The sequence below is a fragment of the Cervus canadensis genome, chromosome 6 (assembly GCF_019320065.1).
Source record: "Cervus canadensis isolate Bull #8, Minnesota chromosome 6, ASM1932006v1, whole genome shotgun sequence".
NCBI lineage: Eukaryota > Metazoa > Chordata > Mammalia > Artiodactyla > Cervidae > Cervus > Cervus canadensis.
Window position 1 is genome coordinate 23524512 of NC_057391.1, and position 114361 is coordinate 23638872.

At 42.4% G+C, this 114361-nt stretch overlaps 3 protein-coding genes and 1 long non-coding RNA gene across 5 annotated transcripts; 2 read left to right on the forward strand and 2 right to left on the reverse strand.

Annotated features, from left to right (window-relative positions):
* The first annotated feature begins 12501 nt into the window (after positions 1–12501).
* On the forward strand, positions 12502–56534 carry LOC122443302 (seminal ribonuclease-like). The gene is given in 3 exon segments (XM_043471324.1): positions 12502–12556; positions 55735–55851; positions 55854–56534. Coding segments are annotated over 2 exon segments (456 nt in total). The 5' UTR covers positions 12502–12556; positions 55735–55749; the 3' UTR covers positions 56208–56534.
* On the reverse strand, positions 26862–27813 carry LOC122443301 (non-secretory ribonuclease-like). Its single transcript, XM_043471322.1, is given in 3 exon segments — positions 26862–27264; positions 27267–27518; positions 27682–27813. Coding segments are annotated over 2 exon segments (474 nt in total). The 5' UTR covers positions 27511–27518; positions 27682–27813; the 3' UTR covers positions 26862–27034.
* Positions 56535–68483: 11949 nt separating the features above from the next.
* Positions 68484–83949, reverse strand: LOC122443976. Its single transcript, XR_006270165.1, has 3 exons — positions 83789–83949; positions 82305–82308; positions 68484–68498 (listed from the first exon to the last, which is right to left on the reverse strand). It is a non-coding gene; the product is annotated as an uncharacterized LOC122443976 (long non-coding RNA).
* A 6703-nt stretch (positions 83950–90652) lies between these two features.
* On the forward strand, positions 90653–92377 carry LOC122443304 (brain ribonuclease). Of its 2 annotated transcripts, none has more exons than XM_043471325.1 (2): positions 90653–90747; positions 91548–92377. In XM_043471325.1, the coding sequence occupies exon 2, from the start codon at positions 91573–91575 to the stop codon at positions 92107–92109; it is 537 nt and encodes a 178-aa protein (XP_043327260.1). In that variant the 5' UTR covers positions 90653–90747; positions 91548–91572; the 3' UTR covers positions 92110–92377. The 2 variants fall into 2 exon arrangements, with proteins under 2 accessions (XP_043327260.1, XP_043327261.1); XM_043471326.1 differs by having other exon boundaries at positions 90719–90813.
* Positions 92378–114361: the final 21984 nt, after the last annotated feature.

Here is a 114361-nt window from a genome sequence, read left to right on the forward strand (position 1 = left end):
CGATACAGTTGCCTTAGATTCACTTTCCCCCATCTTGCTTACCTTCTCAGACCTTCTTCTACTTTTCCTTTTCATTCTGTCTATGAAGTTCTCAGTACCCTATGTACTTCTGATATTTCCACTCAGTGACACTTAAATTGCCATTCTGCCTCCTTCCTAATTGGGGTGAGAAGAGCCTTACCTGCCATATCCCAGAGGGAGAAGGGGGATCAGCGTGTCTTCACCTGCCAGTCAGCATAGCTGAACCAGAACATCACATGGTCTGAGACTGTTTCTCCCTTAAAGTCCATTCTGCCTTGGTGGGCTTGATCAGGTGTGGATGAAAACACAGATGGGTTAAATATCTCATGTCCCAGGCCATCTCCGGAAAAGCCAATTCATACTCACTTCTGTTTCCCCCTCCTTCTAGCCTAACAATTCCGGGGGGGGGTCAAGAATTTCACAGCAGACGGGACACCTCCTGGGGGAGGGCAGAATACGAGCATACAAGGACCAGTTTCCTATCCTAAAAATCCCCTGGCGATCGCTTGGTAATAATTTTCCCCAAGACGGCATGGACACACCTCCTAAATGTCCTTCACAAATTTCCTTCCTAAACCCTAGCACGCTCATCGACCTGTGTACCAAGCAATCGCCACCTGCCTATTCCAGGCTCCTGTGGGTCCCCGCTCCTTCTAGCCCCTCCCAGGGGGGTGATCAGGCCCCCTCTTCCACCCTGCTGGGTGGGCTCCTCCTCACCTGAGCGCTCAGTTCCCTGCTGCCGTTCACTACCTGCCAAAGCGAAGAAACCGGGCTTTGAAAGGCTGAATTCTTCCAGAGGGGCGAGGCGCCTTCCCCCCTCTAGGAGATTCAAGCCACAAAGCCTTGGGGTGGCCTCAAATGAGACCTGTCTCCTCAAAGTGAGGAGTTTCCCGGCCAATGCACCAAATGTTATAGCCATGCTTTCCGGGAAACAGACTCACTCAGAAGGACAATGCAGATAGTGGAGTGCAGTTTATTACGCCGGCGGGCCCAAGGCAGAGTCTCCTCTTAGCCAAGGACCCCGTCCAGCATTTGTGAAAATCTTTTATACCCCATGCGTACGTGTCTAAACCCACCACCTGCCCCATGTGTACGTGTCTTAACCCACCACCTGCCCCATGTGTACGTGTCTTAACCCACCACCTGCCCCATGTGTACGTGTCTTAACCCACCACCTGCCCCATGTGTACGTGTCTTAAACAGTCAATAGTCAATAAGCCCGCAGTTACATTCTAACCAGTTAATAATCGATAAGCCTGTGATTACATCTTGACAGATACGAAAAAAAGTTTATGACCTGTCCGGAGACAGGTGTGATTACGGTATGCTTCCTCTTAGGCAATGAGTAGCCTGGATGTGATCTTCAAGAATCCTCTGTCTGGAGGGGGTCTTATCCTTCCATTGTCGTCCTCACAGGCACTAAGCAGAGAGTTCAGAGTCCACTGGAGAGGCAGTCGAGCACAGCCAGCACGGACAGGCCTGAGATGGAGTTCAGGCCCTATGAATTCCTTCTTCAAGGGATTGAACCCTGGTCTCCTGCATTGCAGGCAGATTCTTTACTGTCTGAGCCACAAGGGAAGTGGACAAGGGTGAGATGGGAGACCTTTTAGAAGAGCCAGAGGTCAGCAGACATGACTGAAATTCTGAGAATTATAACCTAAAGGAAAAGTTAAAGGCTTGGAGAGGGTAAAGTTTTGCAACACTAGAGAGTCAACATATAGTTTGTTTTTATGTTCTACCTCCTCCAAAACAAGAACAAGCTGAATAGGGTCATAATTGCAGTACGTTGGTCTCAAAGGCATGCAGACCTATGAGAAAGCATTCTCCAGCAGTGACTGTGTAGATGCCAGAGCAGAAATCTGGGAGACCAAGAAAGAGCTCTACAATAGGAGAAGCCCTGTCATCACCCTATCATGCTGTAAATGGCTAGATGGCTGAGATGTCTGTTTTAGGGACTCAAGCATTTTCCTTTCACTTAGCTGGTGGCTCCATTTCATTTGGTAAAGATTTTCTTAGCAAGAGCTATGCAACATGTATCATAAGTGAAAGTGTATCCTTTACTTCAGTTTTCCAGATGAGGGATAACGATTCTTGTCTATAGGCCTGTGGCAGATCAGAATGGGGTCTGAACCACAGGGGTAGCCCTGAATCTAAGAATGAGGCCAATCAGGGCTGAGTGGTCAGGTTGAAAGAACCAACTAATAGAAAAGCAAAGACCTGGCTGAGTGAAGGGATGGCCCAGCAAGCAGGCTGCAGTGCGTAAGGCTGATGAGGCATTTGGAGAGCTGACCCAGAGTGTGGACTGTGAAAAAAGAGTCTCAAAACCAAAGCTCTGGCTCTCATGGTGAAAGGAGAAAAGTACTAGGGCTTTTCTTCATGGAGCCTGGGAGAGCATTAGAGGGAGCAGGATTGCCCATATAGTCAACATCAGTCTTTTCCTCAGATCTCAGCTCCTCCTCTTGATACTTTCCATCCTCAGGCCCTCTTCCCTTCCTTCCAGCTGTCTCTGAGAGCCTCTTCCTCACTGGGAATCTATGAATATTCTATTCTCCAGACCCATTGATTTCCTGGCTTCAAATTAGAGAGCCCCAGGGCTATTTAGGGGACAGGACAGTCGGTCTGGAGGCTGACTTGTTGCTCAGACTGGGTTGCATTTGGCCAAAGGATTTATGCTTCCTAGTTAGGCTCTCTTCCTTTTTACCACTGCCCTTCCAGATGACATGAACAATCAGACTCCTTTCCCATATAACCTGTGGCAACAAAGAGGCCCAGGAAGAGGAGAACAATTACCTGGAGAGCCCAGAAACTGGGGCTGCCTTCCATTCTTTCCACCCTCCAGTCCATGCCTGGGTCTGATTTCCCCAGAGACCCCTGGCCTCCTGCTATACAGTCTCCGCATATATTGCTTGAGGTCCTATTATTTGAGTATCAAGACTGAAAGTCTCAACTTTCATCCCTGGAAGATATGGGATAGTACGCTTTCCTCAACCCCACTGCACCCAGTTCCTCCCTCCCCCGGTGATATAACAATACACTTTGGAAGGAGAGCCCCTCAACATCTCTCCAGCCACAGACTCCTCAACTTTAACTGCCAGAACCTCAGCCCGGGGCCAAGTAGAAGGGGCTGCAACGTGTGAGATCAAGACTGTGGAGGGGAGGACTCTCATTCGAGGGTTGGCAACAGTTGTGACCCTTCTGTGGTCCTGGGGAGAAGAGTGGGTAAGGGGGTGAGGGAGGTAGTTAGAAATAAGGCTAAGTGAGCATGAGAGGAAGAGGAGACTGGTCAGGCTTTCTTAGTTTGCAGCATGAGGCAGGTTTCTTTTCGTGGGGACCTTTATTGAATTTGAAGTGTTCATCATTATTCTAGGCTGTCTCTCACCTTTTAGCTGACTTTGGGCAGGTCACAAATTTCAGAGAGTCATTTATCTCTTTATAATATGCGGTTGTAAAAATGCTTGCTTTAACTCATAAGGTGGTGGTAAGGATCACATGGGGGGAAAATGCTTTGTAATCCCTGTGGCACTTCACAAACGTAAGTTATGGCAATTACTGAAGAGGGGTTAGGTGAGGATCATAGATCCTTTGGGATAAGATGGAACCTCTGCACCAGGTCTAGAGGGAGGGGGGAACTTGGCCCTTTACGTGTGTGACAGCTCCCCCCACCTCAGTTCCTTGAAGAAATCCAGACTCCAGCACTATGATCAGGAATGTGCTGGGCCATGGACTTCCCTGGTGGTGCAGTGGTGAAGACGCCTGAGATTCTACTGCAGGCGTTGCTGGTTGGATCCCTTGTGGAGGAACTAAGATCCCCCAAAAAGCTAGGGGAAAAAAAGCTGGGCCAGATGTCAATACAGGAAGGGGAAGCCCCAGAAAAGAAAGGAGATGGGTCAAGTAGAAGAGGGTGTGGCCAAGCCAGTGAGCTGATGCAGAAGAGGGAGTGTCAGAAAATTCCCTTAGAGAGTTGTGAGAACTTGCAGTACTACATTTCTTAACTAGGAGAAGGGCAGGCATTCTTATCTCTGGAAAGAGACTAGCCCTCACAGTGTGTCCTTCACGGAAAACATAGTTATCACATGGACACTTCTCCAGGTTTCTGCTGCTCCATCAGACTGTTTTCTGGATTCCCCAGCATCCACAGGACTGCCCCAGGTCCAGGATCCCATATGGGTCAAGTTAGTACCACCACGTGACGATGCAGCACAGGGGGATCGTCTCTAGGGTCTGCAAGTCCCTCAAGACCTTCTTTCACTAGAGCTTGCAAGGGATAAGTGACATGCAGCGCCAAGCCTACCAGGTGCCCGGAGGAATAACTGGTACGTCCACCTCTGAAAACTCATCACCCAGTGCATGGTCTCTCTGGGGTCCGGGCCCTCTGACTTTCCTTAGAGGTCTAGGATCTGGTCCTGGTATATGTCATCACTCAGCAGCTGGCCTCCCAGGTCACCAGGTCCTCATGGACGCCCTGAGGATCTCAGCACACCAGCGCCTTAATTGGGGTGCCTTCTGTGGTGCTCCCTCCGGTTAGACTCCTTCGGAATCTGCACCCATCACTGACCCGGCCCGCCATCTCTCGCACCCTCAGGGCGCCTCATGTGACAGGGAGTGGGGTGAGGAGACGTGGGTGCACGACGGGAGACGGGTTATGCTGTCTCCAGCAGGCGTGATTGCCCTTCCTGCCAGATGAGCGCAGGGGCCCCGCGACATCCTAGGCAGACATTGCTACTTTCCCAGCTTTTCTTGGTCCCCCTTTCACCTGGGGACTCCGCAGGTTCGCAGTGCGTGGGGGTGGGAGTGGGGCAGCATCTACTTCGGGAAGCCCCAGGGTAATGCTGAGTCATGCAGCTCTTTTGTTCACGAACGGTTCTTATAAATCTGTGGTCCTGGCTGGCAGCCTTTCTTCCGGCGGCTCCACCCTCTTTTGCCGCTGAGGCGCCTCTCGCTGCACAAGCAGGCAGGGGGTGCCGTGTTGCTTGCTCTCCGCGAGTCAAGAGCGCGATAGAGCAAATTGACCTTTTGGCTCTGCTTAGCAAGGCTGAGACCGGCTGTATCTTTTAAAAGCGTTTTTGAGCCCGAAGGGGAACAACAGAGAAATAGACCCATAGGATTTAAATATCTTAAAACAGATCAGCTGCCAAAGTACAAGATTTTCACCTTTCCGCAGCGACCTGGCTCCAAGCTCTGTCTCCTTCTACCTTCTGCATAGTCACAGGTTTTCAAAACAGAGAAAGGCAGCAACAGACACATCTATTGAGCCTCCCTCGTTACCGTGCGCCTCCAGCAGTGGAGAGAAGATGGAAGAGGACCAGGGGAGGGGGAAGAGAGCTCAAGAGAGCGCTTCTCTTCTCTGTTCCGAGAGCAAGCGTTCTCTACGATGGCCTGTCCCTATCGACTGTGTGTCTGTCTCTGCTAGTGCGGAGCATATGGTAAAAATGTAAACTCAAGGGTCTTCTCTGGTGGCTTCAGTGGTAAAGAATTCACCTGCCAATGCAGGTAACACAGATCCATCTCTGGTCCTGGAAGATCCTATATGTCGTGGAGCAACTTAAGCCCCTGGGTCACAACTACTGAGCCTGTGCTACAACTGTTGAGCTTGTGCTCTAGAGCCTGAGAAGGACAACTAAGGATCCAGCAGTTGGAAACTGCTCAAGCTGAGTCCTCTAGAGCCCCTGCTCCGCAACAGGAGAAGCCACTGCAATAAGAAGCCACACGCTACACCTAGAGAGTAGCCCTGACTCCCTGCAACTAGAGAAAAGCCTGCACAGCAATGAAGACTCAGCACAGCCAAGAATAAACACATAAATTATATATATACTCAAATATATATATATATGCTCAAACTTAGTGATGTGTATCCACTGGAAAAAGTATCTTCCTCTAATATTTGTCTTTTAGGCACTAGTTTCTTTTCTAAAAGCAACAAGTATTCAGTTTCTTTGTATCCTTTCACAGTCTATACATAATACACACAGGTATATAAGTATGTAAGTTTACCGGCGTGTATAGAGGTTCGTGTGATTCTCCTCCATTGACATCACACATAGCAGTATCCTTTACAGTGTTCTGCACCTTATTTTTTAATTACTAACTATGTTTTGGCAAAGAATATACCTCACTCTAGTTAATGGCTGCATGGTATTCTGATCTATGGCTATTTAATCATAGAAACAGTCGAACAGCTTGTTCCAGTCTTTAACTGCTATCAATAAGATGGAATGTATATCCTGGAACAAAAGTGCAGGAACAAACCATATGTATTTATCTGTTGACAAATTCACTCCCATACATGATGAATGTTCCCAGGACCTGAGCATTAATGCTCCTGCACGTTGTGGGGTTGGGGGAAGTTGTGAGTTGGCAATGCCAAGTCCAGGTGCATCTGGCATCACTGGCCCCAAGGAAGCCTGGGAGACTATTATTCTTCAGAGCATAACAACAAGCCCAAGGGATGTTTCCTTGTATTGAGAGACCAGTAACATATCTGCATATGGAAGTCAGCATTATTATTTCAAAGTTCTGGTCCTTTAATACTAGAGAAAGCACATGCTTGTTTGATGTGTTAAATAAATTAGATACAAGTAAGAACAACAAATTTAATTTCATATGGAGAAAATTTTAGAGCAAATTGCAAGCTCTCATTTTCAAGCAACTTCTATGGGGTAAGCACTTCACTTAAATTGACTCATTTAACCCTCAGGAGAACCCACAAGATAGATAGTATTATTCTCACTTTAAAGATGATCAAACAGAAGCCCACACAGTTAACAGTGGCAGAACCAGGAATGTCTTTCTCAAAAGTCAAGTGTTTCCATTTATTTCGGGCTGCCTCCTAGAGGGAGCTGGGGTGCACAGTATACTAAGGTATCTTCTTTGGCAAAAACCTTTGTTAAAGAGAGCAAGCTGGTTTCAGAAGAATATATATTTTAAAAAATCTGGCTGGGTAGACACTGCCAAGTATCTCTACAGATGTGATACAAGGGAGCAAAGGGACCTCCAGTCCATGTAGCATCACAGAGCAACTCAACTCTGCATGGATGGCTTGAATGGATCTCTGACATCCACAGAACATGAATCTTATACATACAGGAGCTTCTCTAGAGGTGAAAAGGATTGGACACCCAATGGGAGTATCCCATTTCTCTTCTGAGAGCCTGGGACTTTGACATGGGCATTAGAGTGGCCATGGCAGTGAGTGGATATAGAAGTCTTCCTGTTATCAGTTCATGACTCTTTGAAGGAAATTTTAAAATTATCCCAAATGTAGTCATCTGGGTCAGGGGCCTCCTTTGTTCAACAACTTATTTAGCAGTTTCCATTCCAGATTCAGGAGAGGAATTCCAGATTCAGGAGAGGAATCCCAGGAAGGAAACTTGCCTTCTAGAAATACTGTCTCTAATATACTGCCCTGCAAGAGGAACTAAGTCAAGAGAGAACTTTCTGGAAGGACCCATCAGTGTTTTTGAGAATTACTAGAAGCCAGCTTGGCAAACATATCTATCTAGCCCATAGCCTCATAGCCCAGGAGGTTGTCCAGAAAATGAAGAAGAAATGGGTGAAGAAAAGGAATAAAAAGGAGAAAAAAGAGAGAGAGAAAGGTGTATAATGAGAAAAGGTATTTATTTATGATATAAGAATTAGTTTTAATTTCTGAATTAGTGGAATCCTTTACTGACTGCATTAAATGTGCCAAGCCTTGTGTTAAGGGCGAAAACCAGGAGAGGAGTGGAATATGTTATGAGAGGTGCTGTCTTCTTTTTCTTGTACAATCTTGTTCCAAATTTGTATTTTGAACTCACTAAGGTGTCTCAATTCAAACTCTGAAAGTACTATGGAATCAGATATCAGTAAAATCTCCTAAGATTCTACTGGCCAGTTCAGACTTCCCCCACCCCTCTCCAACTTTTTAATCCTACTTCAGCCCACTAAAGAGCCATGTCATATAAAAAGAGGGGAGAATTCCCTGGGGGTCCACTGGTTAGGATTCAGCACTTCCACTGCTGAGGCCCCTGGTTCAATCCCTGGTCAGGGAACTAAGATCCCACAAATGTGTCCAAAAAAAGAAAAAAAAAAAGCCTAATACCCAGGAGAAATAGAGCCAGGGAAGGCTGTTTGCAAAGGAGGAACCCAGGTTCCTTTTTATTTTTAGTAATGTCACTTGTTTTTAATTCACTTAAGCTTTCTCCATCTCATCATTTCCCGATGCTAGAAACTTAAGTCTTTAAACTTCTTGCTGTTCAAAATCATGCAGAGGTTAGAGGTTTGTTAAGTGCTTCTTGAGCTCTTCCCTCTGTTTCATTTGTATTGGATTTATTAATTTTCAGTCTGAACCTGATTATTGCTCCTACTCTATGTCAGCCAAAAACCTGAAAAAACGCAGAACACTTTCTGTAAAAGAATACAGTCTCGGTTTCTAGAATCTTGCATTTATTCACATTTGTGCTGTTTTCTGGTCTTCCCCAGTGGCTCAGCGGTAAAGAATCCACCTGCAATGTGAGAGATGCAGGTCTGATCCTTGGGTTGAGAAGATCCTCTGGAGGAGGGCATGGCAACCCACTCCAATATCCTTGCCTGGAGAATCACATGGACAGAGGATCCTGGTGGGCTACAGTCCATAGGGTCGCAAAGAGTCAGACGCAACTGAGCACGCACGCACAGGCTGTTTTCTGCACAACTGTCATGTACATTCCCAGTGCTTATATTTCATTATGTAAATTGGGAATTTTCTTTTTGTATATCAGTCATTTATGGACAGTGCACTCTTCCTGAAACTGTGTTAATCACAGGATATATCAAGATACATGAAATGTAGTCTAGATTCCCAAGTAACCTATGGGAAGTAGAGAAACTGAATTTGTGATAGAAGTACAATAATATCACTTGTGTAAGCAAGGTTTAGTGGGAGTTCAGGAGGTGGAGGAAGCTACTTTCCCTGATGGGTACAGGAAGGCTTCTAGGAGGAGGCCGGAAGCCTCTTCTGTGCTGGGTCATGAGGATGAGCAGGAGTTTGCTGGGCGTTAGGGAAAGGATGAGCATTCTGGACAAAGGAATTGGTGTGCAACAGTGCACAAACATATATATATGGAATTTAGAAAGATGGTAACGATAACCCTATATGCAAAACAGAAAAAGAGACACAGAAGTACAGAACAGACTTTTGAACTCTGTGGGAGAATGTGAGGGTGGGATATTTCAAAAGAACAGCATGTATACTATCTATGGTGAAACAGATCACCAGCCCAGGTGGGATGCATGAAACAAGTGCTCGGGCCTGGTGCTCGGGCCTGGTGCACTGGGAAGACCCAGAGGAATCGGGTGGAGAGGGAGGTGGGAGGGGGGATCGGGATGGGGAATACGTGTAAATCTATGGCTGATTCATATCAATGTATGACAAAACCCACTGAAATGTTGTGAAGTAATTAGCCTCCAACTAATAAAAAAAAAAAAAAAAGAGAAAAAAAAACCAAAAAAAAAAAACCGTGCACAAAGGCAGGGAAGGCCTAAGTGCTGAGAGACATTAAGTCACTGGTCCAGCTTCCAGGTGAGAAAAATTGGAATCAGACTCTTAAACTGGCATAATATCATCTTTCAACAAAGTGAATTCATGTAATTTTTTACTCCCTTTCTGTATTCTCATCTGCAAATGTGTTCTTGTTACCACTGATGTCCTTCTATAAATATGGACAAAAACGTTGACCTGGATAGGACTGAAGGCCAAGCTATAAGCACTATGCTCCGTCATCTTGTTTTGTGGAATTCCTTAATTATTTTGAGTATCAAGTAGCTTTATATACACATACTGGGTGTGAAATATTTCTATAGGTGCGTGCATGTGTGCTGAGTTGCGTCAGTCATGTCTGACTCTTTGCAACACTATGGACCATAGCCCGCAGTCTCCACTGTCCTTGAGATTCTCCAGGCAGGAATACTGGAGTGGATTGCCATGCTCTCCTCCAGGGGATCTTCTCGACCTAGGGACTGAACCTGTGTCTCTTACGTCTACCTCCATTGGAAGGCAGGTTCTTTACCACTAGCACCACCTGGAATGCCCTTTTTATAGGTGTTCAGCTCAGTTCAGTCACTCAGTCATGTCTGACTCTTTGCGACCCCATGAAATGCAGCACGCCAGGCCTCCCTGTCCATCACCAACTCCCAGAGTTTACCCAAACTCATGTCCATTGAGTCAGTGATGCCATCCAACCATCTCATCCTCTGTCGTGCCCTTCTCCTCCTGCCCTCAATCTTTCCCAGCATCAGGGTCTTTTCAAATGAGTCAGTTCTTCACATCAGGTGGCCAAAGTATTGGAGTTTCAGCTTCAACATCAGTCCCTCCAATGAACACCCAGGACTGATCTCCTTTAGGATGGACTGGCTGGATCTCCTTGCAGTCCAAGGGACTCTCAAGAGTCTTCGCCAACACCACTGTTCAAAAGCATCAATTCTTTGGTGCTCAGCTTTCTCTATAGTCCAACTCTCACATCCATACATGACTACTGGAAAAACCATAGCCTTGACTAGATGGACCTTTGTTGGCAAAGTAATGTCTCTGTTTTTTAATATGCTGTCTAGGTTGGTCATAACTTCCCTTCTAAGGAGTAAATGTCTTTTAATCTCATGGCTGCAATCACCATCTGCAGTGATTTTGGAGCCCCCCAAAATAAAGTCAGCAACTGTTTCCCCATCTATTTGCCATGAACTGATGGGACCAGATGCCATGATCTTAGTTTCTGAATACTGAGCTTTAAGCCAGCTTTTTCACTCTCCTCTTTCACTTTCATCAAGAGGCTCTTTAGTTCTTCTTCACTTTCTGCCATAAGGGTGGTGTCATCTGTATATCTGAGGTTATTGATATTTCTCCTGGCAATCTTGATTCCAGCTTGTGCTTCATCCAGCCCAGTATTTCTCATTATGTACTCTGCACATAAGTTAAATAAGCAGGGTGACAATATACAGCCTTGATGTACTCCTTTTCCTATTTGGAACCAGTGTGTTGTTCCATGTCCACTTCTAACTTTTTCTAAGTTCTAGTTGCTTCCTGACCTGCATACAGATTTCTCAAGAGGCAGGTCAGGTGGTCTGGTATTCCCATCTCTTTCAGAATTTTCCACAGTTTATTGTGATCCACACAGTCAAAGACTTTGGCGTAGTCAATAAAGCAGAAATAGATGTTTTTCTGGAACTCTCTTGCTTTTTCGATGATCCAGCTCATGTTGGCAATTTGATCTCTTGCTCCTCTGCCTTTTCTAAAACCAGCTTTTATAGGTGAAAAGGGTATAAAAGTGAATTAAGAATAACATACCCCTTCTGCAATGATTTAGAGTCTCAGTGGGTAGCAAGGCTGTAGAAAGTGAAAGTTGCTCAGTCCTGTCTGACTCTTTGCAACCCCATGAACTTTACAGTCTATGGAATTCTCCAGGCCAGAATACTGGAGTGGGTAGACTTTCCCTTCTCCAGGGGATCTTCCCAACCCAGAGATTGAACCCAGGTCTCCCACATTGCAGGCAGATTCTTTACCAGCTGAGCCACAAGGGTACTCAAGTGTCTATCATACGAGGCAAACCTATATACTCCAGTTATAGGGGTCTGTCTGGTTCAAAAGCAGATCTGATTGGCTTAGTCAGTGGGTTTTGTTGTTGATGTTATTTTTTAATGTTTAAACTAATTTTTGGAGTTTTTCCAAAGAAGGATTTTCATATAGAAAATATGATCCTTGGCTTGCCTTAAAATAGCCTCAAAGTGTGGCCATGTACCATCAGCTAGAGCTGAGTATAAACGGCCACTTCTAAAAAGCTCAAGAAGTCTCCCCTGGCTCTCTTCCTCCCTCCTGACTGCCATCCTGTCTGTTCACTCAGGGATGATACCTATCTGACTCTTGCACACATTTGTGTTTATGAGCCATCAGACTTGTTAAGTGTCCCAAGGGGAGTCTGGCTGATACTCTGCCTGATCCTTGACTGTTCTTCTTTAGATTGTGTTCAGAGAATATCCCCAAACATATTTTCTGATAGTTTCTTCTATAGATTTTCTCTGCACATTTTTAACTGCCCTCCATTTCTGTCAAATGAAACCCAAATCATTCAGTTGACAAGAAAGATCTTGGGCTGAGGATTTGTTAATTTGAGAAGGGATTAATACAAACCCATAATTAAACTGGAATTATCAGCATGATTTTTCTTTAGTATCAAAAGACTGCTAAATGTGAGCTCATTCTGTTATTTCGTTAGCTTAATCGCCCCATCTGTGTAACAGCCACTGAATTAGCAGCCAGTGTCATTATGCTATTATTTGTAATTGAGGGACATTGTAAGATATAGTCTTGGGAAAAAGGTCTTTTGCATTGTGGTCACAGGGTTTCTCAAAGCCATCTTGATGTGCAGTACTTGAAATTTCTTCAGCCCTAAGGAGCTCTTGCAATGTGTGCCCTTAACCTTCTGATAGGGAGTTGCCGACTGTTAATACATTCCTGGACACAGCTTTCCTAATGCAGTGGAAGTTACGGGGGCAACAATGAACACTGCTTGCTGGCAACACATGAAGGACTGTGGTAATAACATTTTATAATTATGAACACTGCTTGGAGTAGCTTTTCTTTTGAACAGAGTTGATTAAATATGACCAAATCTTTGATTTTGGGGTTCATTTTTTCCTACTGTGCTTGGGTTTTTTATTCTTCTGTGAAAGCATTTTTTCCAGGTAGAATTTTTCACTTCAACCTCAAGGTACAGCTGTTTGTAAAAATATGAAATGTGTACAATTGGTGAGAAGTGAGCTCACTGATGTCAAGGAGTACACAGATAAATATTTAAGATGCTAATTGTTAGGGATTTATTTTAATGTGATGAATAATCAGCGTGTCAAATTTGTGTTTTCATATGTATTATTGCTTAGAACAAAATTGTGTGAAAAACTGAGTTGATAAAAGGGAAATGTTAATGAGTAATACAGTTGGAATGGAGCTATCGTGCAAGATATCTGAAGTCTGGGAAAGCTCAAGATAAAGTCAGGCTTACCTGGGTCTATGCCCTAATTGTCTGGCTTGTCAGTTTGAGCTAGTCCACTTGTTTTTCAATAATAGATGTTACTGCTGATAATTTTTAGCAGTTAAGGCTTTCCCTTTGATGCCATTCAGAGGAATTTGGGGCTCTTAATTGTTAAGGTATGTTCTTCCTCCAAAGCCAGGATATTTTCCTGTGTGGGCTGTTATCCCATGCTTCCTCTTGGTCTCACATGAGAGGAACAAGCTTGTTTGTCTGTTAAAGTGCATGGCTTTTTAAAAAAAGAGAGAACAAAGTTTGACTCACAGCTCTGCCCCTCACCAACCATGAGACCTCAGCCAAGGAGCTTGCCTTCCCTTATCTACCAGAGAAACAGTAAAATTCCTTCTGGATACCGTCCACAGACATCTAGGTCTACTAGTGGGTCATGCTGGGTCTTGAGTACAAGTGAGAAAACACGAGAAAGCATAGGGAGCGTTACCTATTGGGCAGCCTTATTGGGAGGCTTAATTCCAACTGCCATGTATGAAACGGGTGCATCAAAGAGGTGGTGGCTTTCTTATTATTTTCAACATATTTTGCTTTTATTTTCAGCACTCCATAAGTCATAAAAATTGTGAATGATGCAGAGATATTTTACAGTGCATAGCACCCATCAAAGCTCCCTGTTAGGTTTAACGAGTTTCAGGCCTTTTGCTTTCCTATTAGACTAGAGACTGGTGAACCTCGCTGGAGACAGCCAAGAATGGAACTGCTCTGCTAATCTGTGCTGACTGACAGCAAACTATCCAGGCCTTCACTTGACTGGATGAGGGCTACCCACATTAGGGTGAGGAATCTGTTTTACTCAGTCTACCAGTTTTTAATGTTTTTAACACTTATTTTTATTTATTTGGCCATGCCAGGTCTTAGTTGTGGCACATGGGATGGTCAGTCTTTGAGAGACTGACATGTGGCACATGCGGGCTCTTTAGCTGAGGCATGTAGACTCTTAGTTGTAGCATGTGGGATCTAGTTCCCTGACCAGTGATCAAACCTGGGCCCCCTGTACTGGGAGCACAGAGTCTTAGCCACTGGACCACCAGGGAAGTCCCCCTAGTCTACCAGTTTAAATATTAATCTCATCCAAAACCATCATCACAGAAATACCCAGGATAGGGTTTGACTGAACATCTGCGCACCTCATGGGCCAGTCAAGTTGACAGAAAATTAACCATCACATATACACACATGTATGTATATATGATTATTTTATTTCAGGTAGTCGACCTATTTCCTATGGGTTTAGGCATAATCTTTTAAGAAAATAAAATTTACATAGTAGAAAAATTCAGAAATGAGGATTGTACTTTCTGTAGATATTCCTCTCCACACATACACCCTTACTCCTTTATCAGGAATTCAGAGAATTACAAGAGAACTTGTTTTGTTCCAAATCCTTCAATTAACATCTGAGAACTAGAATCATGGAGTGATTTATCTAGCGGACACAGAAAAGTAGAGATAAAAGTGGGAATTAAACACATGGCTTCCCTAGTGGTTCAGCTGGTAAAGAATCTGCTTGCAATGCAGGAGACCCAGGTTTGATCCCTGGGTTGGGAAGATCCCCTGGAGAAGGAAATGGCAACTTCAGTATTCTTGCCTGAAGAATTCCATGGATAGAGGAATTTGGTGGGCTACAGTCCATGGAGTCACAAAGAGTTGGACATGACTGAGTGACTAACTTTGACTTTCAAACACATGACTCCTTGATAAAAGGATTCCATTAGTACCATGTGGCTATTTAGAAATGAGGTAGATCGGTGTGCTACCTGTAGAGGTCTCTAGGAGAATGTGCAGAGTCAAGGTAGTGGGATGGAGGGAAGAGAAGAGGGAGGAGCTTGAACTGGATGCACAAGACAAAGGAAGGTAAGACAAAGTGAGCCTATCAAGTGACTACTCAGACAAGAGAGGAAATAGAGAAGGGGAGGTGCTGAGGGTCTGGGGTCTGAGGCAAGAAGGACTGGTAACTTGGGGGAAGTGAGATAGAGATCCCCTACTCTCTGTCTCTTCATTTTCTCCTCTAGGATAGAGGAGGATCCTTTTCCTCGTACCTGGACAAGACAGTCTTCTTCTGGGCCAAGAACTTTGTCAGTCTCCTCAACTGACTCCTTAGCTCCATAAGCAGAAGTTAGGGGCCTCCTTGCACTTGAAATGAGACCTCCCCAGCCCAGTCGGGTTGATTCTCCAGGCTCAGCAGCATCAAGTATGGCCAATCACTCCCTCCTCCTTGATGATTCTGACCTGGCAGTCGGGCTTCTTGTGATAGAAACAAGGGTGAAAAGCCTTTGAGATCAGTCCTGGTGCCCTCAAGACAGATAGACATGCCAATCTGCATGTTGGGTCTGGGACACCACTGTCTCCTGGCTCTCATGACCCTTATTTTAAAATGCTACTGGTAGCTTCGCCTCATTGTCCTTCTTGCTGTATTTTCCCCACAGAGCTCACCATCCTGTCTATACAGGTTACATACTTTATTATGTTTATTGTCTCTCTCTCTCCCTCTTTTTGTCTGCTGTATTCTCTGATGACTCCCACATACCTCTAACAGCGTCTCACACATAGGTACTCAAGAAATGTTTGCTGAATAAGGCTCTTCAAATCAATTGCCACTACACCACATTCTTAAGATGCCAAGGTCAATGATGGATAGCGGCTCCATGCCAGGCTTTACCATCTATTGTGCAACTAAAGCTCCACGCCGGTTACCCAAGAGGCCAAATGGGGGGCTGGTATGGACTCCCCCTTTCCTAGTAGGACATGTGCTGCGATACAAGCCCCTTCTTATCTATGGGGATCCTCAGTCTGTTATAGTGCTTCCGCTCCCAAATCCGCACCCCTCGCGGACCCCATGCAGCTGACTGTCTCACAGCGTAAATCAGCCTTCCGCCAGCAGAGGGCAGGAGCTGCTGCGAAATTCTGTGCTGGGCTTGCGCCTCGCTCCAGCCTGGCCCGTTTTCTTGGTTGGCTCTCCCCTGTTCCTCGAATTCCTCGCCCTCTTCATGGGCGGGATTGAAGGACACAGGGGCCCAGAGAGTCAGCAAGTTCTTGCGTGCGCGCGTATGTGGTGATAGGGTGGTGGGCATCTATACGGGAAAGTCATGTTCCCACACTGGGATGATGTTCTCCGGGCTCACTGACAGATCGGCCCACGGCAGCTCTAACAGGACTCCGATGGCGCTGACCCAAGGCCCGGGTGACCGGACCCACAGCGTTTTTCTTCGGGTCTCTTCCGCCACTGAGGCGCAGATCAAGGGCTTCTGACAGGGGTTTCGACGCTCTACCCATAGGGCCTCCGCTTCCTTCTTAGAAACAAACCCCGGACTTGCACTGCTAGAAGAGGAGGGGGCCGGGAGCTGCGGAGACCCCACCTTCCGGCTCAGCGCCTTTGCGCTCCGAGGGTTCCCGCGGCTGCCGCCTCGGTCGGCAGGAGGCGCTGCGCCACATGGAACTCGCGGGCCGAGAGGGACCCGAACTTTTAATGACCTCCTGGGTCTTCGGCCTGGTTTCGAACTTTGAAAAGCCTCTTTTAGATAGCAGCCATCCTGACTGGCGTGTAATGGTACCTCATTGTGGTTTTGATTTGCATTTCTCTGATAATGAGTGATGTTGAGCATCTTTTCATGTGTTTGTTAGCCATCTCTATGTCTTCTTTGGAGAAATGTCTGTTTAGTTCTTTGGCCCATTTTTAATGTTCATCGCAGCACTGTTATAATAGCCAGGACATGGAAGCAACCTAGATGCCCATCAGCAGACGAATGGATAAGGAAGCTGTGGTACATATACACCATGGAATATTACTCAGCCATTAAAAAGAATTCATTTGCATCAGTTCTAATGAGATGGGTGAAACTGGAACCCACTATACAGAGTGAAGTAAGCCAGAAAGATAAAGACCAATACAGTATACTAACGCATATATATGGAATTTAGAAAGATGGTAATGATAACACTATATGCAAAACAGAAAAAGAGACACAGATGTACAGAACAGACTTTTGGACTCTGTGAGAGAAGGCAAGGGTGGGATGTTTCGAGAGAACAGCATCGAAACATGTATATTATCTAGGTTGAAACAGATCACCAGCCCAGGCTGGATACATGAGACAAGTGCTCGGGCCTGGTACACTGGGAAGACCCAGAGGGATGGGGTGGAGAGGGAGGTGGGAGGGGAGATCTGGAAGGGGAATACATGTAAATCCATGGCTGATTCATGTCAATGTATGACAAAAACCACTACAATATGGTAAAGTAATTAGCCTCCAACTAATAAAAATAAATGGGAAAAAATAAAAAAAATAAAATAATAAGTGAAGCCAAAAAATGTATACAAAAAAGTATAGTCTTTAGAAAGGGCCACCTTGTATGAATGGTGAAGTGGCTTATTTAAGGAATTCCCTTGCTTTTTATGATAGATACCCATGTAGAAATAAAACTTATTTTAGGAGGTGACGGAATTGGTGATTTTCAAGAGATTTGCCAGTAGTAGTTACTTTTGTGAATTAAATATAATGGAATTTATCTTGAAAATAAAGATTCAGTGACCAAAAAAAAAAAAAAAAGCCTCTTTTAATCACTGAGGAAAACCTCAGGATAATAAGCAAGTAGGTTTCAGATTATGAGCGCCTACTGTGTACCAGGAACTCTCCATCACGAAGGAGGCTGATGTGCTGAAGGAGGCAGGTGGAGGAAGGAGAGAATATCTGCAGCTTCCCAGCTGGGTTTTCCGAGGTCAGCTCTGTGCTGCATCACCATGGTAGTTTATGTTTTATTTCATAAATATGAGTTATGAGCTTTGAAAACAAATAGAAAGCTTTGTCTGAGCTTTCTATTACCAGGGACCCTTCATTACTCGACTGAGAAGGGGCTATAGTGAAGTAGTCTATTTGACTTTTTCCTTTAAAAACACAGATGCGTGTAAATGACAGATGTAAATTCAAACATACTAAGAGAGCAAATCTAGTAAAAAGAATGTTGTCCTCTGGTCCTTGTCTAATAGGTCCAAATTTTATTTTCCAGATGCAAGAAGTTTTCAGTTTTTGGGGTATACTTTTACAGTCTTTATATCATCTACATGTTACACACATTTATAAGTTTGTTGACATGTGGATAGATGCCTCTCCTCGCCCCCCCCCATAAGTAGTAACATTTTATATTCAGTGTTCTACACCATTATCTCTTTCCCACTGACAATATGTTTTGGACATATTCCATGCCAGTGGCCAGAGTGTTCCTCATTCTATTGGATGCACTGGTTGCTTCAGTTGTGTCCAACTCTGTGAGACCCTATGTATGTATTGTAGCCCCCCAGGCTCCTCTGTCCATGGGATTCTCCAGGCAAGATCACTGGGGTGGTCTGACATGCTCTTCTCCAGCGGATCTTCCCAACCCAATGATCAAACCCGCATCTCTTAAGTCTCCAGGTGGCTTCTTTACCACTAGTGCCATCTGGGAAGCCCCTTCTATTTAATGGCTGAATAGTATTCCTTTATAAGGATACACTATTGTGTTTTACACAGTCCCATATTCAGGATACCCTGTTTATTTTCAAAGTTTTACTAGTATGAACAAATTGGAATGAATATAGTGGAACAAAGCAGCAATATTAAGCATCATGTGTTTATTTATAGTGCACGTGCTATTGGCGAGTTACCCCAGGTACTATGGGTTTTCCTAGAGCCTTATGTTCTGAAGCTCCTGTGTGGGTGTAGGGTGGGAGATGCTGTGGCTTGACAACAGAAAACCCTTCCAAACACACATGGTGTTGCTGAACCTAGTGAAGCCTGGGAAAAGTGAACATTTTGGGCACAATTCAGTTATTTTTTTCTTGTAACAGGAATCTGAGAAATCAGTATCAATTGGGTCAAACTTTGGTCTTTTGTGAGAATGACGCACTGCCCACTGCACTAAGAAAGCACTAAAGTTTGGTCTTTTAATACAGAGAGCGTTAAAACAATAACCATGCTTATATATGGAGGATAAACAAGATACTGGGTTTCCTTGGTGGCTCAGACAGGAAGGAATCCGCCTGCAATGTGGGAGACCTACGTTCGATCTCTTGGTTGGGAAGATCCCCTGGAGGAGGGCATGGTAACCCACTCCAGTATTCTTGCCTGGAGAATCCCCAAGGACAGAGGAGCCTGGTGCGCCCCAGTCCATGTGGTTGCAAGGAGTAGGACATGACTGAGCGACTAAGCACAAACTAAGATACCAGGATAGATAACTTATTTTTATATTCACACTGAACATATTTAAGAGCATATTGAACGTTCTCATTTGTAAAAGAATTTTAAAATTTAAACCGACCCTCACAATATTCCATCAGGCAGGTATAATTATCCCCATTTTAGAGATTATACTGAGGCCCTGAGGGTGACGCAATAGCAGGTAGAAGCAGAGCTTGATGTTCTCCTTCGTTGTGGCTGCTCCTTAGAGGGAGGCAGGATGCATAGTAGGTTTAAGGTAAGTGTCATCCATGTGGGTTGCCTCTGAGTCTCTTGTCTAAGGAGGGCATATCATCCAGGCTGAAATACCTGCTTTATTAGGGTTTTGCTTTCGAGGTAAGAATGTTGTTTCCTTAATAAAATGTATTTATAGGAATATATTTATATTCCTTAAGGACTTCCTTTTCCTTATAAAATGTGAGTCTTCATTCTAATGGTTTGCTCACGTGTTACACACCCAAGGATCTGTCATTCTCCCCTCAAGCAGCAGAAGCTGTGTTTATAAATATGAGTAATAAAATTATTTTTTCCATTATAATTGATCACATAAATACATATATGGTATAGTATGTATAATTATTATGTGATACTTTTGAGTACCCTAGTTAAATGATTTTTACCACAGAACAGATACTTTCTGTTCAGCTATTTTCATTAGCCTCTGCTATTCATCCTTAATAGGTAAATGTGTATTTCTTTTTGGGTGTTTGCAATGTCATATGGTATACTACTTGTTCTCTAGTAAAGCAGTTGTTAAAATTTGGTTCAAGGACCCTGATGGTTGCAAGGAAATAAATTCTGCCAGCAATTTGAATGAATTTAGGAATATATTCTCTGTTAATCAAGCTTCTAGATGAGAATGCAGCCTGGCCCCACTTGGACTGCAATCTTGAGAGACCCTGAGCAGAGGACTCAGAAAAGCTGTGCCTGGATTCCTGACCCACAAGAACAGTGAGATAACAATTATATGTTGTACTTAAACGTCTAAGTTTGCATTAGTTTATTATGTAAAAATTAAAATGTATACTATCTATGTGTCTTCATTCATTAAAAAAATTTACTTAAGCATCTGACTGTTTTAGGCACAAGTACAATGAACTGAGGCCTTCTATTTCACATCGTGGGTCTCAGCCAAAACCTTTTGATCATTTCTCCCTTTATTTAATGGGAAAATGTCACAATGACAGGAGGTTAATTGTGTGCACTCAAGTGATGATGGGGTCAAGTTAACACAGGCTTATCCTAAAACACATGTCCCTGATTAGAAGTATTTGTAGCTGAAGTTGTCTTGGGCTCCCAAGGCAAATGGCACCTCCACTTCCTCTCACCTTGGAATACCCCCAATATGGAGACACTATCAATTTCCATCATAGGCTTATGAAGTCAGAGTCAGTTAAACTGAGTCCCAAATGCCAGAGTGGGGACAGGTGATGACAAAATCACCTGAAGGAAGATTTGGAAGTGCTGACTCCTGAGCTCCCAAATTCTGTAGTTTTCTAAAGGCAATAAAGGCATAGGCAAGATCTGCTTTGTGACCGAGTGGAACACAAAGACTAGGTGTTGGTGATCACCAAGGTGCCTTAGTTTCTTCTAGGGCATCTTAATAAAGACCATGGAAAGTGCCCACTGAATTCAATCTCATTTGACCTCTCAGTAAAACAGTCCCCATTTTGAGACTCTGCAGAAGTCATGATGACTGACCAAACACAATTTTCTGTTTTGCTAGATCAGCTACAACCAATATCCACCTCCCACTGCCTAGAATAATAGCTTGATACCAGAAAAATCATGGTTGGATTTCTGGCCTCACAAAATGTATGGGAGAGCAGCAGGGTGGGTATGAACCCAGGTTTCATATGACACAACCTCACCTCAACCACACACCCTCTGCCCAGTATTCCATAACAGCAAGACTCAAAAATGTTCACTCTCAGTATCACTAAAAGTTATTGAAGGAGCTTCTTTGGTGGCTTAATTGTCAAGACTCTGTGCTCCCATTGCAGGGGGCCTGGGTTTGATCCCTGATCAGGGAACTAATTCCCACATGCTGCAATTAAGAGTTTGCCTGCTACACTAAAGATGTACTGCAACTAAAGAGGGAAAATCCCATGTGCAAATAAGACCCAGTGCAGCCTAAGTAAATAAATATTTAAAAAATAAACAAAAGTTATTGAGAAAGCAAAGAGCTTTTGTTTATGTTGATGATCTCTCTATATATTTACCTTATTGGAAATTAGGACCAAGAAATTTTAGAATGCTTAATCATTAACTCAAAATTCATTTAATAATAGCAATAGTGAATCACTAAATGTTGATATATATCATATATTTTTTAAAAGCCTATTTTCTAAAACAAAAAAAATATTTATAAGCAGAATACCATTGTTTCACATTTTCTTTACTGGCTGACTCTGTTGACAGTTGGATTCTATATCTGCTTTTGCATTCATCCATTGTACTATAATGTTTTGCTAAATTATGTAAAGAGAATCTGGCCTCACATAGGTAATGGTTTCAAAGGTAAGAACCTAATAGATACTGCAAAATGGTTTGTGGGACCATGAGGGTCCTTGAACCATTCTTGACCTAATCAGTGCATGCATCCCATTTCTCAGGTCACAGGTGTTGATTCTGAGATCAACCTTTTACACAAACAGATATATTTGATGGAAATGTTGGCAACTGAAGACAGGGCTATCTTCTGCTGGACTTATTCCTGAGATGGTATAAGGTTTGGAGTTGTTGCAGTCATCTTAAAAAAATGTGAGAGAAATTTGCCTGATGTGTGCACCAGAACCTTGGAGAGACAGAAATGGAGAAAGAGAGGGAAACTTCGGTTTTCTTTTCATCATTAGAGTTCTGATAAGCTGCACATTAAGCCATAACAGTTCCTTGTTTCTGAGGACAGTGTAACTGTTCTTTCAGATTGTTAGGACATCATCAGCAAGGCCAAGTACGTGGAGGGGAGGGCCCTCAGCACACCGTTGTGGCCGGAGGAACTCCTGAACAGTCAAAGCTGTGGAGGACCCTGTGGGTCAGAAGCTGGTCAAAATCCGGGGAAGGTGTAGAGAGTATTAAAATAGATGAATGAATGAATTTATTTAATCCTACACTTGGTTTTGAATCTCTGTTTTTGAGATAACTGCTCACAGCGAAAGAACTGTGGCAAAAGATTCTCACATTTTGTTAAAAAGGAAATGAAGAATTCATTCTTTCTCATTATCAGTTGCCACTAAGGCTCTTGATTCCCCTCCAGACAAATTTCACCTTCCAGGTGAGCTGAATTTCTGGCAAGTTCAGAAGTGCACTGACCTGCTAGAGGTGGATCCTAGTGTCTTGTATCCATATGGTGTGCCGCAGGTCAAATTTTTTAACTCAGTGGAATGTGTGAACGATTTGATCTTCTCAGTATTCTTGTCCATTTTAATCACCCTGCTGTTCCTGTTCACTAAGTTCTCTCATGTCACCCGTTTTGAGTTCAATATACCTTGAAATACTAAGAATTTTGAAGTAAGCATTGTCCTTATGAAATGATTATAACTCAGACTTCAGACACAAATAACAGTTATCCATTAAACAGTTATGTTTAATAACATAAGTAAAGTTTTAGTTTCAAAAAAGGCTGTTTTTCATAGGTAATTTGAATTGGGGATGAGAACAGGATTTCTGTGCTCTCTTCCCTACTCCTTGCCTCACTCTTTTTTATTTCTTCAAATTTTATTGAGGTACAATTGACACACACCACTACATAAGTTTAAGGTGTACAGCACAATGATCTGACCTACAAACATGATGAAGTGATTATCACAATAAGTTTAGTGAACATTCATTATCTCATATAGATACAAAATTAAGGGAATAGAAAAAACTGTTCTTTTTATGAGAACTGTTAGGATTTACTCTCTTAACAACTTTCCTATGTAACAGACAGCAGTGTTAATTGTATTTATCATGTTGTGCCTTACAGCTGTAGCACTTATTTATCTTTTAATCTGAAAATAGTTTAACCTGAAGATGAAGATTGACTATTTTCATTCAATTCCTCCTCCCTCTCATCCCCTACCTCTGGTAACCACAAATCTGATCTCTTTCTATGAGTTTGTTTCACTTGTTTGTTTGTGAAGTATAATTGACCTACAACACTGTTAGTTCCTGATACACAGCAGAGTGATTAGGTATTTCTATACATTTCAAAATGAACACCATGACATCTAGTTGTCATCTGTTACCAAAGATATTACATACTTTTTGACTATATTCCCCACACTGTAAATGTGTACCTGAGACTCATTTGTTTTATAACTAGAATTTTGTACATCTTAATCTCCCTCACCTAGTTCTTTCATTTCCTTACTGCACTCCCCTCTGGCAAACACCTGTTTGTTCTCTGTATCTATGACTCTGATTCTGTTTTGTTATGCTTGCTCATATGCTGTTTAGATTCCCCATATAAGTGAAATCATACAATATTTGTCTTTCACTGTCTGGTGTTTCACCAAACATAATACCCTCTAGGTCCCATGTTGTCACCGTCTCTCTCCCTTATGTGATTGAAACGGAAACACAGTGCGTAAAATCTCAGTTACAGACAAAAACCACTCACAGGGTTTAGATCAGATTCCTCTCCTCTCACATCTCCTGACCTGACCTTGGAACTTTCTTTCCCTGATCCGAGGGTCATTTGAGACAACCCTCTTTGTACTCTCCAGAGGAATTTGCTTTGCATTGTTCCTGATGTTAGAACATAAAGCACAAGCAGTAACAATGTCAACTGCCTGTTCCCTTCACGCTGGACCTTACAAAGTGTGTTGCAACCACTAATGACTTTCACTCCTCCAAGACTTCTTTGAGATTGGGTACTATTGTGAGCACTTTATGAAATCGGAAATGGAGGCTTAGGGAAGAGAAGTGGACTCCAAGGAATGTGTCCTTGGAATATGCTGATGTGGACAGTGAACTTTTCTAATAGTGGCCACCGTGCTGCTGGCCTCAGGTTTAATGCAGTCAGATCTTGAATGTCTATCACAGAGGGTGGTGGGAGCCAAGCCACGGATTCGCCATCACGGAGCACAGAATCTTCCTTGCTCTGCGTTGAATCCTCATACCTCCTGGGAAAGATGAGCTACTTTTAAGCTTTAGGGCCACCAGCTCCCTCTGACCCCAACCCAATCTTCAGTGCAGGAACTGGGGAAGCTGAGGAACAGGGAAATAGCAGGAAGAGGGTGGGGAAACCTAAGGGCAGGAGGGAGACCATGGCCTCAGGAAGGGAGAACAACAGGGGCTTCGTGAGAGGATGAAGGTACATTTTCCTGACACGTAGTCTCCTCTGTTCCCCTCTCCCTCCACTTTGAATCCTTCATTAAAATCTGATCATTTGAAGTTGAAAACATAATCCCAAATCTGCACTTTTTCTTCTGCTCGGTTGCCATTACCTTACCCCTTGCCTCCGGGATTTGGGCTGGGCGGCAGAAGTTCCTGACTGTCCCACAGTGCCTGGACGGCTGACAGACTCATCCTCAGGTCACGTTATTGGAGTATCTGACTTGTTCCATTGGTACCCTGTAAGAAATTGCTCTTTACCTGTGTCTTCACAGGTATGAAGCACCTGAGCCTCATTTACCTCCATCATTAATGCTCATGATTAAAATGCTGTTATCCTGCAAGATTAATTTTTATTTTTCTAACATGACTAATCTATATTTATGTCAGGCCCTTTGAATGCTCTCTCTCTTTCTCTTGGTATGACTATCCCCTTAGTTTCTGAATGACCAACTTCTCATATTGCTCAGAATTTACTCCTTTTTGGGTCCCTGACAACCACACTGCAGATTCATTTCTATGAACTGAGACCCACTACAGGTGGCCTTCTGTGTGGATGTGAGACCCGTAGATGTGGAGGGCCAACGGTACTACCCTTTTTAAACAAGGGACTTGAGCATCTGAGAATTTTGATATCTTCTGGGCTCTAGGAACCAGTTCCCTGAAGATACTGAGAGATGGCTGTACATTGTATTCCTCAGTATAGTTTTCCTCCCTGACACTTATCACCTGAAAAAAATAATTTTGTAAGTTCAATTCTTCCCAGTAGAAAAGGCACCATAAGGGCAGAAGTGTATCTTTGTTTATATTGCATCCGCATGACCTTAGAAAACTACCTGGAAGACAATACCTGCACATTGTTTATCTATTGCGTGAATGAAGGAATGAGTGATGGGAGAGGGGCAGACGACACAAGGCAGAGTGACGGGGCAACTGAATTAACTGTTAGAGATGCTGTGTCCATGTCTGGGAAGAGACACATAATCTGTAGAGACAAGGAAGGTTCACTGCATCCTGCATCGTGGCCAATGTGACTCCAGCCTTACGGTATTCCAACTCCTCCTTCTGTTACTCCAAGGCATTTGGAAGAGTGAGATCATATCTTTCCACTGTTTATTAACCTGAAGTCAGTGGTTTCTGCTGAGCCCCAGAATTTTCCAAACCTAGGGTCTCCATGCAATAGCTCCAACCAGAGGAACAAATCTTCCAATGGCTTCTCCAGAGAAGAGGCTGCAGTGCAGCTGGTGTGTGTAGTACTACCAAGAGCAAGAATGAATGATCATATTGGCGGTGGGAGGAAAGAAAATTGCTATATATCTGGACTTGGAAAAGGGGCTGATATAAAGGAAGTCAGGAACACCAGACTCAAGGACAGAGGTACAGATTTGATGACAAGCCACCTCTGTTTTATTCTGAGGGAAGTCCTGCACAAGATTCATTCTGTCTCCCAAGCAATCACTTGAATGCTGCTCCTGACCACAGTGTGTGAGAAGATTTCCCTTCCTGTTCCTCACTGATTCCTGAGTGCAGCTCTGTGATGGAGGGAGAGTAGGAGCTATCATTATCTGCCCCCTTTTCCGTCAGTCTGTTTCCAGAGTCCTGGAGCTTGTGCCCCTTCCTGACCTGAATGTGAATGAGCCACTGACTCATCCTTGGGAGAGGGCCCCATTCCAGGTCTCTTTCCTCACCTTCTCCACCACATGACAGGCTGCTCCCTCCTCCAGGACATAGAAGTTCTCAGAAAAGACTGTCACCCCTTCTCCAGGTAGTACCAGAATCTGATCATGTACTACCCGAACATTTTATATCGTTCCACATTAGACTCAAACTCTGGATCTACCCCTAGGATGACCATACATACCTGAAGATTTGATACACTTATTTAAAAATGAATCTTTGAGACTGACATTTGCTTTTTTTTTTCACAATTATGATATTTCCCTTTCATTTTTGCACCATATAGTTTACTGCTGTCATTTAGCATATGATTCTTAGATCAGAATAAAATAGATTTGTTTCTAGTTACTGAGGACTCTGTGCCTCCTGGTGTTGAAATAGTCAGCTATGAATGGAGGCCTCAGTTTCCTGCCCTACAGTAGGGAGAAGGAAAAGTCTGCGCAACTTCAAGACACAGGAACCTCTTATCCTTATGTCTCTCATTTTCCCACAAATCTCTGTTGAGAAGGAGAAATGCCTCTAGGCCAGGATATAACCACATGACAGAAAGACACAAGCAGACACAAAGAGCCTTGTGTGTAATGTTGTAAAGTTTATTGTGGGCACAGATATAGCTTCAGCTGAGCAAAGCATAAAGGGCACGGGGTGGGGGGCGCTGGTGCCATGAGGACTGATGCTGATATCCCGGGAGGATTGGGGGATAGGACTGCAGCTATGACCATCGTGCTTGGCAGCTAAGCATGGGCCAGAGTGCTGACCCAAAATCTAGATGATCTTATCCAAATGAACTGGAACCACAGGGTACCTGGGACTGTCTCGGGATGATCTGTTCTCACAGGCAATGATGAAGATCTTCTGTGTCGATGTCTGTTGGTAACGGCGGTTTGTGTAATTCATTGCATTTCTTGTGAGGTTGCAGTAGGTTATAGGCACTTGGACTGAGCTATTATGACAGTTCATCTTGCCTGGTTGAGAGCAGGTTACATTGGGGTGTTACAAATACCAGCTACATAAGCAAATGTTTTGTGGAGAAAAGTATTTCTATCTTTACATACCATTCTGTAACAGTTAACCACTTGCATTGCGGCATTGCATTGAGGGTAGGCCATATTTATGTGCTGAATCTCAAACCATTGAGCCCAGGTTAAAGTACCAGTTGGGGCATGGAGTGAGATCACCATTCCCAAGAGCCCCAGCAGCAAAATGAGACAAAGTTGAGAATCCTGCTGTATTGGAACCATGTTTCTTGTGAAAAGAAGGGTATATTTTGCATCCCAGCAACTAGTAATACAGTCCCTCCTCACTCACCCAGCAGACCCTGGCTGTCACTGTGTTTCTAGCTCCTTTCCCCTCTGCTCCCCAAAGTCTTTCCTGTGCCCTAACTTCAGCTCTAGGGCTCCTTGTCTTACCCAGTACCTCTGCTATGGCTCCTATGAGAACAGATCCAATTGGTGGTCCTGGGGCTCAGGGGCAGCTGGTCTACCCCCATCCTTGGGATTGGAGATATAGAGCAGTCCCTGTGGGTGCGGCCAGCAGAAGCACGAGGGTTCTGAGTCTAAGGCATGAAGAAACCTACAGACTGGCACAGGGCCAACTTATGCAATGAGCCTCTTTGTTTCATCATTTGCCAATCCACGTTTCCCCAGGGACACACCACTGCTGCTTCTCTTGTAGCAAATCTAATTCTAGGCATCCTGTGCAGGGCACAGCTCTGCCACTGGGTCTGGACTTTCACATGAAAAATATAACTGGCTGCAGAATGGCCTTAGATTTTGTAACTCAGATTGGGGGCAACACATTGAAAGACTAAAGTACATAAAGGCAGGCCCAGTACTCAGCAAATAAGAGTCAGGGAGGCTTGTATGCACAAGAGGAACTCAGGTCTCCGTTTAATTTTTAGTAATCATTCCGGTTCCCTCTCACCCAAATGTTCTTTATCTCCTCACCTCCTTGTGCTGGAAACTTGAGCTTTGAATTTTTCATTGCACAAAATCCTATAAGCAATTAGTTTGCATCTATGAGTTTTTGTTCTTATTGTCATTTTTTTTCCTGCTTCCCATGCACTGAATTCACTTTTTCTTGTTTTTACCCTGGCCTGATTTTTGCTCTCACTTCCTGTGAAGTAGCATAAACTAAAACACCCAAAAGAAAGTCTATACGATCTACCAGAGAATGAACATTTAGTGTCAAAGAGGGGATTCCAAGCTAGAGCTTGAATTCCTGCATTCTTTTCAATTTGTGCTATTTTCTACAAAACAGTCTGCCTTAGAGCCATCATTTATCTTTCTAGTACATTTCATTTCTCAATGTTAACAGGAAAAAACTTTTTTAACTTAAAATGAGCATTAGTTGATAAGACATTGCATTCCTGGAACTATGGAAGTCATAGTATATAACTTGATGTATGAAACATACTCTTGGTTCTCAGAGAAGCAGAGCAAAATTATGGTAGATCTATGATTTTATTACAGTGTGATAGAGGTAAAAACATTGTGTGAAGACATTTTTTGAGAGGCACTGTGGACAAAGGGATAGGAAGGTTTCCAGAGGAAATGTCCATTTGAGCAGGGTTATAAAGGATAAATAGAGTTTAGGGATTTTAGGGAATAAATGAGCATTCTAGACTAAGAAGATGGTGTGGGACATTATACAGACAGGAAGAGTGTATTAAGGTATGAAGAGCCTTTAGCTAAGAGATGTTAGATCTCTGGTCTAACCTCTAAGTTAGAAGACTAGATTAGGTCCTTAAATGGTACTGTACAGTCTGCCACGAAAACTAATCCATGTTATTTATTTTTACTGCCTTTCTATATTTCTGTCATCTGGAAATGCAATTATTTTACCATCGATGTCTTTAAGTAAACATCGACATAATGGTGACCTAGATAGGAATCAGTGCAGTGCTCATAGGATTCTGCCGGAAATCCTGTTCTGCCTAAAATGCATTAATATCTTTTATCATGAAACAACTTTTTTTCAAGAAACAAAAGACCTATACATAGAAAACTATAAAACACTGATGAAAGAAATCAAAGAGGACACAAACAGATGGAGAAACATACCGTGTTCATGGATTGGAAGAATCAATATTGTCAAAATGGCTATTCTACCCAAAGCAATCTATAGATTCAATGCAATCCCTATCAAGCTACCAACGGTATTTTTCACAGAACTAGAACAAATAATTTCACAATTTGTAAAAAAAAACAAAAAAAAAACTCGAATAGCCAAAACAATCTTGAGAAAGAAGAAGGGAACTGGAGGAATCAACCTGCCTGACTTCAGGCTCTACTAAAAGCCACAGTCATCAAAACAGTATGGTACTGGCACAAAGACAGAAACACAGATCAATGGAACAAAATAGAAAGCCCAGAGATAAATCCACGCACCTATGGACACCTTATCTTTGACAAAGGAGGCAAGAATATACAGTGGAAAAAAGACAACCTCTTTAAACAAGTGTGCTGGGAAAACTGTCAAACCACTTGCAAAAGAATGAAACTAGAACACTTTCTACACCATACACAAAATAAACTCAAAATGGGAATTAAAGATCTAAATGTAAGACCAGAGGAAACTATAAAACTCCTAGAGGAGAACATATGCACAACACTCTCCGACATAAATCATGTTATTTTGTGAAAAGAATTTTCATGAGAGATGAGGATGCCCAGATGAATTAGATGTAGTTTAGCCCTTCTGTGATGCTGACAACCACACTGGGTAGAAGGACCTGTACTTAAGTGTCTATAATATGAACTAAATATCATACACTGTGGTCACAGGGGATGCAGCTGGCTCAAAAACCTGCTCTGGATTGGCATATACAATTTTACATTTAATACTGGGTTTTAGATATTAACTCTTCAAATTGGGATAATTCACATAAAAATCTGCATTCCTGCGTTATCCTTAAGAATAGGGAGATGTTGGTGCACTGAGTCTCCTTCACCACAAGGGATCAACTAGAGGGGAATAGTCCCTGACTCTGGTGAAGGTGGCAATAGTTCAGGGGTTTTTCACTCCCTATCCTACCTACTGATCACATCCTGTCAGCTCAGATACTGCCCATCACGCTTGCTACAAGTGTCCTGAGAGGTGACTCAAACAATATCATGACTGATTTGCAACCATGCTTCCCACCTTTAAAATTGTATTTGGAGTACTCTTCTATGATTTTCCTGATTGGTTCATCCACAGTTTTCCACTTGTGCACCTTTACCTTACAATAAATCTCTTCATATAAATTTTAGTTGGTTAGTCTGCATATCGTTCAGTAACTGCCACTAATCAGTCAGTCAGTTCAGTCGCTCAGTCATGTCCAACTCTTTGCAACCCCATGAAACGCAGCACGCCAGGCCTCCCTGTCCATCACCAACTCCTGGAGTTTAACCAGACTCATGTCCATTGAGTCAGTGATGCCATCCAACCATCTCATCCTCTGTTGTCCCCTTCTCCTCCTGTCCTCAATCTTTCCCAGCATCAGGGTCTTTTCAAGTGAGTCAGCTCTTCGAATCAGGTGGCCAAAGTATTGGAGTTTCAGCTTCAGCATCAGTCCTTCCAATGAGTACTCAGGACTGATCTCCTTTAGAATGGGCTGGTTGGATCTCCTTGCAGTCCAAGGGACTCTCAACAGTCTTCTCCAACACCACAGTTCAAAAGCATCAATTCTTTGGTGCTCAGCTTTCTCTATAGTCCAACTCTCACATCCATACATAACTACTGGAAAAACCATAGCCTTGACTAGACAGACCTTTGTTGGCAAAGTAATGTCTCTGCTTTTTAATATGCTATCTAGGTTGGTCATAACTTTCCTTCCAAGGACTAAGTGTCTTTTAATTTCATGGCTGCAGTCACCATCTGCAGTGATTTGGAGCCCCCCAAAATAAAGTCAACCACTGTTTCCCCATCTGTTTGCCATGAAGTGACAGAACTGGATGCCATGATCTTAGTTTTCTGAATGTTGAGCTTTAAGCCAACTTTGTCACTTTCCTCTTTCACTTTATCAAGAGGCTCTTTAGTTCTTCTTCACTCTCTGCCATAAATGTGGTGTCATCTGCATATCTGAAGTTATTGATATTTCTCCTGGCAATCTTGATTCCAGCTTGTGCTTCATCCAGCCTAGCATTTCTCATGATGTACTCTGCATATAAGTTAAATAAACAGGGTGCTACTAATCACAACTTCTAATTTTAGGTAGTGTGCCTTTTCTTCTTGGTTGTTTTCAGAGAACTAGGTTAGTTTCACACTACAAAGGTACCTTTTTCCTCAGCAAAAAGACAAGTTTTTTTCATTGAAAATAAATTTCTAAACCTTTCTTTGTCCTGAGGCCTGCAGCATACCCTCTTCAGAAAGTTAGGGTCAGGGACTTCCCTAGTGGTCCAATGGCAAGACTCCACACTCCCAGTGGGGCCCTGGTTCGATCCCTAGTAAGGGAACTAGATCCCAGGTGCCAAAACGAAGAGCTGGCACCACCAAATAAATTAAAAGAAAAAAAGTTAAGGTCAGGTAAAGGATCTTGATTTGAATCAGAGCTCTACTACTTCTGAGAAATGAGATGTTCTATGTATTGACATGGTGTATTGCTCTATGCATTGACACTTGGCCATGTGGAACACACCAGAGGGTGGGATGCTTTAAGCCATATGGCCAGTTATGCAGGGCCATGAACACACAAAATTGTGAACTCTGTAAATAATAATATACTTATCAGAACTATTGTGTGAATTAAGCAAGAATAGCTAAGGATAGTAAAGTTAAAAAAGAGACAGTTCCTCTTTTCTTGGCTAATGATCAAGCAGAAGTTAAAGGATGTTGAAATCTAGTTATGCTATCCCAACTCAGTTTCCTGACTGCTGTCAGTTAGCTCTTGCCTTGTTGCCGAAATAGACAAAAGGCTTTTGAGGCTTATCTACCAAGGAGAACTATCAATATAAGATCTATGAAATCTACTTACACTACAACTTGCAGGTGCCCCTCCCCCCATACTCATTATCAAGTCTGGTAGCCTAGTTGATTTTGGAGTTCTGGACGGTGTGTATACTGATTTCTTCCCTTCCCTTATTAAAATGTAGACCCAAGTCTCAGAAAGCTTCTCCCACAATAAGAACATTCACAAAAATTTAAATTGTGGAGACAAAAACAATGTAATCTTTACATAAAAGTGATTGAAAACTTTTTTGTTTCGCCTAAATTCACTAGCAACTGTTTTTCAGAAAAATTAGATTTATTGGGATTAACAAATCACAAAGGGAAACTCAATTTGCAAACAAAATATTTCTCCCTACCTGAACATGTATAAGCCAATAGGATACACAGAGAAAACCACACATGGACTCATACACACAAGTAATGCTTTATTAGGGCTTGAAAGACAGAAAAAGACTGAACTGAAAGAGCTCTTTAGTCTATAATCTTCACTTTAGAGATGAGTAGGATGAGGTGATTGGCCCATCTCCAAAAGCAAGTTTGTGACAGACAGGCACCAAACTGCAGGTTTCTTTCTTCATATTTGTAGTGATGTCATAGGTACTCTGTGTGATGCTGATAAAGATTCTGGCTGTGAAATAATAAACATGAAATGAGTCCTATGAGGCAGTCTGTTTAAGATCATTGACAGACCTGAGAGTTTTCCAAATGGCCTTCCCCTTACGGTCTGGGAAGAAAATGTCCATAATATAATTCCTATAGGATTAGAGGAAAGAGGGAAGGCAATGAGGGTTCCATTTCTGCTAGAAATATCCACCACTGAGAGGGGCATATTTGTCTCCTTGGATGTCATCTGCTCTGCAAAAGCTCTGCCCTGAGACTCTCAGGTATTCAAGAAAGGAATCAGCATATTAGGCCCAGAAACAGGAATCTGACACCCAGTCCTTACTCCTTATACATAGAGAAGCCAGAGTCTTTATTCTGCCTCCACGAGGCAGAGGACTTTGAGAGGGAAACATGAAATTCACTCTCTTAGAACTGAGTACACCCATTTTCTTTTAAACAAAATTTAAAACAGGCATAAATAATTTAAGAAAGTTGAAATATTTTCTAAGATGCAAGGCATATGGATTGTCAATTACCCTTCAAGCTCACCAACTGTAGAGAAGGTTTGGCAGAGACACCTGCTTCATTCATAGGCTGTGGAGTCAGGAGGCTGATATATGCAAACACTTCAGAGATATACGTCTTTAGGTTAACTACTCGAGTAAGGAGAAAAATCACTGGAGAGTTTGGAAATACCTGTGTATGTCAAACCCATAAAGGGGTGAGTGGGTGAAAGGCACCTTCTTTCTTGGCAAGTCCGTCCCTTCTCTCCTTCACTTTCTCAGAGAAAAGAAGGGGAGGGGGTGGTGAGGTGGAAAGGGGATGTGAGAACAGTAGCTTCTGTGAGTACAAGAAGAGTAAGTATAGCTAGGGGCCTGTCTACAATGCAAGAGATGCAGGTTTGATCCCTGGGTTGTGAAGATTCCCCTGGCAATCCACTCCAGGACTCATGCCTGGACAATCCCATAAAAAGAGGAACCTGGAGGGCTATATAGTCCATGGGAGTTACAAAAGAGTTGGACACTTAGTGACTATAAAACAACAACGGGGGCCACCAGGAACATTAAGTGTTTGGGCCAAGAGTTCTTAGAAATAGTTATCTTGAGGGAAAGGGTTAGAGATCCAACCAGTCCATTCTAAAGGAGATCAGTCCTGGGTGTTCATTGGAAGGACTGATGCTGAAGCTGAAACTCCAACACTTTGGCCACCTCATGTGAAGAGTTGATTCATTGGAAAAGACCCTGATGCTGGGAGGGATTGGGGGCAGGAGGAGAAGGGGATGACAGATGGCTGGATGGCATCACCGACTCAATGGACATGAGTTTGAGTAAACTCCTGGAGTTGGTGATGGACAGGGAGGCCTGGTGTGCTGCTATTCATGGGGTCGCAAAGAGTCGGACACAACTGAGCAACCGAACTGAGCTGAACTGAGGGAAAGGGACCAGAGCCTGCTCCTTGACCCCACCCTTCCTTGACCTGCTTTCACAGGGAACATGAATCTGACATGGATCCTTCTCCTCCTCCTCCTGCTGGAGCTAACTGTCTTCACTCCAGGCCTGCCCTTCTCAAGACGGCACATAGATAACCCCAGGTCATGGGTTCCTGGCGGACAGCACTGATACTGTGATGTGATGATGAGGCGACGGTGGCTGATCCACAAGGGTAGATGCAAGCAGATCAACACCTTCATTCACGAGGATCTGGCCACCACAGCGGATTTCTGCACAGCTCCAGCTGTGCCCTGTACCAGCAGCCGCTCCTTGCAGAGCTGCCACAACAGCTGTCACGACGTCAGCGTCACAGACTGCTTTGCCAAGGCAGGAACCCGGCCCCCCTACTGCCACTACCAAAAGGAGGACTCCATCAGGCCCATCCGTGTGGGCTGTAAGGACGGGGCCCCTGTTCACTTGGACACCTAGGTTCCTCCCAGCTCTGACACGGGAAGCCGATTGCACTCTACACCTCCGGAGCTTTGAGGCTCTGCCAAAGCCTTCCCTGTAAATGCTTCTTCTCTTGCCTTCGGATCCCTTATTTTTCCTAGTCACGAGAATCTCTCTCTCATAGCCTCTCCCCAAACCCTCACTCCACACCTGACCCTTGTTTTTTCTTCTTGACTGAGCAGCCGGGGGTCCGCAGGGCATGTGGGATCTTATTTCCCCCACCAAGAATGGAAGCTGAGCCCCGGTATTGGGAGCAGAGTCTTAACCCACTGGACCACCAGAAAAGTCCCCCATGATGTAGGGATTTGGGTGTAGGACAAGATGGGGGTGAGGGGAGCTGGGGCGGAGGTCGCAGGGAGTAAGCCCTTTTAGCTCATAAAAGGCATCTACCCTAGAAAAGCCTTGCTGCCACGGAGTGGCTACACAAGGCCGGCTGGTTGGGCTGACTTGCTCACAGGCAACTCTGAAAAGAACTCCCGATGGCGCCAGCCCAGGGCACCCCAGAGTGGCCCGGTTCGCAGGGTTTTCCTGCCGGACCTTCAGTTCCTTTCTTCCCAATGGGTTCCTGCGGAGGGGATTCGGGACTACTCGGCTTCCTTTACAGAAACAAATCACTGATGCGCGGGACACAGCCAGCGAAGGAGCCGCTGCCTGGGAGAGAGGTGGCCTAGCCGGGCAACTGCATACCGCGCGGCCCCTTCGGAGTCTCCTGCCGGTGGCCTCGGCTGCCTCAACTGGCCCGCAGTGGGCGCTGAGCCACCCCAGTCCCGGGGTCAGTCAATCAGTTAAGTTGCTCAGTCGTGTCTGACTCTTTGCGACCCCATGGGCTGCAGCATGCCAGGCTTGCCTGAACATCACCAACTCCTGGAGCTTACTCAAACTCATGTCCATTGCATCGGTGATGTCATCCAACCATCTCATCCTCTGTCATCCCCTTCTCCCACCTTCAATCTTTCCCAGCATCAGGGTCTTTCCCAATGAGCCAGCTCTTCGAATCAGGTGGCCAAAGTATTGGAGTTTCAGCTTCAGCATCAGTCCTTCCAATGAGTACTCAGGACTGATTTCCTTTAGGATAGACTGGTTGGATCTCCTGGCAGTTCAAGGGACTCTCAAGAGTCTTCTCCAACACCACAGTTCAAAAGCATCAATTCTTTGGCGCTCAGCTTTCTTTATAGTCCAACTCTCTCATCCATACATGGCTACTGAAAAAACCATAGCTTTAACTAGATGGACCTTTGTTGGCAATGTAATGTCTCTGCTTTTTAATATGCTTTCTAGGTTGGTCATAGATTTTTTTCCAAGGACTAAGTGTCTTTTCATTTCATGGCTGCAGTCACCATCTGCAGTGATTTTGGAGCCAAAAAAAAAAGAAAAAGTCTCTCACCGTTTCCATTGTTTCCCCATCTATTTGCCATGAAGTGATGGAGGTGGATGCCATGCTCTTAGTTTTCTGAATGTTGATTTTTAAGCCAACTTTTTCACTCTGCTTTTTCCACTTTCATCAAGAGGCTGTTTAGTTCTTTTTCTCTTTCTGCCATAAGGGTGGTGTCATCTGCATATCTGAGGTTATTGATATTTCTCCTGGCAATCTTGATTCCAGCTTGTGCTCATCCAGGCCTGCATTTCGCATGATGTATCAGGAAAGAAGTACATCTACCCTGTATATTGTCCCAGGGTCAAGCAGAGACCAAGGCTTCTTTCTGTGTTCCTCTCAAGATGGAGAGAGATGGGTTGGAAGTTTCTTGGTTACCCACACAGGAATGGAGGATAACAGATGATTAAATAGAAAATTCAGGCAGCATAAATATTAATATAAACTAACTTTCAAAAAACCCCCAGAGATTTATGAGTTTACCATAACTTTCCTGCCCTTGTGCTTCTTAGTATTTAACATCCTAGTGCCATAGGTATAAAGGAAGATCTGCACAGAACATCTGAGTTATAAGCTTTGCAGTTTGGCTGCCTTGGGAAAAAAAAGTCTATGTGTTTCTTGGAATCCATCATATATATATTTCATTATATATAATTATATTTTTATATATAATGGATACATATATATGTGTGTATTTTATATGTGTTGTTGTTTATTCACTGAGTTGTCTGACTCTCTTGCAACCTTGTGGACTGTAGCCAGCCTGGCTCTTCTATCCATGGAATTTTCCAGGCAAGAACCCTGGAACAGGTTGCCATTTCCTTCTCCAGGGGATCTTTCCAACCCAGGGATTGAACCTGTGTCTCCTGTGTCTCCTGCATTGGCAGGCGAATTCTTTACCACTGAGCCACCAGGTAAGCCCATCATACATATGTATATGCGCATGCACACACACACACACAATCCCCTTCTGAAGGAAGTGTTTCTACCCATAAGAAAGAACAGTGATAGGTGACCATGTTCTCTGAGACTCCCTCAAAATGGCAACAGGGCTTTGCATCAAAGGAGGGCACTTGACTCTAGGCAGCCATCCATGGACTGACTGGGTAGGTGCTCATGGTGTAAACTGATGTGGGGATTTTACCCTCATGGGATCCTGGTGACAAAACTGGATATTCTTATTTTTCATCTTTTCCCCTGAAGTCAGGACCTGTAGTCATGTGCTACCCTTTTGTGACCTTCCTTACTTAATACTTGCTATAAAAATGTTTTCAACAGAATTTAACTTGCTAATATTTAAAGATTTTAAAAAAACTTATATTCATGAATGAAATTGGTTGGAAAAATTTTTGGTACTATCTTCTTTGATTTTGGTATCCAGATTCTGTGTTCACCTTCAGAAATGAGTTGAGGCATATCCCTTCTTTCTCTATTTTCTATAACTGGAATTATATGTTATTTTATTATTTACAGAACTCATCTGTAAAGGCCATTTTGCCCTGATATTTTCTTTAATACTATTTTAAACTTCTGTTTCATTTTCTTTAAAGATTACAGACATGCTGAGTTTTCTAGTTCTTCTTTTTTAAAATTGAGGTATAGTTGATTTACAATATTAGTTTCAGGTGTACAGAATAGTGACTAAGTATTTTTTCAGATTGTACTGTGTAATAGGTTATAACAAGATAATGGCTACAATTCCCTGTGCTGTACAGTATATCCTTGTTGCTTACCAATTTTATACATAATAGTTGATGTCTGTTAATCCCATACCCATAATTTGTCCTTACCCTCCTTCCCTTTCACCTTCAGTAACCACAAATTTGTGTTCTATATCTGTGAGTCTGTTTTGGTTTTGCATATACATTCATTTGTCTTATTTTTAGGATTTCACATAAAAGTGATATCTCTAGTTTTTCTAGAGATAATATTTGGCAAGTTGTTTTTTCCTCTAGGAATTTATCCATTTCATTGAAAATACTTAAGTATATTGGCACAAATTTATTCATATTCTTTTTAAAAAATGTTTGTAGCATCTCTATTTACATCTTATTTCTGACATTTATTTATACCTTTTAAAATTGATAAAGCTTCTGAGAGCTGTTATTTTATTAGACTTATTAAACAAAGATTTTCTCAAACATACAAAAGCTAAAAGAACTCATTGCCCGAAGGAAGGGAGAAGGAAATGGCAATCCACTCCAGTGGTGGGCTTCTGTCTATGGGGTCACACAGAGTCGGACACGACTGAAGTGACTTAGTAGCAGCAGCAGCAGCCTGAAGGAAGTCCTTAAGGCAGGGGAAAAATAATAACAGGTGGAAACAGGAACCTACACAGAAATGAAGGACACTGGGAATTGTAATTACATCACAGTATATATATTAACTCCTGGGAATAGGGCATTTAAATAACATTGAAAGGTTTGAGTTGTAACTCTAAAATACTGGGTTTTGTTCTCCATAAAAGAGTAAGTTTATTTTCTAAAGCAGAAGCTCTGAAAACATAGTTGTTTTTTTTTTACCCTTCTAATAAAAGTCGAACAGTAAAACCGCCTCCAAATTAAAAACAAATTCTTAAAATAAATAAAATTCTTGCTTTAAAACTTTTTCCCTTGACTATCTTAAATTTTTTTTTCCATGTAAGTCACATTTATTTTTATCTGCTCAAATGATTTTTTTCTTTTTCATTAATTTTGTCATTTCACTAAACTATGTCTTGGTATTGGTCATTTTACATTGATATTCTCAGTTATAGTGTATTCGCTTTCATTTTGCACTCACAAACCTTTTTTTAAATGTTCAGTTGTTTTACTGAATTATAGCTTTTAGTATTGGCTTCCATCTTTACATATGTTTCACCTTCAGAAATTCCTGTTATCCATATGTTAAATATTCTTTGCTATGTCCCATCATTGTCACTTTCTTTTGTTACTCAATTGTTTCATCAACTGGGGACCACAGCCTGGGTTCACCAGATTCCTTAAAAGGAACTGAGTTAACATCCTCTGCTCCCTGTCACTAACCTAAAGGAAGCAAGGTGATGGGATGTGAGTGACTTAGAGCAGTGACTCACCAATCAGAGAAAAATTACACAAGGAGTACTTCCTTCAATGGGAGGGATGTGCCCTGTAAGAATGTTTCTACACTGTGGGACACCACCCACTGAAGCAAGCTGTGCTGTCATCTCTGGAATCTGGCAGAAAGTGAAAATAAAGACCATTAAAAAAAAAAAAAGGTAGTAGAAAATTCCGAAACAGTCATCCATTTTGTAATATGCTCACTGGGAGCTGATGATGACTCAGATCATGAACTCTTTATTGCAAAATTCAGACTTAAATTGAAGAAAACAGGGAAAACCACTAGGACATTCAAGTATGACTTAAATCAAATCCCTTGTGATTATACAGTGGAACTGACAAAGAGATTCAAGAGATTAGGTCTGATAGATAGAGTGCCTGAAGAACTATGGATGGAGGTTGTAACATTGTACAGGAGGCAGTGATCAAAAACATCCTCAAGAAAAAGAAATGCAATAAGTCAAAATAGTTGTTTGAGGAGGCCTTACAAATAGCTGAGAAAAGAAGAGAAGCGAAAGGCAGAGAAGAAAAGGAAAGATACCCATCTGAAAGCAGAGTTCTGAAGAACAACAAGGAGAGATGAGAGCCTTCTTAAGTGAACAGTGCAAAGAAATAGAGGAAAACAATAGAATTGGAAAGACCAGAGATCTCTTCAAGAAAATTAGAGATATCAAGGGAACATTTCATGCAAGCATGGGCACAATAAAGGACAGAAATGGTATGGACCTAACAGAAGCAGGAAAGGTTAAGAAAAGGTGGCAAGAATACACAGAAGAACTATACAAAAAAGGTCTTAATGACTGGGGTAACCACGATAGTGTGGTCACTGTCCTAGAGCCAGACTTCCTGGAGTGTAAAGTCAAGTGGGCTTCAGGGAGCATCACTATGAGCAAAGCTAATGGAGGTGATAGAATTCCAGCTGAGCTATTTCAAGTCCTAAAAGATGATGCTGTTAAAAGTTCTGCACTCAAACTCAGCAGTGGCCACAGGGCTGGAAAAGATCAGCTTTCATTACGGTCCCAAAGAAGGGCAATGCCAAAGAATGTTCAAAGTACCATGCGATTGCACTCATTTCACATGCTAGCAAAGTAGCAAATGCTCAAAATTCTCCATTCTAGGCTTCAGTAGCAAGTGAACTGAGAACTTCCAGATGGTTAAGCTGAATCATAGGGAAAGCAAAGGAATTCCAGAAAAATATCTATTTCTGCTTCATTGACTATACTAAAGGCTTTGGCTATGTGGACCAAAACAAACTTTGGAAAATTTTTAAAAAAGAGGGGAATATCAGACCACCTTATCTGTCTTCTGAGAAACCTGCATGCAGGTTAAGAAGCAACAGTTAGCACCGGCCATGGAATACAGACTGGTTCCATACTGGGAAAGGAGTATATCAAGGCTGTATATTGTCACCCTGCTTGTTAAATTATATTCAGGGTAGATCATGCAAAATGCCAGGCTAGATGAAGTCCAAGTTGGAATCAAGATTGCAGGGAGAAATATCAATAACCTCAGGTATGCAGATGACATCACCCTTATGGCAGAAAATGAAGATGAACTAAGAGCCTCTTGATGAAAGTGAAAGAGCAGAGTAAAAAAGCTGGCTTAAAACTCAACATTCAAAAATCTATGATCATGGCATCCGGTCCCATCACTTCATGGCAAATAGATGGGGAAACAATGGAAACAGTGACAGACTTTATTTTGGGGGGCTCCAAAATCACTGTAGATGGTGACTGCAGCCGTGAAATTAAAAGACGCTTCTTCCTTGGAAGAAAAACTGTGACAACATATTAAAACCTAGACAACATATTAAAAAGCAGAGACAAAAAATAAATAAATAAAAAGCAGAGACATCATTTTGCTGACAAGGGTCCATATAGTCAAAACTATGGTTTTTCCGGTAGTTATGTACGGATGTGAGCAGTGGACCATAAAGGAGGCTGAACACTGAAGAACTGATGATTTAAAATTGTGGTGCTGGAGAAGACTCTTGAGAGTCCCTTGGACTGCAAGGAAATCAAAGCAGTCAATCCTAAAGGAAATCAATCCTGAATATTCATTGGAAGGACTGATGCTGAAGCTGAAACTCTAATACTTTGGTCACCTGATGCAGAGAGCTGACTCATTGGCAGAGACCTCCTGCTAGGAAAGATTAAAGGTAGGAGGAAAAGGGGATGACAGAGGATGAGATGATTGGATAGCATCACTGACTCAATGGACATGAGTTTGAGCAAACTCTGGGAGACAGTGAAGGACAGGGAAGCCTGGAGTTCTGCAGTCCATGGGGTCACAAGGAGTCGGACACGACTGAGCGATTGAACAACAGCTTGAGAAAAGTTTTAGAAAAATGAAATTGAAAGTAGATGCAGTCAGCAAGCACATAGTAAGTCCAGGATTCTTTTGCTCCATCCATCCTGCACTTTCAGGGTTTCGTCTGTGAAATGCCAACAGGCATTGAGTCTAGCCCAAATCTCCCTCCATGGGTTGGTAAATAAGAGACTTAGGTTAGAAAAGTATGTATTTTTGTTTCACCAGCAGTGAGGTGTGTTATTAACACTCTAAACTGAAACAAAAATCAAGAACTTCAAGGAGAACAAGTCCCTACCTTTCTCCTCAGGAAAGGCCACCACCTCTGAGGGCAACATTTCAAAGAGCTATCAGCTGTCAGGCTGCTGGCCTCAGAAGGGAAAGTCACAGAAATACTCAGCAGTAGGAGAAAGGTTAAACAAGGGATGGTACCAATGTGGGATGACAAACTATACTGCTATAAAGTCCACCCAGGAGAAACTATATGGGAGTGGAAAACATTCCTTTTATATTGCTGAGTGCAAAAGCAGAACATACCACACGTTCACCTTTTGGTTGGTGAGATTACAGCTGACTAGACTTGAGATTTTTCCAAATTTTCTCACATTTCTTTATAGAATATATGTTACTTCTTTAACTAGAAAAAAATTTAAATGTCATTTAAAATAGTTGTCCCTTAAATCAGACATTCTGAGGTTCTTTCCAGCCCTCTGCTTCCTGCTGGGGGGACTGCACCTTTGTCTAGAATCTTGGACTTCTCAGGTACATGATATTGATGGGGGACTAGTTGCAATTCCAGGGCTGCTCAGAGAATTCTTGACTACTTTTTATGGGGTCAATACCCCTTTCTCCTAAGAATCCTCCAGGTAAAATGCTTTGCCCTGGGAACAACTGCAATTTCCCCTTTGTTGTCCTTCAGAAGACTGATTGGTAACACACACCACCCAGGGAATCCCTATTTTGATGCAACAATAGTTTTTCTTAGAAGAATTGACTTCTCCCTTGGCCTCCTGCCATTCTTTCTTAAAAAAAAAAAAGGCAAAGTTTGAAGTCAAAAAGAAAGCAGGAGCTTTGTGTGAATACAGATAGAGGTATAATTAAAAGTTCCATAAAGGATTTCCCTGGTGGTTCAGTGGTCAGGAATCCACCTGCCAAAGCAGGGGACTTGGCTTCCATCCCTGGTCCAGGAAGATTCCACACGCCAGGGTACAAATAAGCCTGTGCACCACAACCCTACCTACCATACCCTCTAGAGCCTGAGAGCCGCAACTACTGAAGCCCAGGCCCTAGAGCCTGTGCTCTGCAACCAGAGAAGCCAGTGCAGTAAGAAGTCCATGCATGACTACTAGAAAGTAACTCCTGCTTACTGCCACTGGAGTAAGCTCGCATGCAGCAACAAAAAACCAATGCAGCCCCCCCCCCCCAAATAGTAAGTAAATAAATAAAAAATTTTAAAAAGTTTCATGAAAAGCTCTGATACTTTAAGCTGTGTGACCTCAAGCCAAGTGCTTATACCTTCTTCTGAGTCACCCAAGAGCAGCTTGTATTAGCTACAGAGGGGTCCTTGCAGACAGTCTTTCAAGCACTGCAAAAAGGAAGGGAATTTGTTAAGTTCTCGCTTAACAAATCCAGATAACCTTCCTTTACAAGTTCTATGGCTATATGGGAAATAAAGCCATACATGCAAACATCACATTATGTGATGGAATCAGCATTATGCCTGTGAAAAAGTAAACATGACATTAGCTCTTTTAAGCAACATTGCTTAAAATTATTGTCAGATTTGATGTATTTTCACGCTTAAACACTTATGGAAAAAAAAAAGAACTTTCTCTTATGTAGGATTATGGGACAGAGAGAGGTAACTACAAGGTCTGTCCATTACTCTATGGAAAATACACTCTCATTAGGTCTGTCACATCCAGACCCTCAGCTTCGGTTTAATTGAGAAACCATCAGGAGAAAGGTCCATGCATATTTGTACATGTTATCCTCTGTACTTAGATCTGTGATTGACACAGGGCAGACTTCCACATTTATTTACAGAAGTGAATTTCCCTATATTCCCATCCAGCTATAGAGCCAGTCTTACCTCAAACCACATGCACACACACATATGCACACATACACATGCATATGCAAATGCACATGCAAATGTATACCAAACTGAGTGCCCAGAGGAAATAAACTTGTCAGTCAGTTAACCTCAACCAGGACACCAGACACCTGGAGTTAGGTAAGCTCATGGGGACAAGGGTATGGAACATCTGAAGGAAGAAAAGGAGTCAAGAAGAAGAAAAAAGGAGGAGGAAAAGGCGGGGGTATAAGGGAACACAAGTGAAGACTTCAAGAGAAAGTGAAGTTTCCAGAAGCTTCTCTTTCTACCCCCAGGGCGAAGAGTTGGCCAGGCATGGAGACAGATGAGTGGTCATATCTGCTGGGGGCTCCCTGGGACTGGTGTGTCTTTGAATCCCCAATACCTGGCACAGAGTCCATGCTCAGAAATGTTTGATGGATGAATGGAAGGACATCCTATCCTTACAAACACCGAGTTTGCTAAAAGTCATTAAATATATGGGTCAGAATATTCTACCAATCATATGTTATCCTACTTTCTGTTATGATCTCAATGATTGTCTGTCTGGGTTTTCTGCTTTGAACTCTAGCTGTCCTCTAGGATCAGAACCATGACTGGAACCCCAGAGATTCATATGTCTCACCGGTGCTCTCCCATTGAGAGCTGGCTCGTTTCCTAGCCCCTTTGGCTGTAGACAGGAGCCTTCTCTCCACTGTTCATGCAAACATTACCACCTGACTAATACAGCCAGTGGTACCTGCTTTCTGAGGTGGCACAGTGGTAAAGAGTACCCCTGCCAATGCAGGAGACACAAGAAAAGCGGGTTTGATCCCTGGGTCTGGACGATCCTCTGGAGAAGGAGATGGTAACCCACTCTAATATTCTTGCCAGGAAAATTCAGAGGACAGAGGAGACTGCAGGGCTAAAGTCCATGGGGTCACAAAGAGTCAGGAGCGACACATGCATCTGCCTTTCTACTGGGTTGACTCTTTTAGAATTTTGACATCAGCCTGAAACGACTGGGCATTTCACTCTGGACTCCTGGCGCCTCTCCTTGGGAACCAGCTCTTTAACCAGCTTAATATATTTTGAAAAACATCAGCTTCTTCTTTTATTCAGTGGCCTAACTCAGGGGTTTCTGTGTGACTGACAGTCAAATAGGGGCATGATAGAGGGAAAGGTGGCAAACGTAATTAGATTATGGATCCCCTGGAAACTGGTGCTGTGACGGAATGTTTGATTGTAATCCATATTAACGCTCAGTTCCTGTGGTTAACAAGGCTTTAGAGAGGGGTATCTAAAAAGTAGAAGCATCCAGGGGAGTTAAAAATGGAACCATCACTTGTAATACATTTGGTTTGCATTTCTTTTCTTCTCAATAACTGATCTCAAAGGTCTTTAATTTCCCATTATCTTAGATGATCAATAGTGCAGGAAGGAAGATTCCACAGGGTGCTCTAAGGAATCAAACACATTTACTGATTCACATTAGTCAATGGTTACTGGTTAAGACTTTATAACTGAAACCATTTTTAAGTCCATTCAGAGGAGGTAAGAGTAAATAAAGCCATTTCTCTCTTTGACCTTCATTTCTTTTGCTTTTTGTTGTCTTGATAGTGACTTGTAAGGATCTCTAATCACTTTGTACTTTCGAAGATCAGTACTGCAGAAACATTAGTCTTATCAGATACTTTCCTGGGCAGAAATAGTAGTTCCTGTGGGTTGAGGAGAGTTTAAGAAATCTGCTTATCATAGTTGGTTCTTAAATATTTGCAATACATGTTAGAAAACGAAAAGCTGTTATAAGGGGCTTCCCTTGTGGCTCAGCTGGTAAAGAATCTGCCTGCAATGTGGGAGACCTGGGTTCAATCCCTGGGTTGGAAAGGTCCCCTGGAGAAGCGAAAGGCTACCCACTCCAGTATTCTGGCCTAGAGAATTCCATGGACTGTATAGTCCATGGGGTCACAAAGAGTCGGACATGACTGAGCAACTTTCACTTCACTTCACTTGTTCTTTATCCCCACATGTTTATCCCCTTTCCCCATGGCTCCTGACAAATTTTGGAAAATGCTCTTGAAATATTTTATGGTCTCTTTTGGGTGCTGGGAGTCTTCACCTTCTCATGTTTGCTCTAAGTGTCACTGTAGTCTTGGTCCCACTAGGCAGTAAACCTGAAAATTAGGAACAGTCACAGTTCTGAAAAGAACGATGGTGCCCATAGGTCACAGAGCCTTGCTGGACAGAAGCTTTCAAATACTGATGGAAAGGGCATGCCATTCACCTTGATGGCACAAGGACCTACAAAAAAAGCAGGAAGAAACTTCCTGTAGCCTTCCTTCTCCAGGATCAATGCAAGAACTTATTCCCACTCCTTTCCTCATAAAAGCCTCATGCTTCTGACATGTGGATTGTTGGAACGATGGAAGAGTCTGAACTGAGGGTGCTTGTGAATGAAGTTGCAGAAGGAAAATTTGAGAAAACCTTCTTTCTTAATGTACATCTATTCCCTGATGCCACTGAGAATTCTGAGTCCAGAAAGTGTCTCTTTAAGGTGTCATAGCCAGAAGGGCCTCCATTTGGGAATTCCCAACAGATATCCACTCATTCTTCCCTTTAGCATTTCACTTCCAAGGAAAATTTTAGAAAAAGACATTGACCCCAGATCTACTCTTTTGTAAAGAGTGGCTGTATAATCTTCACTTTTCTGATAAAAATTTCTGTGTCTTTTTGTTTTCTTGAAGGAAAGGTAAGGATATTTTCCCCTTAGAAAAACTAGCTTCTTTTAGGGCAGGAATGAATCAGCACATTAAAATATGTGTGTGGTGGGGATGGGGGTGGCGCAGGGAGATCATAAAATCTCAGAAAGATTTCTAAGGCTGCCAAGCCTAGTGAGGCTTGTGTAATAATTGAAAAAACAAAGCAAAACAAACAAACCAAAAAACCCCCTCTGTTAGTTCTACCTATTACTGAATGGTTTAAATTATTTTAATTGTGGGATTCATGTACACTATTATGTTTATGTGAATTAGATATAATTCCTGACTTTCAAGCACTTACCTCTAGTTCAGTAAGAGAATATTTTAAGTAGATGTATAATCAAGCCTTGATTGAGTTATATTAATGCATATATATGGAATCTAGAAAAATGGTACTGATGAACCTACTTACAGAGTGGGAATAGAGGTGCTGACATAGAGAACAGACTTGTCGATATAGCAAGGGGAAGAGGAAGGTAGGAAAGAGGAGGGTAGGAAAATTCAGAGTAACACTGACATATATACACTATGACGTGTAAAGTAGATAGCTAGCAATAGCTAGCAGGCAGCTGCTTTACAACACGGGGAGCTCCGTCTGATGCTCTGTGTTGACCTAGTTGGATGCCATGAGGGTGGCAGGGTGGGAATATATTCCCCTCCTCAATAGGAGAATATATAGGGGAATATATTCTCCTATTGAGGAGGGGAATAAATTTATATATATATATATGTCTGATTTACCATGTTGTACCGGAAACTAGCAAAACGTTGTAAAACAATTATATTCCAATTAAAAAATTAACTGTAAAATGCCAGAGAGTTAATGGAGGATAATTTTTTTATATTCATTTATTCATTCATCCATCAACTATTATTTAAATGCCTAATATTGGCCAAAAAATATGGGAAGTGTGCTAAGCAACGGAACTCAGTTGTGAAAAAGACAAAGGGCCATATTCTTTCCTTTTTCTTTATAATTTTAAAACACTTTTTACTTTATATTGGAGCATAATTGATTAACAATGTAGCAGGGCCCTACTCTTTTGAATATACTTTGTAGTAGAGGCAGAGAAATGTTAAAGAAGTAACAAATAAATAGTTGAAGATTCTAATAAGAGCTATGAAGGAAAAGGTAAGATGAGTGGATTGAGGAGCTGGTGGATGAAAAGAAGAGAATTGCTACAGACTGAAGGTTTTCAACCTCCCCCAATTCCTATGCTGAAATCCTAACCCAAATGGGATAGCCTTAGGAGGTGCAGCCTTTGGGGTGATTGGTCATGAGGGTGGAGCCCTCATGGATGACACTAAGTGTCTTTTTAATTTATTTTTATATTTGTGTCCTTTTAAAAGATTTTGGAGAGCCCCCCAGCCTCTTCTCCTATGTGCACAATGTGCTTAGTTGTTCAGTCATGTCCAACTCTTTGAGATCCCATGGACTATAGCCTGCCAGACTCCTCTGTCCATGGGGATTCTTCAGGCAAGAACACTGGAGAGGGTTGCCATGCCCTCCTCCATGGATCTTCCCAACACAGGGATCGAACCCAGGTCTTCAACCCAGGTCTCCCATATTGCAGGGAGATTCTTTACCGCTGAGCCACCAAGAAAACCCTGGCAAAAAGAGCTGTCTGTGGACCAGAAAACAGGCTCTCCCTAGACATTAAAGGTGCTGGTGCCATGATTTCAGACTTCCCAGCCTTCAGGACCATGAGAGATGAATTTCTGTTGTTCATAAGCCGCCCAGTCTATGGAAGTTTGTTGTAGCAATCTGGAGGCCCTAAGACAAGGACTATAGAGAGGGTGGTCAGAAAAGAACCTCTAATGAAGGGAAATTTAAACTGAAACCTGATGTCATAGAAAAGAACATTTCACGCAGAAAGTGCAGAAGTCCAGAGCCAGGTAAAGGCTTAACATTTTTCAGGTGCCTACAGAGACCAGTGAGGCTGAGGAGAAGTCAGTGGGTGTGAGATGATGAAGAAGATATGAAAAGAGAAGACATAGGTAATAGAAGAGTCAGCAGAAGGGTTAGCAGGGGATTCTCCAGGGAATAGATTTCCTGTCACAGAGTTGGCTTGGCCTCAGGAAAATGATAGAGAGAAATTCCCATTTTCTTAAAGAAAGAGACAATGTTGACTGTAGACTATCATTGGAATGAATTAGGGATCAGCTCACAAAAAGGAACTATGCAAGATCTGACCCAAACTAGTGCACAGCAGCTGAGGAGCTGTCTGTCCACAGGGACAGACAAAGTTGGGAGTGTATCTGCGAGCTTCTGAGGTTCTTCTGCAGAGGAGAGAGTGATGTAATAAGTCTCATTACTAGACAGAGAAGTTGAGTGATACTTTCCATGGAGGACCATGCTAACATTTCTAATATCAGTGGCCGTCGTGAGAAGTATTCATTGAAATACCAGCAGCAGCCACACAACAGACTGTGTTAAGTAATAACGAATTCTGTTCAGATGTTACTTTCTCATAAGTAGTAAGAACAGAGGAAATTCCCTGACAGTCCAGTGTCTAGAACTCCATGCTTTCACTGCAGAAGGCACAGGTTTCATCCCTGGTGAAGGAACTAAGATTGTAGTTCTTGGCCAAAAAGAGAGAGAAAGCAGAATGCAAGCACAGAGATTTAGCATCATTATTATCAAGCTGCAAAGAAGGGGTGTGAAGTGATCTGCTGGATTACTAAGGATAGATGTTGAAACTCATTTCATTAGTTTTCTATGTAGTTTTCCTTTTTGCAAAAAAAGAGGAAGAGTTAGACCAATCTCTAAATTAATCAATTATCCCATACATTAATGGCAATGAGAGATCACTGATAGAATAAAGAACTTCCATTTGATTTCTCCTTTCTCTATCAGTGGTCTAATTTTCTCCTTTATTGGCATCATTTATCATGGTCTAATCAACCCATCTGTGCAGAGAGCAGTAAGCCCCTCCTCTCTAGATGCATGGCTACTGGGTTCAGCCTGCCCAAGAGCCTGATGGCTTGTTCTCAGGATGGATTCATTGAACCCTATGGGTCTCACAGACCTTTAGGCTTCCTTCTCATTTCTCTGCCTGGTGCAAACCCTGAACCTGCCCCTGCCCCCACTGTAGCTTCTCCAGCAAAGGCTTCAGTCTCCTGAGGTCACCCACCTGCTCCTCTCTCTCTCTCTTTTTTTCATTTATTTTTATTTGCTCCTCTCTTTTGTGCGTGTTTTAGTTGTCTCCAGGGCACAGCCTGAGGTTCTCCTGTCACTCATGCAAAAGTCTGGAGCCGTGGACCTGGAGGCTATACAGATTCCTTTCCTGTGCCATCCACCCTCTCTCAGCTGTGTATCACAGGGAGACCTGTCCACCTGTGAACACCTACACACATTCCAAGTCTCAATTTAAAGGTCAACTACTCCGTGGAGCCTTCTTTGGAACAATTCCTCTTCCTTTCCTTACGCTCCTTGCACATTGAAAACTTTTTGTAATAGCTTGGCTCCCCCTATAGAACTGTCAGTGCCTTGAGGACAGGTACTGTGTCTCGTCTCTGTGTGGTAATAAGAACCAGTGTGTAGTAGATGCCTGGTAAATAATTGTCAAAGAAGTTAATTATAGTGAACATCTATCATAAGAGAAGTCAATGAGGTAACAGGAAGTAAAACACAGTACCCTTATGTTAGTTTGCTTTCTGTTTTTGTATACAGATTTATAAGTTGGCCCAATAATAACCTTGAGAGCATAAATGTTTCTACAGGTAGCCCTCACCCTCAGCCTATAAAGGTTCCTGCCCACTGATTGACAGTGGGGGAGTTGGCCTTTAGACAGACGTCTGCCCTCCCCACCCCCAGTTGCCAGCATTGGCAACAGAACAAACTTTGCTTTCACCAACCTAGGCCTCTTTAATGCCTCTTGGGCGGTGAGCAGCCCAATCCCACTTTTTGGTAATAGTACTTAAGGATGCCTACGTGGTAGGCTATTGAAGACTCTTCTTTAGGTTTTAGAAAGCTTATTCATATTTGAACTGTGACCCTGAAATCTTCTTGTTGGACCAACTCCTTGGAATTCTTCTGGCACTGAAAAAGTGCCCCAAGAATGACTTTTCATGCAGCCATGCCCAACACATTGGTGGGACTCACCTGAGGAATGCAAAGCATCCTATGAGGCCCTTTCAGGGCAGGCCCTCTAACTTATTTCTGTACTCCCATTGTTGAATGAATGAATGAATGATCAAATTCTAAACTGCTTACTGTGGGTACCCACTCAGGTCTGCAGAGTTGATATGAAGGTTATTTTTCTTTTAAGGTTATTTTAAACAAGATATTTGAGACCCAGCAGATGCAGAAAGAAGCTTTTTTGGAGCATCTCTTATCTGAATAAAAGCAGAGTCTTCTGAGGGTAAAGTTGCTATAAATTCACTTATGAGAGTTTTACAGCCTGGGAAAAGATAGACCACTCACATTTGCATAGACAGACATTATCACGTATTATTTTCCATCCAATTTATTCCCTTAAAAACTCATTTATTTCCTGTAGAATTCCTATTTACTCCCCCCACACACATTAAGTTCAGTTCAGTTCAGTTCAGTCACTCAGTCATATCCAACTCTCTGTGACCCCCATGGACTGTAGCACGCCAGGCTTCCCTGTCCATCACCAACTCCTGGAACTTACTCAAACTCATGTCCATTGAGTCAGGGATGCCATCCAACCATCTCATCCTCTGTTGTCCCCTTCTCCTCCCACCTTCAATCTTTCCCAGCATCAGGGTCTTTTCAGATGAGTCAGTTCTTTGTATCAGGTAACCAAAGTATTTGAGTTTCAGATTCAGCATCAGCCCTTCCAATGAATATTCAGGACTGATTTCCTTTAGGATTGACTGGTTGGATCTCCTTGCAGTCCAAGGGACTCTCAAGAATCCTCTCCAACACCACAGTTCAAAAGCATCAATTCTTTGGCACTCAGCTTTCTTTATAGTCCAACTCTTGCATTCATACATGACTACTGGAAAAACCATAGCTTTGACTAGATGGACCTTTGTTGGCAATGTAATGTCTTTGCTTTTTAATATGCTGTCTAGGTTTGTCATAGCTTTTTTTCCAAGGAGCAACTGTCTTTTCATTTCATGGCTGCAGTCACCATCAGCAGTGATTTTGGAGCCCAAAGAAATAAAGTCTCTCATCATTTCCATTGTTTCCCAACTATTTGCCATCAAGTGATGAGAGTGGATGCCACACTCTTAGTTTTCTGAATGCTGAGTTTTAAGCCAACTTTTTCACTCTCCTCTTTCACTTTCATCAAGAGGCTCTTTAGTTCTTCTTCACTTTCTGCCATAAGGGTGGTGTCATCTGTGTATCTGAGGTTATTGATATTTCTCCCCGGCAATCTTGATTCCAGCTTGGGCTTCATCCAGCTCACTGCATGACAGGCCAATGAATCCAAGAGATGAGGCATTAAGTCAAAGAATATGACTTTATTTGAAAAGTTGGATGACTGAGAAGATGGCTGACTAACGTCTCAAAATAACTATCTTCCTTTGATCTGGATGTCAGGTTTCTTTATGGATCAGAGATGTGGGAAGGTGAATAAACAAGGTAAAAAGGCCATTAATCTTGCAAGTATTTCTAGAATGGCAAGTCTCAGGCAGGGGGATGTGTTAATTTCTTCCTTCCTGCCATCTATAGGTAGACAGGGTTCTGAACAAAGCACTTTATCTTAACAGTCAGGCAGAGGGGCAGGATTCTCTGAGGCAGGCCTTTATATATGATTATAATAACAAAAGCAAGTCAAAGAAACAGTTCCGACATGGAGTTGGAATTGACTTCTCCCTGCAATATATATATATATGTATATATATATGTGTGTGTGTATATATATATATATTTATCTATATATTGAGAAATGAAATATTTCAGTAAACATGGATGTCACAGTCACCAGTGATTTTAGCTCTCCAATGTGAGCTGGTGAGCCCTAAGGGCACCCAGAAAGGAGAAGAATAACTGCCGTCTGGCAGCCGTCAGACTGAAGCTATTCCCTATGGTGAGCCTGATTCAGCATCAGGATGTGGACAACATAGGATACTGGCCCAGGATAGCTGAGATGCTTATGAGAGGAATGATGTCAGTGAGCCCACTCTGAATCTTCCTATACATAGAAAAACACTAAATTCCTTAACTTGGGATATCCGGTTTTCTGTAATTAACAATAATCTTTTGCTATTCACACTAGCTGACCTTTGCTGCAAAACTTCTACACAACCTGGCTCCTCCCCTCACCTCCTCCGAGTAGTTTTCCCAGGGTCATTTGGGATACTATCTCCTGGGCTTGAAGTCCTAAATATTTCTGCTGAATAAAACTTAGCTCTCAACTTTTAGGTTGTGAATATTTTGTAACGTGGCAATATAGGCATATTTATGTGTATGTGCTCAGTCCAACTCTTTGCAACCCCAAGCACTCTAGCCTGCCAGGCTCCTTTGCCCATGGAATTTTTCAGGCAAGAATACTGGAGTGGGGTGCCATTGCCTACTCCAGGGGATCTTCCAGACCCAGGGATCCAACCCGTCTCCTGCACTGGCAGGCAGATTCTTACCATATAGCCCCCTACTTATATATTAGTAGGGGGTTTCCCTGGTGACTTGCAATGGGTGTGTGACTCACCCAGTTCTGGCCACTTCTATACTCCCTCCGCCTGCAATGTCGGAGAGGCAAATTCGATCCCTGGGTTGGAAAGATACCCTGGAGGAGGAAATGGCACCAACTCCAGTATTCTTGATGGGGAAACCACATGGACAGAGGACCCTGGCAGGCTACAGACCATGAAATCAGAGAAGAGTTGGACATGACTTAGCGAATAAGCAGCAACAATAACAACAAATACATATGTGTGTGTGTGCTTCCCAGGTGGCATTAGTGGTAAATATATATATATGAGTGGTATATATATATATATATATATGAGTCACTTTGTTGTACACCTAAAACTAACACCATAATGTAAATCAACTATATTTTAAAAGTAAATAATAAAAGTAAAATTGTCTTCCAGCAAATACAGGTCTCTTTTTGGGAGGAAAGTCTATTGCCAAGAAATATGATGTTCTTTATTTCTTATCTGAAGGGGATTTTGCATTTTGTCTTTTCTTAAGTTCCTCTCCTCCACTCTGGCCTATGGAAGGATAGGTCACTATGGATAAATCGGCTACACACCCTTCTTCATCAGCCCAGGAGTATAGAAGTGGCCAGAACTGGGTGAGTCACACAGAGGCTTTCTTCTCCTCCGTGTTCAGGTACTCATCCCTTCTTCTCCAGATCTAGGGAGCCTTCCAGCTGGGGGCAACTGGACACCTCTTGCCTTTCCCCTTGCAGAGGTGCTGGTGGGAGATGTGGAATTCTGACCAAAGCAGCTCCAGGACTCCTGGGGAGAGAAAGGACCTTCCTTTTTCTCCCCTTCCTGTGATCATATGCGATGTGCCTTTTGCTAAACTCCAAGGGCTATTTAGTTCAGAACAAAGACTTGGTTGGGGTTCAAGCATCAGTGCTATAGTGACTTTCTCTGCTGCTTATAGAAAGAAAGACTCTTATTGGCAAAGGCTCACTCTCCCTAGCAGCCCCCAAAGAGGGCTCCCTGGGCAATTCCCAATCCCTTCCTAACATGACCTTGTTTTCCTGTGGACCGAGACCAAGATGTTCCTCCCACCCTGCCTTCTTGAAACTCAACCCCCCTTTTAATTTGCATAAGGTCCACATCCCTGGGATAGACGGATTGCATAAACTGCCTTCTTTCTCAGAGACCAAGCTAGAGACTCAGGTAAGCAGCCCAGGAGTTGGTTTCAGAGGCTGCTTCTGCTTGAGGGTTTGAGAAGGGGATTCCAGAATGACTGAGTCTAGCCTGAGAATCAGGCTGGGCAGACATGAGCAGTGGGTAGAGCTGGGGTCTGGAATGGAGCACGCATGATGCAGAGAGACCATGAGGTTGGAGAAGGGGCAGCGCCCTGGCTGGGGAGGCTCAAATCTCTCTTAGGAACACAATGGCATCATTTATGGCGTGGTGTCAGACACAAGACAGGAGCTGAGTTTCCCTTGTGTTGGAGGACAAGAGGACTCTATCAACTGTGATCCTGGGTGAATACTGGGTGGTTATTTCAGGGGTACAACTTGTCTTACTCAAAATCTGGCTTTTTTATTTAATGGTTTATTCAAAAGGACCAGGAAAAAGAGTACATCAAGACTGTATATTGTCACCCTGCTTATTTCACTTATATGCAGAGTACATCATGAGAAATGCTGGGCTGGAAGAAGCACAAGCTGGAATCAAGATTGCCAGGAGAAATATCAATAACCTCAGATATGCAGATGATACCACCCTTATGGCAGAAAGTGAAGAGGAACTAAAAAGCCTCTTGATGAAAGTCAAAGAAGAGAGTGAAAAAGTTGGCTTAAAGCTTAACATTCAGAAAACTAAGATCATGGCATCTGGCCCCATCACCTCATGGGAAATAGATGGGGAGACAGTGGGAACAGTGTCAGACTTTATTTTTTTGGGCTCCAAAATCACTGCAGATGGTGACTGCAGCCATGAAATTAAAAGGCGCTTACTCCTTGGAAGGAAAGTTATGACCAACCTAGATAGCATATTAAAAAGCAGAGACATTATTTTGTCAATAAAGGTCCATCTGGTCAAGGGTATGCTTTTTCCAGTGGTCATGTATGGATGTGAGAGCTGGACTATACAGAAAACTGAGCGTAGAAGAATTGATGCTTTTGAGAAGACTGTTGAGAGTCCCTTGGACTGCAAGGAGATCCAACCAGTCCATCCTAAAGGAGATCAGTCCTGGGTGTTCATTGGAAGGACTGATGCTGAAGCTGAAACTCCAATACTTTGGCCACCTCATGCGAAGAGTTGACTAATTGGAAAAGACCCTGATGCTGGGAGGGATTGGGGGCAGGAGGAGAAGGGGCCGACAGAGGATGAGATGGCTGGATGGCATCACCGACTCGATGGGCATGAGTTTAAGTAAACTCTGGGAGTTGGTGCTGGACAGGGAGGCCTGGCAAGCTGTGATTCATGGGGTCGCAAAGAGTCGGACACGACAGAATGACTGAACTGAACTGAATGAGCTGTATGAGTATATTTTATTTTCCAAGTATATTTCATATCAAAAGACCTTCTATATTCAAAGACAGGACTGCTAGGATTTTAGGTCATTTCTGAGGTCACCACCTAGAGAGGAGGATGTCCCCTCTGTAGGAAGCAGGAGTCAAATGTTTGTGGGAAGAGTATATGTGAGTGTCTCCTTACCTAGAAAAGCTCTTAGGAACAGGGACATCTTTCTGGTTGACTGTAAGCCAGGGAGGCTACAGGTGGGAGCTGGGGTTCCCTTTCTAAGGTGATGCTTTCCCTCCTCTCCCCCTTTTCTCATTCCGGTTCCTCCAGGGGAGTGAGGTCATCATGGCTCTGAAGTCTCTAGTCGCGTTACCACTGCTGGTCCTGGTGCTGCTGCTGGTGTGGGCCCAGCCTTCCCTGGGCAAGGAATCTGCAGCCGCCAAGTTGCTGTCTGGAGGCAGTACACGGACTCTGGCAGCTCCTCCAGCAGCAGCTCCAACTACTGCAACCTGATGATGTTCTGCCGGAAGATGACCCAGGGGAAATGCAGGCCAGTGGACACCTTTGTGCATGAGTCCCTGGCCAATATCAACGCCGTGTGCTCCCAGAAGAAAGTCGCCTGCAAGAATGGGCAGTCCAGCTCCTACCAGAGCAACTCCGCCATGCACGTTACAGAGTGCCGAGAGACTGGCAGCTCCAAGTACCCCAACTGTGCCTACAAGACCACCCGGGCGGAGAAACGCATCATAGTGGCTTGTCAAGGAAAACCGTACATGCCAGTCCACTTTGGTGCTTCAGTGTAGGTCTCCACCTGAGGCCAGAGCAGTAAGATGCGCCACTTCATCACAAAGGCATCTGCCTCTCCCCTTGTTTCCTTGCCCTGGGAGCAATAACTCAAGTTAGTTAAGGCTTTTATCCCTGCAACTCCCACCACACACACACCACCCCCCACCCCCCACACCATGTTTCCCTGGCATGAGGGTAATAACTCAGGCTAGTTAGGGCTCTTATCCAACACACACATGCTCCCGTGGCCTGAGGCTTGCCCCTGTGTAGTTTGGGGGGTGAGGAGTGGGTTGTAATAGGGGACCCATGTTAACCAAATCACTGCTACTTTCAATAAAACACACTTGCAACCACCTGAATTACTGATGCTATCCCCATGCATGAGGGCTTCAGTGGTTGTGGTGCATAGGCTTAGCTGCTCCAGGGCATGTGGAATCTTCCTGACCCAGTGATCGAACTCACATCCCCTGCATTGACAGGAAGTGCCACTAGGGAGGTCCCCATTTTCCTTTTTTTGAGGAGCTATTGCCAAATCAGAAAGATGGTTCTCTCTCACTTGGAAACTTGGAACTCTCTTTTCAGAGGCTAGAAAGGACTTCAGAGATCACCAAATGAGGGGCTGATAAGTAGATTTCAGCTTGTGGACCAACTCTAAGTGGAAATGCCTGCCTAGAATGCTGTAGAAAAATGCCTAAACAGTGATGTGATGGAGCAGTGGTCTCCACCAAAGGCTTGAGGGAGGTGATGTGAGGGTGTATGTGTCATCCAATGGCCATCCCTGACCTAATGAAACCCCTGCCTTTTACAGGAAGGCACCCTGAGTCTTAGAGAAGTTAAGTGACCGGCTCCTGGCATCTGTTAGTGTCTGACTGAGACCAGACCCTGGGTGTCCGGGCCACTCAGTTGTTGCTCCTTCCACTACTGGAGTCTGCCACAAGGGGGAAATCACCCAGTCTCCCTCCTTCATGGAGAGCTGTGGAGTCATCACTTTCTCTGCCTGAGTTGTTGGTAGCTCTCACAGGTTCCCAGTGCACTTGGCTATGAGACTGCTTCTTTTCAACCCTTGCTTACATCATTGAAAGACTAGACTCAGCTTCTGGCAGCATGCAATCATTTCATATGATCCTCTGTGCACCCTTGCATCTGGCTCTAGACGAGGTCATAAAGCTAGAGAGAGATCCTACTGCCAACCAGTCTAACCAGTTCTGTCATCATGTGTACTACATTTCTAAATAGTGGAATCAATTGTGTGTTTTTAGGTAAAGTGAGTGCTTAACCTTGGAGTCTGTGGTGTGAGGGGCGGACAGCTGATTCAGTGGTAGTAGGGTATCTCACTCCTTACAGTGAGGATGGAGGAGGGGAAAAAAGGGAAACTGTTTCTAGATTTATTTTCTTTAGATAGAATTTTCCCTAAGTTCGTCTAACTCTTGCTTCCAAACTGGAAGGTCCTCATTAATCCTCCTGAGCTAGAGCTAAGAGAGCATTTTAGTGGAGGTTCAAACACTCACTTGGAGTTTTGCTCCACCTACTCTATAGAGTCACCAGCTCTGGCTACTGGTTCCCCGCATGTTCTGGGCCAGGGGACCATGTGAGCTTCCGTCTTTGGGCTCCACTTTTCCACTGCAGGGGGCAGTGTTCCCTCCCTGGTTGGGGAACTAAGAGGCCACAGGGTGGGACCAAAAAAACCAAACAACAACAGCAACAAAAACCAGAGGTTTCTCTTCTGTGGAGGGAGTATTGCTGCCTCACAAATAAAGGAGTACTAACCTCTTCCAGAGTAACTCAAGGAGATTAATCTTAAAATTGAGGTGCTAACTGTGAAGATGAGCATCTGTATAAAGACAGAAATGACTATATCCTGTGACTCTTCTAAGATCCCTCTGATGGGAGGGATTGCCCCGCAACAATAATGCTACACTGGGGGACACCACTCACTGAGTCAAACTGTGCTGTCATCTCTGGAATCTGGCAGAAAGTGAAAAATAAAAGCCATTTGTATAAGTAAATAATAGAAAATTCTGGAACAGTTATCCGTTTCATAATTTGATCACTTTGAGAAAAGTTTTAGAAAAATGAAATAGAAAGTAGGTGAAGTCAAGTCTGTGCTTTCAGGGTTTTGTCTGTGAAATGCCAACAGTCACTGAGGCTGGCCCAGATATCCCTCCATGGATTGGTAAATAAGGGGCTTTGGTTAGAAGAATGTGCATTTTGTTTCACCAGCAGTGAGATGTGTTAACACGCTAAGGTAAGGTAAGTGAAGTCGCTTAGTCGTGTCCAACTCTTTGCGACCCCATGGACTGTAGCCTACCAGGCTCCTCCATCCATGAGATTTTCCAGGCAAGAGTACTGGAGTTGGTTGCCATTTCCTTCTCCAGGGGATCTTTCCAACCCAGGGACCGAACCCGGGTCTCCCGCATTGCGGGCAGACACTTTACGGTCTGAGCCACAGTGGCGCTTTAGAGTTAACGCTCTAAACTGAAACAAAACCCAAGAACTTTAAGGACAGCAAGTCCTACCCTTCTCATCAGGTGCACTTGAAAGGGCTCATCAGGATAGTTCACCACCACTGAGGGCAACACTTCAAAGTTATCAGCTCTCAGGCTGCTGTCCTGAAAATGGAAAGTAACTGAAATACTCAGCAGTAGGACAAAGGTTAAACAAGTGATGGCACCAATGTAGGATGGCAAATCTTGCTGCCATAAATGCTACCCTAGGAGAACTATATGGGAGTGGAAAACATTCCTTTTATGTTGCTGAATGAAAAAGCAGAACACGGACTAGTATGTATCTCACCACACATTTTAGTTTTAAATATAATCAGGAAAAATACTGGATGGAGCATTTGTCCTTTGGTTGGTGAGATTACAACTGACTATATTTGGAATTTTTCCAAATTTTCTAACATTTATTTACTGAATATGTGCTACTTTTTAAAACTAGAAAACAATTTTAAATGTCATTTAAAATAGTTGCCCCTTAAATCAGACATTCTGAGGTTCTCTCCAATCCTCTGCTTGCTGCAGTGAAGACTGCACAAACTCCACTACCTGGAATTTTGGACTCCTCCTCAGGTAGGTGATATCGATGGGGGAATGTTTGGAATTCCAGGGCTGCTCAGAGAACTCTTAACTACTTTTTATGTGGTCAATCCACATATTTCTCCCAAGAACCCTCCAGGTAAAATGTTTCCCCCTCCTTATAACTACAGTTTCCCAATTGCTGTCCTTCAGAAGTCTGATTGGTTACATACACCTTCCAGGGTATCTCTATTTTAATGCAACAATATTTTTTCTAAGAAGAATTGCCATTGACTTCTCCCTTGGTCTTCTGCCATCCATTCTAAGAAAAGTCAAAGAAGCTTGCTGTCAGCAAGAAAGCAGGATCTTTGTGTGAATACATATAAAGGTATAATTAAAAGTTCTATTAAGGACTTCCTGGTGGTCCCAGTGGTTAACAGTCTGGCTGCCAAAGCAGGGAACACCACTTCTATCCCTGGTCCAGGAAGATTCCACACACCAGGGTACAAATAAGCCTGTGCACCACAGCTATAAAGCCTGCCCTCCAGAGCCCGAGAGCCGCTACTACAGAAGGCTGTAGAACGTGTGCTCGGCAACAGGAGAAGCCAGTGCAGTAAGAAGTCCATTAACGACAGCAAGAAAGTAACTCCTGCTTGCTGCAAGTGGAATACACTCACTGCAAGCCCACGTGCAGCAACAAAAATTCAGCACAGCTAAAAAATAAGATGGTAAATAAAAATTTAAAGAAGTTCTGTTAAAAGCCCTGATACTTTTAAGCTGTGTGACCTCAAGCAAAGTGCTTGTACCTTCTTCTGAGTCACCCCAGAGCAGCTTGTATTAGCTACAGAGGGGTCCTTACAGACTACCTTTCAAGCCCCAAAGAAAGGTACAAGCACTTTGCTTGAGGTTAGGTTAGACATTATAATGGATCCTCTGAAAACTGATGCTGTGATGGAATGCTTGATTCTAACCCACATTAATGCTCAGCTACTATGGTTAACAAGGCTTTAAAAAAGTATCTAAAAAGTTAGTAACACCATTCAGGGGAGTAAAAAATGGAACTGTCATATCCATTTGGTTTGCATTTCTTTTCTTCTCTGGAAGAGTTTATCTCAAATGTCTTTAATTCCCCCATTATCTTAGATGATCAATAGTGCACGAAGGAAGATTCCACAAGGTGCTCTAAGGGACCAAACATATTCACTGATTCACGTTAGTCAATGGGTACAGGTTAAGGCTATTCAGAGGATGTAAAGGAAATAAAGTCTTTGACCTTCACTTCTTCCACTTTTTGTTGTCCTGATAGTGACGTGTGTGTCTTAGTCGTTTAGTTGTGTCTGACTCTTTGTGACCCCATGGACTGTAGCATGCCAGGCTTCCCTGTCCATTACCAATTCCTGGAGCCTGTGCAAACTCATGAACATTTAGTCAGTGATGCCATCCAACCATCTCATCTCTGTTGCCCCCTTCTCCTCCCACCTTCAATCTTTCCCAGCATCAGGGCCTTTTTTTTAGTGAGTCAGTTCTTTGCATCAGGTGGCCAAAATATTGGAGTTTCAGCTTCAGCATCAGTCCTTCCAATGAATATTCAGGACTGATTTCCTTTAGGATTGACTGGTTGGATCTGCTTGCTGACCAAGGGACTCTCAAGAGTCTTCTCCAACACAGAAGTTCAAAAGCATCAATTCTTCAGTGCTCAGCTTTCTTTATGGTCAGACTCTCACATCCATACATGACTACGGGGAAAACCATAGTTATGACTTGATGGACCTTTGTCGGTAATGTCTCTGCTTTTTAATATGTTCTCTAGGTTTGTCATAACTTTTCTTCCAAGAAGCAACTGTCTTTTAATTTTATGGCTGCAGTTACCATCTGCAGTGATTTTGGAGCCCAAGAAAATAAAGTCTGTCACTGCTTCCATCGTTTCCCCACCTATTTGCCATGAAGTGATGGGACCAGATGCCATGATCTTAGTTTTCTGAATGTTGAGCTTTAAGCCAACTTTTTCACTCTCCTCTTTCACTTTCATCAAGGGGTTTTTAGTTCCTCTTCACTTTCTGCCATAGGGTGGTGTCATCTGCATTATCTGAGGTTATTGATATTTCTCTTGGCAATTTTGATTCCAGCTTGTGCTTCATCCAGTCCAGCATTTCTCATGATGTACTCTGCATATAAGTTAAATAAGCAAGGTGACAATATACAGCTTTGACAGACTCCTTTCCCATTTGGAACCAGTCTGCTGTTCCATGTCCAGTTCTAACTGTTGCTTCCTGACCTGCATACAGATTTCTCAGGAGGCAGGTCAATCAGTCTGCTATTCCCATCTCATTAAGACTATTCCACAGTTTGTTGTGATCTACATAGTCAAAGGCTTTAGCGTAGTCAATGAAGAAGAAGTACACGTTCTTCTGGAATTCTCTCGCTTTTTCTACGATCCAACAGATGTTGGCAATTTGATCTCTCATTCTTCTGCCTTTTTTAAAGCAGCTTGAAAAATCTGGAAGTTCTTGATTCACGCCTGTTGAAGTCTCGCTTGGAGAATTTTTTTTTGGAAAATCCCCCTTTTTTTTTTCTTTCTTTCTTTATTTTTTCAGTGGGTTTTTTCATACATTGACATGAATCAGCAATAGATTTACACGTATTCCCCATCCCAATCCCCCCTCCCACCTCCCTCTCCACCCGATCCCTCCGGGTCTTCCCAGTGCACCAGGCCCGAGCACTTGTCTCATGCATCCCACCTGGGCTGGTGATCTGTTTCACCATAGATAATATACATGCTGTTCTTTTGAAACATCCCACCCTCACCTTCTCCCACAGAGTTCAAAAGTCTGTTCTGTACTTCTGTGTCTCTTTTTCTGTTTTGCGTATAGGGTTGTCGTTACCATCTTTCTAAATTCCATATATATGTGTTAGTATGCTGTAATGTTCTTTATCTTTCTGGCTTACTTCACTCTGTATAATGGGCTCCAGTTTCATCCATCTCGTTAGAACTGGTTCAAATGAATTCTTTTTAATGGCTGAGTAATATTCCATGGTGTATATGTACCACAGCTTCCTTATCCATTCATCTGCTGATGGGCATCTAGGTTGCTTCCATATCCTGGCTATTATAAACAGTGCTGCGATGAACATTGGGGTGCATGTGTCTCTTTCAGATCTGGTTTCCTCAGTGTGTATGCCCAGAAGTGGGATTGCTGGGTCATATGGCAGTTCTATTTCCAGTTTTTAAAGAAATCTCCACACTGTTTTCCATAGCAGCTGTACTAGTTTGCATTCCCACCAACAGTGTAAGAGGGTTCCCTTTTCTCCACACCCTCTCCAGCATTTATTGCTTGTAGACTTTTGGATAGCAGCCATCCTGACTGGCGTGTAATGGTACCTCATTGTGGTTTTGATTTCACTTGGAGAATTTTGAGCATTACTTTGCTAGTGTGTGAAATGAGTGCATTTGTGCAGTAGTTTGAACATTCTTTGACATTGCCCTTCTTTGGGATTAGAATGAAAACTTACTTTTTCCAGTCCTGTGGCCACTGCTGACTTTTCCAAATTTGCTGGCATATTGAGTGCAGCACTTTCACAGCATCATCTTTCAGGATTTGAAATAGCTCAGCTGGAATTCCATCACCTCCACTAGCTATGTTCATAGTGATGCTTCCTAATGCCCACTTCACTTCGCACTCCAGGATGTCCGACTCTAGGTAAGTGATTACACCATCGTGTTATCTGGGTCATTAGATCTTTTTTGTAGAGTTCTTCTGTGTATTCTTGCCACCTTTTCTTAATGTCTTCTGCTTCTGTTAGGTTCATACAGTTTCTGTCCTTTATTGTGCCCATCCTTGCATGAAATGTTCCCTTGCTATCTCTAATTTTCTTGAAGAGATCTCTAGCATTTCCCACTCTATATTTTCCTGTATTTCTTTGCATTCTTCATTTAAGAAGCCTTCCTTATCTCTCCTTGCTCTTCTTGAAACTCTGGATTCAGATTTATATATCTTTCCTTTTCTCCTTTGCCTTTCATTTCTCTTCTTTTCTCAGCTATTTGTAAGGCCTCCACAGACAACCATTTTGCCTTTTTGCTTTTCTTCTTCTTGGGAATGTTCTTGATTACTGTCTCATATACAATGTTACAAACCTCTGTCCATAGTTCTTCAGGCACTCTATCTATCAAATCTAATCCTTTGAATCTATTTGTCACTTTCACTGTATAATCGTAAGGGATTTGATTTAGGTCATACCCACATGGTCTAGTGGTTCAACTTCAACTTCTTTGGCATTAGTGGTTGGGGCATAGACTTGGATTATTGTGATATTGAATGTTTTGCCTTGGAAACAAATAAAGATCATTCTGTCATTTTTGAAATTGTACCCAAGTACTGCGTTTCGGGCTCTTTTGTTGAGTATGAGGGCTTTTCCATTTCTTCAATGGAATTCTTGCCCACGGTAGTAGATATAATGATCATTTGAATTAAACTCACCATTAGAAGTATGAAAGATACTCTTGTGACTCCGTGGACTTTAGCCCTCCAGGCTCCTCTGTCCATGAGATTTTCCAGGCAAGAACACTGGAGTGGGTTGCCACTTCCTTCTTCAGGGAATCTTCCTGACCCAGGGATGGAACCTGTGTCTCCTGCCCTTGCAGGTGGATTCTTTACCACTGAACCATCTGGGAAGCTCACAAAAGAAACACTTTCCTGAAGAAATTTCTTCCAGGTTTAATCAAATCAAGCTTGAGGCTCATGAACTCTGCTGCAGATTTATCTCTGTCTCATTTTCTCTCTCCTACATTAAACTCCACAGGCCCCAGTGTGGATGAAAAGTCCATTTGGCAGTTTGGGAACTATCTTTACTAACAAAAGGGAAACAGACACTTAAACATAACAAACACAACACAGGGGATTCTCCAGGGAATAGATTTCCTGTCACAGGGTTGGCATGGCCTCAGGAAAATGATAGAGAAACTCCAGTTTCTTAAAGAAAGAGACAGTACTGACTGTACACTATCACTGGAACGAAATAGGGATCAGCTCACAGCGAGAAGCTATGTAAGATCTGACCCAGGCAAGCGCACAGCAGCACAATCTCAGGTGAGCAGGTCTCTGCCCATAGGGACCCTCAAAGTTGGGAGTGTATCTATGAGCTTCTGAGGTCCTTTTGCAGAGGAAAGAGTGTTGTAATGAGCCTCATTACTAGATAGAGAAGTTGAGTGATACTTTCCCTGGAGGACCATGCTAACATTTCTAACATCAGCAGCTGTCATTAGGAGTATCCGTTGAACTACCAGCAGCAGCCACCAAACTGTGTTAAGCAATGATGAATTCTGTTCAGATGTTAATTTATCATAAGTAGTAAGAACAGAGGAAATTCCCTGGCAGTCCAGTGCTCAGGACTCTGTGGTCTCACAGCAGAATGCACAGGTTCCACCCATGGTGAGGGAACTAAAATCTTGCAAGTTATATGGCCAAAAAGAGAGAGAGAGAAAGGATAATGCAAGCACAGAGATTTAGCATCATTATTACCGAGCTGCAGAGAAGGGATGTGAAGTGATCTGCTGGATTACTAAGGATAGATGTTGAAGCTCATTTCATTAGTTTTCTGTGTAGTTTTCCTTTTTGCCAAAACAGAGGAAGAGGTAGACCAATCTCTAACCAATTATCCCATACATTAACGGCAATGAAAGATCACTGATAGAGTAAAGAAGTTCCATTTGATTTCCCCTTTCTCTCTCAGTGGTCTAATTTCCTTCTTTATTGGCCTCATTTATTGTGGTCTAATCACCCTATCTGTGCAGAGAGCAGCCAGCCCCTCCTCTCTGGGTGCACGGCCAGTGAGTACAGCCTGCCCAGGTGCCTGACAACTTGTTCTCAGGATGGGTTCATTGAACCTTACCAATCTTACAAAACTCTACATGTTCCTGATTAATATCAAGTCTTCCTTCTCATTTCTCTGAGTGATGCAAACCCTGAGCCTACCCCTGCCCCCACTGTAGTTTCTCCAGCAAAGGCTTCAGTCTCCTGAGGTCACCCACCTGCTCCTCTCTTTTGTGTGCATTTTAGCTGTCTCCATGGTGCAGCCTGAGACTCGTGCCACCATGCAAAAGTCTGCAGCCGTGGACCTGGAGGCTATACAGATTCCTTTCCTGTGCCATCCACCCTCTCGCAGCTGTGTATCACAGGGAGACCTGTCCACCTGTGAACACCTACACACATTCCAAGTTTCAGTTTAAGTGTCAACTACTCCATGGAGCCTTCCTTGGAACAATTCCTATTCCTTTCTTCATGCTTCTTGCACGCTGAAAACTTTTTGTAATAGTCTGGCTCTCCCTATTAACTGTAAGTGCCTTGAGGGCAGGTACTGTGTCTCATCTCTGTATGTTAATAAGGCCTAGTGTGTAATAGATGCCTGGTAAATAATTGTCAAAGAAGTTATTTATAGTGCACATCTATCATAAGGGAAGTCAACGAGGTAAAAGGAAGTATAACATCATATCTTTATGTCAGTTTGCTTCCCATTTAGCTGGGAACTAAATTTATATAAGGAGACAACTGGAAGTGCAAGGCCACAGAAGCAGAACATAAGCCGTGCAGAATGAGCTTCTGTGAGTTCAGAGGAAGACGAGATCCCTCAGGGCTGAAATAGCCAGGCAAGACTATGGAGGGTCATGGGGTTGTTATTTGGAGTTTGGAGGGGAACAGAATGTGAATGGATGTGCAAGTGCACCCTAGGTGGCAGGAAAGGCAAATGATTCAAAAGGAAATTCAGAAAATGGTAAATAGACAACTTTGGCTGGAAGCAGTATATTTACGCTTGATGCAATACTTTTATCAATCTATTTTGTATACAAATTTGTCACTTAGCCTTGACAATATAATAATAATTGTATTGTCCTTGATATCCTTGATAGCACATTTCCCTCTAGTGCAGATTCTAGCCTGATGTGAGTGTCACATTTAGTTGTATGTCTCCTTAGTCAATTTTACTCTGTTTCATTTCCATACTTTTTCTTTGTCTTTTAGGTCTTCAAAATTTTTGAAAAAGTCATCATCTCCTTTTAAAATATTTCCTTTTAAATACGCCTCCTATTTTGGAGCAGTTTTAGGTTCACAGCAAAACTGGGCAAGAAACACTGAGAATACCCATACACTAGCCCCACTCCCACCCCTGCCACATGTCGAGCATCCTCCACTATCAACGTCCTCCACCAGAGGGGTACATTTGTTATAACTGGTGAACCAGGGGACACATCATAGTCACTGAAAGCCTAGTCCACATGATGGTTCACTCTTGGTGGTGTACATATGTATGCAATTTAAATTTGCTTTATTTTCTTGTTAATTTATATTTTGTTTGATTTGCAGGTCTCCAGTCACTGAACCTTAATGGACAGAGAAAAAAACTTCTTTCTCTTCTGCATTACCTTCCCATTAGGTTATCACATGTCCCTTCTTCCAATACACAACATTAACACTTGTACTCATTATATTTGTTCATTTGCTTGTCCTCATTGTATAAAGAAAGGCTGAGTGCCGAAGAATTGGTGCTTTTGCACTGTGGTGTTGGAGAAGACTCTTGAGAGTCCCTTGGACTGCAAGGAGATCAAACCAGTCAATCCTAAAGGAAATCAGTCTTGAATATTCATTGGAAGGACTGATGCTGAAACTGAAACTCCAGTACTTTGGCCACCTCATTCAAAGACCTAACTCATTGGAAAAGATCCTGATGCTGGGAAAGATTGAAGGCAGGAGGAGAAGGGGACTGCAGAGGATGAGATGGTTGCATGGCATCACCGACTTGATGGACATGAGTTTGAGCAAGCTCAAACTTGGGGACTTGGGATGGACAAGGAATCCTGGCATGCTGCAATCCATGGGATCACAAAGTGTCGGACATGACTGAGCAACTGAACTGAACTGAACTCGTTTGCTTAATCTTGTAATATACCTAAAGGAGTTTGAGAATTATTTGCCCCTATCACTATAATAAACAAGACTACTAAAAATGTTTAGAATATGTTTGAAATTTTTCCCCTACCCCTACCATACTCTGCTTAAGATGAAAGGGTCACAATGAAACAGCAAAATCAGTAGAGAGAATGAAAGGCAAACTTTCAGGTGCATAGTTTAGACATCTCTTCCTCCAGGCTTCATCCACTTCCTTTGTTTCCTTTTTTCTTCTCCATCCCATTCCCCCACCCCCCACCTCAGACTCAGGCATTACATGGCTCCCACCAGCACCCCTCTAGAGTTATGCTTGGTCTATACACAGGTCCCAATTCTCTCTCAGAGGCATTGCTTTCCACTTGTCAGTGCCTGCTGCACATTCCCCTGATATTAATCTTAATGTGTCTACAATGACTCATGACCTTCACAGGTGCTCCAAGCCTGGATCTGCCTGCCCTGCATTTCCTGACATGTCCCCTTTGTTTATGCTGCTCTCTGATTCTACATAAAGATAGAATTTAAAGGCCCATCAGTTCATCTCTCCCTTCCAATGAAAAACAATCATTGTCACTCCTGTTAACTCAAAATTGAAAGTGAACTTGTGACCCTTAAGGAAACAGTATCACTACTGGTAATAACAACACTACCACAACATCAGTTAAGGGCTTACTATGGGCTCTAACTAGGGTGAACATATAATTTACTGTCCAAACTGGGACATTTTCAAGAATTGAAAGAAAAAGAGTACTATTATTAATTTTTCCAGGGAGCAGGCATAAATGGAGATAGTTGTAGGCAAACAGGGACATACAGTTCCATAGCTATGAACCACTGTTTCTTGTTATTACCTCACCTGAAAGAAGGAGGTAAGGGAGCTCTCTGGAATCTCTAATCCCATCATGAGGTCCCCACTCTCTTGACCTAATCACCTCCCTAAGGCCCCTCCCACCTCCTAATGTCATCATATTGAGAGTTAGGTTTTAATACAAGAACTTTCAGGGAACACATTCAGTAAGGTACTTTAATTATCCCCAGTTTACAGGTTAGGAAAGAAACTACAGAAGTTACAAAATGATCTTTTAAATAGCAAATTAGAACTTTTGTGCATAAGTCTACACTCACCCAGAAGAATGTCAATCAGTTTTTCAGGAATCATTAAAATGTTGAACCGAATCCATACCCCAAATCCATCCACATATATACATTTAATATATATTAGTATATAAACACACACACATGCACACAGGTATATGTTTAAATTATCCTTTATGATTTGGAAAAGACAGGGAACCAGAGCTCAGATTGCCAACATCTGTTGGATCATGGAAAAAGCGAGAGAGTTCCAGAAAAACATCTACTTATTGACTATGCCAGAGCCTTTGATTGTGTGACTCACAACAAACTGGAAAATTCTGAAAGAGATGGGAATACCAGACTACCTGACCTGCCTCCTGAGAAATATGTATGCAGGTCAAGAAGCAAGAGTTAGAACTGGACATGGAACAACAAACTGGGTCCAAATCAGGAAAGGAGTACGTCAAGGCTGTATATTGTCACTCTGCTTATTTAACTTACACCCAGAGTACATCATGAGACATGCCGGGTTGGATGAGGCCCAAGCTGGAATTAAGATTGCCGGGAGAAATACCAATAACCTCAGATACACAGATGAAACCACCCTTATGGCAGAACATGAAGAAGAACTAAAGAGCCTCTTGATGAAAGTGAAAGAGGAGAGTGAAAAAGTTGGCTTAAAACTCAACACTCAGAAAACTAAGATCATGGCATCTGGTCCCATCACTTCATGGCAAATAGATGGGGAAACAGTGGAAACAGTGAAAGACTATTTTTTTAGGCTCCAAAATCACTGAAGATGATGACTGCAGCCATGAAATTAAAAGACAGTTGCTCCTTGGAAGAAAAGCTATGACCAACTTATACAACATGTTAAAAAGCAGAGACATTACTTTGCAAACAAGGGTCTGCCTAGTTAAAGCTATGGTTTTCCCAGTGGTCATGTATGGATGTAAGAGTTGGACTGTAAACAAGGCTGAGTGCTGAAGAATTGATGCTTTTGAACAGTGGTGTTGGAGAAGACTCTTGAGAGTCCCTTGGACAGCAAGGAGGTCCAACCAGTCCATCCTAAGGGAAATCAGTCCTGAATATTCATTGGAAGGACTGATGCTGAAACTGAAATTCCAATACTTTGGTTACCTGATACAAAGAACTGACTCATCTGAAAAGACCCTGATGCTGGGAAAGATTGAAGGTGGGAGGAGAAGGGGATGACAGAAAATGAGATGGTTGGATGGCATCAGCGACTCAATGGAGATGAGTTTGAGTAGACTCCAGGAGTTGGTGATAGACAGGGAAATTTGGCGTACAGTAGTCCATGGGGTCGCAAAGAATCAGACACGACTGAGTGACTGAACTGATTGCTTTGCCAATTATCCAGTCTATCTATTTTACTCTGGTGTAACAGATCCAGAGAGATGAATATTCCCTGAAAACAGCAAAACAGTCATGAAGCTGCAATCAATATTATTTGGTCTATCCACTCTATTAGCTCTTTTCAAATTCTTCAGAGCAATTTGTAGAGATAAATATCACATTTTATGTATATAAAGAAACTGAAATGGATCGGGAATGTATGTCTTCAGCCTTCCTTTTATCTGTGGAAAAAATTTAGCCAAAGAATAAGCTAAATCACAGAAATGAGAAAATGCAGAAGCAAAGAATAGTCCAATAAGACTGAGAAAGTTTAGTCATTAAACACAGTCAAGGACTTTTAGCACCTTCTCAAGGGCTATAGATAATATTCTGAGCCACGTTTTGTGAGCTGTCCTTTAGAGACTGAAACTCCCGCCAAGTGGAAGAAATTAGCTACACGATGACCAGATTGTAGCCATGAAATAAGCTGCAAAAGTTCTGAAAATTTTTCCAAAACCAGACAAAGATGCCACAAAAAAAGAAAACTACAGGCCAATATCACTGATGAACATAGATGCAAAAATCCTTAACAAAATTCTAGCAAACAGAATCCAACAACATATTTAAAAAATCTTACACCATGACCAAGTGGGCTTTATCCCAGGAATGCAAGGATTCTTTAATATCCACAAATCAATGTAATACACCACATTAACAAATTGAAAGATAAAAACCATATGATTATCTCAATAGATGCAGAGAAAGCCGTTGACAAAATTCAACACTCATATATGATTAAAACTCTCCAGAAAGCAGGAATAGAAGGAACATACTTCAACATAATAAAAGCTATATATGACAAACCCACAGCAAGTATCACTCTCAATGGTGAAAAATTGAAAGCATTTCCCCTGAAATCAGGAACAAGACAAGGGTGCCCACTCTAACCACTACTATTCAACATAGTGTTGGAAGTTTTGGCCACAGCAATCAGAGCAGAAAAAGAAGTAAAAGGAATCCAGATAGGAAAAGAAGAAGTGAAACTCTCACTGTTTGCAGATGACATGATCCTCTACATAGAAAACCCTAAAGACTCTACCAGAAAATTACTAGAACTAATCAATGAATATAGTAAAGTTGCAGGATATAAAATTAACACACAAAAATCCCTTGCATTCCTATATACTAACAATGAAAAAACAGAAAGAGAAATTAAGGAAACAATACCATTCACCATTGCAACAAAAAGAATAAAATACTTAGGAGTATATCTACCTAAAGAAACAAAAGACCTATACATAGAAAACTATAAAACACTGATGAAAGAAATCAAAGAGGACACAAACAGATGGAGAAACATACCGTGTTCATGGATTGGAAGAATCAATATTGTCAAAATGGCTATTCTACCCAAAGCAATCTATAGATTCAATGCAATCCCTATCAAGCTACCAATGGTATTTTTCACAGAACTAGAACAAATAATTTCACAATTTGTATGGAAATACAAAAAACCTCGAATAGCCAAAGTAATCTTGAGAAAGAAGAATGAACTGGAGGAATCAACCTGCCTGACTTCAGACTCTACTACAAAGCCACAGTCATCAAGACAGTATGGTACTGGCATAAAGACAGAAATATAGATCAATGGAACAGAATAGAAAGCCCAGAGATAAATCCACGAACCTATGGACACCTTATCTTTGACAAAGGAGGCAAGGATATACAATGGAAAAAAGACAACCTCTTTAACAAGTGGTGCTGGGAAAACTGGTCAACCACTTGTAAAAGAATGAAACTAGAACACTTTCTAACACCATACACAAAAATAAACTCAAAATGGATTAAAGATCTAAATGTAAGACCAGAAACTATAAAACTCCTAGAGGAGAACATAGGCAAAACACTCTCCGACATAAATCACAGCAGGATCCTCTATGACCCACCTCCCAGAATATTGGAAATAAAAGCAAAAATAAACAAGTGAGACCTAATGAAACTTAAAAGCTTTCGCACAACAAAGGAAACTATAAGTAAGGTGAAAAGACAGCCCTCAGATTGGGAGAAAATAATAGCAAATGAAGAAACAGACAAAGGATTAATCTCAAAAATATACAAGCAACTCTTGAAGCTCAATTCCAGAAAAATAAATGACCCAATCAAAAAATGGGCCAAAGAACTAAACAGACATTTCTCCAAAGAAGACATACAGATGGCTAACAAACACATGAAAAGATGCTCAACATCACTCATTATCAGAGAAATGCAAATCAAAACCACAACGAGGTACCATTACACGCCAGTCAGGATGGCTGCTATCCAAAAGTCTACAAGCAATAAATGCTGGAGAGGGTGTGGAGAAAAGGGAACCCTCTTACACTGTTGGTGGGAATGCAAACTAGTACAGCCGCTATGGAGAACAGTGTGGAGATTTCTTAAAGAACTGGAAATAGAACTGCCATATGATCCAGCAATCCCACTTCTGGGCATACACACTGAGGAAACCAGATCTGAAAGAGACACATGCACCCCAATGTTCATCGCAGCACTGTTTATAATAGCCAGGACATGGAAGCACCCTAGATGCCCATCAGCAGATGAATGGATAAGGAAGCTGTGGTACATATACACCATGGAATATTACTCAGCCGTTAAAAAGAATTCATTTGAATCAGTTCTAATGAGATGGATGAAACTGGAGCCCATTATACAGAGTGAAGTAAGCCAGAAAGATAAAGAACATTACAGCATACTAACACATATATATGGAATTTAGAAAGATGGTAACGATAACCCTATATGCAAAACAGAAAAAGAGACACAGAAGTACAGAACAGACTTTTGAACTCTGTGGGAGAAGGTGAGGGTGGGATGTTTCAAAGAACAGCATGTATATTATCTATGGTGAAACAGATCACCAGCCCAGGTGGGATGCATGAGACAAGTGCTCGGGTCTGGTGCACTGGGAAGACCCAGAGGAATCGGGTGGAGAGGGAGGTGGGAGGGGGGATCGGGATGGGGAATATGTGTAAATCTATGGCTGATTCATATCAATGTATGACAAAACCCACTGAAATGTTGTGAAGTAATTAGCCTCCAACTAATTAAAAAAAAAAAAAAGTTCTGGAAATTTGCCTCAAGGGAAAGGGAACAAATTGACCTTAGAACAGAAGATTAACTGTATGTAGAAAACAATCAAGATGATGCTGGTCAGTCCACCAATAACCAATTTCAAGATGACTGTCAGAGCTAATGGTGCTGTTTCTACATCTTAGCCCCCCTCCTATAAAAGGTCCTGCCCACTGATTGTCAGTGGTGGGGGAGTTGGCCTTTGGAGAGGTCCTCTCCTACCCCCCTCCCTCACCCCATTGCTGGCATCCAAAATAAAACAAACTTTGCTTTCCACCAATGTTGCCTCTATTGGCTTTTGAGCAGCAAGCTGGTGGACCCCACTTTCGGTTACAAAACCACAGTTGTGATGTATGTCAAATTACATAAGAAGAACCCCTAGAGATTAATACTGTTTTTGAATATGTGTGATGACAGTAAAACTTGTAGCTGTGATTTAATGTATTGGAAATGAATGCCCCTCAGTAATGGGTCATGGGCTTCCCTAGTGACTCAGTAAAGAATCTGCCTGCAATGCAGGAGACCCAGGTTTGATTTCTGGGTAGGGAAGATCCCCTGGAGAAGGAAATGGCAATCCATTCCAGTATTCTTGCCTGGAGAATTCCATGGATGGGGGGCCTGGCAAGCTACAGACCATGGGGTCGCAAAGAGTTGGATATGGTTGTGTGACTAACTTTCACCTTCAGTAATGGGTCATAGACTCAGACTATACAGATGACTTACCCCATGACCTAGAGGACAACAGAAGTGATGCAGATGTTCTTAGAAAGCTATATCAAAACAGATATTTGAGGAAAGGGGAAGGAAGTGTCTCAAGTTCCACTTGTACAACCAGTTTCCGTAGATGAAAAGAACATTACTGCTCTGCTCATTCAGTTCAGTTCAGTTCAGTTGCTCAGTCATGTCCGACTCTTTGCGACCCCATGAATTGCAGCATGCCAGGCCTCCCTGTCCATCACCAACTCCCAGAGTTTACTCAAACTCATGCCCATCGAGTCGGTGATGCCATCCAGCCATCTCATTCTCTGTTGTCCCCTTCTCCTCCTGCCCCCAATCCCTCCAAGCATTAGGGTCTTTTCCAATGAGTCAACTCTTCGCACGAGGTGGCCAAAGTATTGGAGCTTCAGCTTCAGCTCAGTCCTTCTAATGAACACCCAGGACTGATCTCCTTTAGGATGGACTGGTTGGATCTCCTTGCAGTCCAAGGGACTCTCAAGAGTCTTCTCCAACACCACTGTTCAAAAGCATCAATTTTTTGGTGCTCAGCTTTCTTCACAGTCCAGCTCTCACATCCATACATGACCACTGGAAAAACCATAGCCTTGACCAAACGGACCTTTGTTGGCAAAGTAATGTTTCTGCTTTCTAATATGCTATCTAGGTTGATCATAGCTTTCCTTCCAAGGAGGAAGCATCTTTTAATTTCATGGCTGCAGTCACCATCTGCAGTGATTTTGGATCCCCCCAAAATAAAGTCAGCCACTGTTTCCACTGTCTCCCCATCTATTTCCCATGAGGTGATGGGACGAGATGCCATGATCTTAGTTTGCTGGATGTTAAGCTTTAAGCCAACTTTTTCACTCTCCTCTTTCACTTTCATCAAGAGGCTTGTTAGTTCCTCTTCACTCTCTGCCATAAGGGTGGTGTCATCTGCATATCTGAGATTATTGAGATTTCTCTTGGCAATTTAGATCCCAGCTTGTGCTTCTTCCAGCCCAGCATTTCTCATCATGTACTCTGCATATAAGTGAAATAAGCAGGGTGACAATATACAGCCTTGATGTACTCCTTTCCCTATTTGGAACCAGTCTGTTGTTCCATGTCCAGTTCTAACTGTTGCTTCCTGACCTGCATACAGGTTTTTCAAGAGGCAGGTCAGGTGGTCTGGTATTCCCATCTCTATCAGGATTTTCCAGTTTATTGTGATCCACACAGTCAAAGGCTTTGGCATAGTCAATAAAGCAGAAATAGATGTTTTTCTGGAACTCGCTTGCTTTTTCGATGAACCAGCAGATATTGGCAATTTGATCTCTGGTTCCTCTGCCTTTTCTAAAACCAGCTTGAACATCTGGAAGTTACAGTTCACATATTGCTGAAGCCTGGCTTGGAGAATTTTGAGCATTACTTTACTAGCGTATGAGATGAGTGCAATTGTGTGGTAGTTTGAGCATTCTGTGGGATTGCCTTTCTTAGGGATTGGAATGAAAACTGACTTTTTCCAGTCCTGTGGCCACTGCTAAGTCTTCCAAATTTGCTGGCATATTGAGTTCAGCACTTTCACAGCATCATCTTTCAGGATTTGAAATAGCTCAAATGGAATTTCATCACCTCCACTAGCTTTGTTCGTAGTGATGCTTTCTAAGGCCCACTTGACTTCACACTCCAGAATGTCTGGCTCTAGGTGAGTGATCACACCATCATGATTATCTGGGTCGTGAAGATCTTTTTTGTACAGTTCTTCTGTGTATTCTTGCCACTTCTTAATATCTTCTGCTTCTGTTAGGTCCATACCATTTCTGTCCTTTATTGAACCCATCTTTGCCCGAAATGTTCCCTTGATATCTCTAATTTTTCTTGAAGAGATCTCTAGTCTTTCCCATTCTGTTGTTTTCCTCACTCCAGGTCAATATCTGTTTCTCGTTTGCATCCCTTTCCTTATCTGGTACACATTCCGCCCCACCCCCTTCTCTTTTACACATTCTGGCATACAGGAACGAAGCTGGATCCCATCTCTGCCAGTTCTTGGGGCAATGGTCTATCTCTGTGCTGTTTCTTTCAGCGTCTTTTCCTGGATGGACTCTTTCTTCAGGGGATGTACGCCTCTCCCAGCCTAACCTCACCAAGCTAGTGCACTTGGAGTGCTTTCTCTTCCTCATCAGGCGTTTTGTCAACGCCATTCTTTATCTCTGACTTTCTTTTCAGCTTTCTGAAATAAGGATGCTCTGAAGTTATGCCAGCAAATAATTGAGCGAACCCTCAATTTTCCCATCTATTCATCTAATAATATATTTCTTTTTAAAGTATTTTATAAATTTGTAGTAGTGCCCAAAACACTGATATTCAGAAATTTTATTTATTTATTTATTTTCATTTATTTCTATTAGTTGGAGGCTAATTACTTTACAGTATTGTAGTGGTTTCTGCCATACATTGACGTGAATCAGCCTTGGATTTACATGTGTTCCCCATCCCGATCCCCCTTCCCGTGTTCAGAAACTTTAAAGAATATCTATGTGGCAAACACTCATAACTTCAGCCAAGGTCAGAAATAGAACACTGCAGCACTTCCAAAGCCCCCAACCATGTGCTTTTTTCTGACCACAGTCTTATCATTCCCTTTAGAAGAAAGCATTGTATTTGTGTTTGAAATAGAAATTTCCTTTATTTTTCTGCTACTTTTATTTCCTACTTACGTATCTTTAAAATTACAGTTTAATTTTGCCTGTTCTTGAATTTTATCTAAATAGAATCACATTGAGCATATCTTTTATAACTTAAGCTAATATCAGGTTTATGAAATCCATTCATCTTGCTACAATATGCATATTTTTCAATCTGTTTTCCCCAGTGACTACATAGGGCATAACCTCTTGGCTGGATCAGGGATAGCATGTGGCAGAAATGAAAAATTAGTATACTGTATTGGTCTTTATCTTTCTGGCTTACTTTACTCTGTATAATGGGCTCCAGTTTCATCCATCTCATTAGAACTGATTCAAATGAATTCTTTTTAATGGCTGAGTAATATTCCATGGTGTATATGTACCACAGCTTCCTTATCCATTCATCTGCTGATGGGCATCTAGGTTGCTTCCATGTCCTGGCTATTATAAACAGTGCTTCAATGAACATTGGGGTGCACGTGTCTCTTTCAGATCTGGTTTCCTCGGTGTGTATGCCCAGAAGTGAAAAATTAAATTTACATTATTTAACTTTTTGAGGTTGTATGTTACAACTTAACCTATCCCAACAGATCCACATTCCAATTAGTCTCTGCTAGTTTGGAATTCATACAATGTGTTTGTACTCATTGTTTACCTTAGAAGTTCCAAATTGCATGATAAACATAAAAAAGTCAAAACTTACTCAATACCTTTTAGCTATCTGTTGAACATTTGACAATTTATAGCACATCCTAGTTATGTTATTGATGTGTCACAGGGTTGGCATGGCCTCGGGAAAATGATAAAGAGAAACTCCGATTTCTTAAAGAAAGAGACAGTACTGACTGCAAACTGTCATTGGAATGAAATAGGGATCAGCTCACAGCGAGAAGTTATGTAAGGTCTGACTCAAGCAAGTGCACAATCTCAGGTGAGCAGCTCTCTGTCCACTGGGACCCTCAAAATTGGGAGTGTATCTATGAACTTCTGAGGTCCTGCTGCAGACGAAAGAGTGATGTAATGAGCCTCATTACTAGATAGAGAAGTTGAGTGATACTTTCCCTGGAGGACCAGGCTAAACTAACATTTCTAACATCAGCAGCTGTCATTAGGAGTATTCATTGAAACACCAGCAGCAGCCACCAAACAAGCTGTGTTAAGTAATGACAAATTCTGTTCAGATGTTAATTTATCGGAAGTAGTAAGAACAGAGGAAATCCCCGGGCAGTCCAGTGTTTAGGACTCCCCTGCTCTCACTGCAGAAGGCACGGTTTCCATCCCTGGTGAGGAAGCTAAGATCTTGCAAGTTATATGGCCAAAGAGAGAGAGAGAAAAGTCAGAATGCAAACACAGAGATTCAGCATCATTATTATAGAGCTGCAGAGAAGGGGTGTGAAGTGATCTGCTGGATTACTAAGGATAGATGTTGAAACTCATTTCATTAGCTTTCTATGTAGTTTTCCTTTTTGCCAAAACAGGGGAAGAGGTAGACCAATCTCTAACCAATTATCCCATACATTAACGGCAATGAAAGATCACTGATAGAATAAGAACTCCCATTTGATTTCCCCCTTCTCTCTCAGTGGTCTAATTTCCTCCTTTATTGGCCTCATTTATCATGGTCTAATCAACCTATTCATGCAGACAGCAGCCAGCCCTTCCTCTCAAGGTGCACGGCCTCTGGGGGCAGCCTGCCCAAGTGCCTGGTGACCCGTTCTCAGGATAGGTTCATTGAATCCTACCGATCTCACAGACCTTTATATGATCCTGATTAATATCAAGGCTTCCTTCTCATTTCTCTGCCTGGTGCAAACCCTGAACCTGCCCTGCCCACACTGTAGCTTCTCCAGCAAAGGCTTCAGTCTCCTGAGGTCACCCACCTGCTCCTCTCTTTTGTGTGCATTTTAGCTGTCTCCATGGCGCAGCCTGAGGCTGGTGTCATCATGCAAGATCTGGAGCTGTGGACCTGGAGGCTATACAGATTCCTTCCCTGTCTCACCCACCCTCTCTCAGCTGTGTACCAGGGGGAGACCTGTCCACCTGTGAACACCTACACACATTCCAAGACTCAATTTAAGGGTCAGCTACTCTGTGGTGCCTTCCTTAGAACAATTCCTTTTCCTTTCCTTATGTTCCTTGGTCACTGAAAACATTGTGTAGTAGTTTTGCTCCCGCTGTAGAACTGTAAGTGCCTTGAAGGCAGGTACTGTGTCTCATCTCCGTGTGTTAATAAGGACTAGTGCGTAATAGATGCTTGGTAAATAATTGTCAAAGAAGTTAATTATAGTGCACATCTATCATAAGGGAGGTCAAAGAGGTAAAAGGAAGTATAACACCATATCCCTATGTTAGTTTGCTTCCCATTTAGTTCGAAACTAAATTTATACAAGGCCACAACTGAAAATGCAAGGCCACAGAAGCATCATGTAAGCAGTGCAGAAAGAGGTTCTGAGTTCAGAGGAAGATTAAATGCCTCCTGCTGAAATAGCCAGGAGAGTCTATCGAGGGTCAGGGGGTAGTTAGTTGAAGCTTGGAGGTGAATAGGACATGAATGGATGGGCAAGTGCACCCTTGGCAGCAGGAATGGTAAATGATTCAAAAGGAAAATTCAGAAAATGGTTAATAGACAGCTTTGGCTGGCACAGTAATTTAACCTTGATGCAGTACTTTTATCAAATCTGTTTTTGTATACAAACTTGTCAATCAACCCAATAATATCTTTGGCATCTTTTTCCTTCTAGCACTGGTTCCAGCCTGGTGTGAAGTGGCACATTTAGCTGTATATCTCTTTCAGTTCAGTTCAGTTCAGTCACTCAGTTGTGTCCAACTCTTTGTGACTCCATGGACTGCCTCATGTCAGTCTTCCTTGTCCTGTCCATCACCAACTCTTGGAGCTTGCTTAAACTGATGTCCATCGAGTCAGTGATGCCATCCAACCATCTCATCCTTTGTTGTTCCCTTCTCCTCCTGCCTTCAATCTTTCCCAGATTCAAGGGCTTTTCCATTGAGTCAGCTCTTCGCATCAGGTGGACAAAGTACTGGAGCTTCAGTTTCAGCATCAGTCCTGCCAATGAATATTCAGGACTGATTTCCTTTAGGATTGACTGGTTGGATCTCCTTGAAGTCCAAGGGACTCTCAAGAGTATTCTCCAACACCACAGTGCAAAAGCATCAATTATTCAGTGCTCAACTTTCTTTATAGTTCAACTCTCACATCCATACATGACTACTGGAAAAACTATAGCTTTGACTAGATGGACCTTTGTTGGCAAAGTAATGTCCCTGTTTTTTAACATCTCTTTAGCCACCATTATTTGTTAAAATCAATTAATTGATTAATTGTTTTCATTGCTCTGGTCTTTGTTGCTGTGCGCAGGCTTTCTCCAGTTGCTACATGTGGGGACTGCTCTTTGGAGGCCATGCTTTGCTTTGGTGCTGGGTTTCTTATCTGGGCTTCTCTTGTTGTGGAGCACAGGCTCTAGGCCCATCGGCTTCAGAAGTTGCAGCATGCCAGCTAAGCTGCTCTGCCACGTGTGGAATCTTCCCTGGATCAGAAATCAAACCCACCCCTGCATTGCCAGGGGGATTCTTATCCAGTGTACCACCAGAGAAGTCCAGCCATCTTTAATCTGTTACATTTCCACAGTCTTTCTTTTTTTTTTTATTTTTAGGTCTTTGAAACTTTTGAAGAAATCAGCATCTCCCTTTTAAATAGACTTCATATTTTATAGCAGTTTTAGATTCACAGCAAAATTGAGCAGAAAGTACTGAGTAACCATGTATCTCCACTCCCATCCCTGCCACATGCCTAGCATCCCCAGCTATCAACATCCCCTACCAGAAGGGTACATTTGTTACAGCTGGTGAGCCGACATTGATACATTATAATCACTCAAAGTCATAGTTTGCAAGATGGTTCACTGCTATTGGTGTACATATGTACGCAATTAAATTTGCTTTGTTTTCTTGTTAATCTATGTTTTGTTTGATTGACAGGTCCCCAGTCACTGAAACTTAATTGGTAGAGGAAAGTGTTTCTTTCTCCCCTGCATTACTTTGGTGCTTCCAACGCAGGGGCCCAGGTTCGATCCCTGGTCAAGAAATTGGGATCCCACAAGTCACTTAGCATGGCCAAAGAACAAAACAAAAACAAACAACCCCCACCCCCAGCCCCCAAACCAAGGGATTGGACAGATTGACATACACAAACAGGTAAAATGACTTCTTATAGATTGGGATGCCTTGTAGGCTATTGAAGAAGCTTATTTGGGTTACTGAAAACTTGTTCATATTTGAATGGTGATTTTGAAATCTTCTTGTTGGACCAATGCCCTGAAATTCTTCTTGCACTGGAAAGATGCCGCAAGAATGACTATTTTTATGCAGCCATACCCAACACCTCGGTGGGACTCACGTGGTGAATACAAACCATCCTACTGGGCACCTCTAGGTCAGGTCCTGTAACTTATTTCTGTATTACCACTGCTGAATAAATGACAAATTCTAAAGTGATTACTGTGGGTATCCACTCAGATCTGCAGAGTTGATAGGAAGATTATTTTAAATAAGATATTTGAGACCTAGCAGATGCAGAAAGAAATTTTTTGGGGGAGAATCTCTTATCTGAATAGGTAGAGTCTTCTGAGAGTAAAACTGCTGTAAATCCCCTTAGGGGAATTTTATAGCCCAGAAGAAATCAGACCACCCATACTTGCATAGACAAACATTATCACAAATTCTTTTACATCCCATTTATTCCCCTAAAAGCTCATTTATTTCCTGTAGAGTCCCTATTTCCTGTAGAGTGCCTCTCCCTCCCATTAAGTTGATGTATGAACATTTACCCATGCTGTTCGGGGAACTACTTCTTTTGTGCTCCTTCACATGCATAGGAATAAACTTTGACAGTTGTTCTGTTAATCTGTCTTTGGTCAGTTAATTCACAGGCCTGATGAACTGAGTGGGTGAGAATCTCTCCGTTGTGTCCAACTCTTCACTATCGCATGCACTATGCAGTCCATGGAATTCTCCAGGCCAGAATACTGGAGTGGGAAGCCATTCCCTTCTCTAGGAGATCTTCCAACCCAGGGATCTAACTAACCCAGGTTTCCAGCATTGCAGGCAGATTCTTTACCAGCTGAGCCACAAGGGAAGCCTTTCCTCTTCCAAGAACTAAAGGTAGAGGAAAAGTTTTCCTTCTAGTGCCTCTCAAGATGATATGAGTAAGATCTTAAGACTAAGAGGCAAGTAAAACCTGGGTGGTGGGTGACCTACGGAAACAGGAAACTAAAACCTCATGCCTCACCATGTCTTTCTTGGCCCCACTTCCCTGTCCAAATTTATACACATTACAAAATAATGCTGACTTTACAAAATTTTTTTCAGATTTCATGTGGCAAAGCAATTTAAAATTTCCACTTAAAGAATTCTGTTATTCCAATCAGGTTTCTTCTCCTTTCTCTTCCCCCTCTTTTTCCCTCCTCAAGGCTTTGAAACTCCCTGCTATTTTCAGCTCTGGTTTTTAGCAGGAGTTACCTGACTCAATCCCATGTAGAAAGCAATTCCAAGATTACCCAGTACTATTTAATTCATTTTTATATTATTTAATTTATTTTACTTTTGGCTGCTCTGGGTCTTCTTTACCCTGCATGGGCTCTGTAGTTTTGGCAAGCAGGGGCTATGCTTCGTTGTGGTGCATGGGCTTCTCATTGCAGTGGTTTCTCTTGTTGCAGAACACAGGCTCTGGGTGCATAGGCTTCAATAGCTGTGGTCCATGGCTCAGTTGCTCCGCCACATGGGGGATATTCCCAGACCATGTTCTGTCCACTGGCAGGTGGGTTTTAACCACTAAATCACCAAGAAAGTCTAGCCAGTATTATTTAAACAGGCTTTCTGTGGGAGATCTTCACCCCACCCCATGTGACCAATCACTCACTTACGAAGCACTACTTTGAGTCCTTTGCATCTTACCCTATTTTGTCTTAATAACAAACCTAAGAGGAACATGGTATTATCACCCTCATTTTAGAGGTGAGGAAACTTGCTCAGTGTTTAACATGCTAAAACAGAATTTGGACTGAGACAGTGTAAACCTAGAGCTTGGAGAGATATTTTGATAATTCTCACTCCAGAAGAACTACAATTGTCCTCCATTACACATTATACACATATGGCTGAATCACTCTGCTGGACACCTAAAAATGATGCAATAGTGTAACCTGCCTATACTTTAAGAGCATTATAAATTGAAATAAAATTGTGTTCCAGAAAACACAGGAATCTTTTCTGGGAGGAAATTCTACTGCTAAGAAATATGAGGTTTTCTATTTCTTCTCAGAACATGAGGTCCATATTGCAAAATTCATGTTTAAATTGAAGAAAGTAGGGAAAACCACTAGGTCATTCAGCTATGTGAAGTGAAAGTTGCTAGTCATTTCCCATTCTTTGCGACCCCATGGACTACACAGTCCATGGAATTCTCCAGGCCAGAATACTGGAGTGGGTTGCTATTCCCTTCTCCAGAGGATCTTCCCAACCCAGGAATTGAGCCCAGGTCTCCTGTGTCTCCTGCACTGGCAGGTAGATTCTTTACCACCTGAGCCAGCAGGGAAGCCCAAGGATACAGGAGTGGGTAGCCTATTCCCTTCTCCAGTGGATCTTCCCAACCCAAGAATCAAACCAGGGTCTCCTGCATTTTGGGGGATTCTTTACCAGCTGAGCTACAAGGAAATCCCTAAGTCAAATCCCTTATGATTATACAGTGAAGGTGACAAATAGATTCAAAGGATTAGATCTGGTAGACAGCGTGCCTGAAGAACTAGGGATGGAGGTTTGTAGCAATGTACAGGAGGTGGTGACCAAAACCATCCCAAAGAAAAAGAAAAGCAAGAAGGCAAAGTGGTTGTCTGTGGAGGCTTAACAAATAACCGAGGAAAGAAAAAAGTGAAAGGCAAGGGAGAAAAGGAAAGAGAAACCAACTGGATGCAGAGTTCCAGGGAAGAGCAAGGAGAGATAAGAAGGCCTTAAATGATCAGTGCAAAGAAATAGAGGGAAACAATAGAATTAGAAAGATTAGAGATCTCTTCAAGAAAACTGGAGATATCAAGGGAACATTTCATGCATGGGTAGGCATGATAGAGGACAGAAACAGTAATGATCTAACAGAAGCAGAAGAAATAAAGACGTGGCAAGAATACACAGAAGAACAAACAAAAATGGTTTTATTGACCCAGATAATCACAATGATGTGCTCACTCACCTAGAGCCAGACATCCTGGAATGTGACATTAAGTGGACCTTAGGAAGCATTACTATGAACAAAACTTGTGGAAGTGAAGGAATTCCAGCTGAGCCACTTCAAATCCTAAAAGATGATGCTGTTAAAGTGCTGCACTCAATATGCCAGCAAATTTGGAAAAGTCAGCAGTGGGCACAGGACTGGAAAAGGTCATTTTTCATTCCAATCCCAAAGAAAGGCAAAGTTAAAGAATGTTCAAACTACTACACAATTGCACTCATTTCACATGCTAGCAAGGTAACGCTCAAAATCCTTCAAGCTAACCTTCAGCAGTATGTGAACTGAGAACTTCCAGATATACTAGCTGTATTTAGAAAAGGTAGAGGAACCAGAGATCAAATTGTCAATATCTGTTGGATCGTAGAGAAAGCAAGGGAATTCCAGAAAAAAGACATCTACTTTTACTTCATTGACTACCCTATAGCCCTTGACTCTGGATCACAACCACCTGGGGAATATTGTTAAAGAGATGGGAATACCAGACCACCTTACTTGCCTCCTGAGAAACCTGTATGCAGCTCCAGCAGCAACAGTTAGAACTGGACATGGAACAACAGACTGGTTCAAAATTGGGAAAGGAGTATGTCAAGGCTGTTTATTGTCACTCTGCTTATTTAACTTACATGCAGAGTACATCAAGCAAAATGCTGGGCTGGATGAAGCTGGAATCAATATTGCTGGGAGAAATATCAACAACCTCGGATACACAGATGATACCATTTTAATGGCAGAAAGTGAAGAGTAAAGAGCCTCTTGATGTGGGTGAAAGAGGATAGTCAAAAGACTGGCTTAAAACTCAGCATTCAAAAAGTGATAATCATGGCACCTGGTCCCATCATTTCATGGCAAACAGTTGGGGAAACAATGGAAACAGTGACAGACTTTATTTTCTTGGGCTCCAAAATCACTGCAGACAGTGACTACAGCCATGAAATTAAAACGCTTGCTGTTTGGAAGGAAAGCTATGACAAACCTAGACAGCATGTTAGAAAGCAGACACATCACTTTGGTGACAAAGGTGTGTGTAGTCAAAGCTACAGTTTTCCCAGTAGTCATGTATGAATGTGAGAGTTGGACCCTAAAGAAGGCTGAGCACTGAAGAACTGATGCTTTCAAATTGTAGTGCTGGAGAAGCCTCTTGAGAGTCCCTTGGACTACAAGGAGATCAACAGTCAATCCTAAAAGAAATCAACTTTGAATATTCATTTGAAGGACTAATGCTGAAGCTGAAGCTCCAAAACTTTGGCCACCTGGTGTGAAGAGCTGACTCATTGGAAAAGAGCCTGAAGCTGGGAAAGATTGAGGGCAGGAGGAGAAGGCACTGCAGAGGATGAGATAGTTGGACAGCATCACTGACTCGGTGGACATGAATTTTCAAGAACTCCAGGAGACAATGAAGGACAGAGGAATCTGGTGTGCCGCAGTCCATGGGGTTGCAGAGTCAGACAAAACTTAGCGACTGAACAACAACAAATTTCTTCTCTAAACGGAATTTTGCATTTTGTCTTATCTCAAGTTCCTCTCCTCCACTCTGGCCTATGTAAGGAGGGGTCACTGTAAATAAGATTGGCCACATACCCTCCTTCAATAGTCCAGGAGCATAGACGTGGTCAGAACTGGGTGAGCTCACATAGAGGCTTTCTTTTTCTCTTCTGTATTCAGGTACTCTTTTCTTATTCTCCATGTCTGGGTATCCTTCCAGCTGGGGGCCGCTGGACACCTCTCCTCACTCTCCCCACAGAGGTACTGGTGAGAGATGTGGAATGTTGGCCAAATCCACCGATTGGTACCGTGCAGGGCCCTGCGGGGCTGCTGGGCACAAGGCTTTTGCAACCTCCACTTCTTTGATTATAGGAAACAGCCTTCTTTCAACCTCCATGACCTTCCCTGAGTTCCAATGGGCAGATTCAAGCAGTTGTTAATTAGGGAAGGGAGGGGATGAGAGACCAGGGAGACACTTACAGTCAAGAGCAGCCTTGGGGCAAGGTTCTGTTTTCCCATCAATGGATACACACAACAGTCAGTTCAGCTCAGTTCAGTCGCTCAGTCGTGTCCGACCCTTTGCGACCCTGTGAATCTCAGCACGCCAGGCCTCCCTGTCCATCACCAACTCCCGGAGTTTACTCAAACTCATGCCCATCGAGTTGGTGATGCCATCCAGCCATCTCATCCTCTGTCGTCCCCTTCTCCTCCTGGCCCCAATCCCTCCCAGCATCAGGGTCTTTTCCAATGAGTCAACTCTTCGCACGAGGTGGCCAAAGTATTGGAGCTTCAGCTTCAGCTCAGTCCTTCTAATGAACACCCAGGACTGATCTCCTTTAGGATGGACTGGTTGGATCTCCTTGCAGTCCAAGGGACTCTCAAGAGTCTTCTCCAACACCACTGTTCAAAAGCATCAATTTTTCAGCACTCAGTTTTCTTCACAGTCCAACTCTCACATCCATACATGACCACTGGAAAAACCATAGCCTTGACCAAACGGACCTTTGTTGGCAAAGTAATGTCTCTGCTTTCTAATACGCTATCTAGGTTGGTCATAACTTTCCTTCCAAGGAGTAAGCGTCTTTAAATTTCATGGCTGCAGTCACCATCTGCAGTGATTTTGGATCCCCCAAAAATAAAGTCTGACACTGTTTCCACTGTCTCCCCATCTATTTACCATGAGGTGATGGGACCAGGTGCCATGATCTTAGTTTCCTGAATGTTAAGCTTTAAGCCAACTTTTTCACTCTCCTCTTTCACTTTCATCAAGAGGCTTGTTAGTTCCTCTTCACTCTCTGCCATAAGGGTGGTGTCATCTGCATATCTGAGGTTATTGATATTTCTTCTCCTGGCAATCTTATTCCAGCTTGTGCTTCTTCCAGCCCAGCATTTCTCATAATGTACTCTGCACATAAGTTAAATAAGCAGGGTGACAATATACAGCCTTGACGTACTCCTTTTCCTATTTGGAACCAGTCTGTTGTTCCATGTCCAGTTCTAACTGTTGCTTCCTGACCTGCATATAGGTTTCTCAAGAGGCAGGTCAGATGGTCTGGTATTCCCATCTCTTTCAGAATTTTCCACAGTTTATTTTGATCCACACAGTCAAAGGCTTTGGCATAGCCAATAAAGCAGAAATAGATATTTTTCTGGAATTCTCTTGCTTTTATGATGATCCAGTGGATGTTGGCAATTTGATCTCTGGTTCCTCTGCCTTTTCTAAAACCAGCTTGAACATCTGGAAGTTCACAGTTCACATATTGCTGAAGCCTGGCTTGGAGAATTTTGAGCATTACTTTACTAGCATGTGAAATGAGTGCTACTGTGCAGTAGTTTGATCATTCTTTGGCATTGCCTTTCTTTGGGATTGCAATGGAAATTTACCTTTTCCAGTCCTGTGTCCACTGCTGAGTCTTCCAAATTTGCTGGCATGTTGAGTGCAGCACTTTCACAGCATCATCTTTTAGGATTTGAAATGACTCAACTGGAATTCCATCACCTCCACTAGCTTTGTTTGTAGTGATGCTTTCTAAGGTCCAATTGACTTCACATTCCAGGATGTCTGGCTCTAGGTGAGTGATCACACCATCATGATTATCTGGGTCATGAAGATCTTTTTTGTACAGTTCTTCTGTGAATTCTTGCCACCTCTTCTTAATATTTTCTGCTTCTCTTAGGCCCGTACCATTTCTGTCCTTTATTGAGCCCATCTTTGCATGAAATGTTCCCCTGGTATCTCTAATTTTTCTTGAAGAGATCTCTAGTCTTTCCCATTCTGTTGTTTTCCTCTATTTCTTTGCATTGATCACTGAGGAAGGCTTTCTTTTCTCTCCTTGCTATTCTTTGGAATTCTGCATTCAAATGGGAATATCTTCCCTTTTCTCCTTTGCTTTTCGCTTCTCTTCTTTTCACAGCTATTTATAAGGCCTCCTCAGGCAGCCATTTTGCTTTTTTACATTTCTTTTCCATGGGGATGGTTTTGATCCCTGTCTCCTGTACAATGTCACGAACCTCCATCCACAGTTCATCAGGCACTCTGTCTATCAGATCTAGTCCTTTAAATCTATTTCTGACTTCCACCATATAGTCATAAGGGATTTGATTTAGGTCATACCTGAATGGTCTAGTGGTTTCCCCTACTTTCTTCAGTTTAAGTCTGAATTTGGCAATAAGGAGTTCATGATCTGAGCCACAGTCAGCTCCTGGTCTTGTTTTTGCTGACTGTATAGAGCTTCTCCATCTTTGGCTGCAAAGAATATAGTCAATCTGATTTTGGTGTTGGCCATCGGGTGATGTCTGTTATGCCCGATGTCCGAATCCCCGAGCGGGAAGAGAGAAGGCTTCCAAGACAATGCAACTCGCAGGAAGGGAAGTTTATTACTGACTCGAGCCAGGACTCTCCGCCCGCAACCAACGCAGTGGTGCAGGTCAGAGAGCCCCGAGCCCAAGCTGTTACACAAATTTATAGGGTGAGAAGCGGATTGGTTACACGTTTGCAAAGCAATTTCATTGGTCAAAACTTTCGCACGCGGGATTTTCCTGGGGGTTTCCACCCCGTTCCTAATTTCCTAACTGGCAAACAGCGGTCAGTATTAAGTGAAAGCTAATTGGTCCTAATTGGCAAACAGTGGTACCAAGTAGGAAGGTCTATTCCTAATCTAAGCTGCATTACTTCTGCTCGCCTCACAATGTCCATGGTAGAATCTTCTCTTGTGTTGTTGGAAGAGGGTGTTTGCTATGACCAGTGCGTTCTCTTGGCAAAACTCTGTCAGCCTTTGCCCTGCTTCATTCCATACTCCAGGACCAAATTTGCCTGTGACTCCAGGTGTTTCTTGACTTCCTACTTTTGCATTCCAGTCCCCTATAATGAAAAGGGCATATGTTTTGGGTGTTAGTTCTAAAAGGTCTTGTAGGTCTTCATAGAACCGTTCAACTTCAGCTTCTTCAGCATTACTGGTTGGGGCATAGGCTTGTATTACCGTGATATTGAACGGTTTGCCTTAGAAACGAACAGAGATCATTCTGTCATTTTTGAGATCACATCCAAGTAGTGCATTTTGGACTCTTTTGTTGACCATGACAGCTACTCCATTTCTTCTAAGGAATTCCTGCCCACAGTAGTAGATAAAATGGTCATCTGAGTTAAATTCACCCATTTCAGTCCATTTTAGTTTGCTGATTCCTAGAGTGTCAGCATTCATTCTTGCCATCTCCTGTTTGACCACTTCCAATTAGCCTTGATTCATGGACCTAACATTCCAGGTTCTTATGCAATATTGCTCTTTACAGCATCGGACCTTGCTTCTGTCACCAGTCACATCTACAGCTGGATGTTGTTTTTGCTTTGGCTCCATCCCTTCATTCTTTCTGGAGTTATTTCTCCACTGACCTCCAGTAGCATATTGGGCACCTACCAACCTGGGGAGTTCCTCTTTCAGTATCCTATCATTTTGCCTTTTCATACTGTTCATGGGGTTCTCAAGGCAAGAATACCGAAGTGGTTTGCCATTCCCTTCTCATGGACCACAGCCTTGTCTAACTCAATGAAACTAGGCCATGCCATGTGGGGCCACCCAAGATGGATGGGTCATGGTGGAGAGGTCTGACAGAATGTGGTCCACTGGAGAAGGGAATGGCAAACCATTTCAGTATTCTTGCCTTGAGAATCCCATGAACACACAACAATATCTTTAAGCTATTCTCCAGATTCTAAAACCTCCTCCAGGTGAGATAAGTTAAGAAACGATGGTATGTTTGCTGCCCACAAGTATGTAGACCCCAGAGCAGTCAGTTGGTCCTGAAGGTTGATGATGTTGAGTCCTACTTACGTCACTCACCGACCCATTGGAAGGATGTCCATGAGCTGATCATGACCTCTTTTACTATAAAACATGTCACTATCTTCACCTTGTTGGTACATTCGGTTTTGAGAACATGAACCTGCTATGTCCCTCTTTGCCTGGAAAAACAATAAAGCCATCCTTTTCTACTTCACCCAAAACTCTGTCTCTGAGATTTGATTTGGCACTAATGTACAGAGCAGCTGAGTTTTGCTCATCAGATAAGAATGGACACATACTCTACTTCAACAGTCCAGGTGTGCTGAAGTTGTCAGAACTGGGTGAGGTCATACAGAAGCTTCTTTCTTCTCCATGTTCATGTGGAACCAAGACTGCCAGGAGAAATAAGAGGAGAGTGAAAAAGTTGGCTTAAAACTCAATATTCAAAAAACTAAGATCATGGCATCCAGTCTCATCACTTCATGGCAAATATATGGGAAAAAAGTGGAAACAGTGACAGACTTTGTTTTTTTGGGCTCTAAAATCACTGCAGATGGTGACTGCAGCCATGAAAATAAAAGACGCTTGCTCCTTGGAAGAAAAGCTATGACAAACCTAGATAGCATATTAAAAAGCAGAGATGTTATTTTGCTCACAAAGGTCCATATAGTCAAAGATATGGTTTTTCCAGTAGTCATGTATGGATGTGAGGGTTGGACCATAAAGAAGGCAGAGTATCAAAGAATTGATGCTTTTGAACTGTGACGTTGGCAAAGAATCTTGAGAGTCTCTTGGATTGCAAGGAGATCCAACCAGTCAATCCTAAAGGAAATCAGTCCTGAATATTCATTGGAAGGACTGAGCTGAAGCTGAAACTCCAATATTTTGGCCACCTGATATGAAGAGCTGATTCATCGGAAAAGACCCTGAATCTGGGAAAGATTGAAGGCAGGGGGAGAAGGGGATGACAGAGGATAAGATGGTTGGATGGCATCACCAACTCAACAGACATGAGTTTGAGCAAACTCCAGGAGATGGTGAAGACAGGAAAACTTGGTATGCTGCAGTCCATGGGGTCACAAAGAGTCAGACATGACTGAGTGACTGAACAATACACCCTTCTCCACATCTGGGAACTTTTCCAACTAGGGGCAGCTGGACACCTCTCCCCACTCCATGCAGCCTTCCACCCCAGAGGTGCTGATGAGAGATGTGGAATTTTGTCCAAAGCAGCTGTTCTCATGATCATATGTTATGTGTCTTTAGCTAATCTCAAAGTGCTATTTACTGCAGAGCAAGGACTTGACTGGGGTTTGAATATCAGTGTTATAGTGGTTTTCCCTGCTGCTTATATTAATAGAAAGAAAGGTTCTTATTGGCAAAGGCTTCCTCTCCCCAGTAGCCCCCAAAGAGGGCGCCCTGGGCAATTCCCCACCCCTTTCTAACATGACCTTGTTTTCTTGTGGACCGAGACCAAGATGCTCCACCCACCCTGCTCTTCTTGGAAGCCAAGCCCCCTTTCATCTGTATAAATTCCACATCCCTGGGATAGAGTGATTGCAAAAACTGCCTTCTTTCTCAGAGACCAAGCTAGAGACCCAGGTAAGCAGCCCAAGAAGTGGTCTTAGGAGCTGATTCTGCTTGAGGGTTTGAGAAGGGAGATCCAGGGTGAGTGAGACTAGCCTAAGAATTGGGTTGGGCAGACATGGGCAGGGAGCAGAGCTGGGGTCAGGAATGGAGCATGCAGGCTGCAGAGAGCCCACGGGGCTGGAGAAGGTGAAGCCTCCAGGTTAGGGGAGGCTCGATTCTCTCTTAGGAACCCAATGGCATCCTTTATGGTGTGGTGTCAGACACAGGACAGGGGCTGAGTTTCCCTTGTGCTGAAGGACAACAGGGCTCTGTCAGCTGTGATCCTGGATGAATGCTGGCGGTTATCTCAGGGAAGCCTGCAGTCCATGGTGTCACAAAGAGTCAGACACAACTGAGCAATTGAACAACAACAACAATTTTAGGATACAATGTGTCTTACTCAAAATCTGGCTTATTTATTTAATGATTTATTCAAAAGGAACATCTAACTTGTTGCGTGAATGCTGGGTACAAAGGTATTTTATCTTTCAAATGTATTTCATATCAAAAGACTTTCTGTATTCAAAGACAAGACTGCTAGGATTTTAGGTCATTTCTGGGGTCACCACCCAGAGGGGAGGACCACCCCTCTGTAGGGAGTGGGAGTCAAATATTTGTGGGAAGAGTATATGTGAGTGTCTCCTTACCTAGAAAAGCTCTTAGGAACAGGGACATCTTTCTGGTTGACTGTAAGTCCGGGAGGCTACAGGTGGGAGCTGGGGTTCTCTTTCTAAGGCGATGCTTTCCCTCCTCTGCCCTTTTTTTCCTGGCAGCTTTCTCCAGAGGAGTGCGGTCATCATGGCTCTGAAGTCCTTGGTCCTGTTGTCAGTGCTGGTCCTGGTGCTGCTGCTGCTGGTGCGGGTCCAGCCTTCCCTGGGCAAGGAATCTGCAGCCGCCAAGTTCCGGAGGCAGCACATGGACGCTGGCAGCTCCTCCAGCGGCAACGCCAACTACTGCAATCAGATGATGAAGCGCCGGAGGATGACACATGGACGATGCAAGCCGGTGAACACCTTTGTGCACGAGTCCCTGGACAATGTCAAGGCCGTGTGCTCCCAGAAAAACATCACCTGCAAGAATGGGCAGCCCAACTGCTACCAGAGCAACTCCACCATGAACATCACAGACTGCCGCGAGACTGGCAGCTCTAAGTACCCCAACTGTGCCTACAAGACTAGCCAGAAGCAGAAATACATCACCGTGGCTTGTGAGGGAAACCCGTATGTGCCAGTCCACTTTGATGGTTCGGTGTTCTTACCTGCCACCCCACTACCCTCACTGCCAGCTCCACACAAGCACAGGCTTCTCTGGCTTGAGGGCAATAACTCAAGTTAGGTTTCTTATCCAACACACACACACACACACACACACACACACACACACACACGCACACACACGCACACACGTATAACCACATGATTCCCTGACCTGAGGGCAATAACTCAAGCAAGTTAGGGCTCCTATCCAACCCACACATGCGCCCCTGGCTTGAGTCTTTCCCCTGTGTGTTTTGGGGGGGGGGGTGAGAAGTGGATTGTGAGATGGGACCTGTGTTAACCAAATCACTGCTTCTTTCAATAAAACACATTTGCAACCACCTGAATTCCTGATGCTGCCCCCATTTGGGTACTGTTTGTGTGATTGCTCTCTTGCCAGGGGTGAGAAGTGTGAATATGGTTATCTGTGCTGAGAATCCTTAAATACCACCTCTTCTAACTTTTGATTTTCACTGCCCTAAGATAATTCCTCTCCTTATAGGTTTCTTGATGTCCAATATAGTTTTACGTTGTGGGTGATTATAGCTAGTAAGGATCTATAGTCTGGGACACTGTCATGCTGGGTGAGCTGACAGAGGGTGAAGCTCACATACAAAGATCTCTGACACAGGAGGAAAGACTGTGTGACCCAGGGGGAGACCCTGCTCCATCTTGGGATGGGGGGAGGTGAGTGTATGAAATTATGACCCTAAATTTCCATTTCCTTTTTTTTGACGGAGCCACTGCTAAGTCAAAAAGGTGGTCCTCTGTTACTTGCAAAGTTAGAACACTCCACTTAGGAGCTAGAAAGGACTTCAGAGATCATCTAATAGGGGAAAGATAAGTTGATTTCAGCTTGTTGACCAACTCTAAGTGGAAATGCCTCCCTAGAATGTTGTAGAAGAATGCGTAAACAGTGATGTGATGGAGCAGTGGTCTCTACTGAAGGCTCGAGGGAGGTGAGGGTCTATGTGCTACCTGTTGGCCATCCCTGACCAAATGAAACCCCCGCTTTTTACAGGAGGGCACCCTGAGTCTTAGAGAGGTTAAGGGACCTACTCCTGGTGGCTACTAGTTAGTGTCTGACTGAGACCAGACCCTGGGTGTCCTGACCTCCCTGTCATTGCTCTTTCTGCTACTGGAGTCTCCTCAGGGAGGAAATCTCCTAGTCCCCCTCCTTCACTGAGAGCTGTGGAGTCACGGCTTTCTCTGCCTGAGCTTCTGGTGGCTTTCACAAGTTGCCAGTGCACTTGGCTATGAGACTGCTTCTTGACAACCCTTGCTTACATCATTGAAAAGACTAGACTTGGCTTTTGTCAGCGTATAATCATTTCATATGATCCTCTGTGTACACTTGTATCTGGCTCTAGACAAGGTCATTGAACTAAAGAAAGATCCTACTGCCAACCAGTTTGACCAATTCTGTCATTGTGTGTTGTTGTTTAGTCGCTAAATTGTGTCTGACTCTTTGTGACCCCATGGACTGTAACCCACCAAGCTCTTCTGCCCTTGGGATTTCCCAGTCAAGAATACTGGAGTGGGTCGCCGTTTCCTTTTCCATGGAAATCTTCCAGTTCCAGAGATTGAACCTGTGTCTCCTGCATTGCAGGCAGATTCTTTACTGCTGAGCCACCCTAGAAAGCCTGTCATTGCATTACTACTGAGCATGCACACACACACACACACACACACACACACACACACGTACTCCTGCAATTCCTTCAGTTAGCCAAAATAATGGGAGATGCTTTAAAAAATCAATTCTTTCCTTATTATGTTTCTTTATAAGCTTCTGTCTGTGAAATCCCCCAAAGCACAGGTAGTGACCACATAAAAATTGTCATAAGAGCAGGGAACAAGTTAACTTTGTGCATTGTATCCTCACTTTAGAAAAGTTGTCAAACTGCATTTAAAAACCTACATATAAGGATGCCTAACACTATTGCATAGATCCTTGGGAGCTCTGATGAAACATCTCTTTATAATTGCTGTTATAGGCTGAATTGTGTTCTCCCCAGATTTATATGTTCAAGCCCTGACTTGTCAGAAATGTGAAATGCATCTCAGAATATGACTGCATTTGAGGCTGTTGTTGTTCAGTCACTCAGTTGTGTCTGACTCTTTGAGACCCCATGGACTGTACCCACCAGGCTCCTCTGTCCGTGGGATTCTCCAGGCAAGAATACGGAGGTCAGTGGACCCTAATCCAATGTGACTGCTGTTCTTATAAAAAGAGGAAATTTGAACACAGGGAGACGACACCAGGGGTGCCAGACTGTTGTTGTAAGTCATTATCCCAGTCGGAAAGACAGGAAGTTGAGAGCTGGCTAGAATGTGAGCTATTTGAGGATGTCTTTTTCAAAGAGCTAAAAAAACTTTTCTTTAAGCTTATAATCATCCAAAGAGGAGATGGACCTATTTTATGATGTATTAGGAATTTTTAAAGCCTCTTTTTTATGTGCGTTTATATAAACCTCACTGAGAGCTAACACTAATCACTCTTTGTTGAATATTTCAGTTTTCTTGGTTGTTTTTTCCACTCAGCTTAAAGATACTAGTGACCAGGTCTTTTTCACTTTTCTATAGCTGGTGATTTGCAGGGTGCCAGCCAAAGTAGAGTTTGGCAGATTCTATAAATGAAAGTGAGTAAATATAATATCTTATCTTAGTAAATGAGGTGTTGTTGTTTGTTTGCAAAGGTAAGTAATTTGCACAGGTAGTAAATGACTGTACTGAAAAATTTTTTTTAATTTTTATTTTGAAATAATTTTAGAGGTACTGAACAGTTGCAAAATGATACGAAGAATTCCTGTATATCATTTGTCTATATTTTCTAAACTATAATTTTTTCCCTATTTGTTTTATTAGTCATATATTTATATACAGCTATATAATTTTTTTTCTGAATGTTTGAGAGTATATGATACACATGTTGCCCCTTTCCTAGGTACTTCACTATACACTTCCTAAAAATAAGATCATTCTTTTCACGAGGGATTAGGAAGTATACTTATCAAAATCAGAAAATTTGAATTGAAACTCTACTATTATCTAATACTCAGACTATTCAACTTTCATCAATTGCCGCACTAGCATATTTTACAACAAAGGGAAAAAGTTTTTTTCTTTCAGGATCCTATCTAGGCTCATACCATGGATCTAGTCAGGTCTGTGTAGTCTCTTTTAATATGTGTTTCCTTTAATTCAGTCTTTGCCTTTCATAATTGTGATGCTTTGATGCATATGTGCTTACTACTTTACAAAATGTCTTTAAGTTTGAATTTGTCTAATTTTGTCCTTCATGATTAGTTTTGGTTATGCTTTCAGTGTTTTTTTTTTTTTTTGGAAACCCACTCATGTCAGGTGTTGTACTAGCATCTGAGAATCTAAAGATGCAAGCAACATATTTTTTAGCCTTCATGACAGTGTTGCGCTATTTCATACCCATCAGATTGGCAAAAATGCAGGAGCATGATACTCTCATGTTTTGCCAGAGACAGGACATTGGGACATCAAAACACACATACCATAGTTTCTGGTGAGAGAGTCAAATTATATAATCAATGTTTCAGTTACAGCTGTGTAACAAATTACCCCCAAACTTGGTGGCACAAGACAATCATTTCTTATGCTCCCAGTGATCCAAGAGTTCAGATACAGAGGGCGCAGCTTGTCTCTGTTCCAATGTCTGAGGCTGCAGCTGGAAGACTCTGAGGTTCAGAGCTGGAATCATCTGAAGTCTCATTCACCCACATGCTTTTGAACAGTTCATGTTGCCTGATACCTTAGCTGGATCTGCTGGCTAGAACACTTATATGAGGCCTCTATGTGGTATCATCTTACTCACAATCTGATGATTGGGTCTAAGTGTGGATGTCCCACAACAGAGAGGGAAAACCAGGCAGAAGTTGTCTCACCTTTTATGACCTGGCTTTTTATTTATTTTTGAACTTTTTATTTTGTATTGGGGTATAGCCGATTAACAATGCTGTGATATTTTCAGGGGAACAGTGAAGGGGCTCAGCCATACGTATACATGTATCCATTCTCCCCCAGCCCCTCCCATCCAGGCTGCCATATAACACTGTGCAGAGTTCCATGTGCTATACAGTAGGTCCTTGTTGGTTATCCATTTTAAATATAGCAGTGTGTTCATGACCTGCCCAAACTTCCTAACTATCCTTTCCCCCCAACAAACATAAGTTCTTCTCTAAGTCTGTGAGTCTCTTTTTGCTTTGTAAGTAAATTCATTTGTATCATTTCTTTTTAGATCTCACATATAAGGGATGTCATATAATATTTTTCCTTCTCTGTCTGACTTCACTCAGTATGACACTCTCTAGGTCCATCCATGTTGCTGCGAATGGCATTATTTCATTATTTTTTAATGACTGAGTAATATTCCACTGTATATATGTATGTACCACATCTTCTTTATCCATTGGTCATCGATGAGTATTTATTAATAAGTTGCTTACATGTCTAGGTTATTGTAAACAGTGCTGAAATGAACACTGAGGTGCATGTATACTTTTGGATCAATTTTTTCTCTGAATATGTGCTCAGGAGAGGAATTGCAGGATCACATGGTAGCTCTATTTTTAGTTTTATTTATTTATTTTTGACTTCACTGTCTTTGTTGCTGCGTGTGAGCTTTCTCTAGTTGTGGGAAGTGGGGGCTACTTCTAGTTGTGGTGTGAGAGCTCCTCATTGCAGTTGCTTCTCTTGTTGCAGAGCATGGGCTCTAGGGCCCGCCAGTTTCAGTAGCTGCTGCTGGGCTCAGTACTTGTGGCCCATTGGCTTAGCTGCCCCAAAGCATGTGGAACCTTGCTGGACGAGGGATGGAACCCATGTCCCCTGCATCGGCTGATGGATTCTCCACCACTGGGCCATCAAGGAAGTCCATGGCCTGGCTTTGGAAATCATACAGTATTACTTTCACCCCATTCTATTCATTAGGAGGGGTTTTCTAAGACTAACCCATACTCAAGGAAAGGGGAGATTTTGATAGAGAAGAGTCAATATCACACTATAAGTGTATGTAGAATGGGATATGTTGATATGGACATCTTTGAAAAATACAATCTGTTACAATCAATTTGTGCACAAAGAAGAACAAAGAACAAAATGGCAACCCACTCCAGTATTCTTGCCTGGAGAATCTCATGGACAGAGGAGCTGGCGGGCTTCAGTCTGTGGGGTTGCAAAGAGTCGGACACAACTTAGAGACTAAACAACATCACCCAGTTATACGAGGATTAAGTAGCAATCCACTACAATTGCTCACTGACAGGGCACCCTGTGGGGAACTGAGGATGATAAACAAGATAAGACACTCTGTGCTCTGAATAAACAGGCCTTTGGATGGTTACATGCGTATCTCAGGAATAATTTCAATGACTCCAGATTCTTGCAGTTTCCCATACATAGAAATCACTAAAGTCACTAACTTGAGATGTCTGTCCTTTGTGATTAGCCATACTTTTTTTTAACCAAGGTGTATGCTTGATGTTTATATTCCCTAGCTATAAAAATCATGTATAAATTGGCTCCTCCGCTACCTCTTTGGAGCAGTTACTCAGAGCTAACTGAATAGCTGTCTCCTAGGTTTTAGTACTAAGTAAAATCATGAATACAACTTAAACTCACAATTCTTATGCTGCTTTTTTTTTTTTTTTTCTTTCAGTTGACAAGTTTGGAGAAAATATGGCAAAATTTGATAAAAGTAAAAATAGATCTTGGTAAAAATTTTTGCAGATGTGTGCACAGATAAATGTACAAAGATATTATTGCAACACTGCTTGTTAGAGTGGAAATTTGGGAATGTTCCAAATATCCATGAACAAACTATTGATAAATAGATAATGGTTTGTTAATACAAAGAAACAATACATCAGGAAAAATAAAAGAACAAGAAAGATACATTTTTATATATATGAATGGTGAGTTCCAAGTTTCTTTCTGAGGTTTAGTTTTATTGTTTCTGTGGAACTGAAGGCCTGACACTCAAAATGGCCTCCAAGCTTTAGCCCTTTGGTCAATTTGGGCACGTAATACTGTTTCTTCTTTGTCCAGTTGCTAGATCAGACTGTTTCTTGTGACTCCTTTCCTCTTCACATCAGTCATAAGGACCTCTATACATTTCCTGAACAACTCATAAGCTTCTGAGTCTTCAGAAAGGAAAATAATCTAAAATTTGGAAATGGAGAAAAGAAATTTCAGTTCAGTTCAGTCGCTCAGTTGTGTCCGACTCTTTGCGACCCCACGAATCGCAGCATGCCAGGCCTTCCTATCCATCACCAACTGCCCGAGTCTACCCAAACCCATGTCCATCGAGTCGGTGATGCCATCCAACCACCTCATCCTCTGTCGTCCCCTTCTCCTCCTGCCCTCAATCTTTCCCAGCATCAGGGTCTTCTCAAATGAGTCAGCTCTTCACATCAGGTGGCCAAAGTATTGGAGTTTCAGCTTCAGCATCAGTCCTTCCAATGAACACCCAGGACTGATCTCCTTGAGGATGGACTGGTTGGATCTCCTTGCAGTCCAAGGGACTCTCAAGAGTCTTCTCCAACACCACAGTTCAAAAGCATCAATTCTTCTACGCTCAGTTTTCTGTATAGTCCAACTCTCACATGCATACATGACCACTGGAAAAATCATAGCCTTGACTAGACGGACCTTTGTTGACAAAGTAATGTCTTTGCTTTTTAATGTGCTGTCTGTCTAGGTTGGTCATAATTTTCCTTCCAAGGAGTAAGTGTCTTTTAATCTCATGGCTGCAATCATCATCTGCAGTGATTTGGGAGCCCCCAAAAATAAAGTCTGACACTGTTTCCACTGTCTCCCCATCTATTTCCCATGAAGTGATGAGACCGGATGCCATGATCTTAGTTTTCTGAATGTTGAGCTTTAAGCCAACGTTTTCACTCTCCTCTTTCACTTTCATCCAGAGGCTCTTTAGTTCTTCACTTTTTTCCATAAGCGTGGTGTCATCTGCATATCTGAAAGTCTTTTCATTTAGTACCAGGATTTGTCTAGCAGACCCACTGTGGATGAACAGACACTGTGAAGGTGTATATATTTGACTTGCAGAGTAGAAATGTGCTTCTATAAAACTAATAACATGCATATCTTTCCTGTTCATAGTGATACAAATGAATTTTGTCCAGCAGAGAATATACATTTCTGTAAACCAAAATCACATTTGAACTGTTTTCAGCATGTTACTAATATCCTTATTAGGAGAAACATTTCCTCATCCTCAAGATGAACTAAATAAAATGGGATTATTTATGAGTTTGTTTGATGACTTGGGTTTTTAAAAAAAAAAAAAACTTTTATGATAACCACAGTTTTAACTTTAAAAAATAGCATTCACACTTTTACAAGCATTATTTCTTTTGCCTGGATTTTCCCTTTCAACCTAGTCTGCTTGATTGCTTATCCATCTTTCTAGACTGTGTTCAAATATCCACTTCTCTGAACTTCCCTCTATGCAGGCACAGAACTCGTCCAGCCCTAATTTGTTCAGACCCTGTTAGCACTCACTGGATTCTAACTGTTAAATTATATTACAGTTATATCAAAGTATAATTGAAGGATAAATTCAGTTAGAAAACATCAGATCTGCTGTCTTGCTCTTCCACTCTTTGTTCTAGCTCTTCAAAGCAGGGTGGTTTTTACTAACCACACATTTACTTAATAGCTTTCTCTCCTTACTTCTGAATAAGTTAGAATTTCTCTATGAAGTAAATTGACTTCCAGCTACTCCTAAGAATGCATACTTCACATATCTGGCATGGAACTTTAGAAGCTTTGATGGTTGTCGTAAGATGATAAAACCAAGATTCTTCAATGTTTGTTGGAAGGATTTAAGGATTATAAAATGCAGTAAGTTCACAAAAACAAGAAGGGATAGAAATTGTCTCAGAATACAAACAAAGGGCAAAGATAGCACAGCAAACCATCTCTCCCTTTTCTTACTATCCTCTCTATCAGCTACTGCTGATGTGAATTAGAGTACTGTCTTGGAGCAGAAATAAACTTTGTGTGAGAGTATTTGTGGAGTTATTATAAATCTGTTGTGTGTAATATCTTATGAAAATATCTATCTTTGAATAATATCCTTGTTCTAGGTATTGCTGATTCCTAAAATATGGCCTCTACAATGTGTATGTGTGTTAGTTGCTGAGTTGTGTCCAACTCTTTGTGACCCCATGGACTATAGCCCGCCAGGCTCCTCTGTCCATGGAATTCTCCAGGCAAGAACACTGGAGTGGGTTGCCATTCCATTCTCCAGGGAGTCTGCTCTACCCAGGGATCAAACCTGAGTCTCATTATGTTTCTTGCTCTGGTAGGTGGATTCTTTACTGCTAGTGCTACCAAGGAAGCCCCAGGGCTATAGGGGTAATAAAATCTGGATAACAAAATCTGAAATTTTGTCAGAGCATCTCTAAATATAAATTACTTTGGAACCATCAATTCCAGCTGGTAGAATGAGTTTTGATTTTCATCATAGGGGACTGGAATGCAGAAGTAGGAAGTAAAGAGGTACCTGGAGTAACATGTAAGTGTGGCCTTGGAGTACAAAATGAAGCAGGGCAAAGGCTGACAGAGTTTTGCCAAGAGAATGTACTGGTCAGAGCAAAGACCCTCTTCCAACAACCCAAGAGACAACTCTACACATAGACATCACCAGGTCGCCAATACCGAAATCAGATTGATTATATTATTTATAGCCAAAGATGGAGAAGCTCTATACAGTCAGCAAAAACAAAAACTGGAGCTGATGGTGGCTCAGATCATCAGCTCCTTATTGCAAACTTTATGCTCAAATGGAAGAAAGTAGGGAAACCGACTATGTCATTCATGTACGATCTCAATCAAATCCCTTATGATTATACAAGGGATGTGATGAAGAGATTCAAGGAACTAGATCTGGTAGACAGAGTGCCTGAAGAACTATGCATGGAGGTTCATACCATTGTATATCAGATGGTGGCTGAAATCATCCTCAAGGGAAAAAAAAATGCAAAAAGGTTGTCTGAGGAGGACTTACAAATAGCTGAGAAAAGAAGAGAAGCAAAAGGCAAAGGAGAAAGGGAAAGATATACCCAACTGAATGAAGTTCCAGAGAATAGCAAGTAGAGATAAGAAAGCCTTCTTAAGTGAACAATGCAAAGAAATAGAGGAAAACAATAGAATGGGAAAGACTAGAGATCTCTTCAAGAAAATGAGAGATATCAAGGCAATATTTCATGCAAGGATAGGTACAATAAAGGACAGAAATGGCAAGAGCCTAGGAAAAGCAGAAGATATTAAGAAGAGGTGGCAAGAATACACAGAACTATACAAAAAATGTCTTAATGACCCAGATAACCATGATGATGTGGTCATTCACCTAGAGCCAGACATCCTGGAGTGTGAAGTCAAGTGGACCCTAGAAAGCATTACTATGAACAAAGCTAGTGGAGGTGATGGAATTACAGCTGAGCTATTTCAAATCCTAAGAGATGGTGCTGTGAAAGTGCTGCACTCAATATGCCAGTAAATTTGGAAAAGTCAGCAGTGGCCATAGGACTGGAAAGTTTTCATTCCAATTCCAAAGAATGCTAAAATTACCATACAATTGCACTCATTTCACATGCTACCAAGATTATGCTCAAAATTCTTCAAGCTAGGCTTCAGCAATACATGAACTGTGAACTTCCAGATGTACAAGATCAAATCCCCAACATCTGTTGGATCATAGAAAAAGCAAGGGAATTAAAAAAATATATACTTCTACTTCACTGACTATGCTAAAGCCTTTGACTATGTGAATCGTGACAAACTGGAATATTCTTAAGGAGATGAGAATACCAGACCAGCTTACCTGTCCTGAGAAACCTATATGCAGGTCAAGAAGCAACAGTTAGAACTGGACATGGGACAATAGACTGTTTCAAAACTGGGAAAGGATTATGTCAAAGCAGTATATTGTCACCTTGCTTGTTTAATTTAAATGAAGAGTGAAGTGAGTGAAGTCGCACAGTTGTGTCCGACTCTTTTTTTTTTTTCGCAATAGGGGAATTTATTACTGACTCGAGCCAGGGCCTCCTGCCCTCACCAGGTGTGTGAGGACGAAAGGCCGTGTCCGACTCTTTACGACCCCGTGAACTGTAGCCCGACAGGCTCAGCTGTCCATCGGATTCTCCAGGCAAGAATACTGGAGTGGGTTGCCATTTCATCAGGTGAAATGCCCTGCTGGATGACTCACAAGCAGGGAATCAATATTGCTGGGAGAAATATCAACAACCTCAGATATGCAAATGATACCACTTTAATGGCAGAAAGTGAAGAGGAACTAAAGAGCCTCTTGATGAAGGTGAAAGAGGAGAGTGAAAAAGCTGGCTTAAAACTCAACATTCAGTGATCATGTGTTTGGCACTCAGGCGGAAGTCTCTGACAGCTGCTTTGGGATGAGGAACTTGCTGAGCATAGCTGGAGAAAGCAGATGGATCTTATCGCAGCTTTGGAGGCAGAAGTTGTAGGTTTGCTAAACTCAACATTCACATGATTGGCAAATCTGGAAGTCATTTCCCGGTCAGAGCCAAGTTCAAGGTGGCAGAAGAAACAGTGTGGGTTACCAGAAATCTACAAAGAAAAACAAAGAATCTGGGGTTCAGATTCTTTGGGGGAAAAGTGGAAGAAGAGCTTCAATAATTAACAAAGTAGGCCTGGCAGTCTTTAAGAGGGTCCAATGCTTTGCAGAGGATTGGCTTTGGCAGAAATCACACTGCATGTGCCTCAGGCCATTTGATATAACACTGTCTGTTTACAGAAGACTGGTATCCTAGCAATAAAACCCATGACCTGAGAAATGGAGTTCATTTTGCCTGCTCAGGTCAGAATGCTACATAAACGCAGCACAAATAGTAAGAAGCAGAGATTGTAGATGGGTTCAGTTCAGTTGCTCAGTCTTGTCCGACTCTTTGCGACCCCATGAATCGCAGCAGGCCAGGCCTCCCTGTCCATCACCAACTCCCTAGATGGGTAGAAAGGAATAAAAGAGACCAGCACTTAGTACCCAGTTAAACAGTCAGCCAAAGACAGCCAGAAAAAAAACAAACCTCAACATTCAAAAAACGAAGATCATGGCTTCTGGTCTTATCACTTCATAGCAAATAGAAGGGGAGAAAGTGGAAACAGTGACAGATTTCATTTTCTTGGGCTCCCAGATCACTGTGGATGCTGCCTGCAGCCACAAAATTAAAAGATGCTTGCTCCTTAGAAGAAAAGCTATGACAAACCTAGACATCATACTAGAAAGCAGAGACATCATCTTGCCAACAAAGGTCCAGTAGTCATGTATGACTATGTGAGTTGGATCATAGAGAAAGCTGAGTGCTGAAGAATTGATGCTTTCAAATTGTGGTGCTGGAGAAGACTCTTGAGAGTCCTTGGACTGTAAGGAGATCAAACCAGTCAATCCTAAAGGAAATCAACCCTAAATATTCATTGGAAGGACTGATGCTGAAGCTGAAGCTCCAATACTTTGGCCACCGTGAAGAGCTGACTCATTGGAAAAGACCCCGATGCTGGGAAACATTGAAGGCAGAAGGAGAAGGGGACAACAGAGGATGAAATGGATGGCATCACAGACTCAATGGACATGAGTTTGAGCAAACTCGGGGAGATAGTGAAGGATGGGGAAACTTGTTGTGCTGCAGTCCCTCGGATTGCAAAGAGTTGGACTGGACTTAGAGAGTGAACAACAGCAAGAATGGTATTTTTGATAGTTATGTACATATGTGTGGTATTTATACCACAGCCACTAGACCGATGACTGTAAACTCTGAGAATTTGAGGAAAGCCATTTGACTTGCTATCCCCAAATGGAAACATATCAAGAATTTATAATTTCAGTGGGCTTATGGACTTCTTGAAGTCCCCAGGTTAGAAGAAACTGTTTTAGGGAAATTGACTCCCTGCAGGAAACTGGCTTTTTCATCCTTCTATCATGATTGCTTAACACAGCATTTATCACATAGTAGACATTCTACAAAGCTGTTGGATAAGTGAAAGTGAGAAAGAGTGAGTGAATATGAGAAACATTTAAACCAAACAAAGTAGCATATGTGAAAGTGTTAATGACAACTCTTTGGGACTCCATGGACTGTATAGCCTGCCAGGATCCTCTATCCATGGAATTCTCCAGGCAAGAATACTGAAGTGGGTAACCATTCCCTTCTTCACGGGATCTTCCCCACCCAAGGATTGAACATGGGTCTCCCGCATTGCGGGCAGATTCTTTACCATCTGAACCACTAGGGAAACTCACAAGGCAACATACACTAAGTCCCAAATGTATGGTACAAATGAGTTAGGAGGAAGGGATCATCATGAGTAGAAGGCTAGAAGCTTCTTAGTGGCCATGGGACTGAACTGGGATGTAAACAAAGGGCAGATTGTCAGCAAGCGGCAACAAGTAAGAAAGAAGTTTCAGTGGCTGAAAGGTGTATTTCATATTTCTGGAACTGTAAGTGACTACTATTAAGAGAACAAAGTGAGATTTTAGGAGATGAGCCTAGTGAGGTGGGGAGGGTAGATTATGAAGATTATGTGCTTGAAACTGAGCAGAATCCTACAGGACCCTCCAGGTACAGAAGTCTTTCTGTTTCCTGTTTGTAGGCCTTCCCCTTTTCCAAAGAGCTGATGCAGACAGTTACTAACTAGAGAAGTGGGGAAATGCAGAAATGAAGGAAAAGTGGTCAGGAAACGAAAATAGTGCAGAGACAAAGCAGAGTCCTAGTTCCTCTTCAAGGGGTATAGTAACAATATATTTTTGAGTTCTTTTACAGGAAATAAGGCCCCCACCCAGGTGGAGGATGGTAACTTCAAGTGAGCACAAGAGTCCTGGGTTATCATCATATTGCCTCACCACCAACCAATCAGAAGAAAGTAATACACTGTGCAGCCCTCACCCCAAATTTTGCCTTTAAAAACTCTTCCCTGAAAACTATCAGTGATTTCAGGTCTTTTGAGCATGAACCACCCGTTCTTCTTGCTTGGCTCTGCAATGAACCTTTTTCTGCTCCAAACTATGATGTTTTGGCACAGTTGGCATCACAGTACATCATGCATACTAACTTGGTTTTGACACAGTGCTGCATAAAAGCAGTTAATGTTTCCGGTAGGATAGGTACTTAGTATGCATAGCAGATCTCTGAATCTAGATGTTATGATCATGCTGGTGATTGTGAGGATCACAAACTTTGCAGATAAAGTTTATCCATTTGGGTATTTTTAATTGCAAGCAACACAAAGCAATTTGAAGGGGGAATTTTTAAGTGGTAGTGAAACCACACAACTCAGACTGGGATTCAAACTCACTGTCTTTTAATTGAGATCACACACCTGATCTCAGGACTTACTGAAGCTCAGGTTCTCTATGCCTCAGGGCAGAAAGAATTCAGTGAGAGACAAAGTGATAGATAAGAAAGTGAAAGTGAAGTCACTCAGTGGTGTCCGACTCTTTTCGACCCTATGGACTGCAGCCCACCAGGCTCCTCTGTCTATGGGATTTTCCAGGCAAGAGTACTGGAGTGGGGTGCCGTTGCCTTCTCTGCAAAAGCATTCTACGTCCCTCTTTATTTAATAAAGCTGCAGATAGGCACTTATTGTCCAATGAGTTGGATCTACTCTCAGGTGTGAATCTGAACATATATGGGAAAATGAGCAGCTAAGTTTACAGTATTTACCACACTTATTTCGATATCTATTTAGAGATAAAGGCCAAGATAATGTTTGGTTTTCTTTCTTAAAAATGCGATGTCTCTACAACATGTACATTACAGAGCACATCTGCAATACTTCAAATGACTTGGCCTTATATAAGATCAGTAGTCTGTCTTTTTATTTCAGTTATTAAATAGTGGTCTTATGATTCTTTGAGACCAGGAGAGCAGTTCAACAGATCAAAATTTTGCTAAATGAAACAAAAAGTTGGAGAGGAGCCAAGATGGCGGAGGAGTAGGACGGGGAGACCACTTTCTCTCCTACAAATTCATCAAAAGAATAACTGAATGCAGAGCAAACTTCACAAAACAACTTCTGATCGCTAGCTGAGGTCATCAGGCGCCCAGAAAAGCAGACCATTGTCTTCGAAAGGAGGTAGGACAAAATATAAAAGATAAAAAGTGAGACAAAAGAGCTAAGGACGGAGACCCGTCCCGGGAAGGGAGTCTTAGGCGGCCTTGCTTGGGCTAGGGTCCGGGCCTGAGTGCCCTGAGGACAATCGGAGGGAGCTTCTGTGAGGTGCCAACTTGAACTGTGGGAGACCAAACGAGAGAGAGAAAATTAACCGGCCGGAACACACTGCCGGCCGTTTGCAGAACAAAGGGACGGAGAAAGTCCCGAGAAGAGCTCGCAGGCTGCGGACCGGCCCAGCTCCGCCGGAGGCAGGAGGCAGGGGGGAGGGGAAGGTCGCGGCGAGACACAGGGCCAGGCACCCGACCGGCGCGGGCGGGGACTGGGGCTGGGGACGCAGAGGGCGGAAGGCGCGCGCACCCGACTGGCGCCAGCGGAAACTGAGACTGGGTCCGTGGAAGGGAGTGGGCGCGCCACACCTGGGGATAGCGCGCCCATCAAGCCCCTGGCTGCCTGGACCGCTCTGACGGGGAAGGCCCAGAGAGCAGGCGCAGCTTTTCCTTCCGCGCTTTTGTGTAACACCCGAGGGCTGGAACCTCGCGCAGCGCGGGGCGCGCTCCATATAGAACAGCCGGGAGCCTGAGCAGCGCAGACGGAGAAAGCAGCGTCAGCCCCTCCCGGCAGCGCCAACCCGCCCCCGCAGGGCCAGCCCCTCCCCGCAGCGTCAGCCCCGCCCCGCAGCGCCAGCCCATCCCCGCAGCGTCAGCCCCTCCCAGCAGCGCAACGGAACTAGCTACCTGAATAAGAGTCCACCTCCGCCCGCCAGTGTCAGGGCGGAAATGAGGCTCTGAAGAGACCGGCAAACAGAAGCCAAATAAACAAAGGGAACCGCTTCAGAAGGGACTGGTGCAACAGATTAAAATCCCCGTAAGAAAACACCGACTTCACCGGAAGGGCCCTGTAGATATCGAGAAGTGTAAGCTGGAACGAGGAGCTATCTGAAACTGAGCCGAACCCACACTGACCGCAACAGCTCCAGAGAAATTCCTAGACATATTTTTACTTTTTTTTTTTTTTTCTAAGTAAGGAGAAAAAAAAATTTTCGTTTTAATTTTTTCTTTTTATTTTATTCTCTCTTTATTTTCCTTTAAAATTCCCTATTACTCCCCCATTACTCCTTAACTTTCATTTCATAGATTTTTACGATTTTTTTAATTAGGGGAAAAAAAAATTTTTTTTCATTTTTCTTTTTTTTCCTTTTTTTTCTTTTTTTTCTTTTTTCTTCTTTTTTTTCTTTCCTTTTTCTCTTTTATTTTCTATTTTTCTTTTTCTCTTATTTCTTTTAAAGTCCTCTAGTACTCCTCTACTACTCTTCATTTTCATCTTCACTACACTATAACCTTACAAAAAAAAAGAGAAGCCCTATCTTTAAACCGAAGATTATTCTCTCCCAATCTTGACTCTCTGTTTTCTACCTCAGAACACCTCTATTTCCTCCTTTCCCCTTCTCTTCCCAATCCAATTCTGTGAATCCTTGTAGGTGTCTGAGATACGAGAACACTCTGGGAACAGACAGCTGCGTAGATCTGTCTCTCTCCTCTTGAGTCCCCCTTTTTCTCCTCCTACTCATCTCTATCTCCCTCCTCCCTTTTCTCCTGTTCATGTAACTCTGTGAACCTCTCTGGGTGTCCCTAACAGGGGAGAATCTTTTCGCCATTAACCTAGAAGTTTAATTATCAGTGCTGTATAGTTGGAGAAGTCCTGAGACTACAGGAAGAATAAAACTAAAATCCAGAGGCAGGAAACTTAAGCCCAAAACCTGAGAACACCAGAAAACTCCTGACTACATGGAACTTTAAGTAATAAGTGACCGTCCAAAAGCCTCCATACCTACACTGAAACCAACCACCACCCAAGAGCCAATAAGTTTTAGAGCAAGACATACCACGCAAATTCTCCAGCAACACAGGAACATAGCCCTGAATGTCAACATACAGGCTGCCCAAGGTCACACCTAACACATAGACCCATCTCAAAACTCATTACTGGGCACTCCATTGCTCTCCAAAGAGAAGAAATCAAGTTCCACGCACCAGTACACTGACGCAAGCTTCCCTAACCAGGAAACCTTGACAAGCCAATCGTCTAACCCCACCCACTGGGTAAATCCTCCACAATAAGAAGGAACCACAGACCTCCAGAATACAGAAAGTCCACTCCAGACACAGCAATCTAAACAAGATGAAAAGGCAAAGAAATACCCAACAGGTAAAGGAACATGAAAAATGCCACCAAGTCAAACAAAAGAGGAGGAGATAGGGAATCTACCTGAAAAAGAATTTAGAATAATGATAATAAAAATGATCCAAAATCTTGAAAACAAAATGGAGTTACAGATAAATAGCCTGGAGACAAAGATTGAAAAGATGCAAGAATGTTTAATAAAGACCTAGAAGAAATAAAAAAAGAGTCAATTAAAAATGAATAATGCAATGAATGAGATCAAAAACACTTTGGAGGGAACCAAGAGTAGAATAACGGAGGCAGAAGATAGGATAAGTGAGGTAGAAGATAAAATGGTGGAAATAAATGAAGCAGAGAGGAAAAAAGAAAAAAAAAAAGGATCAAAAGAAATGAGGACAACCTCAGGGACCTCTGGGACAATGTGAAACGCCCCAACATTCGAATCATAGGAGTCCCAGAAGAAGAAGACAAAAAGAAAGGCCATGAGAAAATACTCGAGGAGATAATAGCTGAAAATTTCTCTAAAATTGGGAAGGAAATAGCCACCCAAGTCCAAGAAACCCAGAGAGTTCCAAACAGGATAAACCCAAGGCGAAACACCCCAAGACACATATTAATCAAACTAACAAAGATCAAACACAAAGAACAAATATTAAAAGCAGCAAGGGAAAAACAACAAATAACACACAAAGGGATTCCCATAAGGATAACAGCTGATCTATCAATAGAAACCCTCCAGGCCAGAAGGGAATGGCAGGACGTCCTGAAAGTAATGAAAGAGAATAACCTACAACCTAGATTACTGTATCCAGCAAGGATCTCATTCAGATATGAAGGAGAACTCAAAAGCTTTACAGATAAGCAAAAGCTGAGAGAATTCAGCACTACCAAACCAGCTCTTCAACAAATGCTAAAGGATCTTCTCTAGACAGGAAATGCAGAAAGGTTGTATAAACGTGAACCCAAAACAACAAAGTAAATGGCAATGGGACCACACCTATCAATAACTACCTTAAATGTAAATGGGTTGAATGCCCCAACCAAAAGACAAAGATTGGCTGAATGGATACAAAAACAAGACCCCTATATATGCTGTCTACAAGAGACCCACCTCAAAACAAGAGACACATACAGACTAAAAGTGAAGGGCTGGAAAAAAATATTTCATGCAAACGGAGACCAAAAGAAAGCAGGAGTCGCAATACTCATATCAGATAAAATAGACTTTCAAATAAAAGCTGTGAAAAGAGACAAAGAAGGACACTACATAATGATCAAAGGATCAATCCAAGAAGAAGATATAACAATTATAAATATATATGCACCCAACATAGGAGCACCGCAATATGTACGGCAAACACTAACGAGTATGAAAGAGGAAATTAATAGTAAACACAATAATAGTGGGAGACTTTAATACCCCACTCACAACTATGGATAGATCAACTAAACAGAAAATTAACAAGGAAACACAAACTTTAAATGACACTATGGACCAGCTAGACCTAATTGATATCTATAGGACATTTCACCCCAAAACAATCAACTTCACCTTTTTCTCAAGTGCACACGGAACCTTCTCCAGAATAGATCACATCCTGGGCCATAAATCTAGTCTTGGAAAACTCAAAAAAATTGAAATCATTCCAGTCATCTTTTCTGACCACAGTGCAGTAAGATTAGATCTCAATTACAGGAAAAAAATTGTTAAAAATTCAAACACATGGAGGCTAAATAACACGCTTCTGAATAACCAACAAATCATAGAAGAAATCAAAAAAAAAAAAGAAACAAAAAGTTCCTAATGGTAAAGTCCCAAGTTCAGTCTGTTTGAAAATCTGAGGTGATCAATGGCTGCATTTATGAATAATTCTACATATTAAAAATAGCTTCATGGTATTTGAGGGAACAGTATCAAGACATTTAAGACATTTACTAAATATTCTTTTTTTTTTCCATTTATTTTTATTAGTTGGAGGCTAATTACTTTACAGTATTGTAGTGGTTTTTGCCATACATTGACATGAATCAGCCATGGATTTACATGTGTTCCCCATCCGATCCCCGCTCCCACCTCCCTCCCCACCCCATCCCTCTGGGTCTTCCCAGTGCACCAGGCCCGAGCACTTGTCTCATGCATCCAACCTGGGCTGGTGATCTGTTTCACCCTAGATAATATACGTGTTTCGATGCTGTTCTCTCAAAACATCCCACCCTCGCTTTCTCCCACAGAGTCCAAAAGTCTGTTCTGTACATCTGTGTCTCTTTTTCTGTTTTGCATATAGGGTTATCGTTACCATCTTTCTAAATTCCATATATATGTGTTAGTATGCTGTAATGTTCTTTATCTTTCTGGATTACTTCACTCTGTATAAGGGGCTCCAGTTTCATCCATCTCATTAGGACTGATTCAAATGAATTCTTTTTAACGGCTGAGTAATATTCCATGGTGTATATGTACCACAGCTTCCTTATCCATTCATCTGCTGATGGGCATCTAGGTTGCTTCCATGTCCTGGCTATTATAAACAGTGCTGCGATGAACATTGGGGTGCACGTGTCTCTTTCAGATCTGGTTTCCTCAGTGTGTATGCCCAGAAGTGGGATTGCTGGGTCATATGGCAGTTCTATTTCCAGTTTTTTAAGAAATCTCCACACTGTTTTCCATAGTGGCTGTACTAGTTTGCATTCCCACCAACAGTGTAAGAGGGTTCCCTTTTCTCCACACCCTCTCCAGCATTTATTGCTTGTAGACTTTTGGATAGCAGCCATCCTGACTGGTGTGTAATGGTACCTCATTGTGGTTTTGATTTGCATTTCTCTGATAATGAGTGATGTTGAGCATCTTTTCATGTGTTTGTTAGCCATCTGTATGTCTTCTTTGGAGAAATGTCTGTTTAGTTCTTTGGCCCATTTTTTGATTGGGTCATTTATTTTTCTGGAATTGAGCTGCAGGAGCTGCTTGTATATTTTTGAGATTAATCCTTTGTCTGTTGCTTCATTTGCTATTATTTTCTCCCATTCTGAGGGCTGTCTTTTCACCTTGCTTATAGTTTCCTTTGTTGTGCAAAAGCTTTTAAGTTTAATTAGGTCCCATTTGTTTATTTTTGCTTTTATTTCCAATATTCTGGGAGGTGGGTCATAGAGGATCCTGCTGTGATTTATGTCGGAGAGTGTTTTGCCTATGTTCTCCTCTAGGAGTTTTATAGTTTCTGGTCTTACATTTAGATCTTTAATCCATTTTGAGTTTATTTTTGTGTATGGTGTTAGAAAGTGGTGCTGGGAAAACTGGTAAACCACTTGTAAAAGAATGAAACTAAATATTCTTAAACAATACTTTGATACTTATATATGTGCACAAGCAGTCCTAAGACAGTAGTAAAGAGTCTATCATTTGACCAAAATTATAATCTGAAGGGGAGGATATTGCAAGCCATTTTCTACCAAAGTTTCTTGCTCTGTTTTGAATGCCAAAATTAAGGCCCACAAGTCACTAATAGCACAAATATAGTGGTTTGCATCTTCAACACCTGAGTGAAAATCTTTTAAACTCATGACAGAGGGATAATAGTGTTTCTTCTAAGACCAAATGTTTTACATGGTGCATCCACTACGTTTTTCAGTTAATTCTGATTAAGCTGGAAGTCTCATGCTTGAGGTAGGGGAAAGGCAGAGACTGGCTTTAGATGTGCTGGTGTGATTTGCCTTCCCAAGATAAATCCTGAAGAAGAGAGAACCCAGTACTATAAAGTCATGGGGGCATCTGAGAATTCAGGAGAATCCACTGGGTAAATGTCAATTAAGAATTGTCATCTTCTTCCTTCCTTTCAATCTGCCAAATTCTGACAGCTAAAGAAAATTCTGATCTTAGTACCTTTCTTTCTCTACTCATGGTCAAATAAATTATTGTTCATTAGGGGTGCCCCTTTGGGAAAACCTAATGCATCCAGATTTGTAAGGCAAAACTTTGCATTGATTGGAAGTCACCATAGAATTTTTTTAGTTAACTTTTTCAGTGTTTTCAACATGATTGGGTTTTTAAAAAAGATTTACATACAACTTTCCTAAAATTCATGAACTTGTATAAAATGTGTGTATACCTGAATATATTTCAAAAAAGAGAGAAACAATGAAAGTATATGAACAAATAGTTTAAAAATACATATCTTAGTCAAAATAGAACTGACCTGAATGAGTAAAGAAAATCAAATAAATAAAAAAGTAAATTTAATTTTCACTCCTCTCTTCCCCCACACTGAGGTATCTACTAAAACACCTAAAAGAAAAGTATCTGATCTAAGAAGGAATCAGTACTCAACATTACAAATTTAGGTACCAAACAATAGGTTAGAGGGAAAAATTGCACATTTACTGAAAAGGATCTTTAGACACCTCAAAACAATTATTTCATTTGTACATGAAAAATCTGAGCTCAGAGAGGTACAAAAACTTGCTCATGGTCACAGCACTAATTAGTAACAGAACCTGGTCATCTCGTCCCAATTTCATGATTGTTTTGCCAGACATCAATATTAGTCTTGAGAAAAATATACAAAAAATTGGGTATTTTCCCAAGATAAACATTCTTATATTAATTTTACATAAAATACATCACATTATTTCAAATCAGTAAATAAATTAATGTTATATACCAAAATGGAAAATAGCTTAACAATCTCTTCTTCATATTTTGATCAAGTATTTTCTTCAAAAGTCTCAGAATAAGATTTAGTGCATCAAATCCAGCAGTATATCATCTCAGTCTTCATCAGCCTTATGTTCAGTATTGATTAGTGAAAAGAAGTTAAACCTTATCTCTTTGTGAATAGATTTCAGCAGTCCTAACCCTGCTTGATGGTCTGTGTGCAGTGTTGCTATGCATCAAGAAAATATAGCTACAAGATTAATCCAAAGAACAATTTAAAAACCATTTCAATGGCAATTTCTGTAACTGAGTCATGAAAACAGACATAAAGTTCTTGAAGCTTGGGATGAAGAAAGAGTCTCCCTACTATGCAGTAAGCCATAACTGGCGGTGTTTTCCTCTGATCAGTCCAGTTTTCAGCTAAGCATTCAAACAATACACCATGTTCTTTCACATGGTTCAGAGAAGACGCTGAATTTGTTGAACCTGAATGATCTTTACCATTTAGTGCTTTCTTTTTCTCTTCAGCCTGCACGAATGACGAGACAACACTGATGGAAATTCTTTATCAGTTGAGGGTGGATAGAGCCACTCAGCTGTGCCACCTCTTCATGGGTAGGAGAAATAAAGATCCCTTGCACTGTTTCTAAAGCAACGTTATGGAAAAGTGAATTCTCAGGACCAGATGTCGATTTCACTGTGTTATATATATCCAGTTCTTTTTCTGAAAGGTCCTTTTTAGATAAGAAGTGGGTTTAATTAGAGATATACACATTCCATAGACAGAAGGTTGTCTCAAAAGGTGAGAACAGCCTTGGAAGGGAAAAGCAAACTCCACAGAAAGTGTGGGCCATTTCAAAAGAGGGCAAAAGGCCCCAAAACATGGGGTGGTTGGTTTTTTACCAACCACCTATCGGCTAGGTAATTTCATAGGCTAAGGATTGGGAGGATTATGCCAACCATTTCAGAGAAGAGGTGGAGATTTCCAGGAATTGGACCACTGCTTTTTTTTTTTAACCTTATATGGTTAGTTTTGAAATTGTCATGGCACCTTTGGTATGTATTTGGATGCTAAAGTATTACAATGAGTGTATAATGAGGCTCAAAGTCTACTGGAAGTCAAATCTTCTGCCATAATAGACCTATTTGGTGCTAAACAGTTTATGTCATATCCTCTAGGGCTTATGTCATTCTTTCAGAGGTTGTGTCCTAGCCCCTTCTCTCTTGTTTCGATCATAGGAATGGGGTGGGAGTCTATTGGAAGAATTTGGGAGAGATTGCAATATAAAATATAGCAGCAGAATTTGTTGAA

Bases quoted from the DNA above. Each gene is read 5' to 3' on its own strand.
- LOC122443304 (XM_043471325.1), top strand. From the start codon at position 91,573: ATGGCTCTGAAGTCCTTGGTCCTGTTGTCAGTGCTGGTCCTGGTGCTG.